The sequence below is a fragment of the Spea bombifrons genome, chromosome 11, assembly GCF_027358695.1.
Source record: "Spea bombifrons isolate aSpeBom1 chromosome 11, aSpeBom1.2.pri, whole genome shotgun sequence".
Classification (NCBI taxonomy): domain Eukaryota; kingdom Metazoa; phylum Chordata; class Amphibia; order Anura; family Pelobatidae; genus Spea; species Spea bombifrons.
The window spans coordinates 37,661,754-37,804,002 of NC_071097.1; the positions used below are offsets into that span (position 1 = coordinate 37,661,754).

Below are 142,249 nucleotides of genomic sequence, written 5' to 3' on the forward strand. Positions count from 1 at the left end.
GGTGCCCGACACGCCGGCCGGGTTCGTTACTGCCCTGAGTGAGTACAATTACAAAAAAAAATCTAATTCACTAAATCGCTTGTTTTGGTGGAAGTTCTGCAGGTTGCTGGGGATGAGCTGAGACCGGTTTGTGGAAATATATTCAGAGACGTGGGTTGCCCGTTAACAATAATTCCATTAAGGGGTTAACCGTTCTGAGATGGCTAGAGATGTAATATATAATCCTAATTCTTATATACCTGAGAATAAAACATTATTTTCCTTGTGTTGGTCAGAGGCAGAAATCTTGTTACAGATTATTTATGCTTTATCTCAATATTATTCCTGTCGGATTCCATGGTAACGCTAGTGGTGCGTTTTTTTTTGTTTTTTTTTTTTGTGGAGTTTTTAATTTTTTTTTTTCTCCTTTTTAAGCCTTCGTCTCCTAGTCTTTAGTGAATTTGGTGTCATTATCCCCCCCCCTAGGTGACTTCTTTGGGCTTCCGTTACAAAATCTGGACAGCCTGCTGCTGATGCCGATGGGTTGCGGGGAGCAGACCGTTGCCCGCTTGGCTCCCATCCCTAAAGTCATGGAATATCTCAATAACACGGGGCAGCTCACCGCCGAAATAGAAGAAAAGTGCAAAAACTTAATGCGAGAAGGTGAGTCCTTCGACTGCTCGGTGGTAGCCTGAGACATGTTTAACGGGAATGTTCTGCCCGATTTAATAACCCCCAACCCAGGAATCCCCCCACGATCTAATAACCCCCAACCCAGGAATCCCCCCACGATCTAATAACCCCCTACCCAGGGAAGGACTCTGGGGGAGAACTGGAAATTGGAGCAATTTCCCCCAGTGCTGTTTCGTAAACTGTTACTGTTATTATTTAACTGGCTGAACTGAGCTTTATTTCTTTGTAATGATAGCGATGGAAAAGCGACCAGATCCACCCCCCCCCCCCCCACACACACACACACACACACACACACACGCGGCTCTCGGGACTCGCCAGGAGCCCATCTCAGTTGTCCTAATATATTCCGATATAAGATGTGGGTACATGATTGACGTGCAGCTAAATTCCAAGTTGTGGCTTTTATCTGATCTTGTTTTAATGCAACAATTCTTGCGTAATGTAACAATTTACCCCCTGACTGGATCCTTGTTGTGCCCTTTTGGAAACATGTGTTGGACAAAACTGGGTATCATGCATTTCTTGCACCGTTTGTAAAATATTTAAGGAACCCCCCCCGTTGTGAACTCTCCCTCTCCCTTATGAGTGTACCATGGAACATGCGCGCTTTACCTTCTCTATGTAACGTTTTATATTCCTCCTTTCTCTCCAGGATATTACCGCATGCTCCGCTTCAGAGACCCCACTGGAAGTTATAACGCGTTTGAGCGCTCCTCATTCCAGCGATCACCGCGCTCGGGCAGTTCTTGGTGAGCTTTAAGCCCAGCGTCCGTCTGCTGCAGGGAAAGCACGCGCTGCGGCGGCTCTTTGGCAGTAGCGTCGTCCTCAGATCCAATTGATTTCTCTTCTTGACTATTTGTAACATTTACATGTATCTTAATATGACACGCACATGCTTACAGTGGGATTTGTGTTGCAGGCTCACTGTCTTCGCATTCAAGACCATCGAGTCGCTCAAAAACTTCATTTTCATCGATGAGAACATCCAACAGCAAGCACTGATTTGGTTGGAAAACTCTCAGAAACTGGAGAGCGGCTGCTTCGTACCCGAAGGGGAAGTGTTTTTGACGCAGGTGAGAATTAAATGCGGGAATCTGTTCACAAACGGCAACCAGGAAATCTGTTGAATCGGAGTAGCTCTGCGTGTTGGGGGGGGGTGTAACTTCCATGGGGCAAGAGGGGCAGCTGCTCCAAAAGCTGCAAGCTGAGAAGTCCTTCTTGTGGCAATACCCCCTTCCGCTTGCACAAGCAGATTTAATGTCAATCCTGCCCCTGGCAACTCGCTTGCCTTCCAGTTGGTGGTGGTTGTTGTGTTTTTGTTTGTGAATATTTTCTTTTCCCCTGCAGGAAGACAAAAATGGCGTGGCTTTCACATCATACATTGCGATTGCCCTCCTGCAATCTAATTACAGCCCCGGGGTAAGTGAGCCAGTGGAGGGTCCAAGGAAGCCATTGATCACCCCAGGTACCAAAGTCCTAATGTGCCACAGAGAAGCGGCCCGTAGCCCATACTCTTCTTCTGTGCCATAAACACACATTCTGTGAGCCTGCAGTTCTCTGATGGAGCCCATTATATAAACCCCGGTGATATGAGCCGCACCACCCTCCATAGGACCCCCCATCCTTTCGATTGCTGAGGACCCCCGACACGTAGCCCTCATCTGTGAACTGGTGGCCGGAGGGGCTGTTCTCAGCTGGGTCTTTACTGATTCATGTCTCTCTCCTTGCAGAGGACTCTGCTGGACGGAGCCCTGTCATGTCTGGAGGCCGCATCCATCACCGAGCAGACCACCTATATCCAGGCGCTCATGGTCTACGCCTTTACCCTGGCGGGGAACGCGGAGAAGAGGGGCGCTTTGCTTACGATATTGAGAGAAAAGGCAATCTCTGAGGGTAAGAGAGCATCTAACTGCGCAGGGGCGACATCAACAGAAAGGCGATTGCGTTCACCGCGACGGATCGTTTACAGGCCTTACGATCTTCTGCTACTCTTCACAGTATTTTATGTCTGTTTTATTAACCGTCGGAGAACCTTCATCTCTTTCTTCTCGCTCTCTTTCTTCTCTCTTTTCGCTGGATTTCCTCTGATTTCTTGCTTTGTTTTACATACATTTGGGTCATTTCGGCAGCGCCACAGAATATTTTTTTTTTTAATTTTTTTTTTTTGATTGTCTGGATATTTTGCTCGTTTTCTGTCCGATCCTCCTTTTGAATCCCTCTGGGGTCGGAGTCGGAAACCGATCGGTCGCGTTCTTCATAGGGTTGATTAGCGAGGCGTTTCTCTTTGTTAGGCGGCACCGTTCACTGGGAGCGTGAAAATAAACCAGAGAGTGACGTTCCTTGGTTCTTCCACCGCCCGTACGCCGCGGCAGAGGTACAGATCACGGCCAACATCCTTCTCGGCTTCCTCAAAGATCCCAACCTTTCCGACGCCGATAGGAATTACGTCGCTGAGATCTCCCTGTGGCTCGTCCGGCAGCAGAACTCTCGTGGTGGATTCCGCTCCACGCAGGTAAGATGGGACAAGGTCTTCTAATGCGGCTGCCTTCGTCACAAGCCCTGTGGTTGCGCTCCTAACACGGAGATATATAGACCCTGCCAACAAAACGGCCCTATTCAGCCCCCATCTAGTCGGCCGTTTCTCCTGATGTAACGACTCAAACCTTAATCAGTCGTTGGTCTCGTCTTAGATTCAGGAGCCGTATGTCTATCCCATGCATGTTTAATCCCCTCGCTGTACCCTGTCCTTCTAACCAGCTTTCTCCTTCTTCAGGACACGGTGGTGGCTCTCGAGGCTACGGCTGCTCTGGGTGAGCTCTTCTTCACCCCGAACGCCCAACACGCGGTGCGAGTAAACTCTGCGAACGGAGAAGTCGCCCAATTCAACTTGAATCAAGAAAACCGGCTCCTGGTCCAAAGACAGCCGCTGCCGGCCGTCCCGGGAGAGTACAGCATCGCGGTCAATGGACGGGGCTGCTGTCTGGTGCAGGTAAACCCCCCCCCCCATTCTAACCTATATGATTATAGAATAAACCTTACTGAGAAAACCGCATCCAACCCAAAAGAGGAACCCGTCCTGCGCAATGCGGGGAGAGAAGAGACGGGGGATGGGGAGACCTTTAAATCCATAAAGGGATTTAATAAAGGACTGGAGGGAAGTTTACATCAAAGGAGGAGAAAAGTTACAACAAGAGACCGGAATCTAACACTAGAGAGTCAGAGGCTGAGATGGAAGAACTTTTACTTCACTGAGAGGGTGGTAGATAAGTGGATCAGCCTCCCAGCAGAAGTGGTAGAGGTTAAGACTGCGAGGGAGCTTAAACATGGGACATATAAATGACAGAGCGGGTTTCTTAAGTCCTGCTCAGGATAGTTTATGAGGTTTTGTTTTTCTCCGCAGACTACAGTCGGTTACAATATCCCGGTGCCCACGGAGAACTCCGCTTTCTCAGTGTCTGCATCGACTTCTTCTGAAAGCTGCCTGAACGGCGTGGCTTATACCTTCGTCTTTAACGTCAGCGTCAGGTAACAATTCTCTCGCCTTTACCGCTTTATGAACAAAAAGCCTGCTAACTCTCTCTGAATAAAAGCCGGGCAGCGCCGCGGACCGCGCGGAATGAGAAAAAGTTTCAGTGCCAAAGCTACCCAGGGGCCACCAAAATACACGTGCTGAGGACACAGGGGGCAAATCGTTTAAGTTGCCCAGTGTACAGGGGAGGGTTAAAGAGTAACCTTTAGTGAGTGGAGACTAGATTATGGAGTTGCATACACTGGGGGGTATGTTGGTACATAACTGCCCCCTTGGGCGTGTATTACATCAGAAGTCACAAGTACCGGGGCAAACAGACCCCAGGGCTCTATGTTTGTCGTCTTATCCCCTCCCTGCTGTGTAAATCATGGCTGAACAGGGTGAGGAGTGGGCAGCGCTACACGCTACACGCCACACGCCACCCCTGCCCAGAATATACACCATTGTACTAGAGGTCCGGCAGTCAGCTGAGAAGCCAAAGCCTCTAGTGCTAATCCAGAAAATTACGGCCGTGGAAGGGCACGTTTTATGCCAACCGATATCCTGTGAAGTGGAGACCTCTGTGCGCAGAATATTAATATTATAAATTTCATTTTATCTTCTCCTTTCAGCTATCAGGGCAGCAGAAACGCGTCCGGCATGACCATTGTTGACGTAAAACTGCTTTCTGGATACCAAGGAGATTACATGTCGCTAAGAAAAGTGTGTGGTATTTTTTTTTTTTTTTGTTTTTTATGTGGAATTACTAATTCATGCTTCTCGTTTCTGTAACTGCGTCTCTTTTTATTTATTTTTAGCTCGTTAATGATCAGCTGATTTCAAAATATGAAGAAAAGAACAACCACATCTACCTGTACCTGGATTCTGTGAGTGGGAATTCTTTTGTGTAACTTTCATTCTCATCTTCTAAATGTCGTTTCTTTTCGAAGGAGTTTTTTTTTTTTTATACATAAACTAACCAGCTCCACGTGGGGTGAAGTCACATTTTGTGGGCTCCCTCTCGATCATATCATTTGGCATATTTAGAGTTTTATCTCCTAATCCCCCGCCACGGTAGCTTGGTGCGTTGGCCTCTCTTGTGAATTCCAGATCTTGACTGCCCTCACTGTAAAGGACGCTTTCTGCAGGGGATGAGGGTTTTCTGTTTGTTTTTGTCCTTCGTCTATCCAATTTACAGTCAATATTTGGATTTTGAGCCCAGTGTTTGTCCTCCGTAAAATCAATAATGTCCTATTTCTACCATAGATTGTTGGGTTCTGTCTGTCATCATCTGATTTTATTTTAATGGGGGGTGGGGGGGTTCTGGTGAGACCTCCGTCTTCTATCTACTTCAGTATTTCTTCGGTGGAAAGGATTCCTCTGTTACCGCTTACTATTCCATTTTGGTATCTTTTTTCACAAGCGCTTTCACTAGTATTTTTTGTGAAATCTTGTATTTATTGGTTGAATCCCACCTCGAACCCCCCCCCCACGTGCTGCCTCCGGATTAAACGTGTGCCGTTTCCATGTTCTTGTTCTCAGTGTCTCCTCCTCATGTTCCTTTTTTGTTCTTTGCCCCTTAGGTCTCGGGTGAGACTCTCCATCTCTCCTTCAAGGTGCAGATGGGTAACCGGGTGCTGAATGTGAAGACCGGCTCTATCTATGTCTACGATTACTATGAAGCAGGTAAATTGCGGTAATCTCCCTCAGACAGGAATGCTGGGAATAATACTTTAATGCATCGCCGTCATGTTATTAGTTCCCGGAGTCTCTTCTCTCCGCTGACTTTCTGCTGTTTCTCTCTCCTCGCAGCGGAGAACGGTTTTGCGTCGTACAGCCATCCATGCGCAGCATCTGGTTAAGGTAAGACTCCTGCCGGGGGGCGCGACGGTTCCCAGACCGCTCCCTGCTTCTGGGCAAAAAAACTAAGACTTCTCAGAAGAGATCTCTGCAGCGACAAAGGATTCTACCTTTTTGGGCCAATATGGCAAATTCCACTTTCCATCCAATTTCTTTGAATAATTTTCAGTTTGATAAATGAGAATAAATCCTTGATTGAAACTTTTTTGGTTGTTGTTTTGTGTTTGTTTTTAAGCCCAAAACAAAGGTTCTAACCACTAACTTTTCTCTCTCCTCTAGCGATGAAGCCAGACAAACGGCTCCGTGATCTGAGCACACTTTATACGTCTCATTTGTCCACAAAGATCCCTTTCAGGTTCCATGGCTTCTGACCAAAGAGTTTCGCTGCAGATTTGGGAATTTAAACAGTTTGGTAAGGGCTCCTCCTGTTAAACTGACTGGAAATATTTGAAATAAATAATTGGCTCTGCAAACGCCTCATTCTTCTGTGATTTGTGGGTGAGACGTGTTGTGAATGAATGAGTATCTGTGCAGTGAGTGCACCTCGAATCTGTGGCGGGTGGAGACTCCGTGTCGAGGGGGCGCAGGAAGCTGGAGGACGACCCGCCGACATTTATAAAGGAAACGATTCTGGTTTTCGTTGAAATGGGGAATGTGTGGATATATGGGTTACTTAATGGAAAAATATTTAATTTCCTTGGAATAGAGAAATGTTGCATTTTGTGGCTGGGCATTTAGCCACAATATTATGGCACGGTCACAAGAAATCGGCCCTTTGACCAAGCAGTCTGATATGGCCTCTTGCTGCCATGGCTACGGGCTGGTCCAGGGGCAGGTACAGCTCAGAGCCCCAGAAGAATCTTGGACCGTAGACCCCTGTAACAGATGCTGATGGGGTGGGGGTTAAGGTGCCGACATGCTGCTAGCTGTCATCCTGGTAAAAAGCCTGATTCCTGCTTCAATGCGGGTTACATCATGAGATCATAAGGTGACAAAACATGGTACTCCATGCCTTTAAAGGCGCAAAGCGCACTGTAATGCGTCCCATGGGGGCTTGGCGCAGCCTCCATAGTTTAAAGAGACTAGTTAGGGAGATCAGAGATCTCCCTTCTAAATGCCCCATTGAGTAACTGCACTGCAGATGGGCAGATCTGTCCTCTGGTTTTGCAGCAAAGGGACTTCTACCCCCCCCCCTCCCCCCTCTGCCACCTTAATCCCCCTAGACCTAAATACATTGCTGCTGACCTCCGGTACTCAAAGGGTTAAGATTAGCCATGGCGCACTCAGGACACGGCAGATGGTTTCATGACATCATACATTTCATGGATTTTATTGCCCCACATTCTGGCTGATGATGCGTAACCTACTACAATGGCCAGATGCAGCAGACCCAGTCACCTTAAATAGGAGCATGAGATCACACACACGGGTATGTGTGTGTATATGTGTGTGTGTGTATGTGTGTGTGTATATATATATTTTATATATATATATTGTGTTAGACATGCATTTTAACTACATAATATGTACTTATCTCTTTGAAGTAAAGACACTGATTGAAATTTTGATTTAAAAATAACAGCTGAACTGGCAGTTTTCATTCTTTAATAGCCCCTGCTGCTGATATATATATTAATATTAGCCCCTGCTGACTGTATATATAAATATTAGACCCTGCTGCCAATATTGAAAAAATTGGACCCTACCCAAGCATTTAATTGGGCCGCGCTCCACACTCCCTAGCATGCAATCGCTACCACACCAAAAAAATATTTGCCGCACTGACTGCAGATCAGGGGAAGACTGTGAGAGTGAGTGCAGTCTTCCCTCCTTCTGACTGCACGGTGACATTGAGAGGTCCTCTCCCCCATAATCATCCCCAGAGTCCCTTTGTCCCCTCATTCACTAAGCCATACCTCTCTTTTACTTACTCCCTATAGTTCAGGTATAGGTCAAATAAACAACTAAATCAACTGGAATTCACCTGTGAACTTGGCACTAAAGGTATAGATCAAATAAACAGAATCAGACATAGAAATAATGTATTTGCAGGTATATAATAATAAGAATGTATGGAAATATAGCAGGCAGAGATCAAACAGAATAACACACAAACCCAGCATTGCAGGTATAGATCAACTGGAAATCACATGTAAACTCAGCACTGAGGGTATAGATCAAATAAACAACACATGGAAATGGCATTGCAGGTATCGATCAACTTATTAAGACATACAAACCCTGTATTTGTAGGTATACATAAATCAGGGCTCGACAAATCCCAGGCGCCAGGTCGCCATGGCGACAGAGAATTTTGTCCTGGCGCCTAGGTTTTGTCAGCCTCTTACATCCAGAAAAAATTGTGGATGTAAGAGGCTGAGTCGCCACACGGGGGCGCTGCTGCTTCTGTCTGTCCAGGAGTCTGGGCAGACAGCACAGCCACTCAGAGCCCGCCCCCGAGCCTGAGATCACTCCCACGGAGTGAGCCTGTAGGCTGAATACGCGGCTGCTGCAAAACCAGCAATCGTGTTTTCAGCTGCCACAGGCAGCTTCAGGGAAGTGGGTTGTGTGTTTATTGGGTCCCCACACAAGTGTGGGGACCTGACCCAACACCCCCCAGCTGCCTGATCGCTCCATGAGAGCGTCAGTGCAGCGTTAACCCCTTCAATGCCGCGATTGCGGCATTTAGGGGTTAATTCCCGTTTTGTAAGGGACTCTGCTGCTGGTGGTCTGCCTGGAAGCCCAGGCAGACCAGCAACAGCAAAAACGAGCCCCCACAAGCCCTTTGATGATTCCTGTAGGCATGGAAGCCTACAGCAGTCATCAAAGACTCCCCTCCCTGCAATGGCTGGTCTACAGACCAGCAATTGTGTCCCAGCTGCCAGAGGCAGCTTCATGGACAGGGGAGAGGCTTCTTCGGTCTCCACATGAGTCTGGAGAGCAGCCCCAACACCCCCCTGCTGCCTGATCGATCCCTGAGAGCGACAGTGCAGCGTTAACCCCTTCAATGCCACAATTGTGTGACACATTGGTGGCATTGCAGGAGTTAACATTTGTCCCCACAAGCTTGTGTGGACTAAATATCAGTCAATGCTGTGCTCCAATGGAACATCAGCATCGAAAGAGTAAAAAAAAAAAAAAAAAAAAAAAAATAATAAAAAAATAAAATAAAATAACAGCACTGACCTGAAAGTCCAGGGTGCTTCCAGGTCAAACGCTGTGAGTTTAGTAAGTGGGCTGATGATGATCAGATCACTCCTGACCAACTGTTAGTTTAAAAAAATCCTGGCTCCTAACTTTTTTACCTGGCGCCTAGATTCCCAACAAATTTGTCAAGCCCTGACATAAATAATGTATGGAAACATAGCATAGCAGATAGGTATCAACAGAATAACACAAAAAAAAACAGCTTTGCAGGTACAGATCAACTGGAAATCACATGTAAACTCAGCACTGCGGGTATAGATCAAATAACACATGGAAATGGCATTGCAGGTATCGATCAACTTATTAAGACATACAAACCCTGTATTTGCAGGTATACAATAATAATGTATGGAAACATAGCAGATATGGATCAACAGAATAACACACAAACCCAGCTTTGCAGGTACATTCCAATTCAATTGGAATTCACATAAAAACATAAAAAGCATTAAAGGTATAGATAAAGCCCCCTAAATTACAGGTATAAATCACAGGTTGCACACCCCAAAGCCAGCCCTGGTGTCCACACTGCCCACATAGATCCTGAACAGCACCCAGATAACACAGATATGACTTGCCATCTTTGTCCCCAAACAGAACAGCGTTAGTCAACTTTGTCCCCAAACAACCCGCCCTATGCCATCTTTGTCCCATAAACACTCTGCCTGTGCCATCTCGGTCCCTAAAGCTCAAACACCCTGCTTGTGCCATCGTTGCCTTTATACAAATCAATTACACCTGTATAATAGACACAAACACTTTTACAGTCACTCACTAATTCACACTTTCATTCACATAATTCATTCATCCAATCATTTATTCTCTCACTCATTCAAACAAATCATTTACACATATTCATTAATGCATTCTCACAAATTCATCCACACAATTCATACTCTCACTCATTCAGACAATTCATCCACACACTAATTCATTCATTTTCTCACTCTTTATTTTTAATACACTTACTACCCCCTTCCTCACTGGCTGCCTCTCCCCCCCCTCTCCCTTTTCCCACTAGCTACCCCCCCCCCGCCCCCCTTTGTAGAGGTCCTGGGGTGGGAGCGCGGGGCCTCTGCCTCACTGCTCTGCCGCGGTGCGCTCAGCATGAAAAGCCGGCACCGCGACCGAGCTAGAGGCCTCGCGGAGGAGAGTGAGGGGCGCCGAGCGGTTGCTGACGCTTGCCGTCCCTCTCTCTCCTCCGCGTCAAAAAAAAAACAACAAAAAACGAAGGCGTTTCATTGAGGCTGCCCGTTAAAGTCCCATTGCGGGACTGTCCCGGGCAATCCGGGACATGGGGTCACCCTTATCTGAGCCCATATGGAACAGAAAAATAATACGAACATAAAACACCATCCATAAATGTGTATTTTACATATTAAATACATTATTGTTCGTTTCCATCAATAGAGAAAATGTGTGATGGAGAAAAATGTATCACAAGTTTCTACCTGATCTGTTGTGTTTCTTTGCATTAGCGATAAACACACTTTCAGGTGATTTTAGTAGCGTACCTAAAGGGGTCCGGTTCGCCCCGGTTGCCACTCGTCAGGGGGGTGCCCAGTGGTCTGACGGCCGCCTAACGCGCCCGCGCACTGACTGTATGTGAGGAAAGTCTTTTCCCGCGCAGGGGGCGCAGGGACCCGGGGGCGGGGAAAGAGTTTCCTCATACAGCGCGCGGGCGCCACAGAAGTAGGCTGCGGGCCGCATAGACATCTGTACGGCCGGCCCCGGACCAGGGAAATCAGCAAGCGAGGTAAGGGGGTGCGGGAGAATGAATGGGTGAGTGAGTGAGTGAATATTAGTGGGTGAATGAATGTTAGTAGTGAGTAAATTAGTCTTTAAGGGCAGAGGTGGCACAGGCAGGCTGATAAGGAGGCAGAGGTGGCACAGGCAGGCTGATTAGGGGGGTAGAGGTGGCACAGGCAGGCTGATAAGGGGGCAGAGGTGGCACAGGCAGGCTGATTAGGGGGGTAGAGGTGGCACAGGCAGGCTGATAAGGGGCTAGAGGTGGCACAGGCAGGCTGATTAGGGGGGCAGAGGTGACACCGGCAGGCTGATTAGGGGGGCCAGAGGTGGCACAGGCAGGCTGATTGGGATGCAGAGGTGGCATAGGCAGGCTTATTGGGGGGCAGAGGTGGCACAGGCAGGCTGATTGGGGGCAGAGGTAGCACAGGCAGGCTGATTAGGGGGCAGAGTTGGCACAGGCAGACTGCTAAATGGGCAGAGTTGGCACAGGCAGGCTGTTTTAGGGGCAGAGGTGGCGCAGGCAGGCTGTTTTAGGGGCTTAGGCCTACCACATCAATGTCTGGCTCAGTATACAGTAGTGGAAATCACGCTGTACCAAATCTGTTCAGTAATGTTAGTTATTTAAACTTACTTTATTTATAAGTTAATAATTGAATTTTTTAGATTTATATTTTTTTCCAGTTGACATAAAGTGAAAAATGTGTTAAATAAATATTCGTGTGAACATTAATTTTTTTGTATGTGGGGGACACATACAGGATTCGCCCCGGGTGGCAAATACTCTATGTAGGCCTCTGCCTACGGGTACTCTCTTGATGTTGGGTCGAGAAGATTTTCCTTACTTTAAATTGCTATTGTGCATTTGCCCAATTAACCAGAAACCTGTAGCTATACGTCACCATCTATAAGGATATATGTAATATGTACACTACATCTATATGAGCCACTCGTAGCCTACCCGGCGCTGGGGATTTCCCTGTACACCGGAGCGGTAATTAGAAACATGTTGCGCAATGCGTTATATTATCTGGCTGTTTGCGTATTACTGGGTAACTCACAGAGGTCAGCAGAGGGTAACTTATCTCTGGGTGCAAAAAAATGAGCAGCTGGCATGGAGAGTAATAAGCAATGAGCTTCATGCGGGGAAAGTGGGGAGAGAGGGAAGGAAAAGCTTTAAGTGCTGCAGTGACAATAGGAGAGCATGAGAATGTGCGTGTACATGAATGGTGTTAGCGTGAGTGTGTGTACATGAATGGTGTTAGCGTGAGTGTGTGTACATGAATGGTGTTAGCGTGAGTGTGTGTACATGAATGGTGTTAGCGTGAGTGTGTGTACATGTGTGGTGTTAGGGTGAGTGTGTGTATGTGTGTGGTGTTAGACTGAGTGTGTGTACCTCAATGGTGTTAGAGTAAGTGTCTAAATTAGATCAAGAATAGAACGCTTAATTCCAACGCAAGCGTAACTGTGCAAATGACGGATTTGGAATTATGAGCCGAACCCTCGATGAATTGGAAATAAAATAAATGTTATTCAGCCAGAGTCGTGGGGGTAACACGGAGCGGATTAACCGGATCGCAGGGAGGGACGCAGAGATTTCAATATTTGTTACACCCTAAAATTACCTGTTCTGTGTCAGCCCTGGGAACTCGTACAACGAGCCTCGCGGTGACCTCACCCCACAGGAGTAAGAGATCATTAATCTCCGCACAGCTCGACTTATGACATGGAAATTACACCGGGTACCGATCGATAAATAACGGGCGTGGGCTTCGTGTTTTAATGATTCTATGGTTATTAATATATCTCTCATAACCGGTTTGCCCTGACATCACCTACTGAATTATTTTAATTACCGTATATCTATTTAAATTATATCTGGGGCAAGAATCACTAAACAGGTCATTCTTATACAGAAGAAAATCATTTTTTTTACTAAATGTTCATTAAAAAGATGTTTGGTTGGTTTTCCTTTACTTTCACTTATTCCTCCCCAGGCTTGTGTTCTCTGGGGCATGGATAAAATTGCCTTTCCATGCCGTGTTGCACTAGGGGTTAACGCCTGAAGGATCCATCGTTCCAACTTGTCGGGATTTCCTCCATAAAACCTGTTTCAGGATCTTCTGTTGTAACGAAACAATTACGTTTAACGGGGCAATTACTGAGTCAGAAGCCCCGAGGATCAGCTTTAGAAATAAGCCCCGGGGTAGAAAATGGAGATGGTGCTGCAGCTGCCCCTCCTCCCTGATCTGAAAATTCTTGCCACTGATTGGCTGCTTGAAGCGATACATGTGTCCCACAAAACCAGCAGGACGTCCCACCAATGCCAGCGGAACCGGAAAGTTCCCAGGTAATGGTACGCGGAGGATCGGGTTGTCAGGCGCTGCAATAATAAGGGCCCGTAGCAACCAATGGAATGGGACAAGCAATAAGAACATCCTATTGGTAACCATGGTAACAAGACCACTTTTCAAACTTTGCAACAGATTCAAATTTGATTTCATTACCCCAACTTTTTTAATGAAAACCATTTCATTATTTTTTTATGTGACATTTACAGGACCAGAGCAGAACTTCCGCCTGTCATGCCAGCTTGTCCATAAATCTCCTGCCCCCCCCACTAGGTGGTGCTACAAGAGCGAGATTGGGGTAACAGGGGTAAGAGGTGAGGAATGGTCTTTCATTCTGGCACAGACACGTATGATAATATGGGGTCATTTCCACTGAATGAGACCAATTCCCAGCACAAAACATGAACTCTCATCTGGTGACTGGGATTGCTGTATCCGGGCAGCTTCACCCCAAAAACATAACCATCTCATGCGCTGGGGTTTTTCCAATAACGGGCGCTACGGTAACACAAAATGTGTCTAACCTTTGTATTAAATAGTCTTACATTTTATGCTTTAAAAAAAAAAAAAAAAAAAAAAAGTCAGTTTCTGTTATAACGATCATTTTTGATGCAGATACATTTTTAATTAAGCAATAGTGCCGCCCGGAGGAAGCAATGGTTATTACATCCCCTGCACACGCTGCGGCACAGCAATACAGACACACAACAGCGTAATGAACATACATGTGCACACGCAAACATGGCACAGCCATATGCGTGACTGATGTACCCTCGATGCCCGGGCTGGATCCCCCAACCAATGTAACTCCCCAATAATTAACACGACACCAGGAGTGGGGCTGAAAAGTCTGCAGCCGATTTGTTAACACCGGGTTCTACAGCCCTAAAAGCCCCGATAATGTGTATAGAAACAGCAGGAAATGGGTTAAATAAACATGCAATAAACGTGTAAAAACAGAATGCCCTTTTGGCTGGAGTCCCAGGGGCGCATTCGCCAAACACCTCATTTTTTCTATATTGGGGAGCAGCACCTGGAGCTTCAAATAAAGAAAAAAGCTATATATTTATAAGGGGGGGGCTGGCACTTTCTGACTCGGGGAGGGGGCAAGTAGATCCTATCGGCCCCACTCTGCATTGCCGTCCCTTTCTATTTAGCTTAACTTTGCTCGAAGGCCCCAGTGGGGCTGGAAAGCTGAGAGTGCTGGGATTAGCTGCAGGCATATTATTCAAATCGCAGTAATCGCATTAATCATACCCTGCGTTCGGCTGATTAAACATAAGAATAATTAAAGTTATATAATGCGCGGCTGACGTCCAATAAACGGCCTCGTTTAACCTGATGGATCGTGTGACTAATCCCACAAAACCTGTTTGCAGCTTCCTGAATGGGGTCCGGGGTACTTGTAACCGGCAATGTTACCAGCGGCAGCCGGGAGTGGGAGGTTTTATCCCAGCTGGGGCAGTTGCTGGGCTGCTAAACTCACCAACTGCCTCCTTAAGGGCCACTTGCTCGGTACTCAAAACCTTTGCAACAAGCGACAAAAACTGGCAAGTAGTAGTGATGCCGGACACGGGCAGGAAGTGTACTTAAGTATGCTTCCTGCTTTCAGTGGAGGGGGAGGGGCTTTCACTGTGTCACCTGTGTATTAGTAAAAAAAAAACTAATTTTTGCAGAAGAAACTACCAGAAAGGCTGTAAACTGGGAGTGCGGGGAAATTCTATGAAGAATATTTTTATATTTGAAGAGATTTCCACTCTTTTTTTTTTTATCACCCTCGATGGGGCGTTTTCATTATCCGCAGAGCCGGGAACCTGGATGTTTCATCTATCACAATGTTTATATATTTACATTTATCACAAAGCAGACGGAGACACAACCACTTGGGCGCTTTGCCTCTGTTGCTGAAACCATGCACTGGTGTTATGAGCTTAAAGTGTTTTTTTAATGGGCCAGTAAACGAGGTGTTAACTGTTTAATTAACCATAATCATGTGTTTTGTGGGCGCAGGGATCGGTGGCTGTCCTAGTTTTGATACCGGGTTAGGTCTGACTGGCACCGATGGCATAATATTTTGTTCGTAGAAAAAAATAATTATCAACCGCTGACCTTGTAAGTAACCGATAATTATTTCAAACAGATAGTGTGATGTCATAATGACAACATTTACTAATTCCAGATACAGCAACGCCTACAGTTCTGCGAAAAGCCGTAATAAAAAGTCTTTAAATAGATCATGAAGTGATCTAAAAAAATAAGTTTTATAAGCTTTATCAGTTGGACGTTAAAAACTACTATTGTTACAATTCCAAACCAACATCTGGGAGTTCTAAAGGCGTTTGTGGTAAAGAGTTGTGTTTCCTCTGCCTCTTGTGCGGAGAGTAAAAAAGGTTTCGACAAAAAACCCAAATACTGGTAATTAAGAGGAGTTGACGGAATGACTTTGTGTCACCAGAGATAAAATGTGTTCGAGGATCACCCGTCCGGGATGAGCGCTCCTCGTATACCTGCGGGGGATATTCCTTTGGCTTCGTGGGGGTTGTTAAAAAAAAAAAAAAAAAAAAAAAAAAAAAAGCTAGGTCCAGAAAGCCTCTCTTTGTGCCTTTAATTAGTTATGTTTCTCGGCTCTAATAACCTCAATGACATTTTCTGAACTGTTGCCTGAAATGTTGTTTTCTTGTCTGATTTTGTGCACTCTTAAGATGCCATGGAGATGACCTTTGGTTGTAAAGTCCAGGTATTTTTCATCATGAATTCTGATCCATGATGAAATCTGCCTGGCCTTTACAGCAGCCCCCTGGCATTGTGCATAAAACGCCATCACCTCCACATTCTCCCATCAAGGCTGCATTGTGCACACCTGCTACAGACCCATCACACAATCTGTCAGATCAGAGGAGGGCGCCTCGCATGCCAAAGCTGCAAACCTATTCATTGAGACATATTTGTGCCTTCTTACCCCTGTCCCCAGGCCTCTAACCCTCCTTCATACCAGTTTGAATAATGAGGATAGAGGGCCTGGGACACAGCGGTTGCCTCTCATCTTCCTGCTTTCGTCGGACCCTCCGGAAAAGGAGTCTGACGCTGGACGCGATGTGGACTCCTTTTGGGAAAGCGGTATAAGGAGGCTCCGGCTAAATGAGCCACCGAGCAGGTTTACTTTACCACCGAGCAGGTTTACTTTACCACCGAGCAGGTTTACTTTACGATTGTGTTTGGCCTAAATTGTTTGTTACAGTAACTAATTCTGGTTTAAGACGATTGCAAAGTCCACAAATACGGCGACTGGGAGGCCGAAACATCAACACGCATGAGATCTGCAATTACACGTATGAAATCGCCGGAGGCTCTATCAAAAACCAGACTAACCGGCTGGTAATAAATTAAAAGGCGCAGAAAAGCCGTATTATTTCCTTCATTTAAACCGAGGGCTTCGGGACTTCCTCACAAATGTGTCATTTTTGCAGCTGTGAAGTCTGACTCAAAGGGTTGGAATCTCATCTCATTTGCAAATAAAATCCCAACCAGGGATACGCGGAGCCGGTGGACAATTCCAGAACTTTTCGCAGAATCTTTATACAGAGTAGAATATGGAGCGGCGTCATCATCGTAACCCTCCGTACTCAACACTAAAGGTTTCTACTCAGCCGGGGTCTCAGAAATGAACCACACGGCTACTCCCGGCTCAATCTATTCATACATTGTACAGCACTGCGGCATAGGATGGCGCTATACAGATCCATTAATAATAGCAGATTATTTCACGCATATGGGGGATTAACTCATTCACTGCTGAACTCTTTAAATGTTCTTTTACAGAATATTCTCTGCTTCCTATTGGCACGGAGGGCACTATTTGTCAATAGAATTTTTGGGGGTATTATTTTTTTGAACACTGAGACTTACATCTGGTCCCGATGTCCTAAAACCAGTCCTGCTGACATTCCCAGTCCGAGCAGACATTCATTTACACAGACTCATGTACCCGTATCACACATGCATACAGACACACATTCGCAGACGCACATTCACACACGCAGACGCACGCACATCCCAGAGTTAGTGTATCCTCTACGCAGTCAGATTGTAACAATGTTGCTCGAGGCGCTGCTTCTCTTCTAACCGCCTGGAGATTTCTGTGCAGCGCGAGGCTCTAGCGATCGTTCTAGAAATATACTTGTGTTTGTGCAGAGAGGCATCTCTGTGGATTTATTTCCTGTGGATTATTTGCTGTGGATTTATTTGTTGTGGGTTATTTCCTGTAATGTTCTATTTCTTGTCCTTTTCTTTATATTATTATCTATAATTGTAATAATTCTGTTCATTATATTCTTTGGGAGTTTTTTTTATTATTCTTTGTAAAGTGATAATATTGCCTCATTTTGCACCGAGATGACCTCATACTCGATCGCAGCACGTGGAATAAAAGCCCAGATGAGATCCCACATCCTCCCGCGCCTCTGGGCATGCGCGGCGCTGCAAACCCAGCTACAAAAAGTGAGGAAGGAGCCATCAGGAAGGTAAATGGGATCGTGTCGCTGTCTCTTTAATTACTAAAAGATAATGGACCAGCACCGGGGCGAACATGAAGAGCAGGCCTAACGAGGCTCACGTCTGCCCTAATTCCCCGCCGCCGAGATGCCTCCTCTGGGCGATGGTTCGGTTTGCTGGCTGAGGTGTCCCAGGTATCCGAAGCTCGTAACTCGAATCAGATAATCCGCCCGACCAATTTAATAAAATAAACACCGTGATTAATCAGAACAAACAGCTTAATGGGGAGGAAAAACAGATCAGTCGCCGGCGGATTGTTATTTTATACACCTCTGTTCCTGGGTCAAACGTACGAGGATCTGGGGGTCACGACGTATTCTGCCCCCTGCGCCGCACACCCTGCACAATGCGGTAGGCGTCACGGGTCTCGTAAATTCCACTATTAATGAACCCGGAGGATCTGTAATTATCTGTCAATGGCCAATAAAATCTGCAGAATTAACCATTTGGTTGCTGTTGGATCTGTACGCAGGACAGGATCCGGTACACGGGGCAAGCGCGTGGAGGCCACTGGCCGTCAGCCCCCTGTACTCGCCTGATCTGCCACTCCAACTCAGGCGTAAAAACATAGCGTGCCTTAAAGCTCTGGGGCCGCCCGCCACCGCCAGTCCAGCTCCCCGTATGTATGGAACACATATGCGGCCGGACTGTAGAAATCCGGTTCTAAGGGATGTTAAGTCACCGCGTTTCTAGTGGTCCGGAGATTCTGTAGCTTCATTTTCAGTCCAAATGTATCAATAATTTTCATGAAACATTCTGTGTTACGTAGGAAAAAAAACGTGATTCTGGTGCAAAGTCTGAAAGGTGGACTCATCGCCATAGCAACCAATAGAATAGTCAAATTATGGCTTCTACTTCAGGGTAAAAAAAAATAAAAAGACCCATTTTTGCATTTAGAGCAACAGAACTGACACCTCTAGGAAACGTTACAATTTTGCAAAAATCATTATAAAGTTGGCTTTTTATACGAGGACGCGGTTACACGATACCAAAAACACGGAGCCGCCGGTGCTGTCAGTCATGTGATATTTTGGGTGACTTTCCCGGCTCAAACCCCACACTGAGCTGATGCTTAATGGCAATGCTAATGAAGTCCGTTCCTCCATAGACTTTCATTAGTCAGAGAGTCCGGAAGGGTGATTAGGACTGAGCCATTCTATTGTTCCCCACAGGCAGTATGATAAGGAGTCGGGGGGTTGTCTACTATTGTTAGAACAGAGCTTTGAAATAAGTCTGGGATATACTGAAGGTTCAGCCCGGAGATTAGTATGCAGCGCTGCGCATGTTCACACCGGGCCGTCACCGTTCCTCCCGCATTCTATCCTACATCGAAACAAAGTTTTATGGTTTCTCCGATACATGCGCTGCTAAGACAGAAGATTAACCCCATCTGCGACGCAGCGACCCGGACTGACATCATTACCCACAATCCCGTCTGCTTTTGGTGCTGTCGCATATGTTTCCCGTGTGACTGTTTCTCTTTCCTCCGGGCTGAAGCTGTATTTAGAGCGCGTCAGAACGAAAGAACCGAGACATAGAAAGTGACGGCGTCCAGTCTGCCTGACCTCAGAATACTTTCCTTAGCCCCGGCCTTTTCTAGCTTTGCCTTATGCCTATCCCATGCTTCACTGTGCTAACATCTACCACTTCTGCTGGAAGGCTATTCCATGCATATTTCCTGATGTTGCCTTTAAACCTTTCCCCCTCTAGCTTATGGCTCTGTCCTCTTGTTGTGGTTTTATTTCTCCTTTTAATCTTGTTGACAGGCGGAGGAGATGCCAAATGGTAACCTTTGGAAAAGTTAATGAAGCCTCCTTCTGGATGCCAGCTGGCGGGCGTCCCTTGGCAGGCAGGACACGTGTGGCACCGTTCCCTGGCAGAGCGGAGTGCAGAGCGTGTCGGGTGCCAAGTGGCCTGTTACGGTGTGATTGTTACATTGTTCGATTCTTATCGCTGTTATAATATATTCTTGCAGCCCACCGGCAGTTGGGTTTGGGCCCAGACACCAGGAAATCACCCCATATGTGCCAGATCTACCCCTGCAGCAGCCAATCAGGTGCTACACAGGCAGCCGTTGCTGGATACGCCCGGCAACGCACTGTGAGCATGAAATCGTAATCCGTGGCCAGTGGCCACACAGATCCGCCATCAGCCATATGTACATCACTGAGGGCCACCGGCCTTAAAGTGCCAGCGTCACCTCCTCATCCCCAGTTTGTCCCCTTGTTGTGTCCTTCACCCCAATAACCAATTCCAGGACTCCCGTGGGTCTCCCGGTGGGACCTCACGCTCATCTCCCCATCCAAATCGTAGCCGCCTCTCTGGTTGGTCCCTGCGGGTCTCACCTTCCTGAGGATCAAATCTATTGGCTGCAGCAACGCTCGCCCGCCGCGTTCGATACCCTATTGGCTGGAGATATGATTTGTGTTACTGGTGGTTGCTGCTCGTTACTGGTCATTACTGGTGGTTGCTGCTCATTATTGGTCATTACTGGTGGTTGCTGGTTGTTACTGGTGGTTGGTTACTGGTCATTCCTGGTGGTTACTGGTGCGACTGCCAGGAATCCCTCACTCGACACGAGGTTCCCGCTACACTGCACAATGCGGGGGCCACAGGGTGTTCGTAAAACGGTAGCATCTCCATGGCAGGTTCCCCCAAATCTCCAAGGGCCCCTAAGCCGTAGCGTAGCATTACACATAGTTCAACATGCGCAGACTGGAGAAAGACCCTCACCAATGGCTTTTCCAGATATAACCCAAGAATCGTAACCAGAGCGGCCCCGGAACATGTTTACTAAATAAAGCATCTGCTCTCCGTCACTTTCTACAATCTTTACAAACATATGAACTACATGAATGCATCATTCGCCCTAAACAGAGGAAATGTTATGCCCATCGGGGAGGAATCATGCCAAGGCGCCAACGTCTGCCAATCTAAACACCTTCACAACCGTCATTGAATGGAGCGCGTGGGACACAGAGACGCTCCCGGCGCTGTCACCTCGCAGCACTCCTCGCTGCCCGGGGCAGGGGGAAGAAGGAAGAGAATATCCCTAATATTACCACATCTCACATAATCAAATATCAAGTACGTGACTCTCCGGGGTTAATGAGCGGACAGCGCTTCCTCCGTACCGGTGACCGGTGTCACTCTGGGAGAGATTTACTGAGAGGGTGGGAGATGAGTCTCAGCAGATTTGAGACAGTTGACAGCTATGACGACACGGAAAACTCCCCGACTCTGAAAGGGTGCAGCAGAGATAGGGCACGCTCACAGCCTGGAGGTGTTCAGGAGCTTTAATACCGTTGGCGTAATGCTCGGCCGCTTCCACGTATACCCCGTCCACGTTTTACCAACACCCCATCGCTGAAGCCTTTCTAACCTCATTCTGGGGCCGAAAGGGGCAGTTTGGGGTCCATAAGCCACAAATCGGTCCCTTTCCCGCCATCCAGACCCAAACTCCCCCATCCGCCCAGGACAGAGGGGCAGTTAGACGCCTCTGACGGGGCTCATCGGTGTGCCCCCGGGCACCGAGCGCATTATCTGCAGCTGTTCTCGTTGTGTCACCTGCATTGTTATCGGCGGACGGCGCATTTCACAATCGCATTCTCATGTTAATGCAAATTGCGCAAAACGTTGCTTCATTTCTAACGAGCGGGGCGTCACCGGGGCGTCTGAAACGTTACCGCAGCGAAGTACCCGTATATACCCTGTATGAATAACAAATTATTATGAATATATTATATAAACATCTGGGGAGGAATAAAACTAACTCACATTTTTATTTTTTGATATTATTGTTATTACTATTTATTTGTAATAGTATGATTATTATTATTAGATGATTATTTATTATTTTTTTTAGTATTATTGTTATTATTTTAGGATTATTATTATTAGTATTATTATTCTATGATGATGATGATTAGATTATTTATTTGTAATAGTATGATTATTATTATTAGATGAATATTTATTATTTTTTTAGTATTATTGTTATTATTTTAGGATTATTATTATTAGTATTATTATTCTATGATGATGATGATTAGATTATTTATTTGTAATAGTATGATTATTATTATTAGATGAATATTTATTATTTTTTTAGTATTATTGTTATTATTTTAGGATTATTATTATTAGTATTATTATTCTATGATGATGATGATTAGATTATTTATTCTGAATAGTATGATTATTATTATTAGATGATTATTGATTTATTATTTTTATAGTATTATTCTGATTACTATTTTTTTTAGTATTATTGTTATTATTTTAGGATTATTATTATTAGTATTATTATTCTATGATGATGATGATTAGATTATTTATTTGTAATAGTATGATTATTATTATTAGATGATTATTTATTATTTTTTTAGTATTATTGTTATTATTTTAGGATTATTATTATTAGTATTATTATTCTATGATGATGATGATTAGATTATTTATTCTGAATAGTATGATTATTATTATTAGATGATTATTGATTTATTATTTTTATAGTATTATTCTGATTATTTAGTATTATTGTTATTATTTTAGGATTATTATTATTAGTATTATTATTCTATGATGATGATGATTAGATTATTTATTCTGAATAGTATGATTATTATTATTAGATGATTATTTATTATTTTTATAGTATTATTCTGATTATTTAGTATTATTGTTATTATTTTAGGATTATTATTATTAGTATTATTATTCTATGATGATGATGATTAGATTATTTATTTGTAATAGTATGATTATTATTATTAGATGAATATTTATTATTTTTTTAGTATTATTGTTATTATTTTAGGATTATTATTATTAGTATTATTATTCTATGATGATGATGATTAGATTATTTATTCTGAATAGTATGATTATTATTATTAGATGATTATTTATTTATTATTTTTATAGTATTATTCTGATTATTTAGTATTATTGTTATTATTTTAGGATTATTATTATTAGTATTATTATTCTATGATGATGATGATTAGATTATTTATTCTGAATAGTATGATTATTATTATTAGATGATTATTTATTATTTTTATAGTATTATTGTTATTATTTTAGGATTATTATTATTAGTATTATTATTCTATGATGATGATGATTAGATTATTTATTCTGAATAGTATGATTATTATTATTAGATGATTATTGATTTATTATTTTTATAGTATTATTCTGATTACTATTTTTTTTAGTATTATTGTTATTATTTTAGGATTATTATTATTAGTATTATTATTCTATGATGATGATGATTAGATTATTTATTCTGAATAGTATGATTATTATTATTAGATGATTATTGATTTATTATTTTTATAGTATTATTCTGATTACTATTTTTTTTAGTATTATTGTTATTATTTTAGGATTATTATTATTAGTATTATTATTCTATGATGATGATGATTAGATGATTTATTTTTCCCCTGCTGTAAAGACTCAAACCTTAATCAGTCGTTGGTCTCGTCTTAGATTCAGGAGCCGTATGTCTATCCCATGCATGTTTAATACCCTCACTGTAATACCCTCTACCACCTCTGCTGGGAGGCTGTTCCACTTCCCTACCACCCACACAGTAACGTAAACCTTCCTCCCATCTCAGCCTCTGACCCTGCAGTTATAGATTAAAGTGCGGAATAATATGTAATTACCACCTCCTCCTTCACGCCATACAATGTATTAACACCCCCGTAGTGTTTCTATAATCCTTTTCTGATCATTTCATTGGTGGGGCTTTTTTGTGACATCGGAGTCGTTCTGGATACATTGTGACATCCGGCAGGTTATGAAGTAATGTGAGCGGGAAGGGTTTATGAACAGGGGCTTTTGTGCTCAGATTTTTGATTGAATTATCGAGGTATTTGGGATCATCGCCAGGGAGATGGATTAAAAGACGGACTGGCTGCCAAGGGCTGCGCGATGGAGGGCTGCGCGAAAGCTGCAGAGCATCGCAACAAAGGGAGTTCACAGAGTCTATCATCGCAGGATTCCTGGGACCTCATAAAGAGCTCATGGCCTAGGGGCAAATCTCTTCTTTATGTGTACATGGGGGAAGTCTCGGGCAGGAATACATGGTGGGCCCGGGGGGGGGGGTATTTACACTGAAGCTCAGACTCTTCACAGCAAAAGGACTTTAAGACACGAGTCCCCGTTAATTAACCCCTCGGACGTCACCCGGTAACTCCTCCCAACATCTCAAACGGCCAAAAGGGGACGCTTTAGTCCCCTTTTTTAGGGGGTGTGGTAAGAGGCGTGGCTGGGCGGGTCTATTAGAAGAAGAATAATGTATTTATTTACCCCATTTAATTTATAAAGCCGTTTCTATACACATTATGGGGCTTTTAGGGCTGTAGAACCCTGCGATCCCCTCACACCCTGCAAACATTCTGACCTCCTAGAAAAGAGGGGCATCAGGGGGGGAGAGAGGGGCATCAGGGGGGGAGAGAGGGGGATCAGGGAAGAGAGGGGCATCAGGGGAGGAAAAAAGAGGCATCAGGGAAGGGAAGATACACAAAAGGCCCACAGAGGGACTGGCTCAACTTAATAGAGGCAGTTGGGAGGAATGTTATCGCCGTAATTAATGCAGAATAATGCACTCCCAACTCGCATGATGTATCAGGCCGGCTTTCCTTTCTCATTTTGTTCTGGAATATCGATATAATAATTATTAATAATAAACATTTATTCTGCATTTAAATGGTAAAAATATGGGGAAAAAATCCCTGCAAATGGTAGTTTCACCAATAAACTTTATGTGTCTGGACATGTATAATGTATTAAATCAGTGACCGGCCCCCTGTATAATGTATTAAATCAGTGACCGGCCCCCTGTATAATGTATTAAATCAGTGACCGGCCCCCTGTATAATGTATTAAATCAGTGACCGGCCCCCTGTATAATGTATTAAATCAGTGACCGGCCCCCTGTATAATGTATTAAATCAGTGACCGGCCCCCTGTATAATGTATTAAATCAGTGACCGGCCCCTGTATAATGTATTAAATCAGTGACCGGCCCCCTGTATAATGTATTAAATCAGTGACCGGCCCCCTGTATAATGTATTAAATCAGTGACCGGCCCCCTGTATAATGTATTAAATCAGTGACCGGCCCCCTGTATAATGTATTAAATCAGTGACCGGCCCCCTGTATAATGTATTAAATCAGTGACCGGCCCCCTGTATAATGTATAGATAAATCAGTGACCGGCCCCCCTGTATAATGTATTAAATCAGTGACCGGCCCCTGTATAATGTATAGATAAATCAGTGACCGGCCCCCTGTATAATGTATAGATAAATCAGTGACCGGCCCCCTGTATAATGTATAGATAAATCAGTGACCGGCCCCTGTATAATGTATAGATAAATCAGTGACCGGCCCCCTGTATAATGTATAGATAAATCAGTGACCGGCCCCTGTATAATGTATAGATAAATCAGTGACCGGCCCCCTGTATAATGTATTAAATCAGTGACCGGCCCCCTGTATAATGTATTAAATCAGTGACCGGCCCCCTGTACAATGTATTAAATCAGTGACCGGCCCCCTGTATAATGTATTAAATCAGTGACCGGCCCCCTGTATAATGTATTAAATCAGTGACCGGCCCCCTGTATAATGTATTAAATCAGTGACCGGCCCCCTGTATAATGTATTAAATCAGTGACCGGCCCCCTGTATAATGTATTAAATCAGTGACCGGCCCCCTGTATAATGTATAGATAAATCAGTGACCGGCCCCCTGTATAATGTATTAAATCAGTGACCGGCCCCTGTATAATGTATAGATAAATCAGTGACCGGCCCCCTGTATAATGTATAGATAAATCAGTGACCGGCCCCCTGTATAATGTATAGATAAATCAGTGACCGGCCCCTGTATAATGTATAGATAAATCAGTGACCGGCCCCCTGTATAATGTATAGATAAATCAGTGACCGGCCCCCTGTATAATGTATTAAATCAGTGACTGGCCCCTGTATAATGTATAGATAAATCAGTGACCGGCCCCCTGTATAATGTATAGATAAATCAGTGACCGGCCCCCTGTATAATGTATAGATAAATCAGTGACCGGCCCCCTGTATAATGTATAGATAAATCAGTGACCGGCCCCTGTATAATGTATAGATAAATCAGCGAGCCGGCCCCCTGTATAATGTATAGATAAATCAGTGACCGGCCCTCTGTATAATGTATAGATAAATCAGTGACCGGCCCCTGTATAATGTATAGATAAATCAGTGACCGGCCCCTGTATAATGTATAGATAAATCAGTGACCGGCCCCTGTATAATGTATAGATAAATCAGTGGCCGGCCCTCTGTATAATGTATAGATAAATCAGTGACCGGCCCCTGTATAATGTATAGATAAATCAGTGACCGGCCCTCTGTATAATGTATAGATAAATCAGTGACCGGCCCCTGTATAATGTATAGATAAATCAGTGACCGGCCCCTGTATAATGTACAGATAAATCAGTGACCGGCCCCTGTATAATGTATAGATAAATCAGTAACCGGGCCTCTGTATAATGTATAGATAAATCAGTGACCGGCCCCTGTATAATGTATAGATAAATCAGTGACCGGCCCTCTGTATAATGTATAGATAAATCAGTAACCGGGCCTCTGTATAATGTATAGATAAATCAGTGACCGGCCCCTGTATAATGTATAGATAAATCAGTGAGCCGGCCCCCTATATAATGTATAGATAAATCAGTGAGCCGGCCCCCTGTATAATGTATAGATAAATCAGTGACCGGCCCCTGTATAATGTATAGATAAATCAGTGACCGGCCCCTGTATAATGTATAGATAAATCAGTGACCGGCCCCTGTATAATGTATAGATAAATCAGTGACCGGCCCCTGTATAATGTATAGGTAAATCAGTGACCGGCCCCCTGTATAATGTATAGATAAATCAGTGACCGGCCCCTGTATAATGTATAGATAAATCAGTGACCGGCCCCTGTATAATGTATAGATAAATCAGTGACCGGCCCCTGTATAATGTATAGATAAATCAGTGATTTTTCATGGGCCTCAGCCAGGGGTCAGGGATGCTGTATAGATAATATCCCAGAATTTATTCTCATATTTATTGCAACTGTAAACAGTAAACAAGCAATTACACTGCGGAGCACCGAGTATCCCGCTGACTGGTGAGCCTACCTGGGAGGAGCCAGAGTGTGGCCCCCGGGCATCACAGGGTGGATGGGCAGATTTTACCCCAGTCTCATGGCGAAAGAACCTCCTGGCCTCGGATAATCAGGACACGGAAATGGCGCAGACGCCACGGGGTTAAATTTCCCGCGGATTCTTCGGATTTTCGGCGTCCCTGAGCCGTCCCTTTAATAGGGTGTCTTATACAATATACATTCTGCAGGGCAGCCGGGACATTCCCCCGATTAATACAAGTTTCTGTACACAGGGCAAACCTTATCCAAAATGCTAAAAAAATGTAAATGTATTTAAGTGGTTGCTATGGTGATTTCACAACTATAGAATTGCCTTTTCCACATAACCCCTGATGCTTTCTTCAAACGTAGCGATTGTCCTCTGATAAGTCTTCGGGGGTTAATTTCCTGCTCCTCGTGTAACATAACGGGCATTTGCTGTAAATGCATTTTTGATACATTGTGTCTGAGGTCCCTCCTTTATTACATCCCCCTGGGGGTGCTGTCTGTGGCTGCCGGCGTCCCCTCTGTGGCCCCTGCCAGCGCCCCCTCCCCGGCTTCTTCTCTCTGGCCCCTGCCGGTGTCCCCTCTCCTGTCCCTTCCCCGGCGTCCCCTCTCCGCCCCCTGCCGGCGTCCCATATCTGGCCCCTGCCGCCGTCCTCTCTCCTGTCCCTGCCAGCTTCTTCTCTCCGGCCCCTGCCTGCGTCCCCGGCCCCTCTCTTTTCCCTGCCGTCTGACTCCGGGATTGAGGAATGAGGAAGTCTCCGCCCCCCGTCAGGTGTATAAAGGTAGGAGGTGAGGGCGGCAGGTGCAGCGTTAGCACCGATCAGCCAGGATGAGCCGGAGTCAGCTGCTACTGAGTGTTACTCTCCTGAGTCTCATCGCTGGGGGGATAGCAGAGCCGTAAGTGGCAGTTTTCTGCGCATGGTGTATGATGTCACACTTTATATTATCGTGCCTGCAGGTGGTATACCTGATGTGTGTGTGTGTGTGTGTGTGTGCGCGTGCGTGTGTGTGCGCGTGGTTTCCATGGTGACTGCTCCATGTTAAGCGGTTTGCGGTAAATATGGCCAATTACGTGAAGCTAACGAACTCTGAAACAGGCTGTTTGGAATAATCGCTTTCACCCGGGAAGAGTCCGGTTTACCGGGGCAAATGGGCAGATTCTGTGGGTGTTTTGTAACTGCAGTCTGTTAATAGAACCTTTTTGGTGCTGTTGCCGTTAGTGATGAGATCTGTGTGAGGGGCATGTCCGGTCCGTTACCTCCAACATCTGACCGGTAATGACTCATCGGGAAGTAAAGAAAGACAAAGATCTGGAGCTAAAACTTCAGTGTTTATTCTGGAAATCTGTTACTGAGAGAATGGTGGATAAGTGGAACAGCCTCCAGGCAGAATTGGTAGAGGGTAATACAGTGAGGGTATTGAACATGCATGGGATAGACCAACGACTGACTAGATGGGCCGACAGGGGGCCGATCTGGCAGGTTCTTGGTTTCCTCCTTTGCGTGGGTCTGTGGGAAGGGTTTGTGTGACCTTGTTGGGATCGCTCTACGTGGAAGCGTCTCCTGGAAGTCTATGTAACGTCGCTGGTCTGTCTTCTGCAGACAATACGCGCTCTCCATCCCGGCCCTGCTGAAGAGCGAGCAGAATGCCACGGCGTGCGTTAACTTTGTGCGAATGAATGAAACTGTGGCCCTTGAGGTGGTTATGGGGGTCTTCAATGAAAACTACACTATCTTCAACGAGCAAATTCCCACCGGGGACACCTTCAAGTGCAGCCCTTTCCAGGTGCGTACCTCTGTGTTTAACCCCTTCTCCTCCTCCTCCCAAGGAAGCCAGTGACTCGAGCGACCCGCTGCTTCCTCCCCAGGTGCCCCGGTTAAAATCGGCCGCTCCGGTCTTTGTGACTCTCGTGGCCGCCGGACAGACCCTCCGCTTCGATGAGCGCCGCTCCGTGGTGATTGATGTCATGGGGGACATCCACGTCGTAAACCTGGACAAACCGATCTACAAAGCTGGGGATCTGGGTGAGACGGCTGTCCGTACGCAGGGCCGCTTGGGCCGCTTGTCGGCTTCCAGCTGTCCGTAAAATGCTTTATTTATTACTTAGTATAGCGTCATCATATTCCATGGCGCTGTTCTCGCTCCTTCTTCCTGTGTGGTTTTTGGGAAAGACGTTCCATGAAGGAACGCTAGCTGGACCTGGGGACCCCATGTTGGGGCTGTTGGGTGCTGACCCCATAGGATTAACCCCTTAACTGCCATATAAAAATATTAAATCTCGCGTAGGTTTTAGTTTCTGCTCCGTAATACATTTAAATATAAAAATATGTTATTCCTCCCCACCCAGTGCGGGGCCAGATCATTGCCTTGGATAACCGACTGCAACCGGTGGAAGAAAACGTGAGTATAATATTTATTAACCCTTCCATGCCTCTCCCGATATAAAAGTCTCTGTGCGGCGACGGCCCTTAGACTCCGGGGGCTTATCGGATCATATTGAGGGCAGATTATATAGGGGGCATTGGAATAAGTTTAACCCTTCGTCTGCTGTATGGCCAGACATGTCGGGCTGCGGATGATGATTCCCGGATCTCCGGGATGTTTAGGGCTTCCGTTATAAACCAAATATCTCACCGGAACCGGTTGGTTAGAACCCGCTACGGTCTCCGGAGTCCACGGTTAATACTCGGCGTTTCTCATTGGACGCCGCAGGGTTCGGGATACATGTACCGATTGAGGAGAAAGAACCCGGTCCGGTAAAAAGTACCGTTTATTAAGCTGTTACAGAAATCGCGGCAGATGCGTTGTAACCGCGTGAAGCCGATGAGTCCGTCGTATTCGGTTTATCAGCCGGCTGGGTTTCGGCGGCCGGTAATCCCGTTGCTCGGTTATTCCGTTATTTGTATCGGATTGGGTGCGATTCGATCTGTAATCTGTGTTTAACCCTTCATGGATTGTAACCTCTGCGTCTCTTCTTTTTCAGTACACGGCTGTTCATGTGTTGGTGAGTAATTCCCACCGCTGGGGGGGGGCGTGGAGGGGGGCCTTCCCCATCGCGGGGTCTTTATTTGTTTATTATTATTATTATTATTATTATTATTATTAGGATCCCTCCGGGAACCGCATGCACCAATGGCTGAACCTTGGATCCGTTCGCGGGATCGCCTCCTTCCAGTTCTCCCTGCTCAGCGACGCCGAGGTCGGCAGCTACCGGATTGAAGCTCAGTGGGGATCGACTGACCGCGCCGCCCAAAGCTTCACGGTTGAAGAATACGGTGGGTTTAAGAACGTGTAACGGGAAACTCTGCCCCCGGGGCCCGGGTCGTGTTTCATTCAAATCCCCGCCAGGCAGATTCGTGGGAATGTGAACCCAATTCCCTAATGGGCGACGGTCATTCCCCTGCGGAACCTTCCGGGATGCTCCGCCATGCTTGTCAGTAACTAAATTGTGTTCTGTTCCTTCAGTGCCACCGAAATTCAGGATGTCCGTGGAATCTCCGTCCACGATAACCGTGCTGGACCAGACGATGACGTTTAACATATCGGTCATGTAAGTTTTTCAGCCTCTCAGGACGCCAATCGCGTGTCTGCTAGCAAGAAGTGTACCGACGAATGCTTCCTGTTTCCAGCAGAGGCAGCTGGGGAGGGGTTACATGGAACTCCGCCCCCCCCCGTAAAGTGCGCGGAGTGTGAGTGCTGAACGGACTCGATGTGTTTTCTGTGTTAATCGATCCTTCGCTCCGTCTTGCAGGTACATGTACGGCCAGGGGGTTCCTGGGGCCCTCAGCGGCAGGGTGTGCAGGCAGTATTCCTCCTACTCCTACGCTGGAAATCCCTGCTACCGAGACCCGGACGGCATTTGTGTCTCCGTCACGGGACAAGTAAGTGTCTCGATGCTCCGGGAATGGCTGGTTGGCGTGGAGGCCACCGGTACCGGCAGAACACCCAGGAGATGAGGGAGAAGTCCCGTAGCTTCTGTCCATAAAGGAGTCGCATTTTCATAGAGGTTATGTCCGTGATTTGTAATGTAAGTTATAATTTATACATCTCTCTCCTCCCCAGCTTGGTCCCGACGGGGTGTTCAACGGAACGACCGATCTCTCTCCTTTCCAACTCGACCGCTCTGGGCTTGCAATGACGCTGCGTCTTCAGTTCACCCTGACGGAGGAGGGAACAGGTAGGCTGCGTGAGCGCGTCGGGGGCAGAATTCCCCAGCCGGCGGTCTGCCGAGTCTAGCGTTCCCGCCGTTTAGTGTTTGGGGCCCAAATGGCGTCTGACGTTCTTAATCCTTTCCAGGCGTTCAGCTGACCGAGACCAAGAACGTCTTTATCAGCCGCCAAGTCGCGCGCGTTGCCTTCGATAGAGACGCGATGCTGCCGTTCTACAAACGGGGAATTCCTTACAGAGTTCGGGTAAGTCCTGATGTGTTTTATTTATAGCGCCATCAGATTCCGTGGCGCTGTACAAAGGGGAGACGGGACATAACTCTATTCCGTCCTGCGCGGCCCCCTTAACAACCTCAGATGTCCAAACTTTGCATCAAACCTCACCCCTCGCTCTCTTTAACGGGATGATTGCGCATGCTGAGGGGTAAATATACACGGACGGGGGGGGGGGCTGTTTGCCCAGGTCCATGCCCCTTACAAGGGAGGTTTGCTCTTTTTGATGGCTGTGGACTACAACGGGTTAATAACGGGAGTAAAAACCCAATAAGTGTCTTATAGCCGTAACGGGGGAGTTGCGCCCGCGGGTTATGAAACGGGTCGCCCTGCGAGTAAGCCGCACTCGGGGCTCCTGTAAGCCGCGCTCGGGGCTCCTGTAAGCCGGCCTCGGGGCTCCTGTAAGCCGCGCTCGGGGCTCCTGTAAGCCGCGCTCGGGGCTCCTGTAAGCCGACCTCGGGCTCCTGTAAGCCGGCCTCGGGGCTGCTGTAACCGGCCTCGGGGCTGCTGTAACCGGCCTCGGGGCTGCTGTAACCGGCCTCGGGGCTGCTGTAACCGGCCTCGGGGCTGCTGTAACCGGCTCGGCTTGGTGTTCGCAGATGAACTTGCTGAGCGCTGATGATCGGCCGATCGCTAACGAGACCGTGGAGCTGCTTCTGAACGGGCAGAACGTCTATAACGGGACGAGCGCTCAGGACGGCGGCGTGGAGCACGAGATCGATACGGCCGAACTCCTGCAGCCCGACTTCCAGATCCAGGTGAGGACCGGCTTCACCTTCTGTGTCCTTACTGCCCACGATTTGCGGGGGTCCGGAGCCAGCGGTCCTTGCCGGTCCCAACCGAGTGTTTGTTTTCTCTCCAGGCCGTATACAGGAACCAGGACCAATGCAACGACAACAACTGGGTGACCCCAACCTACACCGGCGACTTCTACTCCGTCAGACGCTTCTACTCTCGGACTGGAAGCTTCATTCAGGTGCGAGGTTCCCGCGCGGAGCTGGCGTGCGGAGGGAATCATAACGTTAGAGTGCAATACTCGTTCAGCCGACAGGGAGTGGAGAGCAGCAATGGACGGCTGTCGGTGTATTACCTGGTGAGTGATGAAATGCATCGAGGCTGGGGGGGGCGCATGGACTGTTCGGTCTCACAAGTGTGATGGCGGAGTAAGGTGTGAGTGGAGTTAATCTCAGCTGCTTTTGTTCCTCCACTCAGCGGCTCCTGGAAGGCCGGTTGGGGTTTACTTTGGGCAAAGCTTTTTAACACTTTGTGTTCTGTCTGCAGGTGCTTTCAAGAGCTCAGATTGTTCAAAATGGCGCACACAGTCTGGACGTGAGCAGCTGTAAGTATCTCGGCGCATGAACTGGTAAAAGCTCAACACCTCGGGCTTCGCTGGGTTCACGTTAACGTTGGGACTTCCTGTACTGAAGCTTCCATATGATTAAGGGTTCATTATCTACCCCACATCATCTGGAGTCCAGCACCTGTTGTAAAACCTGTGTGGCACAAAAAAGCAGATGGGTAAAGGAGAGGCCCCATGTGGGGTGAGAAATAAATCATGTTCTTTGATACTTGGAGAACCACACCGAGCTGATGCTTTATGGCGATGCTAATGAAGTCCGTTCCTCCGTAGACTTCCATTAGTCAGAGAGTCCGGCTGGTGATCGTTATAATAGGGACGTTATTATAATATAATATATAATAGGGACGTTAGGTGTTTGTTTGGGTAATAAGAGCTGTTGATGTTTTTATATGTTGTGCGAGTTTTTTTGGGGTCATTAGGTTATAATCTCTGTCCTCTCCCCGCAGCGCTGCGCGGTGAATTCAACCTGAGTTTCAGCGTCTCGGCAGACCTGGCTCCTGCCGTCGATGTTGCTGTTTACAGTATTCTGGACACGGAAGTCGTTGGTGATACCGTGAAGCTGGATGTAGAGAAATGCTTCAAAAATAATGTGAGGCCTCAACAGACACGAAGCCTCACGTCGTCGAAGTGGGGTCCAAGTATTCTGCAGATATCTGAGCCCCCTGAGTGCGCGCTGCGGCGGGGGGGGGCAGTTTACATTTTTGTCCCCAGGCCTGCTCCGGGCATCTGGCACACGATAGAGATGCCGATGGGTCACATGCTTATCCTGCCAACGTGCCCCCCCCCCTCCGGTCCAGCCTCGCGTGTCCTCATTCATGTGATCTGCCTGTCCATTTATCTCCAAAAAAATGAAACTAAAGTCACCCGACAGTTAAAGGGGATATGGAACGACACCGAGCGGCTTGTTCGACTCTCCGTCACTTTGAAAGGACGGTTGATTTGGGGTGGGGGGGTCTCGCTGTCGCTCTCCTTTTGCACGCACTTGGAAGGCATTGACGTTCTTCTGCTCTTCAGGTTTCCATATCCTTCTCGGTCGACGAGGCGATTCCCGGGTCCAATGTTACGCTGGAGGTCTCTGCGGCCCCCAGATCCCTGTGCGGACTTCGGGTCGTTGACTCCAGCCTCCTGCTGCTTAATCAGAGAGAGTATCTGACGCCTGAAAGTGTGAGTTTGTGGAAAGGGGACATTATTATTATTGTTATTATTATTATTAATATTAGACCCTCGTCCCGGGCAGTCACATGATTGACTCCAATGACCGTCTCTGATTTCCCCCACAATCTATTCATTGCCCCGTTAACTCGGTTAATTTGCCCCCTACTTCACCACCTGAAATAACGCCTTTCTAGGGCGACCTGCAGACGGTTTACGGACTTCATTCTCTTCCAGGTCTATAATTCCTTGCGATACAATAGTCTGGGGGGCTACTACTTTGCGGGGTACAACGTTGCTCCCCCATCTCCGCCGTGCATTGACCCAAACCAACAGATCTTTGTGAACGGTTTGTATTACCAGCCCATCAGCTACTTTGGGGAAGGAGACACCAGCCAAGCGTTCAGTGTGAGTATCCGGGGAGGGTGATGTCCCCATCGCTGGCCACATGGCGCCTCTTCTGGGTTGTTTGGTTTTTTTCGTTGCTAAGTTGGGTTCTTTTGGTTTCTTCTCCTTCGGTTTTCAGAGGGTCGGTTTGGTTTTTGCTTCAAACGCCTCCATCTATAAACCAGAGGTGTGCGGAGGAGGAAATTTCCGCCCAGGACCTGTGGGACCCTTTTCAACGGTGGCATTCGCGAGAGAGGACGTATTTGTTTCATCAGGTAACTGAAACAGCCTTCCAGCAGAGGTGGTAGGGGCTTATTCAGTGAGGGAATTTAAATCGTGCATGGCTTAGGAATATGGCGAGACAATCTCTTTGAATTCTTTTTCTTAGCTGGAGCATCTGTATCCGCTGACGTCATCACCACGGAAAGAGTGAACTTCCCAGGTGTCTGGCATTTCAGTCTCTCGGAAGTTGGGTGAGTGGCTACCGGATGTACAAAGCCTTATACGAGTTCCTCCCCTCCAATGTATAATAAAATGTCCTCCTCCTCTCAGGGACGATGGTTCTGCGTCCGTGCCGGAGGTCGTCCCCGGCACCATCACCCAGTGGAAAGGCACCGGCTTCTGCGTCTCGGAGGAGGCAGGCTTTGGGATGACCACTCGATCCTCTTCTGCCAGCTTCACCTCCTCCTTGCCGTTCTTCGCAGACATTACGTTGCCTTATTCCATAGTCCGCGAGGAGTCCTTTCTCCTTCGAGGATTTGTATCCAACTACCTGCCGCAATGTATCAGGGTGAGGGAGCCAGAGTTCTGAGGTGTGTGACCTGCGCATGTCTGAGAGCTCTGCGGATAACGTGTGGCTTCTTCTCCAGACTCGAGTTGAGTTGGCCTCTTCTGAGGAGTTCACCGCGGAGCTCCAAGAGGGAAATCAGGACACCTGTACCTGCACCGGGCAGAGAGCTTCCTATTCCTGGCGAATAAACGCGAGTGCCATAGGTAACCTGCCCATCTCCTTCACCCGCGTCTACAGATCCACGCGCCTTGTTTCTGAATTATTACTTTTTTCTCCTCAGGGGTGATCTCCATCAATCTCACGGCTTGGACCACATCCATTGGGGACACCTGCGATAGCAGCAATGACCCGACTCAGTCGCCTCGCAGGGACACCGTGGTGCAGACGCTCATAGTGGAGGTGATGTCATTCATGCATGTGATGTATTAGATTGTGGCTCATTGAGTTAAAGACGAGGAGAGTTTATCTGGAGTGTCGGCCATAATGTTGGGCCGTGTAAGTGCCGGATTCTGGCTTTCCCTTTTCATTAAACTTGGGTTGGATTCTAATTTTTCTCTCCTGTCCAGGCTGAAGGAATTGAAAATGAAATTACGTTCAGCAGACTCGTCAACGTCCAAGGTGCGTCCGCATCGCGTAAATCTGAGGTTCTTCTATCAGACTCGGTTCTGGGGTCTCTCTGAACGGACTGCTGCCCTGCGCTGCACCCTGGTTTTGCCGGACGCTCTTTTAATTAATTTTTTTTTCTTTTAGGTCGTAATGTTCAGATCCCGGTCCGTATCACCCCTCCGAACAACGTGGTTCCCGGGTCAGTCAGGTCAAATGTGATTGTAATTGGTGAGTAGAACCTGTCTGCGCAAAATCTGCGACCGGTGGAGTCGTCTCGGCTCCATCAAACCTACATCTCCTGGGATGGCAATGAGCAGCAGGCAATCTCCTAAAAGCCCTACATGTGCCAATAACGCGCCGTAGTCTCCGGTGTCGTCACTCACCTGGAACCAAATGAAGGTTTCTGTCCACAAGTTACGCTCGGTTCCGTTGTTGGTTCCGCTGTTGGCTTTTTTCTTTATGGCTGCCGCAGCCGCTCTTATTCAGAGACTCGTTCTTCTTCACCTTCAACAACAGGGGGCTGCATCGTCTGCATGGAGGCAACCAGCAAAAGAGTCCCAATGTCCACTAGTAGTCATATATACGACATAATATCATCTTGGGGCCACGCCGGTCCTACTAGATCGGTCACACGAGTGGCTGCTGGTAGGGGCACCGCTGCCAGGTTCTCCATCTCACCGAACAAGAAGGATGCTAAGAACTTGTCTTGCCTACTAATAAAGATCCCGCGGTCTGCTTTGTCTTTATGGTGGGCAATGGCAACTTTTTGCTGGTTAAAGTTCTAGGTCATTACTAGATACGACTTTCCTCCTTCACGGGACTCTGAGCCACGTGGTCCAGGGGCTCCTGGATCTTTAGGAATTAGCTGATCCCAACAAATCCCAGCTCCACGATTCCGTGTGAATGATCAATAATTGTAAGTTAATTGGCGGTCACATTGGAAGTGGGTCTTAACAGTCCCCTCTGCGCAAGCAGACACTTCGGCTGTCGGCCAACACTCAATCTGCTGAACGGGAGTCTGACTCCCATCTAGTATAGAGTAACCCTGAAATTCTGCCCCCGCGCCTGGCGCACACGCAGACGTTCTCTGAAGATACGAATCGCTACAATAAACGCCGCGTTTTCTTCTTCCCTTGCAGGAGAACCTATGGGGCTGGCCGTGAATTTTCTGGAGTCTCTGATCCGGTTGCCCACGGGCTGCGGCGAGCAGAACCTGGCCATGCTGATGCCGATACCGGCTGTGCTGAATTATCTGAACCAGACCAATCAGCTGACCGACGAGACGCTGGCTCGGGCGACTCGCTACATGGAAATCGGTGGGTTAATGCGGGTCAGAACCCGCGAGGTCTCCGTTGCCGTTCTCGGTGTCCGCGGCGGGATCCTCGGATACTAAACCCTGGTGTCTCCCTTCTGTGTCAGGCTATATCCGCCAGCTGCAATACATTCGCCCCGACGGGCTGTCCAGGGTGTTTGGAAGCGGGAATTCCCCGACCAGCACGTGGTGAGTGAGCCGTTTACCCGCAGCTGTTAACGCGCTGGGAGATTTGGGGGGTTATTCTATAAATTAGAGATGGAGCCCCCGTTAAACACAAACCTCTCTTTCAGGCTGACCGCTAAGATGTTCTGGACTTTCGAACAGATTAAGCCCTACGTCTTTGTGGATGACGGCATCCAGAACCGAGCCCTGCAAGTCATCGAGCGATCCCAGGACAGGAACACCGGCTGCTTCAAGCCACAGGGGATGATATTTAACAGCGCACTGACGGTGAGGGGCAAACGGCAACCCAAGGGGGCAAAGCCAGACTGGCAATTGCAAAGCGGCCCCTGGCTCTTTAAGGCCGACGGCCAGGCGTATCTTGCTGCTGAGCATGCGCTGGATACGGAGCGGTATGGGGCGCCGATGGCCAGGCGGCCAGTCCCGGGGGGGGGGTTTGATGCAGACGGCCAGTCCCGGGGTGATGGGGGTAACGGGGCAGGATTCTGCTCATGTTTGGTTAGAACTTAATAGTCTTTACTGCTTTCCGTCCTGCAGGGCGGCGCTGAAGATGACGTTAGTTTCACCGGATTTGTTGTTGCGATGTTGCTGCAGTCCAACTACCCAGGAGGGGTAAGTAATAGGTTTAGATTTACCCCCTTTATTTGTACCTTAAACCCCCTTTTTTTGGCCGCCTTTTATTTGCTCTTAATTTGAATTCAAATAAAAAGGATTTCTGTCCGAGATGAAACTTCCCCTTTTTTTTTTTTTGTGTTCTATCGAAGGCCGACCTGATGCCTTCATCATTAAATATATAACTCTATTTTTTCCTCCCCGCACTTATATTTCTGGCCACTGGATTATGCGTTCTGACGAATGATTCTGCATTATAAGATCAAACAAATGTGGCGTCAATCTTCCCAACCTTAGCTTTCCTTATTAAAGATGCTGTTCCCCCTACATTACAAATGAAATGGATTATTCCTCGCCCTTTGAACCCCAGACCCTCCTCAAAAATATTTCTTTCATCTCGTAAAATCTTTCTTCCTGCGTAATTTTGCCGGGAAACTTCACTATCATGTGACACACAAGTACCCAATGACGGGTCTCCTTAAGCTGAAGTCTGCCGGTTTCTTCTTTCCAGCAAACGCTGCTGCGGGGGGCGATCGGCTGCCTGGAAGCCGCCTCCAGGACCAACCAGAGTCTTTATAATCGGGCTTTGATGTTCTACGCGTTCCGCGTCCTCGGAAATGAAGAGCGCAGCAATGCCCTGTTTCAGCAGCTGCAACAAGAGGCCGTCGTCGACGGTACGCGTTCTAGATCACGTTCTCCACGGAACGGCCTCAATCGGTTGGCTTCCTTCAGCTGAGCCGCCCCTGAGGTTCCGTGTCCCTCCACTCGTGTCGCTCTCACTCAACTCGGCTGTTTATGCACAAATTAAAGCCGGTGGAGGTCAGACCATAAGCCTCACGCTTCACCCTGATGGAGCAAACCGGTGGTCGGGGGCAGAACCAAGTGCCCTGGTAGGTTAACCCTTTCCTGTTGCGTTACAGATGGCTCCATTCACTGGGAGCGTGCGGAAAAACCAAACCCAAGTCCCACTCCTTTCTTCGACTCGCCTTCCGCGTCGGCGGAGATCGAGATCACCGGCACCGTCCTGCTGGCTTTAACTCATCGCCGATCGCCTTTAACTCATCGCCCGGCGCCATCGGATGCTGACAAAAGCTACATTGCTCAGATCTCCCTGTGGCTGGCACGACAGCTGAACTCGCGCGGAGGATTCCGCTCCACCGCGGTAACTTCGCTTTTTAGGATATGGGGGGGGGGGGCTTGATTTTTGAAACGACGCATTTGCTTCAACGCCCCGCATGTTCTCCGCCAGGACACGGCCGTGGCTGTGCAGGCTCTCGGCGCCTTCGGCAGCCTCGTATTCACCGAGAACGCGACTCACCGGGTCCAGGTGTCGTCCGGCAACCAGGCTGTAGCGACGTTCAACGTGACCCGTTCCAACCGGCTTCTGCTGCAGACGCAGCCGCTGGAGGACGGAGCCGGCGACTACACCATCGACGTCAGAGGGACCGGCAGCGTCTTGGTGCAGGTAAAGCCATTTGGCGGATTTAAGCGTAATTTTCCCAGCTGAAACGTATAATCTGGGTGGAAGAGCCGTGGATCCGGGCAGTACGTGGCCAAAATTTATTAGGATTTCCAAACTCCCAGAGCAGCTGCACCATTAACCCCGTAGTGAATGTCCCTTTTAAATCCTACCGCAGAAAGCCGGGCTCACTTTACCTCCTCTGACTGGTAACGGATGAGTTATGTGTTGCGCGTTCCTGTGTAAGTGGCTGTGATGAGACGTAGAGTCGAACGCCTGACGTGTTGAGTACCGGTAGCGTTGACACCGGTTGGTTGCGCATGTCGTTGGGTTCCATTAACCAATAGGCGACGAGGCGAGTGTTCAGAGCCCCGTGTCCACCAATAGGTCGTACCGTGAGCTCACCGTCTCTCGGCTTCCTTTCCAGGTGGCAACTCGGTACAACGTGCCGGTATCTGAAGAAGACTCGGCCTTCGCGTTGTCGGTGAACACGTCGGACAGCTGTGTGAACGGCGTGGCGTACAGCTTCACGGTCACGGTCGGTGTCAGGTACGGGCCATGAGCCGGGAAACATGGATTACAAATAAAACGCTGCCCTGTTCTGTGCATGAAAAATAACGACGTCTGGGATCTTCTGAATGATTCCCGAGGATCGGCTTATTTAAAAAAAAAAAAAAAAAATTAATAATTGTTTTCTGTCCTTCAGTTACCATGGCAGCAGAAATCGCTCAAACATGGCGATCGTAGACGTGAAAATGCTGTCTGGATACACCCCGGAACGTTCCTCTCTTGTTCAGGTGAGACGGGTCGGGATGTCAGAATTTCCTAGGCGGTCTCCTTCATAGCAGATAGTATAAAGAACCCGACAGGACTTTGTGGTCTGGCTCACAAAATAGATTTTACTGGAAGGATTCCCACAACCTTTAATATATAAACCTTTTGCTAAACGAATGCCGCTGTCTGTGATTGGTGGGAGTTGTCGAACGCGTTGCTCGGTAGAATATGGCTGGACTTGATCCTTACGACCTGCTTGCCTTCTGGTTTTCTCCGCACAGCTGAGGACGACGGTCTCTAAAGTAGAAGAAAGAAATAACCACCTGATTCTGTATCTGAGCTCAGTGAGTATCGCCTTAAACCGTCGCTAACCAGATTACGATGCCCATTACTCACAGCCGGCGGTCACCGCATTACCTGGGATCCTGTAAGCCATTGGCTGCCGCGCTGGGGAGGCGCTGTGACCCCAATCTGATGCCCGGCCGGTGTGGGGGTGACCTCCTCGGCCGCCGGTCTCTGCTCGCCTGACGCTCTCTCCTCCCTGCAGGTCTCCAACCAAACAGTCTACCTGTCCTTCAACCTAGAGATGCAAAGCCGGGTCCTCAACTTCCAGCCGCAGTCCGTTAACGCCTACGATTACTACGAGACGGGTAAGTACGGGGTACCCGGGCCCGTATTGCCCCCAGGTGGGCACGTAGGCCACGTACCGCTTCAGTCCCGATAAAACCTCCGTCTACTAAACTGACTCCTCTTCACTTGCAGATGAGAACGGCATCGCCACGCTGCGCCACCCCTGCTCTGCGTGAGGTAACGTCTGCCGACCGGCTGCATGGAACCCGTTTATTTCTAATTTCTTCTGTGACGTTTAGTGGCCGACGGAGGGCTGCAGAAATAATGCCTTTTAGTTACCCGCTCTCCTGCTCGCTCCTCGTAGGAGGGGCACTTTGTTTTGGGGGTGTGGTTTGGGGTGGAGCTTGGGCGGAACATTGACCTGGCTTCTTTTACACTTTGTTCTTTTCAGGAATATTTTGTAATCCGGATCTGGGGCTTTCTCTCCGTTCTCTGCAGTTCTACTACCTGCCCCAGTGCCTTTTACCCCCCCCCCCCTTCAGCTGTGAGGGCCGAGCGCGGACTGCAATCATCCGGCTGTGCTTTCCCGTCACAGAACGTTCTCATATATTCCTGTCTCCATTAATAAACAGTTTACCTTTTTAATGGTTCATTTTGGGTTTAATGATTTTATTTCTGAGGCATTGATTGGGGGGGGTGCATTCTTGGTACAGAATCCACCTGCGAGCCCAAAGAAACTAATTCAGGTATTACACAGGGGGGGTACAGGAGGATTGGGGTCTTAATAAATCATCACATCAAAGAATTAGTGATAAATATAGTGAAAGTCTTTAGACCGCCAGCGCTGAACCACGACCTGATTTATCTCCAGCGGCGGTCGTGCCCCTCTTACATCTATCGTGCTCCTCTTACATCTATCGTGCCGCGGCGGCCACAGCCATGGTTTGTTTTACTTTGGGGGGGGGGGGGTTATTGAGTTGTTTTTACTTATAGTGGAACTGGAAAGAAATATTTCCCCCCCCCCCCAAGAGAAATGGCTTTTTTTTTAAAAAAAAATATATATATATATATATATACACGCCAGTGTGACATCACGGGGCTCCTGCTAAATTCTAGGGGTTTTTTTGTAAGAGAAACTTTGCTTATCGCCCCTGCTTCTGTCGGCGCTGATCGCACTCCGTAGCAGTCAGCCAGCACGCTCTTTCGAGGCTCTCGTCCACAAACTTCCAGTGGCTGTCCGCCATGACACCCGTCGGCAGGGAATCACTTGAGTACCGGCACTCGCAGTTATCTGTTGGCGGATAGGTTGTTTCTATAGAAGGCTGTGAGTTTCTGATGAAAACACAAAATGAGCCGAAGGCCCTGAATTATTTACATTCAACCCCTAGAGGGTATACACAGCCGGCAAAGCGGATCCAGGATGCCCCAGCCAGGTAAGGGGCCGGTCACTGATTTATCTATACATTATACAGGGGGCCGGTCACTGATTTATCTATACATCATGCAGGGCGTCTGTTACAATGTGCAGTGAAATTAGATCTCTATCGCTCCCGGAACCTGTCGACTCATCTTAGTGCCTATTTCTTGGGCACAAAGCAGTTCATTTAATGACATAAAAACATCCTAATGTAACAGCGCTACAGTATCTGCTGGCGCCATATCTATAAAAAGGGGGAGGAAAAAAAAAAAAGGGAGTCACATTTGGTAAAATTTAATTTCTATAAACAGGATTTCCAAACACTGGATTAAACATTCTGTTTTAAAAAGGAAATCGGAGTCAGTCAGCACATCGTCCGGATCGCAGCATCAGAAGCAGAGGAGCGAATTAGGAGGACTTTGGGGCAAACGACGGGCTAAAAGTTTCCACCCAAAAAAAGAAAGGATTGAAATGCTGCAGGCTGAGGATCTGCGCCTGGCGGGCGACTCCACGGGAGAAAGGGCCACGTTCGCTCAGCAAGCACGCTGGTTTCCAGTAGTAAAGCAGGCGCCGTGGAGCCGTTCCCAGTCTGCTGGGGATCAGCTCAGTCTTCGCGCTTTGGTGCCTCGTCTACGGTTCACGCGACTCCGCCGGAGATGGATTTCAGCCTCAAGAAGGTTTTCTCCCTGAAAAAAGCAATGAATCCTTTTCACAGGTTTACAGAATTCTTACATTTAATTAAATGATTCCTAGCAGAACGCCGAGCATCACCGATATTGTACCCTAGCGGCTGCCCTGCAAACGTTCACACGGCCCCCGAGCATCTCGATGGCGGCAGACACTTTACAATTAGTTTTTTAGTAGACGGTAAGGAGGGTTAACTGCAAGTGCGTGAAGGGAAACCTCAAATCGCCGTCTTTCCTTATATTTAGACGGCGGCAGCTCGTGGGGACGGCGGCAGGAAAAAAGGAGAATAAATCGAGACACTTCGATGTCTAACTCGTGACTGTTACTAGTTTTACGAGACCCCCGCCGGGAGGCCGCTGACTGGCATGTAGTCCGCCCGGCTGCAACGTACTCGAGTGACACTCCTTAGGGTCACTCAGATTCCTGTTACTAAACACATTGTAACATTAACGTGCATGGAATCTTCCAAACCCCCCGAATCACCTACCGATCGCTGCGAAAACACGCCGACCCTTACCGGATCCGGTTCAGTGAAGCGGCTGATCCGGGGAGACGTTCATCGAGCCGTAGATTTCTTTCAGGAATAACAGAGCCGTGTCTTCAGACTCCCTGTAACCGAGGACCACGCGCATGAATACACAAAACGAAAGAATCTCATCCCCATTCAACATATTAGGTTTCCTTTCTACTTCCATTACGCTGTACGTGGGAGCCGCCATCTTGCTGCCCCGTCGCGGGGTATAAATCTCCCTGTCGCCCTGAGATATCTGTGATAATAGCGTTACGGAGGGACCTGCGCGGCTGGAAACAATCTCTAGCGCTAGAGGCTCATGCGCCGTCCGCTAAAACAACGCGGGGAGAGAACAGGAAGCGGCTTCCAACTTCCTGCTCGGGCTGACCAATGGGATTCTGATACTGCCTGCACTGAGGGATCATGGGAAACAGAGGGGAATGCTCTGCCTATAACCCACGGTAATCTCTCATAAACCATATTGTGTCATCGGGTTGATTCCTACTGACCAGTAACAGAGGTGACTCTGTAGAGCGAAGAGATACTCATTGAAGCTCTCGATGGGCTTCTCCTGCAGGACGTAATCGATCCGGCGGCCCCCGTTTAGCGTCCCAATCTTCGTGGAGAGTTCCTCCTCCCTCGAAAACTCCGGGTTCTCCAGCTTTTCAACTACAAGGTATTTAAATCCAGGTTAAGGGGCAGAGACCGCGTAAAGATCCGCCATTCTAACCGCGTGGCCTCCAGGGTATAAAGTACACGAAAACGCCAAACGATGAAATCCAATCTCACCTTCCCCCTCCTGCTGTTTCGCTTCCTCTTCCTGGATCTGATCTGCCACCTTCTTGAGCTCCAGCTGAAGCTGCGTGGATGCAGTGTGAGCGCGGGCGAAGTCATTGAGCGTCTGCCACGCCATGCGGAGGGAACTGATGAAGCCCTGCTTCAGGTCAGAGCCCATTCGCGTCAGGCTTTCCTTCAGCTCTGAGGAAACAGAGTCCGTGTTACGGCGCGCATGCAAAACAATTATCCCCCAGCTCAGTTACCGATGCCGACAACCCCTAAGAGCAGCAAGGACTCACCGAGATGCAGCCTCTTCCTGCCCTTGTGATGAGGGATAAGCACAGGCTTCAGGTCAATGTCTGGAAGGATCATAGGTTCCAGTCTGTAGGCGACAGGATCCAGCTGGAAGGCAGAAGAACAGCTTTTACGGCACCAACGGAGACACGTCAGCAGCTTGAAAGGCCGAGACGCCACCGGAAAGATTGGGTCAAACGGCCGCTACCATCAGCCGGGGCACCAAACCCCGGCACCCCCCTAGTCAGAGCAGTCCCTTGACCCAATTTGCAGGGAAAGTGTTTTTATCTAGATTGCAAGCTCCTTGGTACTGGGCACCTCTTAAAACTTCAGACCAAACTCCAGACTAAAGAAATATTAACAAAAAACTATTTAAAACGTTTGCTTCCAAATCCCTGCCATTAAAATTCGATAAATGAATATCCCGTGAAACGCCATACAGCGGAACGGGAGGACAGAAGTCGGATGTGAAACGAGCGTTTACTCACAAACTAATCTACAAGAAATTAAACCGCGGCGGCTGCTGACGGACCTCACGTCCGGTAATCCCTTCCTATGAATCGTGAAACTGAATCCTTCGTCACTTGGGGGGGATTCTGATGCCAAGAGAGCCGGGGTCCCAGGACCCCCTCAGCCAAGAAGCTGGGAAGCTTAATACACGCAGGGGGCTCTGCACCCACCACGGATATTACCCACTAATATGTGAAGTTCTACCCCTAGGTGATGAAATGTTTGTGGTTCATAAACGCAGGGTTAAGGGTTAAAGCGCGACGGCCCGCACTCACCGGGTGGTATATATTGAAGAAGCCCTTGCAGGTCGGGAGCCGGTACGTCTCATCTATCTTATCCAAGCCTCGCACGGTCAGGAACATCCCGATGGGGGAGCCGAGGGCAAAGAAATTCACGGGCTCAAAATCCAGCGGATTGTATCTCACCGACACCTAACGGGGAGCGGAGGGTATAAAAGCCGGACGTCCAGAATATTCTCCGAGCCCCACAAACAGCCCCATAACGGAGACAGAGGGACGTTCTCATTGGATTACCTAAATTTAACATTTTTGGACCTCACAAACTCCTAAAAAATGAGTAATTATTCCACGTTACACCTTAAAAGCAGCGTACCTGCCCCGTCCCTATTTCAAAGTATTCGTAATCCACGGGAACGTTGGACACGGAGACCCTGGCCGGCAGTCTCTTTCTCAACGGCTCCAGATCGCTGCTCCTTAAAGCCGCTTCCTCAGATCCGGGGGCCACCGACTCCGCCTGCACCCTAATCTGAGCCGCTCTCTCCTCCGCGGCCGCTCTCCTCCGCGCCTGAAACACAACGGCCGGACGGTCAGACCCCACGGCTCAAAGAACATGGAGGGTACGATCCCTGCCTAACAAAAGTGTCCAGCAGAGCCGGCGGTCACACAGCCGATACCACAGAGACGGGGCAGGCGGCAAACTCTTCACTCATCACCAATACTCATAAAGTAACATCCGACGCGAAACAAAATATCAGAGAAAGTAAAGAGCAACGAAACCAGCCGCAGGTATCCGCCATCACTTCATTAACGTTCTTCATCCGCCCGTCTCTGATGACTGAATGCACCGAGGTGATTTTACCATGTATTTTATTCGTTTCTCCATGGGAGGACGCATTCCACGACACACACACTGCACACGCACTCGACGACACACACACTGCAAACACACACACACGCATTCGGCGACACACACACTGCAAACACACACACGCATTCGGCGACACACACACACACACACACACACACACACACTACACCCAGCACTTCCAAGCCGTGAAACCAACCTGATGCGCGACCCTTTCTTCTACAAACTTGGCTATCTTCTTCCTCGGCCCCAGGGGTATTCCCATCTCTTTCAAGTCATCGACCGTACACATGAGCTGAAAAACACAGAACGGCCCAGACGTCATCTCAGAGGAGCGTACGTGCCTGCGCAGGGCGAACGCTAACACCGAACTATCTCAACATACGTAGCCATCTGCGAATGTTCCTTTAGCAAAAGACCGGGACAGAGTAACTAACACGGACCCTACCAAGCAGCACAAAGGGTTAAATAAAGGCCATTAATACCAGGGACTCCATGTCAATCTTCTCCTTTTCAAACACACTGGCGTATTCAGCCAGGCTGAGGGACTCGAGCGCCTCCGTTAGGCCGGGTAACTCGTCCTGCACCGAGTCCGGGTCGCCGCTGCCATCGTCTGACGCCTGCGGCTTATCCTGGAGTGAGAGCGGGGAGAGCTGGGTTTGGGAGCTGACAATCACTGTGCGGGGAGCGCACAGAATTAAAATGTTTTTTAACCCCGCGTGTTTTATCTGAAACGAGCCTCCAGACGCACCTGTTTGCCGCTGCTGGTTTCACTTTTCAACAGACCATTTGTATCCGGAGCAATCACTGATGGGGCCGGCGTGGACGTTAAGTCGGTCTGGTTGGACAGCAAGTCAAACAGAATCAAAGAGCCTTTAATAAAAAAAACAGACACCAGGAAATTCGTTTGTCATCTCCAGATAAATTGAGGGCAGTTTGCCACGGGGAGGGGGTCCAATCATCCCACCCACCGCAAAGCAGTAGGGACCCAGGAACCAAAGGCCCTGCCGCTGCTCCAGATTACAGGGGGGCTGCGGTCTGAGCGAGCGGGGGCCCAAACATAACCTCCCAGCCAAACGGCATCAGCACGCGTTACAAAGGGCCTGATTAAAAGGCATTTTAAATGCACAATATGTTCCAAACGGGTATTGTGGGCACATCCCACTAATAATTCACGGCATTCATAGAAGGGGGCATAACACACACATATATATTTATATATACATTACACACACACATACATATAGACACACACATTATATATATTTATATATACATTACACACACATACATATAGACACACACACTCATTCTCTCACCCACAGCGTGACCGTATATCACAGCCAATAAAACGATGGATTATTCTCGCTGTTTGAAGGGTAGTATTTCGTGCCAATAACGGACACGCAACGTACGCACGCCCGAGCCGTTCATTAACACAATAAAGCCAGCGGGACACGAGCACGGCACTCGAAGTTTTACCTAAACTGTGGCCGGCCACGGAGACGCGGCCGGTGAAGCCGGGGTTCCGGCTCATGAACATCTCGTACAGCCGGTTGAGCTCCAGGCTGACCTTGTCCACGATGGTCTGACAGTACGTGGGGCTGTTGTAGAAGAGAATATCCAGGAGCGTCTCGTTGGTGAAGTGCCGGAGGCGACTGATACTCGGCAACGAGATCTTTTTGATACGTCTGAGAAGAGACAAGCGGCAGGTCACACGCCGGGCGGGGAGGGGGATGGGGGGTGCCTAGGGTCATCAACGAGTTCACTTTAAATATTCGGCCGAGGGCTTGACGATTTATTTCCGATTAACGCTCGTCACTCACACGGCTTCTTTAATACAATCTGTAGGTCATCACCTTGACAATTACTCGGTAACCTCAAACGTGAGCGCTCCGGTAAGACTGGCACACATTATATATTTCATACATAACTGACCTGTCAACCCCCGTGGCATCTCCGTGGAGGGCACCGTGCCAATGGACGGGCAGGAACTCCACGCGGCTCACCCTGCCATCTTCATGCGACCTTTTAAAGTGAGTCCGCAGCAGCTTCAGCGAAACTGTCCTGAAGTCATCGACTAAAGAACGAAACAGAACCGTTATCTTAAGGGTTAAAAGGCAGCCGAGGTATGAATAGCGTGCGCATGTGTATCGCTATAAAGCATGTCGGACCCCCCAACCAAACTGTTAACTACACTATATGCATAAAACAGACCCCAAAACACCCGGCAGTCTCCTGGCAGCACTTCTTCCACAATATCACAATCTGTGTTTTTTCACCCAGCCGGCTATGAAGCTTTTCATATTTACAATGATTCAAAAAAAAAAAAAGGACTTTATTAACACCCACCGCACTCCACGATGCTTCGAAAGCGTAAATCGCACACCGGTCCGATGCCGTGAACCATAAACACCAAATGATCCACCTGAGGCGCTTCTCCTGGAACAAAGACTATCATTAGTTGACATGTAGCGCTAACATATACTGCGGCGCATCACGGAAGTAACGCAAAGAGCATATGTAATAACACGGAAAACACAATCCGAGACAAAAGTAAGGAAGTCAATCGGTTTTAGAATGAAACTTTAGAAACCCCCGTTAAAGGATCATCTGTTACAGAATTTGGCGTCCGCTGGGAGGCTGTAAAACCGGCAGCTTCTCCGATCAGCGGCAGAGGTCGCGGCAGAGGTCGCGGCTGACAGATTAACGGCCCTTTAAATATCACCATTTGCTTCAATTATACAATAAAAGAAACAACAGAGCGACCAGCCAGTTGCTTTTGTAGCTGACCTTATGTGACCTTGTAAAGCCACACAAACTAGGGGGCACTGGACCCCCACAGCAAGTTACCAACGAATGAATGGATCGGATTCCCAGAGAGAAAAGGCCAACGCTATATCATCATCATCATCATCAGGCAATTCCTTAGCGGGGCCGACATCACCAAATAACCACAAAGCCAGAACCCTAAAAGGTCTGCCGGCTAAAATATACTACAGTTCCCACGATCCTGTCATGCATGCTGAGGATTATGGGAGCTGTAGTCCACCGAGTAGTGGCTCGGAGACGTACCATGCGGAATCTCGTCGTGATCATCATCAATGCCCCGCTTCACCACGCGAGGCCTCGCCTGTCCGTCCGGATGGGCTCCCCACTCGTCCGGGATCGCTGAATGCTGGAACTGAACGATCACCTGGGGACAGGAGGCAAGATTTCACACAACGGCCTCTACCGGCCCGGAGCCGCCACAGGGTGTAACCGCCACAGAGGGCCACGGATCTGGGATAACAGGAGCCGTCCTCGCTCACCTTGGGGTTGTGCATGACGATGGTCTCCCCTCCAGGGAATTCTAGCCTCCGGTGCCACTGGTTGGTGGTGACGGCTTTCTTATACTCCGCCTGGAAAGGAGAGTCGGGACTCAGGACAACGGATCGTTCCACAGAACCAAACCCCGCGCCCCCCGCCGTGGCCGAGACTCACCTCCAGCTTCTCGCTGAACTCCTCGCTGTACGGGGTGAACCTGCTGTCCGTGTCTCCTTTGTAGAACCAGGAGCAGCGCCTGACTTCCGAGTCCTCCTCGTCCCAGTAAACGGCTTTCCTCTCGCGATCGTAAAGATACACGTCGTAGCGGCCCCCGTCGGTACTCACCACCACACTCTCGGGGTCGGGCTGGACTGAAGGGGAGACAAAGGAGGTGCATCTATATCACAGGCGACAGGGGAGATATATATATATATATATATATATATATCATAAATAAAAAGGGGCGACGGCGCCGCGACATGCGCAGAAAAAGCCTCACCAGAATTATAAACCTTTTCCAGATTCAAAGAGTCGTAAACGCTGAACGGCTGCCAGACCTCCTTTCCCTCCACCTGCTTGCAGAAGAACCAGTGCGGTTGTAGCGGCTCATACTGGTTTTGTACGAAAGGAGGTGGTCCGGGCGCCGGCGGTCCGGCCGGTCTGGGGTGAGGGTACGACTGCACGGGTGGTGGGGGTGGCAAAGATGGGGCAGCTGCGGTGGGCTAAAAACACACAAAGCATTTCATGACTTTTAATACTTATATATTTATATGTCTTATCAGAACATTGTAGCCTCTCCTGCATGTCAGCTGCTTTAACTACAATTCCTATAACCCTCAGCCGGGGTTCATGGCAGGTGGCACATCTGATTGCTGAGTCTAATGGACTAGAACTTAAATCCCTCGTTAAATCCCTTGAGTTAAACTTAACGAGATATTAGGCATTTCTGATGATTTAACTGCACAATTACCCGGCTCTAAGAATTTCCCAGCATGCAGCAGCAATAATTGCTATCTTTCTAACAATCTGCTGTTGAAAGAGCCTGTAGCTTGGCCCTGTATAATATATAATGAAGTCAGTGAGATGCCCTATATAATGTATAGATAAATCAGTGACCGGCTCCTGTATAATATATAATGAAGTCAGTGAGATGCCCTATATAATGTATAGATAAATCAGTGACTGGCCCCCTGTATAATGTATAGATAAATCAGTGACCGGCCCCTGTATAATGTATAGATAAATCAGTGACCGGCCCCCTGTATAATGTATAGATAAATCAGTGCCCGGTCCCCTGTATAATGTATAGATAAATCAGTGACCGGCCCCTGTATAATGTATAGATAAATCAGTGACTGGCCCCCTGTATAATGTATAGATAAATCAGTGATCCGGCCCCCTGTATAATGTATAAATAAATCAGTGACCGGCCCCTGTATAATGTATAGATAAATCAGTGACTGGCCCCCTGTATAATGTATAGATAAATCAGTGACTGGCCCCCTGTATAATTTATAGATAAATCAGTGACCGGCTTCTGTATAATTTATAGATAAATCAGTGCCCGGTCCCCTGTATAATGTATAGATAAATCAGTGACCGGCTTCTGTATAATGTATAGATAAATCAGTGACCGGCCCCTGTATAATGTATAGATAAATCAGTGACCGGCCCCCTGTATAATGTATAGATAAATCAGTGACCGGTCCCCTGTATAATGTATAGATAAATCAGTGCCCGGTCCCCTGTATAATGTATAGATAAATCAGTGATCCGGCCCCCTGTATAATGTATAGATAAATCAGCGACCGGCCCCTGTATAATGTATAGATAAATCAGCGGGCTGGCCCCTGTATAATGTATAGATAAATCAGTGACCGGCCCCTGTATAATGTATAGAAAAATCAGTGACCGGCCCCTGTATAATGTATAGATTGCTGCACAGTCTCTTCACCTATTGCGTTATACAGGGTCAGCTCAGCCCTTCTCACTGCATACTAAATAGCGAAGGAATAAAAGCCACAGTTCTCCTGCAAACTCCCCGTTTAGCGAATAAACCCCAGTGAGATCCGGGGGATGTTTTATTTCTGGATTTCAATCAGGATATCCAGAAAACGGAAAACTAGACCCAAATATACAGAATTATTGGGTAAATAACGAGCCTTTGGCTTTGGGGCGAGCGCAATATTTTCATGAGCCTTAAGTGACGCTCCGTGCTGGGAATCAGGCGTCGAGCGGCTTCTCCACCCGTAACGGCGTTTAGGTTCTTAATATAAAGCGGAAGGCATGCGGGGCGGACAGAGGTCTAACGCTCATCCACCATCCGGGGCTCCTGGTCAGTTAGGGGTAAGAGCCCCCCCACGATGTAGCCACTAAGTGATACAGGATGGAAGCCGCCCCACCATCAGCAGCCGGAGCCGTCCACGGTGCGGCCCTCAATCATACGGTACAGACGCAAACAAAAGGGCACTTACCGGTGGCAGCGGAGGAGGGGCGCCTTGGTAGCCATGGCCGAGCGGAGGCGCAAACTGTCCCGGCTGTGAATGGGGGCCGATGCTCTGCTCCTGGAGCTGCGGTGGGGTTAGATAGGGATTGATCCGGCTGCTCTGCACATTATGGCGGTACGGATTATAGCCCGCCTGCGAGGAGCTGGTGGGGGGAGCGGGATACGGGGCGGTCGGAGGGCAATTCGGGGAGGCTGAAGGAATGCCGCCCGTTGTAACTTTAGAAGCCGCAGGGTTATTACTAATAAATGGCGGGTTTGGCGTCTGCAGCGGTGCCGTGGTTTGTCCGTTTTGAGGTCCAAACGCAGACGTCGACGCTGGGGGCCTGGCGAAAGCTGCCGGCCCTGATGACGGAGGTGCCGTGGCGAGGGGGGGCTGAGCGATGGCAGCAAATGGATCATTATTCCCCCCCAGGCTGGTCGGCTGTGCAAAGTAACTGAACGTCTGCGGCTTGCTGACCGTGGCAGACGTCTGTCCCAGGAAACTGTCCTCCTCGCCGACCTCGGTGGCATCGACTGCATCCGGAGGGGCAAAAAGAAACACAGAAAGTTAGCGAGAAGGCAACAAAACAAGCGAGCTCTGCAGGCCCCCCCGGGAGTAAAGCTGCGGCCCTCGGGGTTACGGAGAGACTCTCATCATCCCCAGCCATTCTTACCGGCAGAAGTTGGGACACGAGTGAAAGAAACGATGTTATTGAGAATAACGTTTTTTAGCAGCGCGCTGGTTCTGAATCTGAGCAGGTAAAGTGTTAGCTCTGTGACAAGGTTTTTAAAAATAAGACACCCCCATCTCCCCAAAACCAATAACGGGAGGAACGAGCGTCACATGAACGAGCTGTTTGTGCGACACAAAGCCCGCATTATACCCCGCCTGGGAGCGCAGGGACACCAAAGCCTCCGCGGTCTCTATTCCGATCACCGACAACCCCCCCCCCCCGGGAACAGCAGCGATCAGCAGATAAACCGGAGACGTGTTACTGAAGTGCACGGCTTCACCCTGCGCAGAGACAGTGAAACCGCCCGCCCAGGAGGGAACACGCGTGACGCTGTAACGATAACACGCCCCGGGGTCAGACAACTCGACAAGATCCCGGGGCCCCACAACAGAGCCGGGAAACCTGTTTATGGAATAAAATCTACAGCTAAAGAAAGAAGAGTCTAAATGTATTGGGCAAAGTCTAACGACTCCGCGTGGAGACAGGAGCGGAAAAGGGCCCTCCATATAAATGAATGAACCCCCAGAACAGACGGGGTCAGCGGTAACGGCGCAGGAGCGACAGCTTCGGGGTCTTTAACCCTACATTGTCAAAAATAAACCAAAGCCAAGACGGTACTAAATCGAACAACAACCTAGGCCTTTGCATTCAACATGACGCTGGCTACAGCAGGGGTCCGCCCACAAGGAGCCGTGCACTGGTTGCTATGGTGACAAGCTTATGATATATGATAATATAGACTGACAGCGGGTGCCAGGTCAGGACACGTAGTCCCGACCTGAAAGCATGTAATGGGGCTGGCTGAGGGTGATGAGGGTGAAAACAATCATTTAGACGTCTGTCACGGACGGAGCTGCCGTGACAGAGAACACCGTGCCCTGACGTCTCCGTCTAAGGCCTCAGTCTGGGGACCCTCACAGCATTGGGGCCCGGTCTCCTGGGGTTACACATACTGGGGGCCTCCCAATACCGCAGCCCTGATTCCGGGATGTCACAGGATCGAGGTGCAGCCTCGAAGTGTCTCGGTTTGAGGTCTTCCTGACAGTATTGGGGGGGCTCTATCTTGGGGTGTCATGGTCCCAGGGGGCCCTCGCGCTATTGGGGGTGTCACACAGTCCTAGGGGTCTGTCTCCGGAGGTACCCCAGTCTGGGGGCCCGTACAGTATTGGGTCTACCCCCGACTCACCGGGCAGCTCGCCGCTGGGTTGGCTCACTGGGATGAAGGGCACGGAAAAGCTGAAGTCAGAAGCGGAGAAGAGCAGATTGGTACCGGGAGGCCCGGGCTGAGCCCCCGTCGACCTCTTCTCGGCCATGTCCGGCCTCAACTTCCACGTCTCCCTGCCGGAGATCCGTACTCTGACTGACGCCGCACTAGCCAATCAGTGGCGGGCAGACATCAACTGCCACCAATCTGCACAGGCCAGCCCTTCGCTCTGACCAATGACAGCTTGCCCTGCGATCTACTCTTTGCCAATCACAAACTGGCTAGCAGTTACGACGTCACGTACTCTGGCAGCCAACCAAAAATCACTGCTCAGATCGGGGAGGGGTTTGCTAATCACATGCCAGTCTGTTGACCTCCACAACATGGCCGCCTCCCGGTGACTTCCGCCATCCGTCCTTCATGGCTCGGCCCTACGCGTGATGATGGTCTTTTCCCGCCATTGCCGGATCTCTCCCGCGTGAGACGCCATGCCTGGTGTAGATGACTGGATTAGCACCCCTCTGAGCCTGGTGCAGGGGCTGTTTGGTGAGTGAGGCCCTGTACGAGCTGCACGTATATTAAGGGGACTTGATTTTTACTGGGGAGCGTCCCCATCACCCCCTGGGCCAAGCTGACTGAGTGTAAAAGTGAGGCAGTCACCATGGGAACCGATGCCATGTTCCCTGCTGAGTTAAGGTCTCTCTGGGGTACCTGCGCTGGAATACGGCTTCGTGCAAATACACTCCTTTAGAGTGATAAACCCAGCAGCCGTGTGATGCGCTAAAGCCCCCTTTTTGTAATATTGTCTCCTTATAGCGCTTCCCAAGTGGTGCGTGATGGGGTATTTACTCCCCCCCCCGGGGGTGTACAAGGCTCTCCGATCTCCCAGCGTGGGGGTCCCGGGGCTCTGTATATAAATGGTTATAAAAGCAATGATGTCGGGCCAGTTAGTGGCCCCTCCGCTGGGCGCTCTGTGTCAGATAACCCGGCCACTCGGTGACTTTACTGCCCCCGGGGGGGGTAAACGTGGCCGCCGTGTAATCGTTTCTCTCTGTTGCAGCTCAGAATGGACCCGGCTGGGAGAAGAAAGTCACCGAGTATTTCCACGAGAGGCTGCGGGAGAATAAAGCCGCCACGCTGGTAAAGACTCCCCCCATGCGCGGCCCCCGTTACCACCCAGCGGGTCTGCCGCGTCGGGGCTTCACATGCAAAACGTTCGGGGAACCCCCACCGGCGATAACGTTCGGCAACTCCGCGCATGTTTGTCCCGCTCCTCTGTTAAATCCCCTCGTTCTCAGCAGTTTTTTTTTTGCCTAAGGTATTGGCCATTTCAGCTGGGAGGCGGCTCCTGTCAGGCTTTTAAAACCACTGCAGGATATGGCGGCTGCCTATTCTCTCTGCATAGAAAAGCCGCCATTGGACTGCGCTCAGATCCGCCTCTGAGCCGCCGCGGTCCCGAAACGCAAACCGGTGCAGGGGGAGTCGGCGTTACCGTATCAGTCGTTAGCAGGGCCCGGTCCATGTAGTGCCATAAGACGGCGTTGCCCTGGAACCTGTGTTATAAATCATGCGCAGAGCGTCTCCAAGACTCATCGTTTTCCCGTCAGCTTTTGCTTTTCGCACAGAAGTCTCCCGTTTGTCTGGCGTTTCCGTTATAACGGTCGCTGCGCCGGTTTCTCGCCCCGCGGGGGGTCGCACGGCTACTAACGGCTCCTCTGCGTCTCCAGGTCCCCAGTCTGAACGACGTCCCCCCGCATTACCTGAAGCCGGACAGCCTGGTGCGGTTCCGCTGCATGGTGCAGGACACGTTCGATCCGGAGTATTATATGGGAGTTTACGAGACGGTCGACCCGAGAAGCGGCTGCAGGGTAAGTGATGTCACGGAGCGGACCGTTTGCCCGCCCCCCCTCCCGGGGCACCCATTCCCCGCCCCCCCTCCTGGGGCACCCGTTCTCTGCCCCCCCTCCCGGGGCACCCGTTCTCCGCCCCCCCTCCCGGGGCACCCATTCCCCACCCCCCCTCCTGGGGCACCCATTCTCCGCTTTATTTTTTTCTCCTATTCCAGACTCTGCATTTTGGGAAATACAAGGATTTAACGGACTGCGCGGTGAGTCCTCCGACTTTTCTCGTTTGTTTCGTTTTTTAATGTTAAATAAAGTTGTTTTTTTTGATTTTGCGGTTTCTGGTTCGTTGAAATAACGTGTAAGCGTTTCTTATGTCTTGGCAGCCGCAGCATGAAGTGGATTTAAATTCCAGCCGCAGCGTCACGTGGGAGAGGCAGACGCTGTACTGCGTGCCGGTGCCCGGGGAGGCCGCCTGGGCCAAGGAGATATCCTTTGGGTGGAAACGGGGAGTTCCGGAGCTTTCCGGGCTTCGTTCTTTACGCTTTCGTTCCGCGGCGCCGGGCGACACTCTGATACCGAGGATCCTTAACCGACGCGTTTCACGCCTACAGCGGCTCCAGCCAGGCCAGAGCATGCGCGTCCACCTCCTACACCCCCAACCGCCAGAAGAGGAGCTACGAGGAAGAGGAAGAAATGGGTCCGCGCAAGGAACGCCACGCAGGTGCCGCCTCACCGCTACGCTCTCTAAACCAGGAGCCGGTCGGCAGCTCGCCGAATCCCCGGGGGGGCTCCGTTACTTTAATGTTGCATCCATTACCCCCTCCACCTGGCTTCAGATCCCCGCAGTCATTTTTCTCCATGTTGGTTTTCTGATGGCCTCTGGGGGGCGCTGGAGCTCCAGTGTCCTGCAGACCCAGGCCGGCCGCGGATCCTGCGAGACTCTGATTCCTCGCACCGGGTTTTGGGGCTAATCCTAAATAAATGCCCCTGGTTTAACTCCCTCCGCGCCGGCTGAGCTCTCGCTTTACAGTTATTATTTTTTCTGATAGGGGACGACGGCCGCCCGGAGGCAGACAGATCGGGAACCGACGCGCACTCAGCGCAGCAAAACCCCGCAGCGAACTGCGCCCCGGCCATCGACCTCAACTTCCCCCTCCCCGGGGAGAAAGGCCCTGCCTGCCTGGTGAAGGTAACTGCCTGCGGTGGGGCAGATAGTTTTCATGTGTTTGGGTCCTTTACCCCCGTCGGGGTATTTCGGGGGTATTTACACGTTCGTTGTGCTCTATTTCCGAGAATTTGGGGTGTCTTGGGTCAGAATCTTTAATTCCGTTATAAACCTCATTGGCGTAAAATACAGCCGCAGTTCCTCTTCGTTTTTGGCGATCGATATTTTGAGCTGTTTTATAGAAGATGCGGCATTCTCCCCAAAACTGGGGGGGGGGGTAGGGACTCTTAAAGCGACGCGCACGTAATATATACGACAGCCGAGCGCCCCTTCATTTCCCTGAGAATCTCCCCTATGTGTCCGCTATTTCCTGCCCCCGGCTCCACGCGCCTCACGTGCCGCTGCGCATGCACACCCCACTCCCCACCAACCTGACGCGACATCACATCACCCCACATGGGTGCGCAGATAGCGGGGGGCTGCATCTACCGTCCCTTTACACGCCAAGCAGGGCAGAGATTTAGGAGCCGTCTCCCTCTCCGGCAGGTCTACGAGGACTCGGACGCCTTTAAAGTGAACGACGTTATCGAGGTTTACGGCGTTTTATCTGTGGACCCGGCCCTCAGTGCGGTGAATGAGGACAGGTGAGATCGGGGTCCAACGTGGCGCAGGGAGTCGGGGTGATAACTGGGTTTGACCCAATCTCCCCCCACCCCCATAGCCCCTCAGTGTATTCCTTTGGTGCCGGCCCCCATGTGGCCCTCGCCGGTGTCGCTGATTCACAGATCTGTCCGCTTGCCCCTTGCAGGGACGCGGCGTCCGCTCTGCTGGATCTGTACGAGGGTATGGACACGGCGGAGGAGCAGCGCGTGCACAGCCCCCCGGCCTCGCTCGTCCCCCGGATCCACGCCATCGTCACGCAGAAGCTGCAGCATATTAACCCCCTGATGCCGGCCGACCTCCGGGACACCGAGGAGGGCAAACGCTGTGAGTGCCGGCGACCGACGGACTTTCATCTCCCCCATGTTCTTAAAACTTCTAATAATAGGGATTATTCCCAGAAATGGTTAACTTGTAATTTTTGCACCGTAGAGAGACTCGACCTCGTGAAGCGAAACCCGAACGGATTTAATGATTTTTATTTAAAGGATTTGATTCGTTTTCCGGTTAAACAGAAAAGGTGTTTTTTTTTTTTTTTTTTTTTTTTTTTTTTTTTTAGCGGATGAGGTCGGAGGGGTCCTTTTTGGGCTATTCTGCTGCGTTTAAAGGATCGTTTCATACGGCGAGCGACGTGAAGATTCTTGTGTTTTGTTTCTGAGCCTCTTCCTCCTCTCTCAGTTTTTTGCAGCTTCCTGTCCGAGGCGGCCTCTGTAAGGGCCGAGCTGCTGGGCTTTCTCACGCAGGCTCTGCTTGGCGACGGTCTGGCTGCCGAATACGTCCTCCTGCATCTCATCTCCTCGGTGTAAGCCGCAGATTATATGTTCTGGTCTGGGGCCGGTAACGGGCGCAGGACACGCGGGGCGGTCCGTGATATTCAGCGTGACGCTGTGTGTTCGCAGGTACGCGCGATGTGATGTTCTTCCCCTTGGAAAGTTCGCACTCAATCTCAGCGGCTGCCCCCGGAACGGCTCCTTCTCCCGGCTCCTGTATGGCATTCTGCAGCAGCTGGTGCCTGCGGTAAGTGTCGGTGAAGACGGTTTACACCCTCATACCGTGCGTCCCCCCGTGTCCCCCTTATGCGCCCACCTGCATTCGTGAGTCTCAGTCCTTTGGATGCTGGGAGTTGTAGTTCTGCTCGTTTGAGTCGCGTTCATTTCCTGTTAGCTTGTCGGCCGGGGGGGTTAAGATTTGGAAGCTGCTGCTGGGTCCCCGCAGGGTTTCGGCCCCGAAGTCCCGGTGTAAAGAATGCTCCTGTTTTTAGTACGAATCGGAGGAATTTAACCCCTTAATGACAAAGCCCGTACATGTAAAATGCATTGTTTTCAATGGGTTTAGGGACCGCCCATTGTCCTTAAGGGGTTAATGTAAAATAAGCGGCAATGCTCTCTGTGGACAGGGCTGAGAAACGGATAGCGGCGGCTCGGGGGTCTCTCTGCCGGCACTGACGGGGGAAGAGATCGAGGCGCAGAGCCCCACCTGCTTTGGCTGTCGGGGGTTTCAGTTCTTGAGGCTTTTCTTGTTGGCTCTCGGTAGGTTTTGCCGTAATCGCCCCTTCTTTCCCCCCCGCAGTCCCACTACCTCCCGATGACCATCGACAACATGAACGGTCTGCGCTTCGTGCCCCACAAGGACTATTCGGCCAACCGGCTGGTGAGCGGCCTCCTGCAGCTGTCCTCGCAGACCTGCCTGATGGTGGACGAGACTCTCCTGGAGCAGGGACAGCTGGATACCAAAGGTATTCGCGGCAGACGGGTTTTTCCGCCCCATCGCGGATGGCTTTGGGACAGTATGGTGTTCGGGGGTCACCGAGGGGCTTTTAGGTGAATTCTTATGAAAGGAGAAGAAATCAAGATCCCAAATCTAAGCGTAAATGTAACAATCTAGCAGCGTATCTTATCCCTTCCCGAATACCTGCCCCTCCCAGTACTGATTGGGTTAAGGTAAGTTTTGCAGAGAGTGATGGCCCTGGAGGCCATGTTTGTTGTGGGCACGTCTGCCAGCACTTACCGCAGGTGTGTTAAGGGTCCCAAAGTGTTTGTCTGAATCACGTTTGTTTAAACTTTGCTTTCAGTCGCGTGTCATGGACGGAGGAGCCGCCGTTACCTCCAGGGGCAGAATTACGACAACAAAGTGTGAATAATTGCCCCCGTTTCTCTGTCATCACCAATGGGGGGGGGGATTTCTGTGCAAAAAGTCAGAGCCTTGTCTTTGCTATTAAAGGTTAATCGCTGTGCGCGGCTCAAAGGCCACGGCGGTCTCCTGTTCTCCGGTGACAGACCTGTGGCCCCAGGTAACATTCGCTCTATTGTCCCACAGGAGTCCTCAACGTGACGGCTCTGGGCAACCTGATCACCTGGCAGAAGGTGGATTACGACTTCAGTTACCACCGGATGGAATTCCCCTGCAACATTAATGTCCTCGTGGCCTCCGAGGGCCGATCGCTTCTCCCGGTAACTACGATGAATTGTCAGGCTGGTTACCACGGGAACCGGAGCAATAATTATCTCCAAATGATTAAAGCTAAATATTAAGTTGGCATCTTGGGTGAAATTGCAGCAGTCGGACGGGTTAAAGATACGGGGGGGGGGGCACATTATAGAATCTTTATTTTAATTGCCCCCTATCCATGATTATTGTGTTATAAAAGGAAAGTGGCCAAATCTGCTGCCCAGATCGGTTTTGGGGAAATTGGTCAGAAATCTGAATTAAAGCAGAAACCAGGAGGGAAGAGAACAGCCCGTGGGGGGTAAAGCAGGCACGAGCTTCTAAGGGCAGGGGCAGTTTGGCGGAAGAGAAGAATGTTTGCCACCAATTACACAGCGACATTCTGCCCTGCTCCTGAATTGCCCTTCTTCTGCAGATGTGCAGCCCCCGTGGATAACATGACTTACTCGACCTGGCCTTTATTCCCCCGCCAGACATTGGGAAGAGAACCTGGGACGATCCATGTGCCGATTATAATAAATGCCCCCCTGGTGTTCTTTCTTTTCACAGTCGGACTGTCATATCCACCTGCGGCCCCAGACGGCCCCCGACAATATGGAGCAGCATTTAGGAGCCCTGCTCGCTGCCTCTCTGCCCACCCTGCTCAACAAATTCCGCATTTACCTGAGTCTCCTGCGCTTTCTGGACTACAACATCTCGGAAGAGGTCACCAAGGTAAAACGCACCTTTACCCAGAAGCCGGCGCCTCTAGGGCAAGATGGCGGACTTGCCAGAAGGCGAGGGGCCCAGCGGTCTGTATGCCGGCTGTGCCCTGCGGAGGGGCAGTTGGGGCAGCTTTGTGGTTTTATTAAAAGGGGCAGATTAGTCTTTCCATGATCCGGTCTCCTGATCGGCCGTCTGTCCCCCGCAGGCCGTTGAAGAAGACTTTGTGGAAATGCGGAAGAGCGACCCCCAGAGCATCAGCGCCGACGATCTCCACCGGCTGCTGGTTGTCGCCAGGTGCGTACGACTTTCCTTATCCTCGCTTTTTTCTTTTCTGGTAACTTTCCTCCCCGTAGCGGTCGGTATATTTATAGAGCGTCGGCGCATTCCTGGGGGGGAGAGTGGAAAATTCCTATATACAAAATTTATAACATGTTGAGACAGGGCTCCACAAATCCGGGTTGCCATGACGACTTGAAATGACTTCCTGGGAGGTATGCCTGGTACTGCTGTATCGGGCTGCTTGGCTATAGGGGACATGAGGCGGGTGCTCGGCCCCCTGGGAGGCAGCGGTGGACAGCTTACATGCAGTGCAGACGGGTCCGAGGGTTAGTGTGTGTGCGAGTGTTATAGTGTCGGTGTTTGTGCATACATGGTGCCAGAGTCAGTGTGTCTGTGAATAAATGTATATATTGTACTGTAGTGTTGGTCACTGTGTGTGTATAATGGCAGTCGGGGGAGGTGTCTGTATGTATAAGAATGTTGTGTGTGTGTGTGTGTATAATGTCAGAGTCGGGGGGAGGTGTGTGTGTATGTATAAGAATGTTGTGTGTGTGTGTGTGTGTATAACGTCAGAGTCGGGGGGAGGTGTGCGTGCGCGCGTGCGCGTATTAGTGTCTGTTACTGTATGGTGTTAGAAAAACAAATATATGAAAATTATGATCGGGGAACTTTTCATTGGCTCCTAGACCCCCGAGAGGAAGGGGTCCTGATCTTATGAGCTTGCAATCTATTCCTAGGGTTTTTATACTGTGAACGTATTTAATGTTGAGAGATTTAATGTCTCTCTTCCAGATTATTGTCCTTGAGTGCCGGTCAGACCTCGCTGTCCCGGGAGAGATGGCTGAGGGCAAAAGAGCTGGAGATGCAGCGGAAAAGCAGACTTCAGGACCAGAAGTACGTGAATGGAAATGAACTCTGAGCGGAGCGTTGGCTCCGGAGCTCGCACTTACTCCACCCCGACGCGGCAGGACAGAAACTCACGCGATTGTATTAAATCAGTGGATGGGGATTCGGGGTAAGAAAACGGCTGTTTGGGTCGAGATGAATTTGGTGCGGCAGAGGATGCCGGCCGGTGCCCAAACTCCTAGCGCTGCTGGGTGGGAACAGAACGTTGCTTTTGTTTAATGATTTGGTTACTTTTTTAACCATTAATGGTATTTTTCACGTTAAAGGAGCGCCTGCCGTGGCTCTGCGGGGAACGTTGTTTTTTGGCTTATGTTGAAATTTGCATTGTAAGCATTTTTTGATATTAAAGTTTACTAATAAAAGCCGTTTCATGGGTCCTCGCGTATCTGCGTCAGGGGCGGCTTTATTTGGGTTTCTTTTAAATCAGGTGCTCGGCGTCTGACTCCTCCCGCCGGGGCAAGAAGGGCAAGTCTGCAAAGTTGGTGATTCTGTTCATTCGTTTCTCTGCTCAGGACGTTCCACGGGGGCCGCACGTTGTGTTATGAATCTCAGGAGAGATGTGTGGCCCCCGACACATTAACTTGTACTACATGCATGTTTAATACCCTCACTGTATTACCCTCTACCACTTCTGCTGGGAGGCTGTTCCACTTATCTGCTGCCCTCTGTTCTGTTCTGCATGTTTTTCTCCTTACCTGACTCAGATAAATAAGTAAAGCAGGCGGTGGGATGTATAACAAGTATTGCTTCTTAGTAACGCCCGATCAGCAGGAAGGCCCTGTTGGTAGTTATTTTACCCACTTCCCCAGTTACCCCGCGGGGGCAGCAGGGCCGGGGCTTTCTGCTTTCCTAAGGCGTAAAACAAACAGCCTCACCCGGACCGGATCCTCATCCTGGAGCTCTGTTTCTCGCCACCATTTATACGCAGCTTATGATGTCATTTAACAAACCTGCTTTTGGAGTGTTTTGTGCTTTGATAGGAGCCCCCCCTTAACCCTTTCAGTTCCCTTAGAACGTAGCTGTACGTCCTTAAAGCTTGTGGCAGACGGGAGGTCAGGTGGTCGAAATAAATCCGCGGGGTATTAATTATCAGGAAATGCTGCTGAGCAGCAATGGTCGTTTTTCAGCTGCGGCCCCTACAGTTTAGAACAAAAAAAAAAAAAAAAAAGGTATTTCTTAGATTCTATGAAGGCCCTACTTCCCAACAAAACTGTTACATTTGGGTGCTTTTAACAAATATTTAGTAAATGACAGAAAATATTTTGGTCCTTTTGTTAAGAAAACCCCTGGGACTGAAGGTTTAAAATAAAAAAAAAACCTGTGCCCCCGGCGGAAGCAGAAGTCTTATCTACCCTGCGAACGGGAAGGTAAGAGCGAGAAGTCAAACAAAGGGTTAATGTTCAGCTGCCTCAAAACAATACATTATGGGGGCAAAAAAGAAAACTGCAGAATATTCATGGAAATGTTTTTTTTATCAAAATAATTTTATTCAGTACCCCCCGAGAATACACACATTTTACATTAAAACACCAAACATAGGCGAGTGTGATGTCATACACTATAATTTAATAAAAAAAAATACACAAAAACACTAATAAATACCCAGCTTAAAATAAAAGTGAGACGGACGGGCAAACAGCGCATCACAACGGACTAACGCACGACGGACAAAGCCACGGCCCCTCGCCGGCCCCGGGCGATGAGACGCGCCAGAGCCCGGGATCAGCGTTTGGAACGGGGCCGACGTCACCCCAAAAAGTTAATTTATCGGAAAAGTCAGAGTTTCAAACCGAATGAATCCCAGAACGCGGCGGCCGCTGCCGACCCGCCATCCGGTTCAACTGCAGCCGGGGGGATTCCGTCGCTTTCTGATCCAGCAGGTGCCGCCGTCCCCATTGGCCCCCCGGACTCGCCAGTGTCTAGAACTGCTGTTAAATACAGTGGTAACGACGTGGATGCATGTTTAACCATTTGAGTGCCACAGGTTTTCATTGCATTGCCTGACAGTTAAAAAGGAAAGAAAAAAAAAAACCTGGCACCAAAAGGGTTAAAAAGATATGTAACAAAAATTAAGGCTGAAAGAGAACGAAATTGTGCAAATTGAAAGCAATTGATCAGTTTTGTGCCGTTGCCGTTTCTCGCGTATAAAGGTGTTTTAAAGGAAAATACAGACATGATTTTTATAAAAAGATCTAAAAATAAATATCGCTAAAAACCAACTCCTGGTCCTATTACAACCGATGGAAAATAAAACAAAAAGGACAAAATTGTACCATTTCCCTTAAAAATGAACCCGTTCCTGCCTCGATCCTGCCGGCTGACATTAAAAATAAAGAAGTACCGGATTCGGGAACACGATCTGAGAGGAAGGAAGAATCGGGACCTCGTCTGTTTTTGATCGGGATTATTTGCTCGTCTGTTGCCGAGGTGGCTGAGGATGCTGAGAGTTCACGGGACGGACCCCTCTGGAATTTTCTGGAATTTGGGGCGTCTCCGCTCGGTAAATGAACACGTCCCCGGAATGTTACAATCATATCTGTATGATGCGCGTCTGGCATTGCGTGAACATTTCTTTGAAGTCATTCTGTTTGGCGCCGGACGCCGCGTCGGGTTCTGGGCTCTTTTGGACTTTTGCGACGGCGAAGTTGATCCCTTGGGTCAGACCAGCCTGGGTCATACTGGCCACTTGGACTACCGAGCTCCGGATCTTGGCAAACGGAGACACCGCTCGGCCGCTGTTGCCGTCGGCTGGCGAAGCTGCCGATGCCGGGCCGGAGGAAGGACTCGCTCTGCCCGACAGAGACGGTTCCGCGGGTAACAGCAGGGAGCTCGAGCCGGTCGCGGGCACGTCCAGTTGGGAAGGTCGCGAGGGCTGCTCCTCACTGGATTTGGCTGCGTTGTCTGGAATTCCGGGAGAATTATGGCCGGATTCACCTTGGTCCATTTTTTCCTCTTTATTGCTCGTCTCCTGCTGGCCGCCTTTGGTCTGCGCATCGTGGACAAACTGGTGGCAGTAGGCAGCGATGGGGGTGCCAAAGTCTATGAGGACATCGTCCTCCGGGGACGGTCCGTGGCCGCCGGGCTCGCTGCACCGGGTAACGTGGATCGCGGTGGGAATGTGGAGATTGAGCTCGGCGCTGCTGACCGACTGCGACCGGCTTCCCAGACGCGGGGCGGAAGCAATGATCCCGCAGCTCGGCAGGACGTAGTCTCCTTGGCCAATGTTCTCCAGGGAGCCGGTCAGGTGCCCCTCGTCGTCGGATTTGGGGATGAATTCGTCGGAATGGAAGGACTCGTTATCGGAGGAATTTTCCAGGTCAGACTCGATGTGACCTTTGCCCTCCGCGCTGGGATTTTCCAAGCTGCTGTCGGATTTCCACAGGTTGACCTGCAGGTTGGGTTTGAGGAAGCCCTTGACCTCCGTCTTGTTGAAGGCGCCCAGCTTGCGGAAGCTGCCGATGTTGGTCTGTTTGACTTTCTGGTTGAGAGAGGAGAATTTGCTCATCAGGAAGTTCTTCCCCTGGGCCAAGCCGGGGCCCATATTGTTGATCCCCAGTCTCTGGCTTTTGGAACGAATTCCCATTATTTCCTCGTGGGGTTTGCTGCTCTTCCTGAAATATCGGTAAAGGAAGCCAATCAGTGATGGTTTAGAGACGGCGCCATTAACACGAGACCCCTCCAAGATATTAACGAGTGAGATCCCGGACTCCGACCCCCAACATCTCGGACTGCAAGCGGCGCGCATCCGGGGGGAATGTCCCTAACTAATAAGTAGGAGAGACCTCTGTGCAGTGCAGGGAAGGGTTAAAGCTCTTATAAAAAAAAAAAAGGCCAGAAAAAAGATGAAACTGCCTTCGATGAGGCGATGTATAACCCCCCCCCCCACTAGGGGGCATCTTAATCGTCCCCGGTTACGATTGGTTGTCTTCTGATCGGCAGGATCTTTGGCTCTGAATTTTGGATACAATTTCTCACCATTTTTTGCCGGGATTTCTCACCTTTCCAGCTTTTTCTCGATGATGGGCAGGTCGGAGCCGGCGGCCTGTTTGGTGATGCGCAGCATCTCCGCTATACACAGGAGGGTGTCTGCAAAACAAGGAGAGCGTTCCTGAGACCCCCGGATCCGAGAAACAGAAAAGATCCCTAAAACATCGGGGTCACCGAGAGAAAAAGCTGGAAAAAAGTCACAGCTCATGACATCATCAACCCGCCTCGTATGCGAAAGAGAATGGACAATGACGAGGAGCAGGCTGTGGCTGGGGGTCCGCACACTGAGCCACCAACCCCACATAACTCGGTGCTGAAAGGATGAGCTGCTGTCAGATAACGGAAACGCATCGGAGGGCAGAATAAAGTCGGGGTAAATCCCCCCCGCCTCGCACTTCCCCCCTCCTTCATAATCCCGCAGCCCCCCTCGCGTTTACCTTTGCCGTCTTCCTCGGGGTTTCGCACGGCGGCCCTCAGGGTGTGGAAGTAGCCACCGCTCCCTTTGTATCTGTAGTGAAGGCGCATGCACGAGAATTTGGGCTTCCCGAAGAACGTCGGTTCAGGTCCTGAGTGGGAGAAAGAGTCCTTACGTGTAAATAACGAGTCTGAGACCTCGGAGGTCTGATCCAAGCGAAACATCTAAACCTTCACGTGGGAAAAATAATGAAGTTTCCTGAAACCCGGAATGCCCCAGAATACCCCCAAATACCCGCAATCACCCCCAAAATACCCGCAATCACCCCCAAAACCCAGTAATGCCCCATCAATATTCATAAATATCTCTGATTATTAAAATAACCATTTTGGCCCCTGAAGGGCCGGTGTGTGTGAGCGCGGCGCAGGTACCCGGCTCTCCCTACTGTGAAAGTTACAAGCTGAAAACACTGGGGGTCCCCGCCACGCATCAGCGACCCGGCGGAGGTGGTATTGTAATCTGGTTTGGAAGGGTTTGCCGCTCACCAATCTCAATCTTCTCGAGATCGTCCAGACTCAGCCGCTGATACTGACTCACTTTATCCACCTCGTCGTCGTAGCTGAGAGGGGGAGACAGAGACACGGTGAGTTTATCGCGTGGCGGGGAGACGTGCGGGGAGACGTGCGGGGGGGCGGGCTGGGGGGGTCACTTACTAGGCCACGTAATAAGCGCAGTTAGAGAGCAGGAGCAGAACGTCGACATCCGTGTGAGTGGCATCGATGAGGCTGCGAAACGACACAAAACGTCACAAGTTCGCCCTCATCCTCCCAACTAACCCCGCACCGACACCTGCTGACGCGCACACGCGGACCCGCGCACGCACGGACGCACGGACGCAAACACACACACACGGACATGGAAACACACGCACACAGGGACGCACGCGGACACACACACAGACACACGCACGCACGCACACACCTGGGGTCGCAGTCTATGAGGGCCCAGCCCCCGTGGAACTTCTCGTCGTCCGGCAGCAGCAGCTCCATGTAACTCTGCAGCAGTTGGCTGATGAGCTCCTGGTGGCTCCGTTGGCTCTGCCAGTGCAGCGCTTCGTGCTCCTTCTCCTTGGTGAAGATGGAGTAAAGGTCCTCGGTGACCGGAATTCCCTGCATCAGGTCTGAGGAGAAAAAGGAAACGCACAGCGGGGGTATTATTAACCCCTACCGGGCTGGAGGAGACGCAGCCATAAAGCGAGACGATGCGGTATATTGAACCCAAGCGGCTGACCTATCACCGCCTGCCGGTACGCGTCCTTAAAGCGATTCAGGTAATATCTGTTTGCAGAGTTCACTCCGTCCTTCATCACTCCGGCGAGTCTCCTCTCCCCGGTGCGAGTGAAATCCCCCTGGAAGTACAGAGCAGAACCACGTCAGCGGCGGAGACGGGAAACGGTGCGGAAAACGGCAAATTTAATCATTATTATTATTATTGGATTAATATTAATATATTGTATTATTGTATTATTACAATAACTATAATACAATATATTGATATATTATTGTAGTATTACTATTATTGGATTATATTTATTATTAAATTGTATTAATATATTTGTATTATAGTATTATGATCTTGTTATATTATATTATATTAATATATTATTATTGTATTATATCAATATATTATTGGAGTATTATATTGTTAATATATTATTATATTTTATTAATATATTTTTATAATTGTATTATTGTTGGAGTATTATATTATTACTATTATTGGAGTATTATATTACATTATATTGTATTATTAATATATTTTTATTCTTGTATTACTACTATAGTATTATATTTTTATTATAGTATTATTATTATTGTAGTATTATATTATTATAGTAATATATTGTTATTATAGTATTATTGAAGTATTATATTGTTATTATTGGAGTATTATATTATTATAGTATTATATTGTTATTATAGTATTATTGAAGTATTATATTGTTATTATTGGAGTATTATATTATTATTGTAGTATTATATTTTTACTATTATTGTATTATTATTGTCACGTACCCGGCGGGTAGACCCTCCGGTCAGCAACCACAGCCGCCACGAGGTAGGGGGAGACCCCCCCCACTTCGGTCCGGCAGCCGCCGCGAAGAAGGGGGAGACCCCCCGCCTCTGCACGGCAACTCCAGCCACAGCCGCCGCGAAGAAGGGGGAGACCCCCCGCCTCTACACAGCAGCCGCAAAGAAGAGGGAGACCGGAGGGTCTACCCGCCGGGTACGTAACAATTATCTTATTATATTTTATTATATTATTATATTGTATTAATATATTATTGTAGTATTATATTATATTGTATTATTAATATATTTTTATTATTGTATTGCTATTATAGTATTATATTATTATTGTAGTATTATTATTGTAGTATTATAGTATTATTATTGTAGTATGATATTATTATTATAGTATCATATTGTTATTATAGTATTATTATTGTAGTATTATATTATATTGTTATTATTGTATTATTATCTTATTATATTATATTATATTGTATTAATATATTATTGGAGTATTATATTGTATTATTAATATATTTTTATTATTGTATTACTATTATAGTATTATATAGTTATTATTGTAATATATTATATTGGTATTATAGTATTAGTATTGTAGTATTATATTATTATAGTATTATATTGTATTTGTTATTATAGTATTATTGTAGTATTATATTATTGTAGTATTATATTGTTATTATTACAGTATTATTATTGTAGTATTATAGTATTATATTGTTATTAGTATTATTGTAGTATTATATTGTTATTATTACAGTATTATTATTGTAGTATTATATTGTTATTAGTATTATTATTGTAGTATTATATTATTGTAGTATTATATTGTTATTATAGTATTATTATTGTAGTATTATATTATAGTATTATATTGTATTTATTATAGTATTGTTATTGTAGTATTATATTGTTATTATTACAGTATTATTATTGTAGTATTATTATAGTATTATATTGTTATTATTATAATTGTAGTATTATATTATTATTACAGTATTATTGTAGTAGTATTATTAATGTAGTATTATATTATTATAGTATTATATTGTTATTATAGTATTATTAATGTAGTATTATATTGTTATTAATAATTATGAGTTCTGGTTTAAATTATTTATATATAAATTAAAGCGTCTGTCCCGCGGAGTAAAGAAAAAAAAAAATCGACAGCAGAAAAACATTTTTAAAATCTCACTGATTCTTGAACCTGCGCAGCTTTTACTCATTGATTAATCAGCCTGGTTGCCAGGGACTAATGCCACCCCGGGGGGCAACTTCCTGCTATGGATCTGAATACGGTTCCTAAAACGGTGGAGACGCCTCTACAATACGTCGTTAATCATGTATGCGGCGGGATACAAAATTATTAAAAACCCACACAAATCTTCGTGATAAACAGAGAAACAGAATGTGACTGCCCAGAACGGGGCGAGGGGCTTGCGCTCCGTGCGCACCCAGGACCCCCGTACCCGGCACCCCTCGTATGAACGCAGTACCTTGAGTGCAGCGGTTCCCGCGTACTGCCGGCTGATGGCGTCCCCGTTGTTCGCCCACATGATCTGGTACAGACGGTAACATTTCATCGGCAGCGGCTGCTCCGGGGGCATCACGCCGAGCTTCTTCAGCTGGGAAGAGAGACGACGAGGGGTTAATTTGGTGCGAATGATCGGCCTTTTTATCCGGGGAAACGCCACGTTAGGTACGCGTGTGAACGGCCCCCCACAACGCCCCCGCCGGCCCCCGGATACACACCACCGAGGCATCTCCGCCCCGGGTCGGATGCGATAAGCTTACAGGGCTGATCCTGTGTCGGCGGCGTCTCAATCATACGTGAACATGTAATCCCTGCCACGTGACGCGTGAAACAATCGCTCGCCATTAATCTGCCTCCACGGGGCCGGCGTCTCCCAGGGCGACGGATGCTTTTCTGCCATTATTTAACCGGCTGGGAGGGAAGCGGCCCCGGGGCCGCCAGGCGCAGCTCTACCTGATGCTCCATGACGATGCGAGCGACGGCCGCCTGCACGACGTTCGTTCGGTCCAAGCAATCCATGCAGTTTACCCGGAAAATCCCCTCCTGTCTGCAGATGACCCCAGCCTGATCCACCCTGCACACAGAAACATGTATAATCTATAATACTATATCATAATCTATAATATATCATATAATATATCATATAACACGTGGTCAGACGCTAACCGGACCAGCCCTGCCGGATGGCTGCGCCGCGCTACTCACCAGCACCACTTCATATCCACGATGATATCGCTGATGGCGTCTGTCAGCGTCTGGACATTTTCAAACTTCATCCCACGGCTGCAGGAAAAAAGGGAAAAGACGCTTTTACAGCCAACAGACACGGAACGTGGAACACGCAGAACGCGGGGAACACGCGGAACACGGTATTTATTTATCGCTCCAGAGACACAAAGTATGAAAGTTTTAACGGTAAAAACATCTCTGTAACCAGACATCACAGGGTTAACAGGAATCAAACAAGAACAAGAGAGACTGAGATGGAACGGAAGGAAGTTTTACTTTACTGAGAGGGTGGTAGATAAGTGGAACAGCCTCCCGGCAGAGGTGGTAGGGGGTAATACAGTGAGGGGATTAAACATGCATGGGATAGACATACGGCTCCTGAATCTAAGACGAGACCAACGACTGATTAAGGTTTGAGTCGTTACAGCAGAAGAAGCTGGCGACTAGACGGGGGCCGCCGGGGGCCGCCGGGGGCCGATCAGCCGCTGGGTCTGGGTGACGCTCGCTTACCAGTGCTCATGGAAGTCGAACGTCACGTAGGTGAGCCCAGGATTGTTAAACATTAAGACCTGCTTGAGATAAGCGTCTCCGATAATCTTCTCTCTCCCGGTCTGATCAACCAAATTAACGAGGACCTGTCATGTGATCAAACGGAATACAGACATGTTACAGGCGTGTTACAGGCGTGACTATTTTGGTTACTTTCCCGGCTCAAACACCGCACTGAGCTGATGCTTTATGGCGATGATAATGAAGTCCGTTCCTCCATAGACTTTCATTAAACAGAGAGTCCGGCTGGGTGATTAAGACTGAGTCATTCTATTGTTCCCCACAGGCAGTATGATAAGGAGTCGGGGGGTTTAGTAGATCGGGGAATCATACAAAAAAAAAGCTTTTTAACTCCTTCAGATCCGAGACCTACCTGTCTCCTGTATACCTCCAGCTCCTGCTTGAAATGCAGACAGAAGTACTGACTGGTTTCTTTCTCACCTGCAGGAACCAAGAACACAAGAAGCAGTTTGCCGGGGGCCCGGAGTGCAGAGGGTCGCGCATGCATGCGCTCACCGAAGAGAGGGTCTGAAGAGACTGCAGCACCGGCCGCACGGTCAGTATCAGCACACAATGCCTCCATCGGGACTGGGGCAGGACTCCAATCTAATCATCCGGAATTAAACTAAGCTGGAAACGCGCAGGCGGGGGCTGGAAACGCGCAGGCGGGGCATTTGGAAACGCGCAGGCGGGGCATTTGGAAACGCGCAGGCGGGGCATTTGGAAACGCGCAGGCGGGGCATTTGGAAACGCGCAGGCGGGGCATTTGGAGACGCGCAGGCGGGGCATTTGGAGACGCGCAGGCGGGGCATTTGGAGACGCGCAGGCGGGGCATTTGGAAAGGCGCTGCTCACTCACCCTTGTCCAGGCGCGGCCGGGGGTTGTACCGGTATCCCACCTGACTCCAGAAGACCGGCACGGAGCCGCGCGTCTGCACGAAGGACAGGGTGTGACTGTGGACGTGGATCAGCTGCTCCGTTTCCACATAGTTTGCCACGTGTCCGTTTTTATCCACTCCTCGGCGCTTGTACCTCATACCTGGGAGAGAGACGCAGGCCGGTCACACCAGCGGGGCCCCTACGGCCGTAGGCCGGTCACACCAGCGGGGCCCCTACGGCCGCAAGCCAGTCACGCCAGCGGGGCCCCTACGGCTGCAAGCCGGTCACACTCTCTGTAATGATGCTACATCCTGCGCAGCGACCGAAGCAAAGGGGTTAAATGACGAGATCCCCAAATTGAATCCGCCGGGGCAGACGCCAGCCACAAATTCCTGAAGATCTAAATATTAGGATCCATTGCAAACAAAGCCAGGGGGCATCCGGGGGGTGATGGGCAGGAACACGCGTGTGCAAAGCGTGTCCAAACAGAACAATTTATGGTCACGAGACACGGCTTGCCCGGCACGCTGCCCACGCGGACTGAAGGGGCGAGTAACGCTGCTCACACTCACCGGCCCGGTGTCTGCTCCTGCGCGATATCAGAGCCACCAGGAAGCGAGGGTGGATGTCGTCGACGCAGGTCGGCTCCTGAGGGGGGGTCTCCGGGCTGCTCTTCTCATCGTCGGACGTCTCGTTATAATTAACCACCAGCTCCTCGATCTGCACGAAGCCCTGAATGACGGGCAGGATCCAGAAGCCCCCGTGCGGGTCCTGCGGGTGGGGGAGGGGAGTCACGGTATAAGGGGGTCTCCGGTGCGCTGCGTTACACGGAACCCGACAGACCCCGATCCCTGCTGCTGTAAGGACAGTGCTAATACCCTTAAGCCACGGGGCCATTAACCCTGCGCTGCCCTGAGGAAGAATTGCACCCCCCCCCAGCGGTTAGTAGACGGTAAATCCCACCTGGAGGTCTATGAGGTCCTGGATCATGTGTTTGTTCCAAAAGAATCGGTCATCGACCTGAGGGGGAAACACGAGAGACATGATCCGCCATTCAGAGGGGGAGACGCGGCCCCTGGGAGCGCCGGATCCACCGCAGCAGCAGGTATGCCGGGTCCCCGGGGGCCAATCTCCGTACAAACCATCACGAGCCCACAGAGACCCCCCAAAGCTCGGAGCGGCCATTCCCCCCACTGCAGGGACTCGCCCCTCCCCCCGTGCTTCCCCACCGGGGTAAATTACCTAGGGACTCACCCTCTGCCACAGCGGCCGCCCCCTCCCCTCCCCCGCGCTCTGCCGCTGGACGGAGTTGGTCAGGTCGTAGGTCCGGCTGTAATAGAACGAGTCGGAATCCACGAACATCTTGAGAAGTTCCTCCAGCAGCCGCCGCTCCAACTTCTCCTTCTCTTTACTCTCTTTATCCTGCGAACAAAAAGCAGAGGAGATAATGGCGGCCCCCGGCGCATGGAGAGCGGAGACTCCCCGGGGGGGGCAGGGGGGACCGGAACAGATCGCAGGGGGTAAAAAATTCCATGAAACGGCGGCCCCCGGCACATGGAGAGCGGAGACTCCCGGGGGGGTCAACGGAACAACCGACGGAGCGACCGCGGCAACGTGCCCCCTCCCCAGCAGGTCACTGGATCCACAAGGAAGAAGCCCCCCCAGCAGGTCATGGGATCTGCAGGCCACCCCCGGCAAGTCACGGCACAGATTAACCCCTTCACTGCAGACTCACCATTACCTTTCTCTTATTGGGAGCCGACACGTTGGATTTGATCTGAGTGAACGTCTTGAGGAGAGACTTGGAGTCGTCCGGAGACTGAGAGATCTTCTCCGGCTTGTGGATCCCGAAATGATGCTTCTTGCAGAGCTTTAAACAAAAGAGCGAGAAGAGACGGAGGGAGCGAGAAGAGACGGAGGGAGCGAGAAGAGACGGAGGGAGCGAGAAGAGACGGAGGGAGCGAGAAGAGACGGAGGGAGAGAGAGAGAGACGGAGGGAGAGAGAGAGAGACGGAGGGAGAGAGAGAGAGACGGAGCGAGCGAGAAGAGACGGAGGGAGCGAGAAGAGACGGAGGGAGCGAGAAGAGACGGAGCGAGCGAGAAGAGACGGAGCGAGCGAGAAGAGACGGAGCGAGCGAGAAGAGACGGAGCGAGCGAGAGAGAGAGAGAGACGAAGCGAGCGAGAGAGAGAGAGACGGAGCGAGCGAGAGAGAGAGAGAGACGGAGCGAGCGAGAGAGAGAGAGAGACGGAGCGAGCGAGAGACGGAGCGAGCGAGAGAGAGAGAGACGGAGCGAGCGAGAGAGAGAGAGAGACGGAGCAAGCGAGAGAGAGAGAGAGAGAGACGGAGCGAGCGAGAGAGAGAGAGAAGAGACAGAGCGAGAGAGAAGGAGCGAGAAGAGAGAGACGGTGGATTAATTAACACGCAGAGACAATTACCCGTCAGCATGCGCGTCTAACCCGGCGTCGGTGATAATACCCCGCGTGGATTATGTGCAGTATTATGAGCAGTAACTGCCCTCCGCCGGGGGTTACAGGGATTATTGCCCGGACACGCGGGGCAATTCCTCGGTATTAGGAGGGGCTTCCTGACCCCAGGTCTCCGTTTCCAGAATCACTCGGATCTTTATTCCTCCCCAGACCAAACACTGTCAGCATATGTCTAGTAGAGAGACCCGGGGGATTCATGCAGCCCACCCGGCCCGTCACGGGGCCAAGGGGGCCACTATTACTTTATATACGCATTTTTTAAAAAACATAATTGAAAAAGAATAATGGGGTTTATTTACCCCGTTTAATGTATAAAGCCGTTCCCTGCTGTTTCTATACACATTATCGGGGCTTTTAGGGCCGTAGAACCCTGCGATCCCCTCATGCCCAGCAAACACTCTGACCTCCTAGAAAAGAGGGGCATCGGGGGGGAAGAGGGGCATCAGGGGGGGCATGACATGAGACACGGTGATACTTTTTGATACGGAGTCCCAGCTGGCTGAGGATTATAGGAGTTGTAAGCGCTTACAATCTGGATCAATTGCAATTGAAAACCCAGTGAAAAGGGCGAGCAGGTGGAGTGGCCCCGGGGGGCAGATGGCGGGCGGGCGGCCCCCCCCGGAACGTGGCGATCGGCAGATCATTTTAACCCCGCGTCGGCTCTTTAACGTCAGGTTTACGGGGCTCGGTCTGGGCTTCACGGTGATTGTCGTAACGTCGGCCCGCGAGACTCACCTCCAGGTCCAGATCCTGCGGCTCGGCGCTGGACAGCGGCAGGGCGGCGATCTTTGTGATCTTATAAATCTCATGCCCACCCGGCAGGATCCCGACCAGAGATTTCTGGCGAATCAGAAGAAGCCACCATGGGAGATCTGTGAAGATTACAAAACAAAAAGTTATCTACTAGGGCATCGAGTGGCATTTATCCTGAACCAATCACAGCGCAGCTTACAGCACCACCACGCCCACCTACCAAACTGCCCACAGGAACGATCATTTAACACAATGTGATTGGTAACTAAATGACAACAACAACAACAACAACAACAACAACATTAATAATAATGATAAATAAACAAACTCTGGCTCAAGCCCAACTAGGACCCGGCCGCAGATATTACCCCGCCGCCGCCTGCCACAGATATTACCCCGCCGCCGCCGCCTGCCACAGATATTACCCCGCCGCCGCCTGCCACAGATATTACCCCGCCGCCGCCTGCCACAGATATTACCCGGCCGCCGCCGCCTGCCACAGATATTACCCGGCCGCCGCCGCCTGCCACAGATATTACCCGGCCGCCGCCGCCTGCCACAGATATTACCCCGCCGCCGCCGCCTGCCACAGATATTACCCCGCCGCCGCCTGCCACAGATATTACCCGGCCGCCGCCTGCCACAGATATTACCCGGCCGCCGCCGCCTGCCACAGATATTACCCGGCCGCCGCCGCCTGCCACAGATATTACCCGGCCGCCGCCGCCTGCCACAGATATTACCCCGCCGCCGCCGCCTGCCACAGATATTACCCCGCCGCCGCCTGCCACAGATATTACCCCGCCGCCGCCGCCTGCCACAGATATTACCCCGCCGCCGCCGCCTGCCACAGATATTACCCGGCCGCCGCCGCCTGCCACAGATATTACCCGGCCGCCGCCGCCTGCCACAGATATTACCCGGCCGCCGGTTCCCAATATCTGCAGCCGTTTCCAGTCCGGCTATTCTCATTCGCCTCCCAAGGGAAATCATAGCAGATAAGGAGGCGCGTGTTATCAGCACATGACGGCTCTGCCTGCTACGCAGATGAAGGTCAAACTACTCCGAGCTCCTGGCTTCCGCCTGAAACGGATTATTTAATCGCGGCTTCTGCAGCGCTTTCTGTCTTATTTGATTATTAATCAAAATTATTATTATTATTTTTTTAAATGTCCGTCTCTAAAAGGTTAGATCCACGTTCTAGTGCCTCAGGGGAGCTCAGGTTTTAAACAGTCCATGAGGGTAGGGGATAAGTGTAACAGCCTCCCAGTAGAGGTGGTAGAGGGTAATACAGTGAGGGGATTAAACATGCATGGGACCGACGACTGGTCAAAGTTTGAGTCTTTGCAGCAGGAGAAACAGGCGACTAGACGGGGGCCGCGGGGGGCCGATCTGCCGGCGGGTTCTGGGTAACGCGCGGGATAAGAAGCTCCAGGTCGCTCTAAACATTATTTAGAAAAACAAATGCGAAGCCTGCTGTCTTCCTGTGTGACGGGGGGGTATAATGTGCAGGTTCTAGATCAGGGGCAGGTTTAATATGCTAGGTCTAGATAAAGGGGGTATAATATGCAGGTTCTAAATTCAGAAAGATACCCGGGAGGACACACAGGGGGAGGAGGTGGGAACAGCTCGTGCAAAAACACACGGGATCCGGCACGGCTTTAACACGCCTGCTGCGGCAAACCAGAAACAAAGCGAAGTCCTGCCGCTGCCAGGTCTGCAGATAAAGGGAGATTATTGGGCTGGTTGGGGGTATACTACCATATACAGCGCTGGGGGGTATACTACCATATACAGCGCTGGGGGGGTATACTACCATATACAGTGCTGGGAGGGGTATACTACCATATAGAGCGCTGGGGGGTATACTACCATATACATCGCTGGGAGGGGTATACTACCATATACAGCGCTGGGGGGGTATACTACATATACAGCGCTGGGAGGGGTATACTACCATATAGAGCGCTGGGGGGTATACTACCATATACATCGCTGGGGGGGGTGTATACTACCATATAGAGCGCTGGGGGGTATACTACCATATAGAGCGCTGGGGGGGGTGTATACTACCATATAGAGCACTGGGGGGTGTATACTACCATATAGAGCGCTGGGGGGGGTGTATACTACCATATAGAGCGCTGGGGGGGTATACTACCATATAGAGCACTGGGGGGGTATACTACCATATAGAGCACTGGGGGGGTATACTACCATATAGAGCGCTGGGGGGTGTATACTACCATATAGAGCGCTGGGGGGGGTGTATACTACCATATAGAGCACTGGGGGGGGTGTATACTACCATATAGAGCGCTGGGGGGTGTATACTACCATATAGAGCGCTGGGAGGGTGTATACTACCATATAGAGCGCTGGGAGGTGTATACTACCATATAGAGCGCTGGGGGGTGTATACTACCATATAGAGCGCTGGGAGGGTGTATACTACCATATAGAGCGCTGGGGGGTGGGGTATACTACCATTTAGAGCGCTGGGATGGTGTATACTACCATATAGAGCGCTGGGAGGGTGTATACTACCATATAGAGCGCTGGAGGGTGGGGTATACTACCATATAGAGCGCTGGAGGGTGGGGTATACTACCATATAGAGCGCTGGGAGGGTGTATACTACCATATAGAGCACTGGGGGGTATACTTCCACATACAGCGCTGGGGGGTGGGGTATACTACCACATACAGCACTGGGAGGGTATATACTACCATATAGAGCGCTGGGGGATTTACTACCATATAGAGCACTGGGGGGGTATACTTCCACATACAGCGCTGGGGGGTATACTACCATATAGAGCGCTGGGAAGGGGGTACACTACCTACAGTATACTGCTGTCAGTACGAGGTCAGTCCTTCTGCGCGGCGTCCGTCAGTCTGTTAGGGTAAGTATTGTGAACACCGATACCTGTGTGAAGCTGGACCTTTCCGATAATCCCATCCACGAGTCCCAAGCAGATGGGGTTCCACGCGAGCAGCAGATCCGTGGCTGGGGGGAAAGAGCAAAAAAGGGTTAATCAGAGAGAAAGTGATTAGAAGGAAGACATCTGCAGAGAGAGAGTTAATGCAGAAGACCCTCGGTGCGCCGCGGGCTTCCCATGCTTTTAAATCGCATCCATCGGGACCAACCTATTCTAACCTAAACCCACCTGTTCAGAGAAGCTTACAATCTAAATCCTTCTAATAGCCACAATCCACGTAACAACCCCCCCCCCAACTGCACAGCACCAAGTCACGCGGTCCGGCGTGTTCTCGCTCATATTACATATTATATATATATATGTGGAACAATCTGCCGGTGACCCCCTGAGACAAGAGATGCTAAGACCCCAGAACAAGAAGGTCGGGGCCACAGAGCAGAAGGGGCTTTAACACGGACCGGGGAGGAGGGGTGGCAGAAGCCGTTCGAAGGACATGCGCAGTCTTGGGGAGTAGTGTATTCAGGCCTAGACTGGCTAGGTGCAGCAGCCCATGCGCCGCATTACTGATCGCCCTACTGCGTTCTCCATGCACCGCTGCTCAATGTAACTGCAGCGTTTCCCCTCTGTAATCTCTTCCCCCGGCGCCCTTATGAGGTAGAGAGCAGAGATATGACATCATAACCGGCTGCTCAGCGGCGCTGGGCAGATCCTCCGCTAGAGGTAGGCGGCCCCATATATGCAGCATCGGAGGAGCCGAAAATCCTCTTATCGACCCAAAAATAGAAATCACAATCTGTTTCTAAACACAGAAAACGCGACGGCGAAGCCAACGCCGCGCTCAGCGATCACACCTCCCACCTCCTGTGCCCCCCGCAGAGACGGCAGCGCCACCCAACCGCCCCCCCCCCCCGGGAATCTGACACAAGAACAGTCCCTTTAACTGCATCCTGGAACACATGCGACATAAAAATGGTTTATTCCAAGAGTCGGCCCCCGAGGGGCCCGAATGTCTTGATGCAGGACGCGACGAATCCTGATACAGTCAGTGTGAGTTGGTAGGAACATGCGCGGCCGTCCCCCCGACCCTTTATACCCCTGGGCAGCGAGCGATGCCCCCGCCTTCATTTCCCAAGAGGATCGGCAGCTCGGGGTAATGAGATTAGGGGACGTGAAGTGTGAAGGAGCGCAGGCGCCTCTCTCTACCTCCTGTGCCCCGCGGATATTCCCCGGGGCGGAAAAACCACCACCGCTGGCCGTCTACAAATACACAGAGGGAAGCTAGGGCCACTGCTGATTGACCCTTCGGAGCGGGAGGGGGATGGTGTGGTACTGCGCTCCTATTCTGCACCCTGTGCTGTTATTATAGGGGCCACAGAGCCAAATATATCTTAACCCTTTCAGTGAAGATAAAGAGCCGTCCGCTCCCCCTCTGTCCGGTCTTTAGAGAATGTATATTATCTCTACAACCCCCCCCCCCAACACTACGGTGCCCGGTGCCAGCATGCGCCACGCTGAATGAGAAAACTCAGCACCGGCCAATGGGACCCGTCCACTGGTTGTTATGGCGATTGGGGACCAGCCCGCTGGTTGTTATGGCGATTGGGGACCAGTCCGCTGGTTGTTATGGTGATTGGGGACCAGTCCGCTGGTTGTTATGGCGATTGCACCGCTCGTCCCCAGAGCTGCTCTTTATCCATAAGCTCCGTCGTTTCCTGGGTAGGAAGAAATTTCTTCTGTTACGAATAATTAACACGATATTTAATAACCTCGCATTCCGCGGGAAAATGATTGTTTATCGCGTGAGAAACAGACGCGTTGGTTAAACACAAAGATACGAACTGATCGCTAATTACAGCCCCGACTCGCTGCCCCCCCAATAGGATAATTAGCGGCTATTAAATTCTCCGACGGGGGGAGCATTCGGGAGAAGCCCACGGAAGCCGACACCGCGGAGCCGATCCGATGCTTCTCACACATATATCCCCGATCAGCAGACAGACCCCACGTGGAAGTACTCTGCCCGGCCCCCCGTGTACCCATCTACTTCAAAGAATATTATACCCCTTTGCACATTAAAATAAAGTTCCTAAAATCCAGGTGTAATTCCACATAAGGGGTTATGGAGGGTTTCACTTAGAGGATAGTAGATAAGCGAAACAACCTCCCAGCAGAGGTGGTAGAGGGTAATACAGTGAGGGGATTAAACAAGCATGGGAAGACATACGGCTTCTGAATCTAAGACGAGACCAACGACTGATTAAGGTTTGAGTCTTTGCAGACTAGAAGGGCCAACGGGGGCCGATCTGCGGGCAGGTTCTACTCACAGGGGTTACATTCCCCCCCTCCACGCGATGAACAGTTCTATCCCGAATATAAGATCAGATTAATGCTCAAAGACGGCAAAAAAGAGCGAAGAACAAACATCACGAGAAAAACTCCAAGGAACGCGGATCAGTCACTTCGGGAAGCAGAAAAGCCCCGCTGTGCCTCTGAAGATCGCGCTGAATTATTAAACCCCTCCGCACCACCGCATGTAAAACACGGAGACGCAGGGGGGACAAGGCCTGATCCCCCGGGATCTACACGTCTACCGTTATGTTCACACATTGTACAGCGCTGCGGAGTATGACGGCGATATATAAATAATAATAACACATTGTACAGCGCTGCGGAGTATGAGGGCGATATATAAATAATAACACACATTGTACAGCGCTGCGGAGTATGACGGCGATATATATAATAATAATCCCACACATTGTACAGCGCTGCGGAGTATGACGGCGATATATAAATAATAACACATTGTACAGCGCTGCAGAGTATGACGGCGATATATAAATAATAATAACACACATTGTACAGCGCTGCGGAGTATGACGGCGATATATAAATAATAATAATAACACACATTGTACAGCGCTGCGGAGTATGACGGTGATATATAAATAATAATAACACATTGTACAGCGCTGCGGAGTATGACGGCGATATATAAATAATAATAACACACATTGTACAGCGCTGCGGAGTATGACGGCGATATATAAATAATAATAACACATTGTACAGCGCTGCGGAGTATGACAGCGATATATAAATAATAATAACACACATTGTACAGCGCTGCGGAGTATGACAGCGATATATAAATAATAATAACACACATTGTACAGCGCTGCGGAGTATGACGGCGATATATAAATAATAATAATAACACATTGTACAGCGCTGCGGAGTATGACGGCGATATATAAATAATAACACACATTGTACAGCGCTGCGGAGTATGACAGCGATATATAAATAATAATAATAACACACATTGTACAGCGCTGCGGAGTATGACGGCGATATATAAATAATAATAACACACATTGTACAGCGCTGCGGAGTATGACGGCGATATATAAATAATAATAACACACATTGTACAGCGCTGCGGAGTATGACGGTGATATATAAATAATAATAACACATTGTACAGCGCTGCGGAGTATGACGGCGATATATAAATAATAACAACACACATTGTACAGCGCTGCGGAGTATGACGGCGATATATAAATAATAATAACACATTGTACAGCGCTGCCGAGTATGACGGCGATATATAAATAATAATAATAACACATTGTACAGCGCTGCGGAGTATGATGGCGATATATAAATAATAATACACATTGTACAGCGCTGCGGAGTATGACGGCGATATATAAATAATAATAATAACACATTGTACAGCGCTGCGGAGTATGACGGCGATATATAAATAATAATAATAACACACATTGTACAGCGCTGCGGAGTATGACGGCGATATATAAATAATAATAACACACATTGTACAGCGCTGCGGAGTATGATGGCGATATATAAATAATAATACACATTGTACAGCGCTGCGGAGTATGACGGCGATATATAAATAATAATAATAACACATTGTACAGCGCTGCGGAGTATGACGGCGATATATAAATAATAATAACACATTGTACAGCGCTGCGGAGTATGACGGCGATATATAAATAATAATAACACACATTGTACAGCGCTGCAGAGTATGACGGCGATATATAAATAATAATAACACACATTGTACAGCACTGCGGAGTATGACGGCGATATATAAATAATAATAACACACATTGTACAGCGCTGCGGAGTATGACGGCGATATATAAATAATAATAACACACATTGTACAGCGCTGCAGAGTATGACGGCGATATATAAATAATAATAATAACACACATTGTACAGCGTTGCGGAGTATGACGGCGATATATAAATAATAATAATAACACACATTGTACAGCGCTGCGGAGTATGACGGCGATATATAAATAATAATAATAACACATTGTACAGCGCTGCGGAGTATGACGGCGATATATAAATAATAATAACACATTGTACAACGCTGCGGAGTATGACGGCGATATATAAATAATAATAACACATTGTACAGCGCTGCGGAGTATGACGGCGATATATAAATAATAATAATAACACATTGTACAGCGCTGCGGAGTATGACGGCGATATATAAATAATAACACACATTGTACAGCGCTGCGGAGTATGATGGCGATATATAAATAATAATAACACACATTGTACAGCGCTGCGGAGTATGACGGCGATATATAAATAATAATAACACACATTGTACAGCGCTGCGGAGTAAGACGGCGATATATAAAGAATAAATATTGTGCAGCCAGAGGAAAGCATGTCGTATGTTCTCCTGCTGCTCTGGTATGATAGCGTGTGCTGTATCCGTGACGCTGTCACACAGGCCTGTCCACTGAGTGGGACGGGAATTTCACTTCCACGGGAAGAGAAAGAGCCAAACAGTCACCACGACGGCAAAAACTACCCCCGGGGGTCAGAAGCAGGAAGGAAGCCGCTCATTCCAAGAGAAGATACAAAAATAGCCGGTGTAGCGGAATATTAACCACTTCAGGGCCATGGCTGTATTACAACAGATCTCTAAATCAATTTGGCCCCGAGGGCCGGACCCTCTTAGGAGGTGACAGAGACCGCTTACGCCACAAATTTGCCATAAAGGGTGTAGTGAGGGATTTACCGACAGAAGACCCCCTCTGATGATGACAAACAAACAAAACCTAGCAATTTATCCCCTAAACTTTCACGAAACCCCCAGCAATCATACATATTTATTATATAATATAGTATAATACGGGTTCCAGTATAATATAGTGTAATAAAGTATGTAGTATCGTGTCGGATACAGTATATAGTATAAGATTATTACAGTATGATGATGGATATAGTATATAGTATGATGTCGGTTACAGTATAATAAAGCATATAGTATCGTGTCGGATACAGTATATAGTATAAGATTATTACAGTATGATGATGGATATAGTATATAGTATGATGTCGGTTACAGTATAATAAAGCATATAGTATCGTGTCGGATACAGTATATAGTATAAGATTATTACAGTATAATATAGTATATAGTATGATAGATATAGTATAATACGGGTCACAGTATAATATAGTATATAGTATCGTGTCGGATACAGTATATAGTATAAGATTATTACAGTATGATGATGGATATAGTATATAGTATGATGTCGGTTACAGTATAATATAGTATATAGTATCGTGTCGGATACAGTATATAGTATAAGATTATTACAGTATGATGATGGATATAGTATATAGTATGATGTAGGTTACAGTATAATAAAGTATATAGTATCGTGTCGGATACAGTATATAGTATAAGATTATTACAGTATGATGGATATAGTATTTTGTATGATGTAGGTTACAGTATAATATAGTATATAGTATCATGTCAGATACAGTATATAGTATAAGATTATTACAGTATGATGATGGATATAGTATATAGTATGATGTAGGTTACAGTATAATATAGTATATAGTATGATAGATATAGTATAATACGGGTCACAGTATAATATAGTATATAGTATCGTGTCGGATACAGTATATCGTATAAGATTATTACAGTATGATGATGGATATAGTATATACTATGATGTAGGTTACAGTATAATATAGTATATAGTATGATGATGGATACAGTATATAGTATAAGATTATTACAGTATGATGATGGATATAGTATATACTATGATGTAGGTCACGGTATAATATAGTATATAGTATCGTGTCGGATACAGTATATAGTATAAGATTATTACAGTATGATGATGGATATAGTATATACTATGATGTAGGTTACAGTATAATATAGTATATAGTATGATGATGGATACAGTATATAGTATAAGATTATTACAGTATGATGATGGATATAGTATATACTATGATGTAGGTTACAGTATAATATAGTATATAGTATCGTGTCGGATACAGTATATAGTATAAGATTATTACAGTATGATGATGGATATAGTATATACTATGATGTAGGTTACAGTATAATATAGTATATAGTATCATGTCAGATACAGTATATAGTATAAGATTACAGTATGATGATGGATATAGTATATACTATGATGTAGGTTACAGTATAATATAGTATATAGTATGATAGATATAGTATAATACGGGTCACAGTATAATATAGTATATAGTATCGTGTCGGATACAGTACCGTATATAGTATAAGATTATTACAGTATGATGATGGATATAGTATATACTATGATGTAGGTTACAGTATAATATAGTATATAGTATGATAGATATAGTATAATACGGGTCACAGTATAATATAGTATATAGTATCGTGTCGGATACAGTATATAGTATAAGATTATTACAGTATGATGATGGATATAGTATATACTATGATGTAGGTTACAGTATAATATAGTATATAGTATCGTGTCAGATACAGTATATAGTATAAGAATATTACAGTATGATGATGGATATAGTATATAGTATGATGTAGGTTACAGTATAATATAGTATATAATATCGTGTCGATACAGTATATCGTATAAGATTATTACAGTATGATGATGGATATAGTATATACTATGATGTAGGTTACAGTATAATATAGTATATAGTATCGTGTCGGATACAGTATATAGTATAAGATTATTACAGTATGATGATGGATATAGTATTTTGTATGATGTAGGTTACAGTATAATATAGTATATAGTATCATGTCAGATACAGTATATAGTATAAGATTATTACAGTATGATGATGGATATAGTATATAGTATGATGTAGGTTACAGTATAATATAGTATATAGTATCGTGTCGGATACAGTATATAGTATAAGATTATTACAGTATGATGATGGATATAGTATATAGTATGATGTCGGTTACAGTATAATAAAGCATATAGTATCGTGTCGGATACAGTATATAGTATAAGATTATTACAGTATGATGATGGATATAGTATATAGTATGATGTCGGTTACAGTATAATAAAGCATATAGTATCGTGTCGGATACAGTATATAGTATAAGATTATTACAGTATGATGATGGATATAGTATTTTGTATGATGTAGGTTACAGTATAATATAGTATATAGTATCATGTCAGATACAGTATATAGTATAAGATTATTACAGTATGATGATGGATATAGTATATACTATGATGTAGGTTACAGTATAATATAGTATATAGTATGATAGATATAGTATAATAGGGGTCACAGTATAACATAGTATATAGTATCGTGTCGGATACAGTATATAGTATAAGATTATTACAGTATGATGATGGATATAGTATATACTATGATGTAGGTTACAGTATAATATAGTATATAGTATGATAGATATAGTATAATAGGGGTCACAGTATAACATAGTATATAGTATCGTGTCGGATACAGTATATAGTATAAGATTATTACAGTATGATGATGGATATAGTATATAGTATGATGTAGGTTACAGTATAATATAGTATATAATATATTATTACAGTATGATATCACTGGCTCAGGACATCCATCATTAGCAGTTTAACGTCATTTGAAGCAGAGCCATCCATTAGTGGTGCGTGGTGAGGAAAGGGTTAATGTTCGGGGCACCTGCGTGGAGACACCCGGCAAACAGGTTCCAACTCAAATAACACATTAAAGGGTTAACAACCACACGGTTATATAAAACATGCGCCACAGGCACCGGACAGCAGCTACGATCGGCCCCATCTGGCCCGCCAACCATGAATGTTTAAATTCCCTCACTGCATTAGCCGCTACCACTTCTGCTGGGAGGCTGTTCTGCTTATCGACTACCCTCTCTTGGACAGAAACCCTAAGGAGTGATTTTAACCGAGGAGAGGAGGGGCCCAAGGAGAGAGAGAGAGAGATAGAGATAGAGAGAGAGAGAGAGAGAGAGAGAGTGAGTGAGAGTGAGAGAGAGAGTGAGAGTGGCCATAAACGCAACAAAACGACTAAAGCATGATAACAATCAGAATGACATCACGTTCTCCATCGTGACGCGCGCATTATTCACTAAAGAGCACTCTGCGTACAGGCCGTGTACACGTGTATGAAGCATGATGTCATGTAAACAGAGCGTGTAATCTGATCCGTAACGTGTGCAGGAGCTGCAGGGACCTCCCTCGCAACACAAAACATAAAACACAACAAAATTGGAACCACTGGACGCCAACACGGAACCCTAACAGATAGATTGTCAGCTCTGCAGGGCAGGGAGCTCCTTTCCTTACATATTCATACCTATGGTACCCCAGCCAGGGAAGATAGAGGGAGGTAAGAGGGAGAGAGGGAATGGAGAGAGATGGGTGAGAGACTGATCAGTAACTACAGAATGTGACTGATCGACTAACTGCTGCTAAATGCAGAGCTTGCCTAGAGTAGTGGCTACAGTGCTGGAGACCCCATCTCTGACCTTCTGGAGAGAGTTCAGAGGAGCCGACTACAACGGGGAGCGGTCTGCAGGATAAAAATGATCAGAAAAGACCGAGGGGTCTCAATATCGCCGGCTTGGGGGGGAGATGGGGGAGACGGGGGAGAGAGAGACGCGGGGTGGGAGAGAGAGAGAGGGGGTGGGAGAGAGAGAGAGGGGTGGGAGAGAGAGAGAGGGGGTGGGAGAGAGAGGGGGTGGGAGAGAGAGAGAGGGGGTGGGAGAGAGAGAGAGGGGGTGGGAGAGAGAGACAGTGGGAGAGGCGTTTAAATACATAAAAGGATGAAGGACGGGAAAGAAATTTATTTCAGAGGAGGAGAAAAATTACAACAAGATGGAACGGAAGGAAGTTTTACTTTACTGAGAGGGTGGTAGATAAGTGGAACAGCCTCCCAGCAGAAGTGAGGGGATTAAACATGCATGGGATAGACATACGGCTCCAGAATCTAAGACTAGACCAACGACCGATTAAGGTTTGAGTCTTTACAGCAGGAGAAACGGGGAGACTAGACGGGGGCCACCGGGGGCCGATCTGCCGGCAGGGTCTGGGTTTCCGTGTACAGCGCCGAGTAAATCTATTACTGCTCAGTAATTAGAAACGTACAGACATCCAGTCCTTACGATGAGACGGAGAAGCAGCCCCCGCCGGGAAGGAAGAGACTTAAACCCATCACTTCACGACCGCTAGAATATTCACGTCCTTCCTAAAACCAGAGAGTGCGGATCCCCCCCGCCGCCGATCTCCCCCCCCGCCGAGCCCCCCAGGGCAGGTGCCGAGCCAACCCCGCCGAGCAGAGTTGGGAGCCCTCACCCCCGGCCCATCTCTGTAACCAGGAAAAGCCCCCGGCGGCTCCCGTCTCACAGACTTTCATACAAATCATGAAGTAAATATTTGTCTTGATTTGGGGGCCGACGGGGGACGGGAGGGGGGCTCGGGGTAAATGACATCATACGACACGGCGCCAGGCAGCATCACGTAAATATTAGTACAAACCTGCGCCTGGGGGGGTACCTGCCCCTATACCCCCGCCTAACCTCTTGCCCCGGTGACACAGGAGACCCACCCCCTCCATGATAAATGCCCCCAACTCCCTGCTGCTTCCCCAATGCTTCGATCTTCTCCCCAATACCCGGTCACAAGACTTGGTAGCCCTCTGTCACTTGCCCCCCAATACCCTGAATGGCAGCTCTCCCTCCCCAATACCCACACTGGCAGCTCTCCCTCTGCTGCCCCCAACACTCAGACTGGCAGCTCTCCCTCCTCAATACCCAGGCAGGCAGCTCTCCCTCCTCAATACCCAGGCAGGCAGCTCTCCCTCCTCAATACCAAGAATGGCAGCTCTCCCTCCTCAATACCCAGGATGGCAGCTCTCCCTCTACTCTCCATCACTTACCACAGTTGATCTCTTACCCCCCAGTCCTTGCCCAGACCAAATACCGCTCTCCTTGGTCTCTGCCCAGTTGCCCCCGTTCCCCCCTCTCACCTAGCCGTGAGCTTAGGGTTCCATCGTGGCGGCTGCACCACAGGGCGCTGTCCCCGCTCTGTAGGATGTAGTGGTCCTTGGCCTGGAATAGCTCCATGGCGGGGTCACCGGACACACACGGGGGTCTCAGGATCTCATCCCCGGCGGCTGCCTGCTCTGCTCTGGGCGGAACACTCATTCTGACGGCTCCCGGCCGACCACGCCCCCCACGGCTGGGATGGTACATTCCGGGGAGCAAGCGTATCCGATTGGCCGAGAGTTGTAGCCGCGCCCCTTGTACGTCAATCGCTGGCAGGTGGGGCGCGCGGACTCCATCTCGCTTCCTGTGCGCGCGCTCGCCCCGCCTGTCTGTCTCCGACCACGGGGCACATTGTAGACCGTGGTACCCTGAGGGGCGGGAGACCGGGACTGCGGGGTGAATGAGCGGGACTCGGTTAATACGCGGGCGTTGTGTCTGTCACGGGAAGTGCGGAGGGGAGAGTGATGTTTTTTCGTTTAGTTTTTAATATAAATAGCGCCATCATATTCCCCAGCGCTGTACATGCCTCAGTGATTCTCAGTAAACGGCTCAGGGACCGGTTCTCGTACGCAGCAGGGTGGTGGCCGGTTATCGCACGCTGTGGGGCAACGGCCGGTTATTGCATGCTGTCACGCTGCGCAGCGAAGACCAGTTTTTGCTCCTCGGGGGCGGGGTTACCAGTAAACTATTTAATTTCAATGCTACTGGGGGACATCATGGAGAATTCACTTTAAGATTTAAAACCCTAAAGGCCCTGGGACCCTGTTACCCCAAAGAGCTATTAACTCCCGACATCCCTGCTCGCCCCTCCGATCCGCACATATGTCTCTTCTCTCAAACCCAAAGAGGGCACAAAATCCCGCATTCTGGAACTCTCTGCCGCTGTCAATCAGAGAGGCCTCATCTTTAGAGACTTAAAAAAAAAAAGACTTAAAACCCATCTTTTCTCCCAATCCTTCAGATATTTCACTCTTTTTCTGCATATACCTGTAAAGTGTGTTGGGTTTCACCAGGAGAAAAGCGCTATATAAATACCTGGTGTTGTTCAAAGAAGACGTGGCGGCTGGGGTAAAATAGCGATGCCCCGAAGGCGACGTTTGGGAGGCAGATCTGCTGAAGAATTTTTAGAATGTTGAGACGCCACATCCACATAAATCATGTTGGGGTAAAAGCACTTCTTACTGCCCCATATGCCACGCAACAATCCAGAAAATGCAGTGAGGTATTTACCTCGGGTGCTGCCCCCCCTTCCTAACTCTGCAGTATGATATCATACCATATCCCTCCGCTATATGATGTCATACAGTATATCTCGCTGCAATATGATGTCATACAGTATGTCCCGCCGCGATGTGATATCATACAGTATATCCTGCCGCGATATGATGTCATACAGTATATCCCTCCGCAATATGATATGTGATATCCCTACGCTCTATAAGTTAGACGCACAGAGTCTTTTAAAGTAGTCTGGCCGGGGGGGATCTGCTGCCGGCCTGAATATATTAAAAAGCAAACTGGAGGCAACTCTATAGGAGGCTGGAGGGGCAGAGAAGATCCGCTGTATGAAAACGCACCATTTAGTAGCTATAAACACTCGTTCTCCACGGCAGCTGCACCCCTATACATAGAAACCCAGACTTTGCCAGCAGATCGGCCCCCGGCGGCCCCCGTCTAGTTGCCCATTTCTCCTGCTGTAAAAACTGAAACCTTAATCGGTCGTTGGTCTCGTCTTAGATTCAGGAGACGTATGTCTATCCCATGCATGTTTAATACCCTCACTGTATTACCCTCTACCACTTCTGCTGGGAGGCTGTTCAAGTTCCCCGAACCTGCAGGAGTTGGGCTGATACAGAACTGACCCCTGGTGGCCAGCTCTGGGAACTACACCTTGCAGCGCAACACCCTTAGGGAGTTATTTGCTTTTACTAAACATCTTTTGACTGAAAATGGCATTAAATGTCAGCGACTGGTTGGGGCCGGTGGCTCTGACTCTTCCTAATGTAGTTGGTGAACATAGGAGCTGTTGCGATGTATCATTCAGTAAGCAGCGCCCGGCCCCCGCCCCGGGATAAACGTCTATATATTATGTGGCCCACGTATTAAACACTTAAATACAAGCACTACCCTCACTGGCAAAAGTAAACCCTCCGGCGGACGGGGGCTCTGGGTGCAGGAAAGGTGATTTCGGTGTAAAGTTTTTAATATCGTTTTATCACCATAGAGACCAACAATGCTGTACTTGCCGATTACCCCAAGTAGGTTTCCTACACGCAGCCCGGCATCTAAGGGGATGGGGTAGTAGGGACAATGCCGACGGGGTATTACTCGGTAGAGGAAACACTCACAGCCATATCATTTCATGCAGCCCTTTAATAAATAGATCTCTCCCCTCCCTATTAACACCCCCCAGTCCCCTGAACTTTCCCATTAACCCTTCCCTCATCCCCTGATCCTCCCCATTAACCCCCAGTCCCCTGAACTTTCCCATTAACCCTTCCCTCATTCCCTGATCCTCCCCATTAACCCCCAGTCCCCTGATCCTCCTCATTAACCCCCAGTACCCTGATCCTCCTCATTAACCCCCAGTCCCCTGATCCTCCCCATTAACCCTTCCCCCATTCCCTGATCCTCCCCATTAACCCCCAGTCCCCTGATCCTCCCCATTAACCCTGTCCCTCCTTATCACTCCTCAAAACCCTACACATGGCTTTTAGCATTTTGTTAGCCGGGTGCTGCCTGCGGGATTCTCACTGCGAGAGCTCAGGAGGGGGCCAGTCAGCCCACAATACAGCTCTTTAACTCACTCCCATTAGACTGTAAGCTCCTATAACCTAGCAGCTACATGTGCAAGCGTAACAGCAAGTAGTATGTTATGTACTGAGCTCCACTATATGCTTGTGGAATCTTAATAATGAATGATTTAATCTTCAGGACTGTAATAAACGACGACGTAGCTTCGCATGGAATTCTGTGTAATGAATCCTTTATGCCGTCGGAGGAGACAGAAGGGCCAGTGATCTCATTCCTGGCAGTGAAAGGGTTACACGGTTACGATAAACAGGACCCTGCCGGCTTCCCAAAAATATACCTCACCAGACAAGGATCCAGTAAAGCGATGGCTGGCGATATATTAATATTAATAACACATTGTACAGTGCTGCGGAGTATGACTGCGATATATATATAATAACACATTGTACAGCGCTGCGGAGTATGAGGGCGATATATAAATAATAATAACACACATTGTACAGCGCTGCGGAGTATGACTGCGATATATATATAATAACACACATTGTACAGCGCTGCGGAGTATGACGGCGATATATAAATAATAATAACACATTGTACAGCGCTGCGGAGTATGACGGCGATATATAAATAATAATAATAACACACATTGTACAGCGCTGCGGAGTATGAGGGCGATATATAAATAATAATAACACATTGTACAGCGCTGCGGAGTATGACTGCGATATATATATAATAACACATTGTACAGCGCTGCGGAGTATGATGGCGATATATAAATAATAATAACACACATTGTACAGCGCTGCGGAGTATGACTGCGATATATATATAATAACACATTGTACAGCGCTGCGGAGTATGACGGCGATATATAAATAATAATAATAACACACATTGTACAGCGCTGCGGAGTATGACGGCGATATATAAATAATAACAACACACATTGTACAGCGCTGCGGAGTATGACGGCGATATATAAATAATAATAATACACATTGTACAGCGCTGCGGAGTATGACGGCGATATATAAATAATAATAAGAACACACATTGTACAGCGCTGCGGAGTATAACGGCGATATATAAATAATAATAACACATTGTACAGCGCTGCGGAGTATGAGGGCGATATATAAATAATAATAACACACATTGTACAGCGCTGCGGAGTATGACGGCGATATATAAATAATAATAGCACACATTGTACAGCGCTGCGGAGTATGACGGCGATATATAAATAATAATAATAACACATTGTACAGCGCTGCGGAGTATGATGGCGATATATAAATAATAATAACACATTGTACAGCGCTGCGGAGTATGACGGCAATATATAAATAATAATAATAACACATTGTACAGCGCTGCGGAGTATGACGGCGATATATAAATAATAATAACACATTGTACAGCGCTGCGGAGTATGAGGGCGATATATAAATAATAATAACACACATTGTACAGCGCTGCGTAGTATGACAGCGATATATAAATAATAATAACACACATTGTACAGCGCTGCGGAGTATGACGGCGATATATAAATAATAATAACACATTGTACAGCACTGCGGAGTATGACGGCGATATATAAATAATAATAACACTCATTGTACAGCGCTGCGGAGTATGACAGCGATATATAAATAATAATAACACACATTGTACAGCGCTGCGGAGTATGACGGCGATATATAAATAATAATAACACACATTGTACAGCGCTGCGGAGTATGACGGCGATATATAAATAATAATAATAACACATTGTACAGCGCTGCGGAGTATGACGGCGATATATAAATAATAATAACACATTGTACAGCGCTGCGGAGTATGACGGCGATATATAAATAATAACACACATTGTACAGCGCTGCGGAGTATGACGGCGATATAGAAATAATAATAACACACATTGTACAGCGCTGCGGAGTATGACGGCGATATATAAATAATAATAATAACACATTGTACAGCGCTGCGGAGTATGACGGCGATATATAAATAATAATAATAACACATTGTACAGCGCTGCGGAGTATGACGGCGATATATAAATAATAATAATAACACACATTGTACAGCGCTGCGGAGTATGACGGCGATATATAAATAATAATATTAACACACATTGTACAGCGCTGTGGAGTATGACGGCGATATATAAATAATTATAACACATTGTACAGCGCTGCGGAGTATGACGGGGATATATAAATAATAATAACACACATTGTACAGCGCTGCGGAGTATGACGGCGATATATAAATAATAATAACACACATTGTACAGCGCTGCGGAGTATGACGGCGATATATAAATAATAATAACACATTGTACAGCGCTGCGGAGTATGACGGCGATATATAAATAATAATAACACACATTGTACAGCGCTGCGGAGTATGATGGCGATATATAAATAATAATAACACATTGTACAGCGCTGCGGAGTATGACGGCGATATATAAATAATAATAACACATTGTACAGCGCTGCGGAGTATGACGGTGATATATAAATAATAATAACACACATTGTACAGCGCTGCGGAGTATGACGGCGATATATAAATAATAATAACACACATTGTACAGCGCTGCGGAGTATGACGGCGATATATAAATAATAATAACACATTGTACAGCGCTGCGGAGTATGACGGCGATATATAAATAATAATAACACACATTGTACAGCGCGGCGGAGTATGACGGCGATATATAAATAATAATAACACACATTGTACAGCGCTGCGGAGTATGACGGCGATATATATAATAATAATAACACATTGTACAGCGCTGCGGAGTATGATGGCGATATATAAATAATAATAATAACACATTGTACAGCGCTGCGGAGCATGACGGCGATATATAAATAATAATAACACACATTGTAGAGCGCTGCGGAGTATGACAGCGATATATAAATAATAATAATAATAACACATTGTACAGCGCTGCGGAGTATGACGGAGATATATAAATAATAATAACACACATTGTAGAGCGCTGCGGAGTATGACAGCGATATATAAATAATAATAATAATAACACATTGTACAGCGCTGCGGAGTATGACGGCGATATATAAATAATAATAACACACATTGTACAGCGCTGCGGAGTATGACAGCGATATATAAATAATAATAACACACATTGTACAGCGCTGCGGAGTATGACGGCGATATATAATTAATAATAATAACACATTGTACAGCGCTGCGGAGTATGACAGCGATATATAAATAATAATAACACACATTGTACAGCGCTGCGGAGTATGACGGCGATATATATATAAATAATAATAACACACATTGTACAGCGCTGCGGAGTATGACGGCGATATATAAATAATAATAACACATTGTACAGCGCTGCGGAGTATGACGGCGACATATAAATAATAATAATAACACATTGTACAGCGCTGCAGAGTATGACAGCGATATATAAATAATAATAACACATTGTACAGCGCTGCGGAGTATGACAGCGATATATAAATAATAATAACACATTGTACAGCGCTGCGGAGTATGACAGCGATATATAAATAATAATAATAACACACATTGTACAGCGCTGCGGAGTATGACGGCGATATATAAATAATAATAACACACATTGTACAGCGCTGCGGAGTATGACGGCGATATATAAATAATAATAACACACATTGTACAGCGCTGCGGAGTATGACGGCGATATATAAATAATAATAATAACACACATAGTACAGCGCTGTGGAGTATGACGGTGATATATAAATAATAATAACACACATTGTACAGCGCTGCGGAGTATGACGGCGATATATAAATAATAATAACACACATTGTACAGCGCTGCGGAGTATGACAGCGATATATAAATAATAATAACACACATTGTACAGCGCTGCGGAGTATGACGGCGATATATAAATAATAATAACACATTGTACAGCACTGCGGGGTATGACGGTGATATATAAATAATAATAACACACATTGTACAGCGCTGCGGAGTATGATGGCGATATATAAATAATAATAATAACACATTGTACAGCGCTGCGGAGTATGACGGCGATATATAAATAATAATAACACACATTGTACAGCGCTGCGGAGTATGACGGCGATATATAAATAATAATAATAACACATTGTACAGCGCTGCGGAGTATGACGGCGATATATAAATAATAATAACACACATTGTACAGCGCTGCGGAGTATGACGGCGATATATAAATAATAATAATACACATTGTACAGCGCTGCGGAGTATGACAGCGATATATAAATAATAATAACACACATTGTACAGCGCTGCGGAGTATGACGGCGATATATAAATAATAATAACACACATTGTACAGCGCTGCGGAGTATGACGGCGATATATAAATAATAATAATAACACACATAGTACAGCGCTGTGGAGTATGACGGTGATATATAAATAATAATAACACACATTGTACAGCGCTGCGGAGTATGACGGCGATATATAAATAATAATAATAACACATTGTACAGCGCTGCGGAGTATGACGGCGATATATAAATAATAATAACACATTGTACAGCGCTGCGGAGTATGACGGCGATATATAAATAATAATAACACATTGTACAGCGCTGCGGAGTATGACGGCGATATATAAATAATAATAACACATTGTACAGCGCTGCGGAGTATGACGGCGATATATAAATAATAATAACACATTGTACAGCGCTGCGGAGTATGACGGCGATATATAAATAATAATAACACATTGTACAGCGCTGCGGAGTATGACGGCGATATAGAAATAATAATAACACACATTGTACAGCGCTGCGGAGTATGACGGCGATATATAAATAATAATAACACACATTGTACAGCGCTGCGGAGTATGAGGGCGATATATAAATAATAATAACACACATTGTACAGCGCTGCGGAGTATGACGGCGATATATAAATAATAATAACACATTGTACAGCGCTGCGGAGTATGACGGCGATATATAAATAATAATAACACATTGTACAGCGCTGCGGAGTATGACGCCGATATATAAATAATAATAACACACATTGTACAGCGCTGCGGAGTATGACGGCGATATATAAATAATAATAACACACATTGTACAGCGCTGCGGAGTATGACGGCGATATATAAATAATAATAACACACATTGTACAGCGCTGCGGAGTATGACGGCGATATATAAATAATAATAACACACAATGTACAGCGCTGCGGAGTATGACGGCGATATATAAATAATAAACAATAAATATCGGGAGGCGAGAGATTCCGCTTTCACCGCAGGACGTTCTCTTTAATCGCTGGGATTTGGGCCGCCGGGACTCGCCGTCTCCTCCGCCAGCCTCCTGCTCTATAAATAGAAATGGCTGCTCACCGTTATCCTGTTACACGCGTGTGTCACATTACTGAGCCGTGACCGAAAGAGGGGAATCTGTCTGCCCCGTCTCATTGTTTTCACAAGGGCAATAGTGGTACTGGAGTCCAAACGGGACACCTGCCAACTGCCCTGGATTCTAAGCACAGTCCCAGGGCTCCCTCCACCAGTATGTTGTCCTTGCTTTTGCACCAGTTAGTGGTCAGGGTGGTAATTCTGGGGCCCGTCGGTATTTGTGGGGTCACCCCGTGAGGGGTCACGTGACCCTGTGCCACGGGACACCATGCAGCCAGGCTTGCATCATTGCTTGGGGGAGGAGGGGTAAAGGGGTGGGGGTAGTAGGGGTAACAATGAATCAGGAGGAGGTAGATGGGTTAAGTCTGTTCTGAGAACGTGCTGGGATCTGCCCCATCAGGGGGCAAAAAATCCCTGGAATCCTGATTTATTTTTAAACGATGACACAGCCCCTCCAGCCGCAGTAATTCCCCATTTTTAGCAGGGGGCGTGTGGTGTTAGAGGGAGCGGGGTGAGTGGGGACTGGGGTGAGTGGGGACTGGGGTGAGTGTTTGAGGGGGTCCTTGACTCGTGTTTAATTTTATAAAGGCAGGAAACGGACAGAGGAGGCCTGACTGTGAAATGTGACGGCCCACTGAGTGAGTGTGCTTGGTGACGGGGCCGGTCCGCTGAGTGCTTGCGGCCGGTGAGGGGGTCGGGCCGCTGAGTGCGTGCGGTTGGTGACGGGGCAGGACCGCTGAGTGCGCGCGCTTGGTGACGGGGCCGTCTGCTGAGTGCGCGCAGTCGGTGACGGGGCCGGTCCGCTGAGTGCGCGCAGTCGGTGACGGGGCCGGGCCGCTGAGTGCGTGCGGTCGGTGACAGGGCCGGTCCGCTGAGTGCGTGCGGTTGGTGACGGGGCCGGGCCGCTGAGTGCGCGCGCTTGGTGACGGGGCCATCCGCTGAGTGCGCGCAGCCGGTGACGGGGTCGGGCCGCTGAGTGCTTGCGGTCGGTGACGGGGCCGGACCGCTGAGTGCGCGCGCTTGGTGACGGGGCCGTCCGCTGAGTGCTTGCGGTCGGTGACGGGGCCGGGCCGCTGAGTGCTTGCAGTCGGTGACGGTGCCGGGCCGCTGAGTGCTTGCGGTCGGTGACGGGGCCGGGCCGCTGAGTGCGTGCGGCCGGTGACGGGGCCGGTCCGCTGAGTGCGTGCGGTCGGTGACGGGGGCCGGGCCGCTGAGTGCATCTGAAGGAGTTTTATACACGTCCCACAGATGGATAAACCACAAAGCAGTCCCAGACGGGACTCCAGGGGCCCCTGGCGACTCAGCTGGGAGTGTTACAGGGCCACGCGCCCTCGCTGTACCCGCACGCCTTATCTACGCCACGGAATAAAAAACAGACGCAGCTCTCCGAACGTTAATTTAAAATAAACTGTAAACTTTATTCACACATAGAAATATATAGATTCTAAACGCACTTTACGGGGGGGGGGGGAGTGATCAGCGGCGATCAGCAGGACGGAGTGAACGCGTGAGGGGGGGTGGGGTGTAAACGGACGGTTTGTTTCCGGCGCCCTGAAAACAGAACGTATAGATCCGATCTATAGGTTTACAGACCGGGCCGCATGCAGCTTATAACGTTACATCAAAGCCCCGCTGCCGCTTGGCGCAGGATCCCTTCTCCACTCCAACAATTCACAACGGCCGCAGGTTTATTGCCGCCGACGGCCTATCAGCCGGCCCGCAGCGGGAAGCGCCGCTCGACGCCCTCTCCGGCGTTCCAGAATCCTTTTAAGTTAAACGCGTTGTGGACGGGACGTGGGCTCGGAGCAGGGGCAACGCCAGCGGCATGCGCAGCTCCTGACGGTATAGCGGGTGTGTGGCCCTGAGCGCGGTGTGCGTGTCCCTTTAAATAATGACGATTAACCCTTTATAGCTGCTGTAAAGTTACAGCATTGATATCCCGGGTAAAGCCCTCCCCAGCGCAGGACCATCTCGTGGCTACGCTGCTTGTGATAACCGGGGAGGAAATAATGTTTGCTTAAGCAATTACATCTCATTCAAGGAAAGCAGTCCTAGAGGTTCTCGGTGACCACGTTTGGTGGCGTGAAAACCAGTGGGTGATAAAACGACAGAAACACATGCAGCCTTTCAATTGCAAAATCCAAACCCAACCCCATCTCGAGAGTTCAGAGGTTTCCCGTCAGCAAGTAACTAGTGTCCGTCGGGAGCGGACGAGGACGGGTCGGGGGCTCGCTCTTCCTTGGGTCGAGAAATGTCCCGGTCTGAAGAGCCAGGAGCCACGTTACTTCTGTCCGCCGTGTTCTCAACCTCCATGGAATCCTGGGAGCTACCGGCTAAGTCCATGGCTTGGCCGCCTTCTGTGCCTTCAGAAGCTTTCTGCTCCAGAGCTTCCAGAATGTTCTGGACTTTCCTGACACCATCCCGCCTCACCTGACGCACGTCAACGCGACCTTCTGGATCTACCGAGTCCAACGCCAGCAGAGCTTTAGTGAGGTCTTCCTCCAGCACCAGATACCGCTTCTCACTTCTTCTACCCTTGAAGTCTTCGACGGCCTTTTCTAAGGCCTCCACCTTCTCCAGGATCCTCTCTACCTGTAGGACGCCCGGGTGCTTCTGCTGGGACTCGGCGGCTTCCGGCTCCTTCTGAGGGACAGACTCATACGGAGGTGGCGCCTCTTCCGCCGGAGGAGTCTGAATAGGGCTTTCGATCTTCATCTCGACCTTTTCGGGTACCGCTCTCCGGGGAGGAGGTTTACATTCTGCCTCCGTGAAGGTCATCTGAATCGGAGCGTAGGTGGGCAGCTCGGCGGAGACCGGAGAGCTTGGCTGATTGTCCTGATGATTCCTCGGTGGGGATTCCCGCTGAACGGGGATCTGCTGCACCTGAAGAATAATAAACGGTGAAAGATTAAAGCCATCGTCATGACGACGTGACGATACACGATGAACGCTAAATGCTTCCAACGGACTGAGGAAGGAGCAGGACTCTGGGGGGGGGGGCTTTCTATCACAGCTAGAACCTCTCTATGGTTTTATCTATTTTAAGGAGTTTATGGATATTCAGTAAAACGCATCCACGGAGAGCCCGGTTATAGATCTGGCGTTATTACCTGAGGCTTTTCACCGGAAGGAGCCGGAGTCACAATTCTGACCGGTGAGTTTTCTCGACTAGAGAGCACCCGTGGTGCAGCTTTGGACGCAGGTTGCGCCGGAGCTGCTCTGGAGTCCCTCTCGTCCTGGACTTTGCAGAAGACCGGTTGGTGTGGCTGGTATTCTCCGGGCGGCTGGGAATAATGAGTCTTCGGCGCAAACTGGAAGCTGTGGGTGGGCTGCCGTGGCACGTTATTCTCATGGATGACACGTATGGGGATGTAGCCACGGGGCAGCTGGTGGCCTCCCACGCTCTGCCTTCCAGGAGACTGTCTGCCGGGGGATTGGGACAAGTTGCTTTGGGAGTCTGTCGTAGAAGGAGGGGGCTGCAAACGAAATGACAGAGACCCTCAAAATTACTAATCATTCTTACCCAAATCGGCATAATGCAGAATGTGCCGTCCGCCTCGCCGCTCGGGAACCAGTCCTGCTCAGGCCTCCCAAACACCTGCCTTAATCCCACATTTTGGCAACACGCCCCGTTCCACATGAACCCATAAAGCGCACACAACGAGCCGCTCTCTCATCCTCCCTCCGTGACTCAGTCCTGCCGGGGGCTGCGCGGTCAGGGTGCGGACGGCTGGGCATTTAATTGGAGTCCCACCCTGACGCAGCCCGGGGCAGATTCCACAGAATTAGGGACACGCTAAGCGAATAAAGCCCCGGATCAAAGGGAGTCTCACTGAGCACAATGCGTCTGTACCGACACCAGGCTGGCCAGGCGGACGCAGAAGTAGTTAAGATAAGATCTGAATCCCGTCCAGGAACAAAGTAATCGATTGGATAGTAACATGAAGCTAATTTATGGCCGTGCGTTATCTAGAAGCAGCGGTATTACCGATGGTCCTTGTGGCGACCCGCTTGGTGCCGGCGATCCGCCGACCTGCCCCCCTTGCCGGTCGAGCGGAGGAGACTCTGGGCGGCCGCGGCCGGGGGACTGCGGGCGCGTGTAACTCCGCAGAGGGGACTGCGCACGCTTGTGGCTCGGGACCGGCTCGCTCCTCACTCTCTGCATCCCCGGCTGCTGCAGAACGTAACACGGGTGCTGCTGCCGGTTCTCCAGGCCTTCGTGGATGATGGGTATCGGGATATAACCCGGACGGAGCTGAGGGTAATAGGCGTTCCCTTCTCTTAAGGGAGCCGGCTTGTGGCCTTCCTGAGAGGGTCCGTTGGCCAAAGACTGGCCCATCTGCAGAAACAAAACATGAAGGAAATAAATTCAATCGAACGCCATTCGGGTTCATCGGACGTCCCGAGAATTCAACCCAATCTACAGGTGGCCAGCGACACGCGATCAATACGATGCCCTGTATAATGTATAGATAAATCAGTAACCGGCCCCTGTATAATGTATAGTTAAATCAGTGAGCCGGCCCCCTGTATAATGTACAGATAAATCAGTAACCGGCCCCTGTATAATGTATAGATAAATCAGTGACCGGCCCCTGTATAATGTACAGATAAATCAGTAACCGGCCCCTGTATAATGTATAGATAAATAAGTGACCGGCCCCTGTATAATGTACAGATAAATCAGTGACCGGCCCCTGTATAATGTATAGTTAAATCAGTGACCGGCCCCTGTATAATGTATAGTTAAATCAGTGACCGGCCCCCCCTGTATAATGTATAGATAAATCAGTGACCGGCCCCTGTATAATGTATAGATAAATCAGTGACCGGCCCCTGTATAATGTATAGATAAATCAGTGACCGGCCCCCTGTATAATGTATAGATAAATCAGTGACCGGCCCCCTGTATAATGTATAGATAAATCAGTGACCGGCCCCTGTATAATGTATAGATAAATCAGTAACCGGCCCCTGTATAATGTATAGTTAAATCAGTGACCGGCCCCTGTATAATGTATAGTTAAATCAGTGACCGGCCCCCCCTGTATAATGTATAGATAAATCAGTGACCGGCCCCTGTATAATGTATAGATAAATCAGTGACCGGCCCCCTGTATAATGTATAGATAAATCAGTGACCGGCCCCCTGTATAATGTATAGATAAATCAGTGACCGGCCCCTGTATAATGTACAGATAAATCAGTAACCGGCCCCTGTATAATGTATAGATAAATCAGTGACCGGCCCCCTGTATAATGTATAGATAAATCAGTGACCGGCCCCTGTATAATGTATAGATAAATCAGTGACTGGCCCCCTGTATAATGTATAGATAAATCAGTGACCGGCCCCTGTATAATGTATAGATAAATCAGTGACTGGCCCCCTGTATAATGTATAGATAAATCAGCGAGCCGGCCCCTGTATAATGTATAGATAAATCAGTGACCGGCCCCTGTATAATGTATAGATAAATCAGTGACCGGCCCCTGTATAATGTATAGATAAATCAGTGACCGGCCCCCTGTATAATGTATAGTTTAATCAGGAAGGGCTATAGGTCACACAGAAACCCTGGAATCAGCCGTCACACATGAACGTGGTTTGGTTAACCTGGGCCGCTCAGGGGGCCCCGTGGGTGTTGGTCGTGGCCCCCGGCCCTGTGCCGAGTAACGCGGGGAGTTTATCCAGCAGTTATTTGTGACTCATCGGTCAGTAAGGAGCAGCTGACCCGGCGGCCGTCGCCCCGATGACAGAACCGACGAGCTTAAAGGTACAGCGCAGCCTGCAACCGGGGGGGTTAGAAACAATCCGACGTTCCACCCCTGGGGTCCGCAGAGAGTTTGCCCCACTGGTAACCGCCGTGGGATGTCAGAGAGGAGCTAAGCCCGGCTCAGAAAACACGCAACAGCTGAAGAGCCGCCGGCCAGGCGATGGAGGTCCGAGGGACAGCTGGGGCAGAGCGGAGGACGGCCAGCCAACTGCTCCACAAAACCCTGGCGACGCGCGGCCCCCCGCGACATTCCCACCAAATCTCCCGGACACAGAAGGTCAAATGCCAGGCGGAAAGACCCCAAACCGGCCGGGGGCCGAAAAACAAACGCCATTCCTAACCTTACACTAAAATTACATCCACTCCCATCACACACTGGCCCTGCTGTCAGATCGGCCCCTGTCGGCCCGCATTCACTGCTGTAAGGACTCAAACCTCAATCAGTCGTTGGTCTCGTCTTAGATTCAGGAGCCGTATGTCTATCCCATGCATGTTTAATCCCCTCACTGTATTACCCTCTACCACTTCTGCTGGGAGGCAACCTGGCAACCGAATGGTTAAAACAGAAGGCATCCTAAAATCCGCTAGCTGCTTCTGGACGGTTGCTGGAGCTTCTGCTTTGTGTAATGAGCGAGTCCCGGAGATCCACAAATTCCAGGCAGCTCAGGGGTTAACGGGAAAAAAAACAACTCCACATAAAAGGAGCTTCAGCCAAAAAAAGCGCGTCGGGCGTTAAGAGTTATAAATACCCGAGAGCCGTCCGGAGAAGAGAGCGTCCTGGACTAAAGATCCCTAAACGAGACGCCCGGCCCGCGCATGAGTGTCCTTGGCTTAACCTTGAAGGGCCTTTAAAGAGACAGCGCAGCGCAATAACCCCAGCGGCGCACGAACATCACGGAGCCTTTTAAAAGCTCATCAGCCTCAGCCGAGGGGGCCACGAGTATGAAGTGTTCGGTGGGTAGTCCGGGGTCGTCCCAAGTCAGCAACCGGACATACCAATCAGCCACAACGTATGGCCTGGGCCCTCCTCTGCTGGGAGGCTGTTCCATTTATTCACTTGAGAGGACGCATGATCGCGCCACTGCTGCTAACACGTCCGTCCTGGGCCACGCTAACAATTCACCTTCACGATCTACACCGGACACCGGATCTGAAAGGGTTAAATACCGGTGACTCCCCGGAAACCATCCAGCATTTTAACTCTTTCATGCCAGGACCGGCAGTAAATACCAAGCCACAAAAAAAATTAGGAAAAACCGTACGCGTCCCGGCGCTCCTCGTGGGCCCCGAGGCCCGGCGCTCCTGTTTATTAATTGGGAATTCCTCGGGGCGAGACCCGGCCCCTGCAGTTGGCGGGAGCCCAGAGGAGGGGGTGGGGAGAAAAATATTTTGGATCCCACCGGCAGGAATATAACTCACGTGGCCCGTCGGGCAGACCGGAGCGATATATCCCACAGACGGCTCAGGGCCGGCTTAGAGCATAAAACTGGAGCAAAAGAACCATAAAGAGCGGCCCCAGGGGCCCCGCGGAGAGCCGTCCGCTCAGGGAGCACATTTAGTAAGAGCTGTAAAAATATCACCGCCCGAGGGGAGCGGCGGCCACATTTGTGTCTCGTGGACGGGGCCACCTGTGCCTGGCGAGATAAATGAAGTCTGAGGAGAGTTGGGGCCACTGACGTCCTTCCAGACGTCATATTCACGAGGGCGACTAATCATCGGCACGCTGTCTCGCCCTGGGGGGTATTTAAGCGTCTGTGGTGGGGGTGAATTGTGTGGGCCTAGGGGCAGTTAAACCGGCGTCCCGTTCCCCCTGATCTCTGCTTCCCCGGGAGGCTCCTCAGTCCCAGTGAGAGGCGGCGCTGAGATATGACATCATAAGCCGGCAGCAACCGCAGCGCAAAGGCCCTTTCCGTATAATCTACATCTATTTATTTTACATTATGATGTCGGCGTTGCCGGTACACGAGGTCGGCATTCCGAGTATATGATGTCGGCGTGGCCGGTACACGAGGTCGGCATTCCGAGTATATGATGTCGGCGTGGCCGGTACACGAGGTCGGCATTCCGGGTATATGATGTCGGCGTGGCCGGTACACGAGGTCGGCATTCCGAGTATATGATGTCGGCGTGGCCGGTACACGAGGTCGGCATTCCGGGTATATGATGTCGGCGTGGCCGGTACACGAGGTCGGCGTTGCCGGTACACGCCGCGATGGGCGGACGGGGGATACTCATCACACGCTGAATGGAGCTGGTTTTGTGGTCTGGCTCCACGCAGAACGTTCCACTATTTTCTATAATTAAGGGATCGTTTCTCCCACCATAAAAAGCCATCGAAGTCAGTAAATCGAACTGATCCTTTTCTGCCAATAATAACCCAACTGCCCCCTCGTATTAACCCCGCGTCAGGGAGATGCCCTATCAATGGGGGTGGCAGGGAGGGTGGTCTTTGGTGTGGCGGGGGTGAGTCTGTACCAGGTAGAACGCTGTGGGGGGTCGGTGGCAGAGCCGGGGGGGGCAGGGCGGTCGGTGGCAGCTGGAAGGGCAGCTTTGATCCCGATTGCCACCTGTCAGCACAGAACACGGGGGGGCCACAAAGTATCAGGATGCCTGAGAGCAATGTGTGTGTCAGTGCCGAGTATACAGAGCAGTGCTTCCTGCCGGGTGTGCGGGGCCGGTATGGGGGCCACAGGACGAGTCCCTGCCTTCTATCCTACCACGGGGGGGGTCAGTCCCCGGGGGGGGGGGGGTCGGGTCCCACCCTTACCTTGCCGGTGTCCTGCAGCCGGGGGTCGCTCCACGTGGTGATTCTGTTATTATGATCCACAAAGAAAGGCCACCCGGTGTGGGGGTCCAGCTTGATCTCCCATCCGGGGGGCAGGGGGTCGCTGGTGTGGAGTCCGGTCTTCATGCTGCGTGTAAGGGGGTAATGAGCCATTCTGCCTCCTCTCACCCTGCCAGGGGCTTTATCTACCGCCCCGCAGTGACGCCACAGAAAGGGGTGGAAATCTCTGGAAGTCACTGCAGGGGAAGGGCAGGTGCCAACTAGGGGGGCAGCGGATGGGGCTGACAAATACCCCTACTGGGGGTAAAAAGGGCAGCTCGAGGCAGAACAGTCTGTCCGGGGACCTGCTGGGGTCTGACACAGCAAAGCCTGGAGGACAGCAGGGAGGGGACAGCCTGGGAGAGGCGGGGACAGCCGGGACAGGGGCGGGACTCAGACTGGCAGTAAGTACTGGAAAGTTCTGGTGGGTGCAGGGCTGGCATTCCAGGGGCAACTCATCATCTTCCTGCCCCCATCGGCCTGCCTGAGCCAGAAGACTCACAAACAGATCAACCACAAAGGGGTTAAATATAACCTTTTCATTTAACCCTTGCTTTCTAAAGAACCTGTCCCCGGGGGCCGGTCCCGGACATGCCTGGAAAACGTTCCATTTATTTGGATCATTAAATCCACCCATCGCGGGCGTTATGCCAGGGCCGTGCCTGGAGTACTCGGCACCCGGGGCAGATCCTGTACGTGGCACCCCCCAACTTTTGTGTAAAAACCTCACAAAAAAAGTGAATGGCGGGAAATATTAACTTATAAATAAATGTAATAACATTTACTGAACAGATATGGTACAGCATAACTCACATCATTATATTCTAAGCCAGACATTGACGTGGTACAGTATAACTCCCATCACTATATGCTAAGACAGACAGTGACGTGGTACAGTATAACTCCCATCACTATATACTGAACCAGACATTGACGTGGTACAGTATAACTCCCATCACTATATACTGAACCAGTCATTGACGTGATACAGCATAACTCCAATCACTATATGCTAAGCCAGACATTGACGTGGTACAGCATAACTCCCATCACTATACACTAAGCCAGACATTGACGTGGTACAGTATAACTCCCATCACTATATGCTAAAACAGACATTGACGTGGTACAGTATAACTTCCATCACTATATACTGAACCAGTCATTGACGTGGTACAGTATAACTCCCATCACTATATACTGAACCAGTCATTGACGTGGTACAGCATAACTGTAGCATAAGGCAGACAAGGGAAGGACGTATGGGTGCCTGTGAGGACCAAAACTAATAAACACGAGGGGGTTATAGAGGAATCGCCTGGCGTCTCGCCAATGAATTGTGGGTGAGAGGAAATGTTTCACCCGGGTCGGCTCCTTCAGTCAAATAAACGGTATGAAGAGGCCACGGCTAACTCCACGGCGTGTCCTGTGCAGCGGGAACATGCGCAGACGCAACGGGAGCCGAGATGGCAGAGACGAAGCACCCGCCTTCTAGAGTTGTTCGTGGCATTTTCTGGGGTTATTTGCTGTGTTTTTTGGGGGGGTTATTTGTGGTGTTTTATGAGGTTTTCTTGGCCGGGTCTGTTTGTCGACCAGTAAAAATGTTTTTCAGACTTTTAATCTTTTAGTGAGGGGCTGTTTTACCTCATGGAAGCTGAGACTGGGGGCAGCCTGTGGCAGATCCAGCATTATCTGAAGTATTTAAGGTCCTGGGGTTCTCTCCCTTCACCCTCTCTTACAAAGTCTGCCTCAACCAGTCAGCAACAATCAGCTAAATAAGAATAGGGGAGCGATATCTTAATAGGGAGTAATAACTCTGTATATCCTGAGAACAGGAAGTTCGGACGCTCCCATTGGATACACATAATGGGGGGGGGGTTCACGCCGTCACACGGTCAGTGCAGGGGACTTATAGGTGGGATGTGGAGAGGTGACAGACCCCGCATCGCATATACAATTTCATCCCCGGTCACAGAGAAGATCCCCCAGCGAGGGTAGACCCAATCTTTACGTGATCTCTCCGTTATGTGAGGCGTCCCGCCTGTCCGCTCCGGCCTCTGCCACCAGTAGGCGGAGCCGACCAGGCTTCGAGGGGAAGGTCACCCCAGCGCCGTTCATGGGCGTGGCCCAGTTACGTAGTTGCACATGCCCCTCCTGATGCCTGCGCGTACACCCTGACAGGAAACGGTAGGCGGAGCCGACTGTTCGCGGCTGCGCAATGAGCGGCCTCTCGCTGACTGGTCCCTGGCTGCCGCCGCCATTTTGCCCGGAGCCGGACGGCCAGGATCTGCTGCAGGCTCCGCTCAGGCCGAGTCCCAGCCCCAGCCCGCCTCCACCCTGCCCGCTCCCGCACTTCCCGCGGTACACCCCCGGCAGTAGCATGGAGGACGACGGACAGCCCCGCACCCTGTGAGTAACGGCCGTTGGGACACTAACCCGCTCCACAGCCTTCCCCGAGGGCCTGGACTTGAGTAGAGCCACGTAGAACACCCAGGACCCCTTAACACACCTCACCAGCGGTCCCGGACAGCAGAGCCACGTAGCCAGGCCCAACCTTGGGGGCAGTGGGTTACATTGCCTGGGGGGTTTTCTGTGCTGCCTCCGGAGCGGGGTGACACATACGTGTTAATAACGTATAGAGCCCCGGTACATGTGTGTGTAATCGGTATGTGACGCGTAGAGCCCTGGTACATGTGTGTGTAAACTGTATGTAGCATGTAGAGCCCCGGGTACGTGTGTGTATTCTGTATGTAGTGTGTAGAGCCCAGGTACATGTGTGTGTAAACTGTATGTAGCATGTAGAGCCCCGGGTACGTGTGTGTAATCTGTATGTAGTGTGTAGAGCCCAGGTACATGTGTGTGTAATCCGTATGTAGCATGTAGAGCCCTGGGTATGTGTGTAATCTGTATGTAGTGTGTAGAGCCCCGGTACGTGTGTGTAATCTGTATGTAGTGTGTAGAGCCCAGGTACATGTGTGTGTAATCCGTATGTAGCATGTAGAGCCCTGGGTATGTGTTTAATCTGTATGTAGTGTGTAGAGCCCTAGTACATGTGTGTAATCTGTATGTAGCGTGTAGAGCCATAGTACATGTGTGTAATCTGTATATAGCGTGTAGAGCCCTAGTACATGTGTGTAATCTGTATGTAGCGTGTAGTGTCCCGGGTATGTGTGTGTGTAATCTGTATGTAGTGTGTAGAGCCCCGGGTATGTGTGTGTGTAATATGTATGTAGTGTGCAGAGCCCCGGGTATGTGTGTGTGTGTAATCTGTATATAGCATGCAGAGCCCCGGGTATGTGTGTGTGTAATCTGTATGTAGCATGTAGTGTCCCGGGTATGTGTGTGTGTAATCTGTATGTAGCGTGTAGAGCCCCGGGTATGTGTGTAATCTGTATGTAGCGTCTAGTGTCTTGGGTATGTGTGTGTGCAATCTGTATGTAGCGTGTAGTGTCCCGGGTATGTGTGTATGTAATCTGTATGTAGCGTGTAGAGCCCCGGGTATGTGTGTGTAATCTGTATGTAGCATGTAGAGCCCCGGGTACGTGTGTGTGTAATCTGTATGTAGCGTGTGGAGGTTTTCTTGTGCTGCCCATCTCTGTGGCTCTTGTGACAGCCGTCATTTCTCGGTATGGCGCGGGCGAGACCCCCGCTCCGCGTGGGCATTCAGCAGTAACACCTTATGAATAATGCGCGATTGGGGCAGATTCTTACACCCGCCGGGAACGCCACATAAATGCCACCTGGTGGTTCCAACCCCTTTGTGGCCCTCGGACGGCCCTTTGGCTCTTCAGGGTAAAGCCCGGTAATGTGATTGTATATCGGCCGCCGCGCTCACCGCTTATCAGTGGGGATAACTTTTACTGTGTGGGCTCCTGGTGGGTCGGATGGTACCCGTGAAACGCGCTCTAGTGATTAAAGCTCTCGGCGCTCCATTGGAGAGACCGCAGAAAGGGCCATATCTGCTGGGAGTACCCGCCGTGAAATGCGTCTTAATTGCTGCGGAGATTTGAGAATTTGAATAACCTGGAGAGATAATGACTTTTTGTAACATCTGTAACAGCGAAGGGTTAACGCTTCTCTCTCTTTCTAGATATGTAGGCAACCTCTCCCGAGATGTCACAGAAGTCCTGATCCTTCAGCTGTTCAGTCAGATCGGTCCGTGTAAAAGCTGTAAAATGATCACAGAGGTAAGCCGTGTTGTGTTTAACCCTTTGTGTCCCGGGGAGGGGTGAGCTGAGAGCGCGGCCTCTCCATCTCCCGCAGGCCTTGTTGGCTTCTATTGGGGCAAAACGGCTAACGCCGCGCAGCACGTAGATCCCGCAAAGACCGGAGTTTCCTTCGGTGCCCGTGACGGGTGGCGAAGCGGTCGGGTCTCGGCCCGTGGACGGCATTCGCGAGTTTTCTGGAACATTCCCGATCTCTCTGTGGTATTTTGCATGCGATTTTCGGATGGAGCCTAAAACCACCTTCTGTGTGTGAATCGGGGTTTGTAGCGATAGTCTGAGGGGGGGGGTCATTCAATCCCTTTCCAAATCCACTGATAAATTGCAGTCTTTTGATGCCGCGTGGAAGTCGGTGGCTCCATTTTTTCTGTGTTCTGCAAGGACAAGATTATATTGTATTATGTACAAAGATGGAGACGTTAGAGCCATAGCTGATCAGCGGGGTCGCTCCGTGGGTTGCTATGGTGATAAGACCACTTTTCTCATTGCACCAGGGTGAAAGTCACCAGATCTTAGTTCCACTGCCTGCGGGCTCGGGTTTGACATCGGATCCCCAGGGTTTGATGACGACCGCTCTGCTCCCACAGGGTCGGGATTTGAACGCGCTGTTAGGTTAAAAGCCCCTCGAAAGTTATTTGCCGGTCGTTCACAGAGCGTTCATGTCTTCCCGGTCGGGCTGATAGTCTTTGGTGCTCGAGAACACGCTGCTTCTTTTTTTTTTATAAAGTCTTCGTATGACCCCTAAGACCCTAACGCCCTTTCCGTGGTCGCCTCTCGTGGGGTAATGAAGGGGTCTTCGCACGGACCGCGTGTCTTTATATCTGGGGCCGTTCATGGAGCTGACGTGATGCACCGGACCTTGCATTGGGAGCCGTCGTTCACTAAATATTCTCTTTTCGCAGCAGACCGATGGCAGGCGGGTCGGAGCGGCCGTCGGGTTCACCGCGATGCCAAACGCCAACAACGATCCGTATTGCTTTGTGGAGTTTTTCGAGCACAGAGACGCCGCTGCTGCGTTGGCTGCCATGAACGGGCGCAAAATATTGGGAAAGGTAAGTGGGACGTAAAGTCGCGTGTTTGAACCCGAAGTCCTTTTCTGGGATTATTTGCGCTTTGCTCCTGATTTCAGCCATGAATGTCTCCTGCTTTCTGTATACGAGCGACTATCAGGTGTTCCCCGCGGCTCTCGCTCATAAATCTCTTGTACGATATTAAGCCGTACACCGTACCCCCCCCCCAAAAAAAGCGCAGAAAATAAATGTGGTTTTAGTAAAATGCCTTTTTGTGGATGGACTCGTAGCTTTAATAACATCCGTTCCCTGCGAATCCGCTGTATTTGGGGGTCTTTGTATTGTTGAGCGATGGGTTTGTTGCCCCTCTGTTGGGTAAATCTCCTGCTCCGTCTATTATTTTTCATGCGGGGGGGGAGCAGGCGCTCAGTCCTCTGGCACTTGGGGGCCCAGTTTGGACGCTGTGTCTCGCGCCCTACTCCAATGATACGAAGATGTTCACTTGTCTCTTTTCCAGGAGGTCAAAGTAAATTGGGCGACGACACCGAGCAGCCAGAAGAAGGACACGTCCAGTAAGTGAATCTCGTGGTCATTTTAAGAAGGGCTCTCTAGTTAGCGAGGCTATTTGTCAGACTTTGTAACTGGGGGAGGGGCGCAGGGGGTCTCTTCTTAACCCCGAATGGCGATTAGATTCCTCCTCAGACCGAGAAGCCCCGAAATATTACCGTTTATTCTGTCGTCGGTAGCCCTGCATGCGCTGCTTTCTGAAATAAATATCCAGACCGGTCTGTTAATCCCTGCTGGTTTGTAGAAAATCTTTATTTGTTTCGATAACGTTCATTCCCTGGAACTCTTTATTTTACCTGAATTAATATTCGGCGTAGGGCGGCCGCTGCGACCTCTCGTTGCCCCAAACGCCTGAGCTTTAAATGCACGACGCGTGACTTACGGGAAAAATATTTACTTCCAGATCACTTCCATGTATTTGTTGGGGATCTGAGTCCGGAAATCACCACAGAAGATATTAAATCTGCTTTTGCTCCGTTTGGCAAAATATCGTAAGTATCGTTTTGGGCTTTTTTTTCTTTTGTTTGGCCGTTTCGGATGTTCTGATATCTCATGCGTTTCCCTTGCAGTTTAGGGTCTGCCCCGTTTCTATGACGTAAGATCGTTTTTATAAATGTTCATTAATGTTCTTAGTTTTCACAGCTTCCGCCACGTATCATTTTGTGTGGTAGCCGTGGTAACGGTGTCTGCGGGTTAAACCGCGAGGGGATGGTGTTTGGCGCTAACGTGCAGCAAATATTTCGTTTAACAGGAAAGCGTCGGCGGCTGATTTTTAAGTCTTAAGAGAAGTTTCTGGCTTGTTTTGTAGGAACGGCCGTCTTGTATTTTTGTGGCGTTGGGTTCCGCCGCGCCGTTTGCCTCTTCCCGTGTTGGTTTTGGCTCCGTGGTAGACGCGGCTGTTTGTTCGTCTCGTTTACTCTCCATATTGTAAAGTTCAGTGACTTCAGATTCGCTTTTCTCTTTACATCGCGCTCCGGCCTCTTCCCGTTGAGTTTATTTTCTCTCCGGGTAAAAGCGCTCCGAGGGATTAGGATTATTGTTACAAAACCTCATGGTTACACACACACGTATGTATGTATGTGTGTGTGTATATATGTGTGTATGTAATATATATATATTGTAGCCGCATTAGTCCAATACCTTTTTTATAATACCTTTGTTATTGGACTAACAGAATGTTTAAATGACAAGCTTTCGGGAGCTTTTCACCCTTTTAGACTTGAGAAAGGGAGAAGAGCTCCCGAAAACTTATCATTCCAAAATTCTGTTAGTCCAATAAAAAAGGTATTATCACAAAATACTTATTCCATCTGTTATTTGATTATATATATAATTTGTGTTGTTACACAGTTAGTTACATAAATATATTGTTACATTGTTATATATATTGTTACATATAGTAATATAGAGATATAGTTACATAAATATATTGTTACATATAGTTATATAGATATTATTACATAGTTATATATATATAGTTACATATAGTTATATAGATATTATTACATAGTTATATATATATAGTTACATATAGTTATATATATTGTTACATATAGTTATATAGAGATATAGTTACATAGAACATAAGGTTGAAAAAAGACCATCAAGTTCAGCCCTTTCTACCCAACCTTCTACTCCTGACCCAAAAGAAGGCAAAAACCCCTAATTAAGCTACCCCCCCCCCTAATTAAGCTGCTTCCAGTTCTGCCATCAGGGGGAAAAATCCTTCTTGACTCCAAAAGGCGATCGGATTTCTCGTTGGATCGAGAAGCTCTAAAATATTCTATTTATAGCCCTGTAAATCCTGCCTTTCTCAAAAAGATCCAGAACCGATGTGAAGGCATGTGATGTATCTGATAACCGCCTCCATCGGCAGTGGGTTCCGTACCTTTACTGCCCTCACTGTAAAGAATCCCCTCCTTTGTCTAAGAAATCTCCGCTCTTCTGAGACGGAAGACATACAGGACTATAAACAGAAATTATATTTTACTTTCTGGATCCAAAGAGAAATCCGATTGCCCTTTGGAGTCGAGAAGGAATTTTTCACACAATGGCAGAGAAGTCATGTTCTTTGAGTCCCGCACCGGTCCGCGACTGCCCAGATCTCCTCGCCTTGAGTTCCTCTGGTGTTCCTTTTACCAAACGGGGAGCTTTTTGTAAACTCGGGAGGTGTTAAAGGACATGCGCTGAACCCGATAGGTGCCGCCGGACCCCGAATGTGTTTCATCCGCTTTAGGTGTCTTTTTGTTGTGCTTAATATGATTATTTTTTTTTACCTGTCTTGTTTCTTTCGTTAAATGCCGGTAAGTAGCCCTAAAAAAGGTTTTGCTTTCTTTTTACCTGAAGACCTGCCGTTTTTTCCCCAGCTCCGCGTCGCCAGTAAAAATAATAGCATTCTGGTTATTTTGCAGAATTGCTCATAAGAACGGACAGGATCTTGAAGGCTAACCACAAGGAACTGTGCACACTGGGACTCGCTTGTAGATTTTTTTCTCATTTATTCCTATTTCCATATTTATATTTATTAGTCTATTAACCGTCTCTATTCAGTGCAGTTCTATATATTTAACACACGAGAAAAAATACATTTCTGTAAGTTTTTGCTGTTTTTGTACTGGCGTGCTTTAGTATTGTTGTTAGTTTTTTTTTAATATATATTTATATATATATTCTCCTTTCTTAAATTTCTGAAAATGTCAATTTTTCAAAATTTACAGCTGCCCAAACTCCAAAATGGTGATAAAGAATTGACCAAGAAAAATAAAGAAATCTGTTAACAGGCCATGTATGCCTTTTTAATTCCTATTTTTTCCTCTTTTTCCATTTTTATATTTGATATATTCTGTATCAGTAGCAGGAGGCATTGCTGTTAGCGAGTGCATGGTGAGGATTGCTAGAGGGTGACTGTGCAGGAGACGTAGCGCATCGTAGTGTCCAGGACAGCCAGCGAGACAGACAGACAGCCAGCCAGCGAGACAGCCAGCCAGCCAGCGAGACAGCCCTGTGATTTCCATTGTGCCTGTTAGCGTGTAGGAAGTGTAGCGTAACACGTAGCTTGCATGTTTATCACATGTTGTATATTAGAATTCCGTGCTATCCATGTACTTTTGTCCTGTTGATTTTTTTAAGTTTTGGCATTGGATGAAACGGGTTAGGGAGTCGTCAGCCGTAGCCTTTCGTCTTAGGAATTACAGTTTAAAAGGAAACCAGGAAGAGATAATTCACGATACAGTGTGTGTGGTTCCTTTTTTTAGTTAATTTTATTATTTTTTGGTTCTTGAGGGCCGTGTGAGTATCGCACGCTAACGGGGTCACCCTTTCTTTTTCACAGCGACGCTCGGGTGGTGAAAGACATGGCGACGGGAAAGTCAAAGGGCTATGGATTCGTTTCGTTCTACAACAAACTGGTGAGTGGACCCCCCCCCCATTACACGCAGCCCCCGTTACACGCAGCCACAAGCAGGATGTTTACTAGACGGCTTGCTTTACAGCGGGGCGTCCAGCGCTGACGTTTAGAAGATAGATGGGGATTATCATGTTTTGTGGCTCATTTTGTTTAAAAGGGAAAAAAAAGTTAAAATTGTATTTTTAATCGGGTATTGTGACTGCAAAACTTTGCATTAGATTGCAAGCTGTCTGGGGCAGGGTCTGTGTGCGCTACGGAACCTGCTGGCGCTATAGAAATGTATTGTGACAATACATGTGTATCCGGACAGCGCGGGATCTCATGACCTCTTCCCAAACTTAACGGTGTGTTTCTTGTCTCAGGATGCAGAGAACGCCATAGTTCATATGGGAGGACAGTGGTTAGGAGGCCGACAAATACGAACCAACTGGGCGACGCGGAAGCCCCCAGCACCAAAAAGCACACAAGAAAGTGAGTTCTGAGCAAATATCGCGCCAAAAAGTGATATTCTGTCCGTTGCCGTCGCTTCCTAGCCCCACTCCGTCAGAATTCTGGTGCCAGATTAACGGATGCGGCCGCTGTGATTAGTGTTTTCAGAGCCCTATAAACGTTAATCTGTGGTCGCGGCCCCCGTGTGCCTGGCAAAGAATTTTAAGTTTAGGGCTATGGCAGCCGAACCTCCAGAAAATATATACTTTGCGTTATATAACCCTAAGGTATCGCGCATCGTTCTCCCTTATAAAGCCGTGTCTCTGATATCGCGTGTTCATATGATGTAAAGGGGGGTTTTAATCTTGAAAAATTACCCCAAACTTTACCAGCTACTAGATGATCACTGTATAGCGCCGTGGAATATGATGGTACTATATAAATCAACAATGACTCATCTTCCCTCTATAGCGTTTGAAATTGTTAAACACTCATCTTCTATTTCTATCCTTTTTTAACCCTTTAATGCTGGATATGGTTTAAAATGTGCATTTTCTTTCCCCTCTCAGATAACACAAAACAGCTGAGATTTGAAGACGTGGTAAATCAATCCAGTCCTAAAAATTGCACCGTTTACTGCGGTGGGATTGGGTCCGGATTAACAGGTACAGAGAAATCCTCGTTCTGATCATTATCACTAATTCACACCTCAGGTCGTGGGGTAAATCATTTATTAACTGGCTTAGAGACTTCCGTGTTGTCCCCAATTTGACTCTCTCGGGTCCTCCTGCAGGGTCAGTATCTAGAGATCTCTCATAAAACAGACCGGCGGGAGCCTCGGCTTTTCCTGCTCGTCAGATCGTTTCACATAAGATAGTTTTAAGCGGTGCTGATGGCTTTGGGTCGCTGCACTCGGGTAATAATTTGGACAGGATGAAGCGCTCCATGTCCGCCAATATTTACACGTAAGGTCAGACTCCGCTGGCAATGGGAGTGCTTTCAGTCCATTCACACGGGGGTCTCGGACCCTCTGAAACGCTTGGGGGGGGTTATACTGCATGTGCGCAGGAAAGAAAGAGATGCCTTATGCAGGACACGTCTACAAGCTAAGCGGTGGAGGCAAACGGTGCATGGAGGGGGCTGACGAACCCCACCAAGCGATTGCAAGGAGGGAGAAACGGGGGCACTAACACTTTAATGCAGCGCTTGGGATGCTTCGATGATTTTCTCAATGGTTTTTATGTCCTCTTCCAGATCAGCTCATGCGGCAAACTTTTGGAGTATTTGGTCAGATCATGGAAATCAGGGTCTTCCCGGAGAAAGGCTACTCCTTTATCAGGTGAGCGGGTTATTACAGCCTCCATTTCTTCAGTTTTCTTTTCCCGTTTTCTGTTTGTTACGGGCAGACTGGATTATATTCCATTTAATGGTTCTTTTTGCACACAATGTGAAAATGTCTGTTTTAGAAACTCTTTCCCCTGGTTTACCCGTCGCCGTTGGCCCTGGTGGGATTCTTTCTCGGCCTTCGTGTTCATCCTTTGTACGCTTGTTGCCGTGCTGTTACTATGTGACGCTCACCCTGTGATCCGCTTTATAGGTTTTCTACCCATGACAGTGCTGCGCATGCCATCGTGTCTGTGAATGGAACGACTATAGAAGGCCATGTGGTGAAATGTTATTGGGGTAAAGAGACCCCTGACATGACTAAAGGCTTCCAGCAGGTATGTCGTCCCCGTCAGTGCTATTCCCCCCGCTGTTTATCCACGAAGCTCAGGCCCTCTTAGCAAACTGCCTCTCTTTGCGTCGGCCGTTCGGGACGTAGTTACTGTATTGAGTAAAGGGATCGGCGCCGTGTCCTGTGCTGCGGCAGGACGTCCCGGCGCAAGGCTGGAGACGCCGTTGTGTGAATTCGGTTCTTGGCCCCTTGTGATCTCTCTTTCGTTGGCAGGTGGATTACAGCCAGTGGGGTCAGTGGAGTCAGGTCTACAGCAGCCCCCAGCAGTACAGTCAGTACATGACCAACGGCTGGCAGGTGCCCTCCTACGGCGTGTACGGGCAAGCGTGGAGCCAGCAGAGCTTCGGGGTGGAGTAAGTACGGCTGCCGCCGTCGGCACTGGTGCCTTATTGACTCAAGCCGGACGTTCTTTATTCACAAACAGAACTGCCCGACTAGTCCCTGTTTTCTGCTTTTTTATAGGCAGTCCCAGTCGGCGACTTGGATGGGTGGCTTCGGTACCCAGCCCCCACCGCCGACGCAGGCGCCGCCGGTAATCCCCAATCCCGCGGGCTACAGCGTGGCCGGTTACCAGACCCAGTGATGCCGAACTCGCCGATGTCTTGGCATTATACCACGTGCTTGTCATACAGCGCCAATTACCGAGGACGCGATCCGGTGTGAAATGTTCGAGGGGTGTCAATCCAGAGAAGAAGCAAATATTTATTTTAAGCTAAAACATCCGAGACCTTTACCTCCACTTGGCGTTGGTGGAGAACACGTCATAGTTTTTGCCTTTTTAAGGAACATCTGTTTTATTTTTCTCCCCCTTCTGTTCAGGACTGGATTTAAGGAATCTTTTATGTAAAAACTGTTTGAAAAATGCGTTTTTGAGCAGCTGGCGGCTTTGCTGGGGGTGCAGGCGGCCAGATGCGGGACCCCCTGGCATTAACGACCCCTCATATTTTTAATGAGTTTCATTTTTTATGCATATTTAGTTTGGGCTCTACAGATCGGGGCCGGTCCGCTGCGACGGGGGAGCCGCTCGGGCTTTTCTTGCTCTGCTGCTTTACTGGCAGTGGATGCTTCTCTTGTAGCATAACGCGGGATTTCGGGGGGCTTCGTGTAAATATTAAACTGCTTCCCAGGGGGTGCGTGCGGGTGATATGTTAATACTCCATGTTAATATTCAGATTTTTTTTATTATCTTTTTTCTTTCCACAGTACTGACTTCCACCTCGTAGTTTATTCAGTGCTTTCCCAAATTTCTGGTAATCTGCCTCTGATCATAAAGCGCCCCCAACGTGCGCAGGAACAGCGCCGGAATAACTCGTAATGCGACCCGGGGCGAGACGGACGGCTATAGCTTGATCATAAAACACAGCTGCGTTTTAAATGTACGGTTAAAGGAGAGGGACGCGTTTGTAAAGCACACTGATGGCAGCATCGCTCGCTGCCCATGGGCTAGCGCCGAGTACACGCGAGTCACGTGATCTGGACCAGGGCCCAAGTACCTTTAACCCTTACAGATCGTTTAAACACAGACTATGGCTACATACATTTAAGCTTTTGTTACGCGACTGCATTGTTTCACTTTCAGATAATGCAGCCACCATGGCGACGGGTGGAATCCTGCTATTTGCCACACTTTGCCTCAGACCCCTTTTTTTGTGTGTTTTTAGCATCTGCTTCCGAAGTAGTCGCTTAAAACCTTAATTCTCCCTTCTCTTTGGAATTCATTTTCTGGCTTTGATTTTCTCGCCCGGGTATAATTACAGGCTGTCCCTGGCGGCTTCTGCAGTCCCGCCACGTTTTGCCGCTTAGCCCAGCGTCTCGTGTATATAGGTTTCTTTGCTCTATAAATGTCCCCGCTGGCATGCCGTACAGTCCTGATATATATATAATATATAATGTTCACACGAGGCGATTGTTACCCATTTCCAAAGTGAACCTCTTCATTTTAAAGGGGTCGCTCTTTAGAAAGTAACCTGTTGAAAAAGCCTTAATTTTGACTTCCTAAGCATTTTTGCTGCACCGTTTAGCGTCGCCCCCTGCCCCCCCCATCCATTTGACTTTTCACCAACCAGTTTGGGTGTAAATACCTTGTTTGAAATAATTTCCAGGCTTTTCTAAGTTGTATAGCATCTTAAGTTGGTTTAAAACTACATGGAGAAAAAATAAACTTGGTCGTCTTGTGTTTTTTGCTCTGTTTTTGTTTTTAAACCGTTAATAATTGACTTCCTCTGGCCGGGATGTGGGCCTCAGGGGGGCATTAAAGACGTTATGGGGGGTTCTGTGTGTAGATCACAGAGGCAGTAGCGGAGCTGACCTGCAGTAAGTAGATAACCTGCAAGGGAATAGCCAGGAAAGAGGCAAAAGTATACGTTTCAGATTCCGCAGGATCCCCACTCGATGCGTTTGCCCCCTTTCCTCGTGCTACGCGTGATAAGGGGGACGCCGTGTCTATTTAAAGGGGCTTCTCCGCTATCATGTGCTTTAAAGTGCATATCATGGGCAGACTGCCCCTTTAAAGTTTTACTGCAGTCTCCTATTGGCTGAGCTGCGGCCACGGAATGCGATTTACTGCGATCAGATATCGCATGCCGTTCTTTTAGTACCTTTTATGCAAATTATTCATGGTTTTGTCACAAACTCTTTAACTCTTAGCGTTCCAGGCTGTGTGCCTTGTGTTTTGCCAGCGGCCTATATTGTTGTTTTTGGTGACCCTGTATTTGCCCTCGTGAGTATGCAGCTTCTGTGAACGCCGGGGTAAAGTTCTGTGGCTGCCCAAATGAATTTGCTGAGGAATCTGAGCCCCAGCCTGGAAGCTGCTCCATTGTGGTCCCGATCCCTGCCCTGAGGCTCATCGCTGCTGCCCAAACCCGTAGTGGCTCCAGCTGCCCCCTGAGTTTTCTGTAAAACCCTTTTCACGTTTGGAAGAGAAATTCAGTCCATAACTTAAGACCCCCCATGGTATTATCTCCTTCTGACTGCTCCTAGAGGGGGAGGAGCTGGGATCCAAAGCCTGAGAACAGGAAGTGAAGATGACTGCTCCTCCCAATAAAAAATATCTTGGGTTCTGTGTGTAGATCCTTTTCCTACATTGAATGTGCTTTGCAAGCAGCACAGCCGTGCGGCGTACATACATACATATGTACATACGTACACATATGCACACATACACGCACACCGTGCTCGGCCTGCAGTCGGTTGCCTTAGCATAATGGGAATTGCAGGCTCAGGGAGCGAGCTGGAAGCTGGATAGTGATATTTACCACCCTGTTTGCACGGCTGCTCTTGGACGTTATCCGGGCCCCTAGACGCGTTTCCTGTGGCTTCTGGGCGGTAAAATCCCCTGGGTCACGTTTTACATTTTTTGCCCCAGTGCAGCGCTGTATACAGTAATATAACCCCCCCCCCCAGTGCTGTATACAGTAATATAACCCCTAGCGCTGTATACAGTAATACCCCCAGTGATGTATACTGTAATACCCCTAGTAATGTATACTGTAATGTCGGTGACAAAAACCTGTTTTTATCTCATTTTCTTCTAGCAATCTGCTTTATCTGCAGATCTGGAGACGGCCATTTTTGTCAGATATTTTGGGTGACTTTCCCGGCCCAGACACCACACTGAGCTGATGCTTTATGGCAATGCTAATGAAGTCCGTTCCTCCATAAACTTCTGTTAGCCAGAGTTTCCAGCTGGGTGATTAAGACTGAGTCATTCTATTGTTTTCCACAGGCAGTATGAAAAGGAGTCGGGGGCTTGTCTAGTAGATTGGGGCTCAGACAACAGAGCGAGATTCATACCAATTGCTGATATGCAGCTGCCTAAAAACATTATATTATATCAAACGTAAAACAGAAATTAACGCTAAATTTATATAGTAATTTGGAAATGTGCTTCCCCTTTCGGCAGGTGGCTGCAGTTCTGGCGATGGCCACGGGGTGGCAGTGCACTCAGCCCTCTGTAGTTGTGTTTGGTGGTTACTTTGTATCGTTAGAATGTTCTTTAAAATATTAACCCTTAAATAGCCCATCACACACAGAGTTAATTCACCTTTAACTGATTCTGGAGTCTAAATGGTTCGGTGTTTTTATGGACAGGGTAGAATTGACAACTTGCAGCCCATGGAGCAAATCCAGCCAATTGGCCCAGTAAAAAATTACGCCAAGGAAAGCTAGGAAAGAATCCAGTCCTGGTATAAGTACTGCTGTGTACAGTAACAACCCCCAGCGCTGTATATATAAAACCCATAGGGTATTGGCCCCTCTGCCCCCTTGCCAGCCCTCCCCTGCTGCTTTTCTTCAGGATATCAGCCATATGCCTACCCCATGCAGGTTTAAGCCCCCCTTACTGTGCTAACTGGTGACAATTTACCTGCTCCCCCAGTCTTCCAGGATTTAGGAATGCCCCCTCCGGGGTGCCCTGGGGCAGAGGGCTTTAGATATCAGTCACCAAACTGTGTGAATATAGAAGATTCCAGGCAAAGCCGCAGAATATATAACCGGAGGGCTGAAAATATGCCCTGGATCTAGGAATTGGGGTGCTGATCATGGCAGCCTGAGCGTGATGAGAATTGCAGTCATGGAGGAAGCCACGAGTTCATTTCTGGCCTTTTCTTCCTCTTTCAAGTTACTTTACTAATGAGTCAGAAAACATTCTTGCAGGCATTAACCTTTTGAGTGCCAGTGAGATGCGCAAGACACCAATTAAAAGGTTAAGGGAGAAAGAGGTGCCTTATGTGTGATGAGAAGTGTTGGGGTTCACATCTGTGACACAAGAGATCTCCCCAAATACCTGGCAGCCCCTCCACACAGCCCTGATCCCTCCTCCCCCCACTGCTGTCACTGTGTGGGAGACATCTGTGCCCATCCCAAAAACCACAGGAAACCAGTATCTGCCTGAAAGCCTCCAGCCCCAGAAGGGAGAGGGACTCAGCCTCCAGCCCCACCAGGGAGAGGGACTCAGCCTCCAGCCCCGGCAGCAGGGAGAGGGACTCAGCCTCCAGCCCCACCAGGGAGAGGGACTCAGCCTCCAGCCCCAGCAGCAGGGAGAGGGACTCAGCCTCCAGCCCCGGCAGCAGGGAGAGGGACTCAGCCTCCAGCCCCGGCAGCAGGGAGAGGGACTCAGCCTCCAGCCCCGGCAGCAGGGAGAGGGACTCAGCCTCCAGCCCCACCAGGGAGAGGGACTCAGCCTCCAGCCCCAGCAGCAGGGAGAGGGACTCAGCCTCCAGCCCCAGCAGCAGGGAGAGGGACTCAGCCTCCAGCCCCGGCAGCAGGGAGAGGGACTCAGCCTCCAGCCCCGGCAGCAGGGAGAGGGACTCAGCCTCCAGCCCCGGCAGCAGGGAGAGGGACTCAGCCTCCAGCCCCAGCAGGGAGAGAGAATCAGCCTCCAGCCCCGGCAGCAGGGAGAGGGACTCAGCCTCCAGCCCCAGCAGGGAGAGGGACTCAGCCTCCAGCCCCAGCAGGGAGAGGGACTCAGCCTCCAGCCCCAGCAGGGAGAGGGACTCAGCCTCCAGCCCCACCAGGGAGAGGGACTCAGCCTCCAGCCCCAGCAGCAGGGAGAGGGACTCAGCCTCCAGCCCCAGCAGGGAGAGGGACTCAGCCTCCAGTACCGGCAGGGAGAGGGACTCAGCCTCCAGTCCCAGCAAGGAGAGGGACTCAGCCTCCAGTCCCACCAGGGAGAGGGACTCAGCCTCCAGTCCCAGCAAGGAGAGGGACTCAGCCTCCAGCCCCGGCAGGGAGAGAGAATCAGCCTCCAGCCCCAGCAGGGAGAGGGACTCAGCCTCCAGCCCCGGCAGGGAGAGGGACTCAGCCTCCAGCCCCACCAGGGAGAGGGACTCAGCCTCCAACCCCGGCAGGGAGAGGGACTCAGCCTCCAGCCCCGGCAGGGAGAGGGACTCAGCCTCCAGCCCCGGCAGGGAGAGGGACTCAGCCTCCAGCCCCAGCAGGGAGAGGGACTCAGCCTCCAGCCCCGGCAGCAGGGAGAGGGACTCAGCCTCCAGCCCCGGCAGCAGGGAGAGGGACTCAGCCTCCAACCCCGGCAGGGAGAGGGACTCAGCCTCCAGCCCCGGCAGGGAGAGGGACTCAGCCTCCAGCCCCGGCAGGGAGAGGGACTCAGCCTCCAGCCCCGGCAGCAGGGAGAGGGACTCAGCCTCCAGTCCCGGCAGCAGGGAGAGGGACTCAGCCTCCAGCCCCGGCAGGGAGAGGGACTCAGCCTCCAGCCCCGGCAGCAGGGAGAGGGACTCAGCCTCCAGCCCCGGCAGCAGGGAGAGGGACTCAGCCTCCAGCCCCGGCAGCAGGGAGAGGGACTCAGCCTCCAGTCCCAGCAGCAGGGAGAGGGACTCAGCCTCCAGCCCCAGCAGGGAGAGGGACTCAGCCTCCAGCCCCGGCAGGGAGAGGGACTCAGCCTCCAGCCCCAGCAGCAGGGAGAGGGACTCAGCCTCCAGCCCCAGCAGGGAGAGGGACTCAGCCTCCAGCCCCGGCAGGGAGAGGGACTCAGCCTCCAGCCCTTAGGAGAAAGACCACTCCAGAGGCTCAGGTCACACAAGAGGGTCGAAAGAATACCCCAGGGGGCAATCAGAATACACTTGGTGCCCCTTCTCCTTGCAAGACATGTTCACCCGGGCAGTCAGCAGGCTGAGCAGGAAGAGGCCACCTTCAGGTAAGGAGCAGCCCCCATTAATACCCCCTCGCTGCCTACAGGTACCCCCAGGGGCATTATCCAGGTGATATTAGGTGGGATTGACCGGTGTTTTGCCTGTGATGGGCGTAAGTACCCCTGTGCCACCCTTGCCCTCCACAGCTGGGATCACCTACCCTCTGGGGGCTTATGCAGGATTTCTGAGCAAAAACTGATGACGGTTTCATTGATGCTTTTAGAAGATTGTTTTTTTTATTTGTTTATTATATAAATTCTAATCCGATCCGATTCTCCACAAAAACTTCCTGGAGTTTTATTTTTTTATCACGTTATATTTATAAATATATATAATACAACTAATATTACTAATAATTATTACTAATAATAATAATAAACAGTGTGATGCGTAGGGCTGTATAATAATGATAATAATAAACAGTGTGATGCGTAGGGCTGTATAATAATAATAATAATAATAATAATAATAATAATAAACAGTGTGATGCGTAGGGCTGTATAATAATAATAATAATAATAATAATAATAATAAACAGTGTGATGCGTAGGGCTGTATAATAATAATAATAATAATAATAATAATAAACAGTGTGATGCGTAGGGCTGTATAATAATGATAATAATAATAATAATAATAAACAGTGTGATGCGTAGGGCTGTATAATAATGATAATAATAAACAGTGTGATGCGTAGGGCTGTATAATAATAATAATAATAATAATAATAATAATAATAAACAGTGTGATGCGTAGGGCTGTATAATAATAATAATAATAATAATAATAATAATAAACAGTGTGATGCGTAGGGCTGTATAATAATAATAATAATAATAATAATAATAAACAGTGTGATGCGTAGGGCTGTATAATAATAATAATAATAAACAGTGTGATGCGTAGGGCTGTATAATAATAATAATAATAATAATAATAAACAGTGTGATGCGTAGGGCTGTATAATAATAATAATAATAATAATAAACAGTGTGATGCGTAGGGCTGTATAATAATAATAATAATAAACAGATGCGTAGACAGGTAGACAGCCCCCCTGCAGGAGAGTTAAAATCCCTCTATATTTACTGCACGTTATACAGACCGGCCCCAAGAAGTGCCCCATATAATGTTAAATCAAAGAGCTGGGGCCCCTGTATAATGTATAGATAAATCAGTGACCGGCCCCTGTATAATGTATAGATAAATCAGTGACCGGCCCCCCCTGTATAATGTATAGATAAATCAGTGACCGGCCCCCCCTGTATAATGTATAGATAAATCAGTGACTGGCCCCTGTATAATGTATAGATAAATCAGTGACCGGCCCCCTGTATAATGTATAGATAAATCAGTGAGCCGGCCCCCTGTATAATGTATAGATAAATCAGTGACCGGCCCTCTGTATAATGTATAGATAAATCAGTGACCGGCCCCTGTATAATGTATAGATAAATCAGTGACCGGCCCCTGTATAATGTATAGATAAATCAGTGACCGGCCCCTGTATAATGTATAGATAAATCAGTGACCGGCCCCTGTATAATGTATAGATAAATCAGTGACCGGCCCCCTGTATAATGTATAGATAAATCAGTGACCGGCCCCTGTATAATGTATAGATAAATCAGTGACCGGCCCCTGTATAATGTATAGATAAATCAGTGACCGGCCCCCTGTATAATGTATAGATAAATCAGTGACCGGCCCCTGTATAATGTATAGATACATCAGAGAGATGCCCTGTATGATGTACAGTTAAATCAGAGAGATGCCCTGTATGATGTATAGTTAAATCAGAGAGATGCCCTGTATGATGTATAGTTGCAGGACATGTTTCATGCAGCAAAAATGCGTGGCTGAGATAGGAGTTGTGTTTCAGAAAAGTATTTTCAATATTATTTCGCGCGTTGATCAGTTCTGCATTGCTGAGGCTCCTCCACCTGTCATGACGGGACGAGCATGAACATGCGTGTGCTCGCCCTGCACTCATCGTGTTTTATGCTGGAATGAGACGCCGGCCTCTGTGAGTCATAATCCTGCGCAAGAACCTCGAGTCACGGCTATCAGGAAGCTTCGGCTTCATTTCTGTGCAACGACTGAATGGGTCTGATCTGCCGGCAAATTCTATGATTCAGTGTTATGTTTTCTTTACCCATTGTACATTGCAGAGTATGAGGGCGATATATATATATAATAACACATTGTACAGCGCTGCGGAGTATGACGGCGATATATAAATAATAATAACACACATTGTACAGCGCTGCGGAGTATGACAGCGATATATAAATAATAATAACACACATTGTACAGCGCTGCGGAGTATGACGGCGATATATAAATAATAATAATAACACACATTGTACAGCGCTGCGGAGTATGACGGCGATATATAAATAATAATAACACATTGTACAGCGCTGCGGAGTATGACGGCGATATATAAATAATAATAACACACATTGTACAGCGCTGCGGAGTATGAGGGCGATATATAAATAATAATAACACACATTGTACAGCGCTGCGGAGTATGAGGGCGATATATAAATAATAATAACACACATTGTACAGCGCTGCGGAGTATGACGGCGATATATAAATAATAATAACACATTGTACAGCGCTGCGGAGTATGACGGCGATATATAAATAATAACACACATTGTACAGCGCTGCGGAGTATGACGGCGATATATAAATAATAATAATAACACATTGTACAGCGCTGCGGAGTATGACGGCGATATATAAATAATAATAACACATTGTACAGCGCTGCGGAGTATGACGGCGATATATAAATAATAATAATAACACATTGTACAGCGCTGCGGAGTATGACGGCGATATATAAATAATAATAACACATTGTACAGCGCTGCGGAGTATGACGGCGATATATAAATAATACTAATAACACATTGTACAGCGCTGCGGAGTATGACAGCGATATATAAATAATAATAACACACATTGTACAGCGCTGCGGAGTATGACGGCGATATATAAATAATAATAACACACATTGTACAGCGCTGCGGAGTATGACGGCGATATATAAATAATAATAACACATTGTACAGCGCTGCGGAGTATGACGGCGATATATAAATAATAATAACACATTGTACAGCGCTGCGGAGTATGACGGCGATATATAAATAATAATAATAACACACATTGTACAGCGCTGCGGAGTATGACGGCGATATATAAATAATAATAATAACACACATTGTACAGCGCTGCCGAGTATGACGGCGATATAAAAATAATAATAACACACATTGTACAGCGCTGTGGAGTATGACGGCGATATATAGATAATAATAACACACATTGTACAACGCTGCGGAGTATGACGGCGATATATAAATAATAATAACACACATTGTACAGCGCTGCGGAGTATGACGGCGATATATAAATAATAATAATAACACACATTGTACAGCGCTGCGGAGTATGACGGCGATATATATAATAATAATAACACACATTGTACAGCGCTGCGGAGTATGACGGCGATATATAAATAATAATAACACATTGTACAGCGCTGCGGAGTATGACGGCGATATATAAATAATAATAACACACATTGTGCAGCGCTGTGGAGTATGACGGCGATATATAAATAATAATAACACATTGTACAGCGCTGCGGAGTATGACGGCGATATATAAATAATAATAACACATTGTACAGCGCTGCCGAGTATGACGGCGATATATAATTAATAATAACACATTGTACAGCGCTGCGGAGTATGACGGCGATATATAAATAATAATAACACACATTGTACAGCGCTGCGGAGTATGACGGCGATATATAAATAATAATAACACACATTGTACAGCGCTGCGGAGTATGACGGCGATATATATATAATAATAGCACACATTGTACAGCGCTGCGGAGTATGACGGCGATATATAAATAATAATAACACACATTGTACAGCGCTGCGGAGTATGACGGCGATATATAAATAATAATAATAACACATTGTACAGCGCTGCGGAGTATGGCGGCGATATATAAATAATAATAATACACATTGTACAGCGCTGCGGAGTATGACAGCGATATATAAATAATAATAACACTCATTGTACAGCGCTGCGGAGTATGACGGCGATATATACGGTAAATAATAATAACACATTGTACAGCGCTGCGGAGTATGACGGCGATATATAAATAATAATAACACATATTCCGGGACACTTTCTCTCGAGACTCCCGGCTGCCGTCTAACGAATCCGGCTTTTTTTCCCCGACAGAAATTCACGGCAGTGACGGCTCTGTCTTCGCCGCGGACCAGGAACAGAAGGGAACCCAGAAGTGGGCAACATCTCTGGACAGTTTGTTGGCGGATCCGCGAGGAGTCGCTGAGTTCACAGTGAGTGATGACATCATATGCTGCAGCATTATACAAGGCGACCTGCGCAACATTACTGCTGGATATAACGGGTTATAAGGATGGGATTAGTTATATGGGGGGAGAGTATATAATATATAATATGAGGAATATACAGCATATAACGGGTTATAAAGACGGGATTAGTTATACGGGCCGGAGAGTATATAATATATAATATGAGGAATATTCAGGATATAACGGGTTATAAGGACGGGATTAGTTATACGGGGGGAGAATATATAATATATAATATGAGGAATATACAGGATATAACGGGTTATAAGGATGGGATTAGTTATACGCCCGGAGAGTATATAATATATAATATGAGGAATATACAGGATATAACGGGTTATAAGGACGGGATTAGTTATACGGGGGGAGAGTATATAATATATAATATGAGGAATATACAGGATATAACGGGTTATAAGGACGGGATTAGTTATACGGCCGGAGAGTATATAATATATAATATGAGGAATATACAGGGATATAACGGGTTATAAGGACGGGATTAGTTATATGGGGGGAGAGTATATAATATATAATATGAGGAATATACAGGGTATAACGGGTTATAAGGACGGGATTAGTTATACGGGGGAGAGTATATAATATATAATATGAGGAATATACAGGATATAACGGGTTATAAGGACGGGATTAGTTATACGGGGGGAGAGTATATAATATATAATATGAGGAATATACAGGATATAACGGGTTATAAGGACGGGATTAGTTATACGGCCGGAGAGTATATAATATATAATATGAGGAATATACAGGGATATAACGGGTTATAAGGACGGGATTAGTTATACGGGGGAGAATATATAATATATAATATGAGGAATATACAGGATATAACGGGTTATAAGGACGGGATTAGTTATACGGGGGAGAATATATAATATATAATATGAGGAATATACAGGATATAACGGGTTATAAGGACGGGATTAGTTATACGGCCGGAGAGTATATAATATATAATATGAGGAATATACAGGATATACCGGGTTATAAGGACGGGATTATTATACGGCCGGAGAGTATATAATATATAATATGAGGAATATACAGGATATAACGGGTTATAAGGACAGGATTAGATATACGGGGGAGAGTATATAATATATAATATGAGGAATATACAGGGATATAACGGGTTATAAGGACGGGATTAGTTATACGGCCGGAGAGTATATAATATATAATATGAGGAATATACAGGGATATAACGGGTTATAAGGACGGGATTAGTTATACGGCCGGAGAGTATATAAAATATAATATAAGGAATATACAGGATATAACTGGTTATAAGGATGGGATTAGTTATACGGCCGGAGAGTATATAAAATATAATATAAGGAATATACAGGATATAACTGGTTATAAGGACGGGATTAGTTATATGGGGGGAGAGTATATAATATATAATATGAGGAATATACAGGATATAACGGGTTATAAGGATGGGATTAGTTATACGGCCGGAGAGTATATAAAATATAATATAAGGAATATACAGGATATAACTGGTTATAAGGACGGGATTAGTTATATGGGGGGAGAGTATATAATATATAATATGAGGAATATACAGGATATAACGGGTTATAAGGACGGGATTAGTTATACGGGGGGAGAGTATATAAAATATAATATGAGGAATATACAGGATATAACGGGTTATAAGGATGGGATTAGTTATATGGGGGGAGAGTATAAAATATATAATATGAGGAATATACAGGGATATAACGGGTTATAAGGACGGGGTTAGTTATACGGGGGAGAGTATATAATATATAATATGAGGAATATACAGGATATAACGGTTTATAAGGGCGGGATTAGTTATACGGCCGGAGAGTATATAATATATAATATGAGGAATATACAGGATATAACGGGTTATAAGGATGGGATTAGTTATACGGGCGGAGGGTATATGATATATTATATGAGGAATATACAGGATATAACGGGTTATAAGGACGGGATTAGTTATACGGCCGGAGAGTATATAATATATAATATGAGGAATATACAGGGATATAACGGGTTATAAGGACGGGATTAGTTATACAGCCGGAGAGTATATAATATATAATATGAGGAATATACAGGATATAACGGGTTATAAGGACGGGATTAGTTATACGGCCGGAGAGTATATAATATATAATATGAGGAATATACAGGGATATAACGGGTTATAAGGACGGGATTAGTTATACGGGGGAGAGTATATAATATATAATATGAGGAATATACAGGATATAACGGGTTATAAGGACGGGATTAGTTATACAGCCGGAGAGTATATAATATATAATATGAGGAATATACAGGCATATAACGGGTTATAAGGACGGGATTAGTTATACGGCTGGAGAGTATATAATATATAATATGAGGAATATACAGGATATAACGGGTTATAAGGACGAGATTAGTTATACGGCCGGAGAGTATATAATATATAATATGAGGAATATACAGGATATAACGGGTTATAAGGACGGGATTAGTTATACGGCCGGATAGTATATAATATATAATATGAGGAATATACAGGGATATAACGGGTTATAAGGACGGGATTAGTTATACAGCCGGAGAGTATATAATATATAATATGAGGAATATACAGGATATAACGGGTTATAAGGGCGGGATTAGTTATACAGCCGGAGAGTATATAATATATAATATGAGGAATATACAGGCATATAACGGGTTATAAGGACGGGGTTAGTTATACGGGGGGAGAGTATATAATATATAATATGAGGAATATACAGGGATATAACGGGTTATAAGGATGGGATTAGTTATACGGCCGGAGAGTATATAATATATAATATGAGGAATATACAGGATATAACGGGTTATAAGGACGGGATTAGTTATACGGCTGGAGAGTATATAATATGAGGAATATACAGGGATATAACGGGTTATAAGGATGGGATTAGTTATACGGCCGGAGAGTATATAATATATAATATGAGGAATATACAGGGATATAACGGGTTATAAGGACGGGATTAGTTATACGGCGGGAGAGTATATAATATATAATATGAGGAATATACAGGGATATAACGGGTTATAAGGACGGGATTAGTTATACGGGGGAGAGTATATAATATATAATATGAGGAATATACAGGGATATAACGGGTTATAAGGACGGGATTAGTTATACGGCCGGAGAGTATATAATATATAATATGAGGAATATACAGGATATAACGGGTTATAAGGACGGGATTAGTTATACGGCCGGAGAGTATATAATATATAATATGAGGAATATACAGGGATATAACGGGTTATAAGGACGGGATTAGTTATACGGCTGGAGAGTATATAATATATAATATGAGGAATATACAGGATATAACGGGTTATAAGGACGGGATTAGTTATACGGGGGGGTATATAATATATAATATGAGGAATATACAGGATATAACGGGTTATAAGGACGGGATTAGTTATACGGCCGGAGAGTATATAATATATAATATGAGGAATATACAGGATATAACGGGTTATAAGGACGGGATTAGTTATACGGGGGAGAGTATATAATATATAGTATGAGGAATATACAGGCTATAACGGGTTATAAAGACGGGATTAGTTATACGGGGGGAGAGTATATAATATATAATATGAGGAATATACAGGATATAACGGGTTATAAGGACGGGATTAGTTATACGGCCGGAGAGTATATAATATATAATATGAGGAATATACAGGATATAACGGGTTATAAGGACGGGATTAGTTATACGGGGGAGAATATATAATATATAATATGAGGAATATACAGGATATAACGGGTTATAAGGATGGGATTATTTATACGGCCGGAGAGTATATAATATATAATATGAGGAATATACAGGATATAACGGATTATAAAGACGGGATTAGTTATACGGGGGAGAGTATATAATATATAATGTGAGGAATATACAGGGATATAACGGGTTATAAGGATGGGATTAGTTATACGGCCGGGGAGTATATAATATATAATATGAGGAATATACAGGATATAACGGGTTATAAGGACGGGATTAGTTATACGGCCGGGGAGTATATAATATATAATATGAGGAATATACAGGATATAACGGGTTATAAGGACGGGATTAGTTATACGGCCGGGGAGTATATAATATATAATATGAGGAATATACAGGAACGGGATTAGTCAATTAGTATTTTTTGGGTACAAACGTTTCAATAAAACTGTTGCGAATGTAAAAATCAAGAAGTGATTTATGGTTATGGACATTTGGTGACATCATCACCCTAATCTGTTCTTTCGGGGGGGGGACAGGAGCAGATTTTCAGATGTGCAGCATGGGATTTTGGGTTTGAATACACGATATTCCGTAAATATTATGAACTGTAAACATGTCAGCCGCATAAAGAAAATATTTATCTTCAGGAACGAACTTCCTTTCATTGGAAATAACTTTGTTTTAACCTCTTTGATCCGAATCTGTCTGCGGCTCCCGGTTCAGATGTTTGAGGAATTTTGCGCCGTTTTGCTTACCGTTCATGGCTGTTTTGGGTGTTTTTTTTTCTTTTTCTTAATGTTTTTTTGTCTATACAGTATATTTGGAACTGATTGTACTGCGCTGTGGAATGTAGAAGCGCTATATAAATCAACAAATACTCTTTTGCATCTCTGGTGTCTCTAGAAATACCCCCCCAACATGTCAAATGGAATATGCCACCGGTTGCCATGGTGATTACATAATTATTTTATTATTAAAAGCTGTGAAAATGCTTTTATTGCATTTCAATTATATTTTAACCCTTTACATAGTGACAATAAATCAGGTTTTATGTTTTTTATGTCATAGTTCACGTCCAAGGAATAAGGGAAAAAATATGAAATGCCCCCCGCCCTTCCATTTACCCCGACCCCGGGGCCGACATGGAAGCCACAACCTGTCCCACTGGCCCCTGAAACACTGTCCACGACTGTCCCTTGAAGAGAATCATGGCGGCGTCTCGAGGATGATGATTTTTGGCCCTCGGCGTGTAGGGTCAGAAATCACATTTTCCACCCAAAATATTTCTCTCTCTTTAGTTTTTTATTTTTGGCCCAATATTTCCTCACCCGGAAGATTTGGATTCCGCAGGGAGCATAAAACTCGCTCCCGGGCCCTCGCCACGTCTGTGACATCATGTGATCTCATCGTGTGACGGAAATATTTTTATCACGTATCTCGACGGGACGCGTCGGGGGCCTCAATAAACGTCACTCGATGTTCTCAATGCAAGAAACGGGTTTCTCTCCCTGGATTAGAGAGGAACCTTATCATTTAATTGATATATCGGCAGCAGATGCCGTGGCGCTGTTACCATGAGGGGAGAGAGAAAATGAACAATAATAGATTTTGGTAGAAGAGGAAGAGAGGGCCCTGCGCCCAGGAGCTTACAATCTATTAGGAGGCTGAAATATTTTCGTGACGTCCTCTCTGCGCCATCTTTTTTTTTTTTGTGGCAGTTTTAGTAAAATGACTCAGGGGTTCCCGGGTGATGTTCTTCTCCGGTTGCTGGTAAAACGTCTGTATTGGTCGGTTCTGCGTCAGACTCCGTTCAGCGACCTGCGTGTGGCCCTCGCCGGGGCAGATAGAGGTGGCGGGTCGTGTAAGGACCCCATCGCGAGGGTTCGGAGCTTTATACGTTTAGTGATAGGAGCAGGAAAGATGAAGGTATCTGGTACGGACGGCCTGGATGTGGCCCCGTAAGGACCCCTCTGTGGCCCCCATCCCTCCGCGGGTTTCTTGGACCCTCCATCATTTCTGTCGTTTCCTTTCTCAGGATTTTCTGAAGAAGGAGTTCAGCGAGGAGAATTTGCTCTTCTGGTTGGCGTGCGAAGACTTCAAGACCACGCAAGATAAAGAGCAGGTGGGTCCGGGGCCCAGGGGCCACACTCTGTGTCCGTTACAAAGTATCCACGCTGCAGGAGTTCCAGTAATCCCGGGTCAGACGCTGTGCTGACTTTCCTGTTTTGAGTATTTTTTAGATACTTTGTGCGTTTCGGGTATTTACGGCGATTGAGTGATTTGGGCTCCTGAGATGTACCGGGAACGGCTTCCTCCTTCCTGTCCCCTCAGCACCCGCACGTCCCCCCTCAGCACCCGCGCGTCCCCCCTCAGAACCCGCGCGTCCCCCCTCAGCACCCGCGCGTCCCCCCTCAGCACCCGCGCGTCCCCCTCAGCACCCTCAGGACCGATGTCTTAAAAAACCTGAAATATTGCAAATTCAACAAAAATATTAAAATGTAATCACTTTGTGTCTGATTAATGGTTAAAAGAGAAAGTCCATGAATCAGTCACCTGTGCTCAAGCAGGGGTATCTGGCTGCCATTATGGGTGTTTGTGGACAGTCTGAACTTTTAATGGTGATTGAATTTAAACCCAAAATCGTAGCGAGAGGCCGGAGGACACCGAGGGGATCCGCTAGAAACCCCCGGCCACCAAGTTCTGGAGGGCCACATCTTACCGTAGACCACGGGCCACCCCAGGCGAGAACCATTGGTGACAACTCATCATGATCTCCTCTGCCACTAAGTGGGTCTCTATATAGACACCTCTAGACATCCCTGACTCCGTTTTGTGGTCTCCTGAGTGTGACGTGCCGTGGTAGTACATTGTGTTTGCAGTTGCCGTGCTTGAGTTCAGGTGGGGAGTCATAGCTGGATAAACAAGGTCTGCGTGGGAGTCGGTTCTGGACCCGCTCGGGATCGAGTGAATCCGCTTTTCCTGCTTCTTCTCGTCTCAGATGCAGAAGAAGGCGCAGGAGATCTTCGTGACCTTCCTGTCCAGCAAGTCGGCGTCACAGGTCAACGTGGAGGGTCAGTCGAGGATCAGCGCGAAGATGCTGGAGGATCCGCACCCCCTCATGTTCCAGAAGCTGCAGGAACAGGTAAGGATCCTGAGTCTAGAACCTTGTTATATAGAGAGCTAAGAGAGATAATGTATAGGGTGAGCATGATGGGAGTGATGGTCTTTAGGGGGTCGGGCACTGGAGGGTTCCTGCTTTGCTTCTGGCTCGTGGCGTGTTGTTGTTTTGTGATCCTGGTTCATGTCCCTTTAAGTCGGGCTCCTCCGCCGTTCTCGCACATGCGTGTGACATGGCTTAGCGCGTCTGCAAGGCTTCTATGACTTTGGTGTAACTTGTGCCCTCTGTACAGCGGGGGTAAAGCAGTGGCTGCGCGGGGGGGGTAAAGTAGTGACTGCGTGGGGGGGTAAAGCAGTGACTGCGTGGGGGGGTAAAGCAGTGGCTGCGCCGGGGGGTAAAGCAGTGACTGCGTGGGGGGTAAAGCAGTGGCTGCGCGGGGGGTAAAGCAGTGGCTGCGCGGGGGGTAAAGCAGTGGCTGCGTGGGGGGTAAAGCAGTGGCTGCGCGGGGGGGTAAAGCAGTGGCTGCGCGGGGGGGTAAAGCAGTGGCTGCGCGGGGGGGGTAAAGTAGTGACTGCGTGGGGGGGTAAAGCAGTGACTGCGCGGGGGGGTAAAGCAGTGGCTGCGCGGGGGGGTAAAGCAGTGGCTGCGCGGGGGGGGTAAAGTAGTGACTGCGTGGGGGGGTAAAGCAGTGACTGCGTGGGGGGTAAAGCAGTGGCTGCGCAGGGGGGGTAAAGCAGTGACTGCGTGGGGGGTAAAGCAGTGGCTGCGCGGGGGGGTAAAGCAGTGGCTGTGTGGGGGGGGTAAAGTAGTGACTGCGTGGGGGGATAAAGTAGTGACTGCGTGGGGGGGTAAAGCAGTGGCTGCGCCGGGGGGTAAAGCAGTGACTGCGTGGGGGGTAAAGCAGTGGCTGCGCGGGGGGGTAAAGTAGTGACTGCGTGGGGGGTAAAGCAGTGGCTGCGCCGGGGGGTAAAGCAGTGGCTGCGCGGGGGGGTAAAGCAGTGGCCTCGCGGGAGGGGGGTAAAGCAGTGGCTGCGCGGGGGGGTAAAGCAGTGACTGCGTGGGGGGTAAAGCAGTGACTGCGTGGGGGGATAAAGTAGTGACTGCGTGGGGGGTAAAGCAGTGACTGCGTGGGGGGATAAAGTAGTGACTGCGTGGGGGGGTAAAGCAGTGGCTGCGTGGGGGGATAAAGTAGTGACTGCGTGGGGGGTAAAGCAGTGGCTGCGCCGGGGGGTAAAGCAGTGACTGCGTGGGGGGATAAAGTAGTGACTGCGTGGGGGGGTAAAGCAGTGACTGCGTGGGGGGTAAAGCAGTGACTGCGTGGGGGGTAAAGCAGTGGCTGTGCGGGGGGGTAAAGTAGTGACTGCGTGGGGGGTAAAGCAGTGGCTGCGCGGGGGGGTAAAGTAGTGACTGCGTGGGGGGTAAAGCAGTGGCTGCGCGGGGGGGTAAAGCAGTGGCTGCGCGGGGGGGTAAAGTAGTGACTGCGTGGGGGGTAAAGCAATGGCTGCGCGGGGGGGTAAAGCAGTGACTGCGTGGGGGGATAAAGTAGTGACTGCGTGGGGGGGTAAAGCAGTGGCTGCGCCGGGGGGTAAAGCAGTGGCTGCGCGGGGGGGGTAAAGCAGTGGCTGCGCGGGGGGGGTTGGTAAAGCAGTGGCTGCGCGGGGGGGGGATAAAGCAGTGGCTGCGCGTTAACAGCATTAGGGTGACTCCGCATACAGAATGGCTGCTGGGGTAAGATTAGACCAAGGACTCCCTGAGATTTACCCCAGAAGCCCTAGATAAGTCAGCTGACCCAGATATTACCCCCCGGAGACCCTCAGAGGGAACTCATTCACCTCGGCGGTCTCTCTCTCACATAGATCTTCAACCTCATGAGATACGACAGCTACAGCCGCTTCCTGAAGTCGCAGACGTTCCTCGAGCTCCAGGCGTCCGAGGAGAGCGACGGCCCCGGAGCTGGAGAGACGGCAGCGAAACGCGCCTCCAGAATCTACAACACGTGAAATCTGCCCCACGCGTGGACAGGGGGCCCCCGACGGCGTCACGGGGAGCACCAGCGGAAGCCAAAACCCGCCATGAAACCATTTCCACACCGAGATCAATGTTGCTTTTTTACCTATTTTTTCTCATTCTGATACTTTGTAGCATAGTTGGGGGGTCCCTGGTGATGTTTCTATGGAGACTGAACTCAGTAGCACCCAGCAACCTGGCTGAGGAAGCCCAGGAAGGACCCAGCCAGGGTGTCATCTGTTGCAGAGTATCCCAAACGTGGGGCAATTAAAGAGACGCCTGTGGCCAAATACTTCAAATCTGAGGATATCAGAAGACAATAACTCCCATCACCTCGGGTGACACAGACGGGAGGAGGACCAAACAGGAGAGGGGCTTTTATGGGGTTTTTATTAAAAAAATCTTTTAAAAAAAGCTGAACTTTCTCTCTTTCATAATTTTTTTTTTAACAGATGACAATAATAATTTTACAAATTACAGAAAACAGTGTTGACTTTAAATGAAATGTTACGGCGCAGGCGGTAATTCTCAGAGGGGTAAAACTGGGTTTGGGCGACGCTCAGAATCCCCCCCCCCGTTGCGAGCCGGGGGTATAATTCACTCTTGCGTCGGTTATTGTGGTTGGGAGCAGTGTCTGCCCCGTAAACGAGTTCAAATGGTTGGGCTGAAAATCGCTGATCAGTCTTTCCATTCATTCATTTCTTTATCCCTCCATCCATTGGTTCATTCATTTCTTTATCCCTCCATCCATTGGTTCATTCATTTCTTTAGCCCTCGATCCATTAGTTCATTCATTTCTTTATCCCTCCATCCATTGGTTGATTCATTTCTTTATCTCTCTATCCATTGGTTCATTCATTTCATTAACCCTCTATCCATTGGTTCATTCATTTCTTTATCCCTCCATCCATTGGTTCATTCATTTCTTTATCCCTCCTTCCATTGGTTCGTTCATTTCTTTAGCCCTCTATCCATTGGTTCATTTTTCTTTATCCCTCCACCCATTGGTTCATTCATTTCTTTATCCCTCCATCCATTTGTTCATTTATCCGTCCAGCACTGTCCTCCGTGTGAATCTGGCGGCTCTTTATCTCACACTCATTGAGTGAGGACAGGTCAGACTAGCAGCCTGGGGGACTTTATGACAAAGGGGAAGAAAGCCCTGAGTGACATATAATGAGGGCAGATGCCAGGGAAGGGTGGGAGCTCACCTACCCCTCAGAGGTTCATGAAAGTAGCCCCAAACTGCCCCTCTGGAGGGGTGACCGCTGCAGTTTAGACTCCAGACCCCTCAGGATAGACACCTGTCCTGTTTCAAGACAAAATGCCCCAGAGGCCATCATAGGGGGAAGTTCTACACCTGAAGCTTCCTTCTCGGGGAACCTGAGAGATCTGGTGTCTCTGCCTTTGTCAAGGTGATCTAGAACCCTCTCCTGTTCTGATTGGGTTCCACTGACCAGAGGTGGAGGGTCTTATTGTCCTGGAGGCGCTTGTGAAGGATGATTGAAGTCTCTCTGTCCGGGGTCATCTGGAAAAGGTGAGTTGTTTTTGGGGAAGTTGTCCTAAAACAGCCGGTTCTGCTCTCCCTGCCAGGACTGCCCGGGGACTGCATCACACGATCCAGATGTTGGGGCAAATAAGATCCAACTGCTTCAATAACCCCAAACCTTAATCAGTCGTTGGTCTCGTCCTAGATTCAGGAGCCGTATGTCTATCCCCATGCATGTTTAATACCCTCACTGTATTACCCTCTACCACTTCTGCTGGGAGGCTGTTCTTTTTATTCACCTCTATCGTAGTAAATGAATACCTAGTGACATGTACATGTTCCGGATGTACAGATACTCGGGGTATTAGCACCGGCCGGCTGGGGGTTCTTAGATTCGTCAGACGGTGATATTTCTGTAACTGACGGGGAGACTGAGGAGGAAGCGGTGGATCCGAGGTGATGAAACCCGCATCTGGGGTAATATTCGCTAAAACAGGAACTAGCGGCTCTCCTGCTTCCTGAGTGCGCAAAACACAGAAGTAGCGAGTATCAGCCGGCTGCTCAGACCATTTCTCACTATTACTTTTTGCAAAGGTGAGACTGATCAGGAATCGCCGCGCGGGAAGTGACTCCGGCCTGAAACAGACGATTAGCGGGAGACTCTTTATTAACGATTCGATTTTGTGGACAGATGTTAGAAAAGAGAAAAAGAGACCAGAATCTAACGCTGGAGGGTCAGAGACTGAGATGGAATGGAAGGAAGTTTTACTTTCCTGAGAGAGTGGTAGATAAGTGGAGCAGCCTCCCAGCAGAGGTGGTAGAGGGTAATACAGCGAGGGGATTAAACATGCATGGGATAGACATACGGCTCCTGAATCTAAGACGAGACCAACGGCTGATTAAGGTTTTAGTCTTTACAGCAGAAGAGACGGAAGAAAATAGACGGCCAGAATTCTGCGCATGCACGACGCCTGATAACCGAGCCCTCCGGTCGGGTGATTGAGTGACCCCGTGGTAGTTCGGTGGGAACCGCAGTGGAGGGTCTGCGGGAGGTAAGAGGAAAAGAGGCGCGGATCACCAAACAAAAATCTGTACGCAGCCGAGTATCTTCACCATGTCGGGCCAGAAGGTTATCAAAGCTTAAGTGCGTAGAGCACCGAATTCCGCGTTTCTGTAGAAGTGGATTCCGAGGTATCTTCTGGAAGTCTCTTTATACCCCGGGGGCTGAGGGGGGGGCAGTTAATGTGGGTCTCGTCCCTTTCCGCGGATGCGCTGCATCTGCAGATTTATTGTAACAGAGGAAGTGGGTTAAAAACAAACAAATAAATAAATAACCTGCGTCACGACAGCGGCGGAACTTCCTCACATGACAGAGACATGCGATATATCCAGACAGGAAGCCTCACCGCAGCGTACCCGGTGCGTTTCACACTGTCACACAACAGCCACAAGGGCCGGGGGTCGCTGACACAAACTCTCTTGTTTTATATACTCCTTCTAGATTATAAGCTCTTTAGGAAGAGCTCTGCGGAGTATGACGGCGATATATAAATAATAATAACACATTGTACAGCGCTGCGGAGTATGACGGCGATATATAAATAATAATAATAACACATTGTACAGTGCTGCGGAGTATGACGGCGATATATAAATAATAATAACACATTGTACAGCGCTGCGGAGTATGACGGCGATATATAAATAATAATAACACACAATGTACAGCGCTGCGGAGTATGACGGCGATATATAAATAATAATAATAACACATTGTACAGCGCTGCGGAGTATGACGGCGATATATAAATAATAATAACACACATTGTACAGCGCTGCGGAGTATGACGGCGATATATAAATAATAATAACACACATTGTACAGCGCTGCGGAGTATGACGGCGATATATAAATAATAATAACACACATTGTACAGCGCTGCGGAGTATGACGGCGATATATAAATAATAATAATAACACACATTGTACAGCGCTGCAGAGTCTGACGGTGATATATAAATAATAATAACACATTGTACAGCGCTGCGGAGTATGATGGCGATATATAAATAATAATAACACACATTGTACAGCGCTGCGGAGTATGACGGCGATATATAAATAATAATAACACACATTGTACAGCGCTGCGGAGTATGACGGCGATATATAAATAATAATAACACACATTGTACAGCGCTGCGGAGTATGACGGCGATATATAAATAATAATAACACACATTGTACAGCGCTGCGGAGTATGACGGCGATATATAAATAATAATAATAACACACATTGTACAGCGCTGCGGAGTATGACGGCGATATATAAATAATAATAACACACATTGTACAGCACTGCGGAGTATGACGGCGATATATGTATAATAATAACACATTGTACAGCGCTGCGGAGTATGACAGCGATATATAAATAATAATAACTCACATTGTACAGCGCTGTGGAGTATGACGGCGATATATAAATAATAATAACACACATTGTACAGCGCTGCGGAGTATGACGGCGATATATAAATAATAATAGCACACATTGTACAACGCTGTGGAGTATGACGGCGATATATAAATAATAATAACACATTGTACAGCGCTGCGGAGTATGACAGCGATATATAAATAATAATAACACATTGTACAGCGCTGCGGAGTATGACGGCGATATATAAATAATAATAATAACACACATTGTACAGCGCTGCGGAGTATGACGGCGATATATAAATAATAATAACACACATTGTACAGCGCTGCGGAGTATGACGGCGATATATGTATAATAATAACACATTGTACAGCGCTGCGGAGTATGACAGCGATATATAAATAATAATAACACACATTGTACAGCGCTGCGGAGTATGACGGCGATATATAAATAATCATAACACACATTGTACAGCGCTGCGGAGTATGACGGCGATATATAAATAATAATAACACATTGTACAGCGCTGCGGAGTATGACGGCGATATATAAGTAATAATAACACACATTGTACAGCGCTGCGGAGTATGACGGTGATATATAAATAATAATAACTCACATTGTACAGCGCTGTGGAGTATGACGGCGATATATAAATAATAATAGCACACATTGTACAACGCTGTGGAGTATGACGGCGATATATAAATAATAATAACACATTGTACAGCGCTGCGGAGTATGACAGCGATATATAAATAATAATAACACATTGTACAGCGCTGCGGAGTATGGCGGCGATATATAAATAATAATAACACACATTGTACAGCGCTGCGGAGTATGGCGGCGATATATAAATAATAATAACACACATTGTACAGCGCTGCGGAGTATGACGGCGATATATAAATAATAATAACACACATTGTACAGCGCTGCGGAGTATGACGGCGATATATAAATAATAATAATAACACACATTGTACAGCGCTGCGGAGTATGACGGCGATATATAAATAATAATAACACACATTGTACAGCGCTGCGGAGTATGACGGCGATATATAAATAATAATAATAACACATTGTACAGCGCTGCGGAGTATGACGGTGATATATAAATAATAATAACACACATTGTACAGCGCTGCGGAGTATGACAGCGATATATGTATAATAATAGCACACATTGTACAGCGCTGCGGAGTATGACGGCGATATATAAATAATAATAACACACATTGTACAGCGCTGCGGAGTATGACGGCGATATATAAATAATAATAATAACACACATTGTACAGCGCTGCGGAGTATGACGGCGATATATAAATAATAATAACACACATTGTACAGCGCTGCGGAGTATGGCGGCGATATATAAATAATAATAACACACATTGTACAGCGCTGCGGAGTATGACGGCGATATATAAATAATAATAACACATTGTACAGCGCTGCGGAGTATGACGGCGATATATAAATAATAATAACACTCAT

General features: G+C 48.1%; 8 protein-coding genes across 12 annotated transcripts in view; 5 read left to right on the forward strand and 3 right to left on the reverse strand.

Moving 5' to 3' along the window:
• Nucleotides 1-6,516, forward strand: part of LOC128468337 (ovostatin-like) — a 19,461-nt gene extending 12,945 nt beyond the window's left edge. Inside the window, exons 23-36 of the mRNA XM_053450024.1 lie at nt 1-38; nt 466-642; nt 1,328-1,424; nt 1,595-1,748; nt 2,023-2,094; nt 2,406-2,568; nt 2,967-3,187; nt 3,449-3,664; nt 4,076-4,200; nt 4,816-4,906; nt 5,002-5,070; nt 5,767-5,869; nt 5,996-6,046; nt 6,335-6,516. The exon at nt 1-38 is cut by the window's left edge and continues 46 nt beyond it. Coding sequence (XP_053305999.1) covers nt 1-38; nt 466-642; nt 1,328-1,424; nt 1,595-1,748; nt 2,023-2,094; nt 2,406-2,568; nt 2,967-3,187; nt 3,449-3,664; nt 4,076-4,200; nt 4,816-4,906; nt 5,002-5,070; nt 5,767-5,869; nt 5,996-6,045 — 1,576 coding nt within the window. The 3' untranslated portion in view covers nt 6,046; nt 6,335-6,516. The remainder of the gene's footprint in view (nt 39-465; nt 643-1,327; nt 1,425-1,594; nt 1,749-2,022; nt 2,095-2,405; nt 2,569-2,966; nt 3,188-3,448; nt 3,665-4,075; nt 4,201-4,815; nt 4,907-5,001; nt 5,071-5,766; nt 5,870-5,995; nt 6,047-6,334) is intronic.
• A 21,432-nt stretch (nt 6,517-27,948) lies between these two features.
• Nucleotides 27,949-41,421, forward strand: LOC128468338 (ovostatin-like). The gene is made up of 36 exons (XM_053450025.1): nt 27,949-28,022; nt 28,727-28,910; nt 28,993-29,149; nt 29,473-29,525; nt 30,109-30,129; nt 30,232-30,400; nt 30,591-30,675; nt 30,877-31,006; nt 31,188-31,302; nt 31,422-31,537; nt 32,164-32,322; nt 32,427-32,657; nt 32,846-32,903; nt 33,371-33,513; nt 33,939-34,088; nt 34,314-34,484; nt 34,603-34,738; nt 34,852-34,936; nt 35,016-35,253; nt 35,333-35,456; nt 35,534-35,652; nt 35,820-35,871; nt 36,004-36,087; nt 36,999-37,175; nt 37,279-37,360; nt 37,465-37,624; nt 37,892-37,966; nt 38,478-38,640; nt 38,887-39,128; nt 39,216-39,431; nt 39,853-39,974; nt 40,132-40,222; nt 40,481-40,543; nt 40,747-40,849; nt 40,962-41,006; nt 41,221-41,421. The coding sequence occupies exons 1-35, from the start codon at nt 27,955-27,957 to the stop codon at nt 41,003-41,005; spliced, it is 4,386 nt and encodes a 1,461-aa protein (XP_053306000.1). The 5' UTR covers nt 27,949-27,954; the 3' UTR covers nt 41,006; nt 41,221-41,421.
• A 1,439-nt stretch (nt 41,422-42,860) lies between these two features.
• On the reverse strand, nt 42,861-53,961 carry SEC23IP (SEC23 interacting protein). The gene is made up of 19 exons (XM_053450330.1): nt 53,781-53,961; nt 51,850-52,394; nt 49,875-50,097; nt 49,553-49,746; nt 49,381-49,470; nt 49,145-49,265; nt 48,422-48,511; nt 48,008-48,149; nt 47,552-47,760; nt 46,821-46,942; nt 46,555-46,701; nt 46,269-46,364; nt 45,578-45,769; nt 45,241-45,396; nt 44,461-44,563; nt 44,174-44,362; nt 43,894-44,053; nt 43,396-43,482; nt 42,861-42,871 (listed from the first exon to the last, which is right to left on the reverse strand). The coding sequence occupies exons 1-18, from the start codon at nt 53,905-53,907 to the stop codon at nt 43,401-43,403; spliced, it is 2,988 nt and encodes a 995-aa protein (XP_053306305.1). The 5' UTR covers nt 53,908-53,961; the 3' UTR covers nt 42,861-42,871; nt 43,396-43,400.
• Nucleotides 53,962-54,172: 211 nt separating this feature from the next.
• Nucleotides 54,173-62,164, forward strand: MCMBP (minichromosome maintenance complex binding protein). Its single transcript, XM_053450336.1, has 16 exons — nt 54,173-54,344; nt 54,859-54,938; nt 55,526-55,666; nt 55,864-55,905; nt 56,026-56,127; nt 56,246-56,363; nt 56,692-56,831; nt 57,354-57,451; nt 57,616-57,794; nt 58,146-58,269; nt 58,367-58,484; nt 59,037-59,202; nt 59,784-59,917; nt 60,462-60,626; nt 60,823-60,911; nt 61,689-62,164. The coding sequence occupies exons 1-16, from the start codon at nt 54,287-54,289 to the stop codon at nt 61,813-61,815; spliced, it is 1,881 nt and encodes a 626-aa protein (XP_053306311.1). The 5' UTR covers nt 54,173-54,286; the 3' UTR covers nt 61,816-62,164.
• A 2,156-nt stretch (nt 62,165-64,320) lies between these two features.
• Nucleotides 64,321-88,858, reverse strand: INPP5F (inositol polyphosphate-5-phosphatase F). 2 transcript variants are annotated; one of them, XM_053451151.1, is made up of 20 exons: nt 88,560-88,858; nt 78,161-78,241; nt 75,214-75,350; nt 73,726-73,860; nt 73,245-73,412; nt 72,954-73,010; nt 72,563-72,761; nt 71,971-72,150; nt 71,486-71,553; nt 71,074-71,198; nt 70,540-70,617; nt 70,288-70,408; nt 69,797-69,925; nt 67,495-67,612; nt 67,186-67,384; nt 66,918-66,989; nt 66,750-66,823; nt 66,227-66,355; nt 65,801-65,888; nt 64,321-65,413 (listed from the first exon to the last, which is right to left on the reverse strand). In XM_053451151.1, the coding sequence occupies exons 1-20, from the start codon at nt 88,783-88,785 to the stop codon at nt 64,333-64,335; spliced, it is 3,465 nt and encodes a 1,154-aa protein (XP_053307126.1). In that variant the 5' UTR covers nt 88,786-88,858; the 3' UTR covers nt 64,321-64,332. The 2 variants fall into 2 exon arrangements, with proteins under 2 accessions (XP_053307126.1, XP_053307127.1); XM_053451152.1 differs by having other exon boundaries at nt 73,732-73,860; nt 88,560-88,857.
• A 9,705-nt stretch (nt 88,859-98,563) lies between these two features.
• BAG3 (BAG cochaperone 3) lies at nt 98,564-105,716 on the reverse strand. Of its 2 annotated transcripts, none has more exons than XM_053451145.1 (4): nt 105,331-105,716; nt 100,775-101,125; nt 99,897-100,262; nt 98,564-99,669 (listed from the first exon to the last, which is right to left on the reverse strand). In XM_053451145.1, the coding sequence occupies exons 1-4, from the start codon at nt 105,499-105,501 to the stop codon at nt 98,977-98,979; spliced, it is 1,581 nt and encodes a 526-aa protein (XP_053307120.1). In that variant the 5' UTR covers nt 105,502-105,716; the 3' UTR covers nt 98,564-98,976. The 2 variants fall into 2 exon arrangements, with proteins under 2 accessions (XP_053307120.1, XP_053307121.1); XM_053451146.1 differs by lacking the exon at nt 105,331-105,716 and adding an exon at nt 103,106-103,198.
• A 1,917-nt stretch (nt 105,717-107,633) lies between these two features.
• On the forward strand, nt 107,634-117,886 carry TIAL1 (TIA1 cytotoxic granule associated RNA binding protein like 1). Of its 3 annotated transcripts, XM_053450471.1 has the most exons (12): nt 107,634-107,796; nt 109,478-109,574; nt 110,516-110,662; nt 111,138-111,192; nt 111,591-111,678; nt 114,519-114,594; nt 114,956-115,064; nt 115,592-115,687; nt 116,277-116,361; nt 116,620-116,743; nt 116,971-117,110; nt 117,220-117,886. In XM_053450471.1, exons 1-12 carry the CDS (start codon nt 107,768-107,770, stop codon nt 117,338-117,340), a joined length of 1,167 nt encoding a protein of 388 aa, XP_053306446.1. In that variant the 5' UTR covers nt 107,634-107,767; the 3' UTR covers nt 117,341-117,886. The 3 variants fall into 3 exon arrangements, with proteins under 3 accessions (XP_053306446.1, XP_053306447.1, XP_053306448.1); XM_053450472.1 differs by lacking the exons at nt 116,620-116,743; nt 116,971-117,110; nt 117,220-117,886 and having other exon boundaries at nt 110,513-110,662; nt 116,277-116,365; XM_053450473.1 differs by lacking the exons at nt 107,634-107,796; nt 109,478-109,574; nt 110,516-110,662; nt 111,138-111,192 and adding an exon at nt 113,905-113,972 and having other exon boundaries at nt 111,664-111,678.
• Nucleotides 117,887-123,242: 5,356 nt separating this feature from the next.
• On the forward strand, nt 123,243-137,244 carry RGS10 (regulator of G protein signaling 10). Its single transcript, XM_053450365.1, has 5 exons — nt 123,243-123,406; nt 127,698-127,816; nt 133,715-133,801; nt 134,678-134,821; nt 136,654-137,244. Exons 1-5 carry the CDS (start codon nt 123,358-123,360, stop codon nt 136,795-136,797), a joined length of 543 nt encoding a protein of 180 aa, XP_053306340.1. The 5' UTR covers nt 123,243-123,357; the 3' UTR covers nt 136,798-137,244.
• Nucleotides 137,245-142,249: the final 5,005 nt, after the last annotated feature.

What these genes read in the sequence shown, in the direction of transcription:
- RGS10 (XM_053450365.1), top strand. Translation starts at nt 123,358, where the DNA reads ATGTTCACCCGGGCAGTCAGCAGGCTGAGCAGGAAGAGGCCACCTTCA. An exon ending in CCACGCAAGATAAAGAGCAG is followed by an intron (nt 133,802 to 134,677) that starts GTGGGTCCGGGG and finishes TTCTCGTCTCAG; the next exon opens with ATGCAGAAGAAGGCGCAGGA. An exon ending in TCCAGAAGCTGCAGGAACAG is followed by an intron (nt 134,822 to 136,653) that starts GTAAGGATCCTG and finishes TCTCTCACATAG; the next exon opens with ATCTTCAACCTCATGAGATA.
- INPP5F (XM_053451151.1), bottom strand. Translation starts at nt 88,785, where the DNA reads ATGTACCATCCCAGCCGTGGGGGGCGTGGTCGGCCGGGAGCCGTCAGA. An exon ending in TTCGACTTCCATGAGCACTG is followed by an intron (nt 70,618 to 71,073) that starts GTAAGCGAGCGT and finishes TTTTTCCTGCAG; the next exon opens with CCGTGGGATGAAGTTTGAAA. An exon ending in ATCGAGAAAAAGCTGGAAAG is followed by an intron (nt 65,414 to 65,800) that starts GTGAGAAATCCC and finishes CCGATATTTCAG; the next exon opens with GAAGAGCAGCAAACCCCACG.
- BAG3 (XM_053451145.1), bottom strand. Translation starts at nt 105,501, where the DNA reads ATGGCTCATTACCCCCTTACACGCAGCATGAAGACCGGACTCCACACC. An exon ending in GGCTGCAGGACACCGGCAAG is followed by an intron (nt 101,126 to 105,330) that starts GTAAGGGTGGGA and finishes TTGTTTCTGCAG; the next exon opens with ATGGGCCAGTCTTTGGCCAA. An exon ending in GGTCGCCACAAGGACCATCG is followed by an intron (nt 100,263 to 100,774) that starts GTAATACCGCTG and finishes TTTCGTTTGCAG; the next exon opens with CCCCCTCCTTCTACGACAGA.
- LOC128468338 (XM_053450025.1), top strand. Translation starts at nt 27,955, where the DNA reads ATGAGCCGGAGTCAGCTGCTACTGAGTGTTACTCTCCTGAGTCTCATC. An exon ending in GAGGATTCCGCTCCACCGCG is followed by an intron (nt 39,129 to 39,215) that starts GTAACTTCGCTT and finishes GTTCTCCGCCAG; the next exon opens with GACACGGCCGTGGCTGTGCA. An exon ending in CCGGCAGCGTCTTGGTGCAG is followed by an intron (nt 39,432 to 39,852) that starts GTAAAGCCATTT and finishes CTTCCTTTCCAG; the next exon opens with GTGGCAACTCGGTACAACGT.
- SEC23IP (XM_053450330.1), bottom strand. Translation starts at nt 53,907, where the DNA reads ATGGCCGAGAAGAGGTCGACGGGGGCTCAGCCCGGGCCTCCCGGTACC. An exon ending in ACCCAGCGGCGAGCTGCCCG is followed by an intron (nt 52,395 to 53,780) that starts GTGAGTCGGGGG and finishes CTCCGGATGCAG; the next exon opens with TCGATGCCACCGAGGTCGGC. An exon ending in GAAACAGCAGGAGGGGGAAG is followed by an intron (nt 44,054 to 44,173) that starts GTGAGATTGGAT and finishes AATACCTTGTAG; the next exon opens with TTGAAAAGCTGGAGAACCCG.
- TIAL1 (XM_053450471.1), top strand. Translation starts at nt 107,768, where the DNA reads ATGGAGGACGACGGACAGCCCCGCACCCT. An exon ending in GCTGTAAAATGATCACAGAG is followed by an intron (nt 109,575 to 110,515) that starts GTAAGCCGTGTT and finishes TTTTCGCAGCAG; the next exon opens with ACCGATGGCAGGCGGGTCGG. An exon ending in GCTCCGTTTGGCAAAATATC is followed by an intron (nt 111,679 to 114,518) that starts GTAAGTATCGTT and finishes TCTTTTTCACAG; the next exon opens with CGACGCTCGGGTGGTGAAAG.
- MCMBP (XM_053450336.1), top strand. Translation starts at nt 54,287, where the DNA reads ATGCCTGGTGTAGATGACTGGATTAGCACCCCTCTGAGCCTGGTGCAG. An exon ending in CCTGGTGCAGGGGCTGTTTG is followed by an intron (nt 54,345 to 54,858) that starts GTGAGTGAGGCC and finishes TCTCTGTTGCAG; the next exon opens with CTCAGAATGGACCCGGCTGG. An exon ending in AGTGCGGTGAATGAGGACAG is followed by an intron (nt 57,452 to 57,615) that starts GTGAGATCGGGG and finishes TGCCCCTTGCAG; the next exon opens with GGACGCGGCGTCCGCTCTGC.